This window comes from Furipterus horrens, unplaced genomic scaffold (assembly GCF_987537825.1).
Source record: "Furipterus horrens unplaced genomic scaffold, mFurHor1.1.pri manual_scaffold_13, whole genome shotgun sequence".
NCBI classification, from domain to species: domain Eukaryota; kingdom Metazoa; phylum Chordata; class Mammalia; order Chiroptera; family Furipteridae; genus Furipterus; species Furipterus horrens.
In genome coordinates, this window is record NW_028327183.1 from 55,329,378 (window position 1) to 55,468,713 (window position 139,336).

Consider the following 139,336-nt stretch of genomic DNA (forward strand, 5'->3'; position numbering starts at 1 on the left):
CCACTGTGCGCTAGGCCTTGCAAAAGGCCTGTAAGTCTCAACCGGAAAACTGGGAAGGCTGGAGGCAGGCATGGCCCAATAGTTGCACCAAGCGTTCCCGTGGGAAGTCAGGCTTGAAGGATGTACATGACGCTGTGAGGCTTGCCTTGCTCTGTGTATCTCCTCCTTAACATAAACAGAATGTCCAAAGTCACAGGCCAAAAAAAGTGTATGAAAATCTGCACCTGGTAATTTTCTGACACAAGAATCCTGCGCACCTTGACCTAAACCAATCACTGTGCTCCTTCCGTTGTTATCTGTAATCCCTCGAAGTTAATAGTAACCAAAGCCTTTGGGGTTAATTGGTGACTTGTGTATCCTGACTGTATATCCTTCTCAATAAAAGGAACAAGGAAAAGGAGTTCAGGGCTTTTCTCCTCTAGAGAGAACTGCCGCCTCTGTTCCTCCCAGACAGAAATCAGTGCCCAGGTCAACTCAGTTCTCCGCACCCACGATCCTGAAACCTCTGCAGGACAGAGTTTCCACCAAGCCGGGGCGCGTCCCCATACCTGCCAGCAAACCAGACACATCCCAGTGACCACACCCTCCCCAGACCCTCACACCTGGGTTGTGACCACACGGTGCCTTGTCATGGTGCCCCCTGATTCAACCTGCTCAGAGAAGAGGCCTCGGCACACGTCCTAGACCAGGTAATGAAAAAGATGTCTCCCGGCAGCCTCTCACTCAGCATCAAATGTACTTTTGTTACGGGGTTTGTGTTAGACTTTCACGAGAAATCCTCATAAACCGCTGGGGTGAGAAGGGGTGGGAGCTTCATCAGTTTATCACCCACACCCACCCCTGTGGTCTGTTCCCCATGGAACGGAATCTTCTCGAAGCAGCACTCTGCTCACACACCCCAGTAATGAACAGGCTTCCAATACCTTAAAGACAAGCCCAGGAGCACCTGCTGGGAGCAGAGGCCCGTGTGACAGGGCACAGCACATGCTGGTGACTAGAAGAATCACCCTCTTCCTCAGCGCCCTGTGCTGACCCCCAGGGTGTCCCGGTCCCTCCCTCCCTCACCAGCAGGTCCCCACACTCCATGACTAAGGTACCAGAGGCCCCTGATTCTTTCTGTCCTGTTTTTCTCCTTTTCAACAAATTACAAAAACGACACCCACATCACCCACCGTCTACATGTTTGTGCTGCCTGGTGTCACTGATCAGCACTGCATATGTCCAGGGGGGAGAGGTCACCTCCCCCAGTGAAGTTCATGCAGGACAGGCAACTGATAAGGAAACATCCGTTGGTTGTGGGGTTGGAGAAAAACAGGAAGTAAATTTGCATTTAGAGTCTGGGGAAAGTGAAGTGAAATTCCCAAGGTCACGTGGGTTTGAGAAAAGGAAGTCGAAGCTACAACAGAAATTGGGCTGCTCCTCAGTCCTGCCCTGTGTCCTCTCCCCTCCTGTACTGGGAGAGGTGTCACCCTCTGGATTTGGGTTCCCATGAGGTGGAGGCAGGCGTGTGGGGTCTGCTGAGACTCATTCTGGTTTCAAACTCGCAGAACCTGCTGTTTCCTCAACCAGATTGCGGCAGGGAAGGAAACTGTGACTTATCCCACGGAGCCAGGACCTCATCACACCCCGTGTGTCTCTGTCCTGCTGGGCTCTGTGGACCTCATATGCCATCCTGACCACTGGGAACCCAGGGAGACAGAGCCATGACCCTGACCCTCACTGCCCTTCTCTGCCTCGGTGAGTTTGTAGGAAAAGAGAAGGATGGGTCCCCTCGCCTCCCAGGTCCTCTTCCTCAAAAGGACCCAGGGCTGAGGACGCTCAGTGGGGACAGAAGTCCTGGGGGGAGGAGAGGTGTGCTCAGCCCCGGGTCTGACCCCAGCGCTCAGGGGCCAGAGCAGCTCTGGCGCTCCCGTGTGTGCGGAAGGGGGACAGTCTCACTGGGACTCTCTTCCAGGGCTGTGTCGGGGCCCATGGGACCAAGTCCAGGCCGGTGAGTCCTCCCCCATATTTCCTGCTTCACCAGTGAGCAGCTGGGGGCACACAGCGGGTATAGGCTGATGGGGACAGTCTGGGAGGGCCCTTGGAGTGACAGCTGGGGAAACCGAGGGGACAAAAACATCCCAACACCCCAGGTCTGCTTTCTTTCCAGGAGTCCTCCCCAGGCCCTCCATCTGGGCTCACCCAGGCCCCATGGTCAGCAAGGGGAGCCCTGTGACCATCTGGTGTCAGGGGTCTCTGCAGGCGGAGGGCTACGCTCTGTATCAAAACAACAGCACTGAGCCCGTGGACATGAGGACCCCACAGGTCCCCAGCAACAAGATCGGGTTCCTCATTCAGTCCGTGGGAGCACACCATGCAGCACTATACCAGTGTGCATACAGCACTGGGAACACAACGTCCGAGCGGAGTGACCCGCTGCTCCTGGTGGTGTCAGGTGAGGGGGAACCCGGGTCCCCGCCCCACTGCGGGCTCCTCCTCAGAGGCTGAAGGGAACGCTGTGGTTTTAGGGGCCCCACCCCTCACAGCCCACACCTGGGGAAGGTGGGGTGACGGTCCCTTCACCTCCTGTCCTCCTTCTCCCTCAGGAGTGGACGAGGCCCCCTCCCTCTCAGCCCAGCCAAGCCCCGTGGTGGCCTCAGGAGGAAACGTGACCCTCGTGTGCAGATCATGGAACATCACGGGCCCTATGTATCTGCTGATGGAGGGAGGGGCTGACCCACCCCGAAGCATGAAACCGGAATGGAGGTACTCTGCTGGGAGGTGGTGGACCCAGGCCACCTTCCCTGTGGGCCCCGTGAGCTCCTCCTATGGGGGGACCTACAGATGCTATGGGTCTCCCAGCTCCTACCCCAACCTGCGGTCACACCCCAGTGACCCTCTGCACATCGAGGTCACAGGTGAGGTGGCCCACACTTGTCTTCAGTTCTTTCCTGTACCCAAGTAACTGATCTGAACCTTGTGCCTAGTAGAGCCCTGGGGGTCATGGGGTCAGGGACACTGGTGTGTTGGGGACAGACCACAGGGGGAGGCTCAGGGAGGGACCAGGAGAACTCTCCCTGCAGCACCTGTGGGTGGTGGGTGTGTGTCCCCTGGGTGCTGACACCCCCCTCCCCAGGCGTGTACAGGGCGCCCTCCCTCTCAGCCCAGCCGGGCGCACTGCTGCTGCGAGGAGACAGCCTGACCCTCCAGTGTCGCTCAGAGCCCGGCTGTGACAGATTCGCTCTGACCAAGGACGCGGGGCCCCCAGCCCCCCAGCGTCTCAGTGGGCAGCCCAGCCCCAACTTCCCCCTGGGCCGGGTGAACCTCACCCATGGGGGCCGGTACAGGTGCTACTGCGGCCACAGCCTCTCCCACGTGTGGTCGGCTCCCAGCGTCCCCCTGGACATCCTGATCGCAGGTGAGGACCCTGCCCGGCCCTGTCCTGTCTGCTCAGGGCTCAGCCCAGGGTCACCGTGGTGGTGTGGGGTGCAGGTGACGGACCTGGAGCACAGGCTGGGAGGGGCTGAGGTCTACAGGGAGGAGCGAGGAAGGAGGAGTGCAGGGCATGGGGATGAAGGAGAGCCACCCAGAGTGACAGAGTGCCGGAGACAGTGTCCCTGGAAAACAACATATTATCTCAGCTCTGGGCCAAGGATGGGTCATGGAAGTGACTCTCTGCACATCACACCCCTTCTCTCCCCCAGGACTGTACATAAAACCCTCCCTCTCAGCCCAGCCGGGGCCCTCGATGCCCTTGGGAGCAAACATGACCCTGCGGTGTGGATCCGAGGTCGGGTCTGACACCTTCCACCTGCACAGGGAGGGGTCCCTGGGTCCTCCTCAGCAGCTTCGTCTGCAGGACACGGCCGCCCCCTCTCAGGCCAACTTCATCATCGGTCCTGTGACCTCAGGCCACAAGGGGACCTAGAGGTGCTACAGCTCACTCAGCACCTCCCCCTACCTGCTGTCACAGCCCAGTGAACCCCTGGAGCTCACGGTCTCAGGTGAGGGACTCCTACCCTGTCCACTGGGGGAGCAGACTCTGTCCCAGGAGAGCTCTGGGCTGGGATGGGGAGAAAAGAGAAACAGTGAAGTCACCAATAGGGGGAATCTCACCCACATAAAGAGACGGAGATGATGGGGTGTCCCCACCCTCTCTAGGCCTCACCCCGTCTGAGGATCCAGGAGGTACTGGGCGTGTGCATGGAGGGGACTAAAGAGTGTGAAGGGCCAACATTTGGAGAAAGTAAATAGGACTGTAAGTGACATGAAGAGGCAGGCACAGCCCCACTTCCTCCTCTGGTTCGTGATTCAGGCAGCATTTAGGGTTCACAGACCCTCACCCACATGAGCAAACTGTATGTCTATGGGGTAGCGGAGTGCTCCTAGCCAAGCAGACACACAAAGTCCACGTGTCTTGGGCTAGATTCTGAGTTTATGCTTCAACACATCACATATTTACAGAAGGGTTTGTTTCTAATATCCCGGGATTACGGTGAAGACTTAAGGATGGGACCGCATGTCTCAAGTAGCGCTGCGGTCACTGGGTCCTGTGTGGTCAGCGTGGGAGGAGCTGCATGAAGGGGAAGATGCCCAGCTCAGGCGAGGAGCAAAGAGTGGGCGCCATGCCTGCCTCTGTCCGTGGTGCTGATTCCAGGGTCCGGCGTCATCCTGGCACCTGTGCACTGAGGCCCACAGGGGAAGACAGAGTAAAGGGGCCTCTCGTTTCTGGGTCAGGGTGATTGAGGATCCACTGGGAGTCTAGGCTGAAATGGAGTCAGCTCAGCCCCCTTGAGACGGTCCCAGTGACAAAATTCTACCGTATCTGGGACTTGGTCCTCTCATGTTTCAAAGCAGAAGCCGATTCTGCCTGGTATTTAAAAAGCTAAATCAGTTGACAGAATTGGTGCCAGTGAACCCTTGTGGGATATACAGCAAGAGTCCACTCTGAGCATGTCCTGTCTCCTCTGGGGACCAGTGTCATTACGTGGACGTGGAGAGACGGCAGGATTTCTGCTCAGTTTCCATGAGCACCAGGTTGTTAGCTGAATTGGGTCATTTTCCAAAACACCTCTCACAGGAAGTCGTGTCAGTGCCCCTCCACCTCCAAGATTTCCCTGTATTTCCTGGAATTTTATTTGTCACATAATCAGAGTTTACCTTCTGTGTACAGAGGCCTGTACATTCATGCAGGTATCTATCTAAATATTTTATTTTGTCATTTTGCTAGTTTCTTATGATCTATTAGACAACAAAATGAATGAACACTTATGGGTTATGTTAGTGCACGATCCAAAAAAATTGTGGATTATACATATTCCATCATTTATTTTTGAAAGAATGATAGGAAGAAGAAAGAGTTGTCAAGTGGAAATTATATTTCTAAGTCACAAATAAAAGATGCTAGCTGAGGTAGAGTAATGGAAAGGCAGACCCAGCCCTTCATTTCTTCATGTCCTGACTTTCAGAATAAATTACAGTCCCCCAAGTTCATCTTTTCTTTCTAATAAAATGCAAGGTAAGACACCCAAGATGCTCGCCTCAGGGACAGTGATGGGCACTGTTAGTGTAAGAGACCCATTTAAGATCAGAAGAGGTGACAAGCATTTCTACATTTCCTCACTTATATCCTATGTTTTCTTTTCCTTTGGAACAGCTGATACTCTGGGATGATCACAAAACTATTCAGATGCCAAGACTCGAGTATAGGAGAAAATCTCAGTTATGGGGTTGGGCTCAGGATGTCGAACCTGTCAATGAAATGCAGGTGCCCTGGTGGACATCCAGGGGAACTGGGGTGATTTGAGTCTGCCCTGACCTCTATGACCTCTTTACCCCCATTTTTTTTGCCTCCCCCCTCCAAGACTACACGGTGGAGAATCTCATCCGCATGGGCATCGCTGGCTTGGTCCTGGTGGCCCTCGGGGTGCTGCTGTTTTAGCCTCGAGACAGCGAGAGGAGGGCCCACGATGCAGTGAGGACGTGAATGCAGAAGACAAGTCCACCATTTGATGAGGTAGATTCTTGAAAATAAATCTTGTTGAGCAGGAAGTTCTCAAAAACATGTGGAGCACAAAGTGAGGGACCTGACTGTTCAGAACGTCAACAGCAGTACAAGTTGTTGACATGATGAAATACGTCTTAAGCGTTGCCTGTAGAGACTCTGTTGCTATTGAACTGCGGACATGTCCTCCCACCATTACTGATTTTCTTTGAATGACTCCCTTCTCTTCTCACTTCAATGGCGTGAGGCTACATCTGTGTCTGCTTTGGATCCGCACCTTCATGCTCTGGTTCCCTTTCCCATGTGTGAGTCTACATGCTTCCTTATTTCTATTAGGCACATCCCTTGACGTAGACTGCTCTTCAGCTCAGAGCACAGTCTGTTTCAGAGAACTGAATACATGGATACAAGTAAGGTCTTGTTTTAAAACATAGCATCCTGATTAGGACAGATAATCTGAAATCATTCCTAAAAATGTCCTCTGGACCCAACGAGCCCTTGTGTCCTCATCAGATAATAGTTCCTTCAGAAATGCCATCAGTTTGAATGAGCACATTGATGTTAGAAGTGAAACTCAGAGAGTGGACTGTAACTCAACTATTTGAAATAATAACTTTTTTAAAGCCTGGATTTGTGGTCCCTGGCACTGCGTGTGCTCTCTGCTTCTCTGCAAAACACCCAGCTGTTAGCCTCTACGGCTGTAGCAGATGCCGTCCTCACCACGTTTTCCTGAAACTCCCCATATCCATGGGATTCTCTCTTTCTAGTCTCCCTGTATCTTATTGTCTAATTCCACTCCCCCGTATTGCACCCTAAACATTTCCCCATTGCTGCCTTCCAGTTCCATAATTGTATCTTCAGCTGCATCTTGATTTTGATGGAAATAATATTTTGAGTGTTATTTCAAAATTTTTTTCTACCTCTAAGATGTTTGCCTAATTTGATTCTGAAATTCCATATTCTTCTATAATATAACCCCTGTTGTTTGAAGAATACAAGTGTCTCCTTTATTTTTTCAGATAGCTAAATATACAGTAAAAGGACTATTCCCTAACCTCCGTGTTCTGTTCCCTCAGATATGACGACCCCCGTTACTGACTCTGTAGGCTGTGCTCACACCACTGTGAGTCTGGATCCATCCCTGCTGACACTCACCTCAGCTCACACACACCTGGTTCTCCACACACAGTCCCTCCCAGGGCTGTCCTGGCCTTGGGACTGAGAGCGGGTGGAGAGTTTCAGCTACTCTGCCCCATGACATTTGCTGCTGAAACTTAGCATCTGACCAGGATGTGCCTGGCAGGGATGACTCCAAGGTGAGCCTCACACTAAGACCTGGACAGATGCCCATGTCAGACTAGGCTGGATTGAGTCTGTTTCACACACACACACACACACACACACACACACACACACACACACACACACACACGACGAGACTCAATGCTGTGACCGGGCACTGCATCAGTGGGCAGAGACATCCCAGATGGTCGAGAGGACCACAGAGCTTCCAGTTTGCACCTAGCAAAAGACCTTCTCCCTGCTGAGGGGACACTAGGGTACCTGTCATGCCCACACAGGGGCAGGAGCCTTTATTCTGGGAACCCCTGGATACAGAGAGGCCCCCAGCTTTGGCCTCCTTTCTCTGTTGTGGTTCCCTCTCCATTTTGGAAACTTTCGTTTTTGATTTTGGTTTTGGTTTCCTCTGAAATGGCATCAGCTCTTGAGCGGGCACAGCCGTAGCCCACCTTAGACTGTGGGGACCATCACCTGACTTCTCATGTCTCATCCCAACATCTTCATCGGATGTGAAATGACCAAGGATGGACCCCGCCCACCCACACAGGAACGCTGACCCCAAACCTCCTCTGAGGACGGAGGTTTGTGACATGATGCCAACAATGAAACTGTAGCTCAGGGACTGATGGAACGTGAGCGCTCAGGTCACACAGGCCGTGGACCACGGAGAAATATTTCAATGGAAATCAGCTTTCTCCCCCAAATGAAAGAAGTAACCCACTCATTGTGCCATAAATGAAGACGGGGCCACAGCATGAAGGGACAGCTCTTCTGAGGGACAAGGGCCCCTGAGGGGCAGGATTACTCTGAGGTTGGTTCTCACGGAGGTGGGGTGGATCATTTTGCTACAAAAAAGGAGAAGTTGGATGGGGGCTGTTATAGAAAGAAGCCACACTCTGGGGCCAGGGGGAGGGGCATGTGTTTCCTTCCCCTCCTTCCCTGCATGTGCCCTTGGTGCTCATGGTCACGGTGACACTGGACCTGCCTGCACAGTGAGAGGGGGACGTGTCTCTGTGATCTGAGTTCTGCAGGCACAGGGACCATGTCTTCCTGAAGCACCTGCAGGACCTGGATGACCGCTGTCCACGGGGAGGACACACAGGCAGGTGCTGATGGACAGCTGAGGGGCAGGAGGCCCCGTGGGGTAGACTCTGACCTGGAAGGACGTGCCCTGGGGCACCTCACCAGCAAGGGGCATCTCAGGAGGCTTGGGATGTTTCTGGCTCCATCATGGGAATGAGGTCCGGGCTCCTGGGGAGACCATGTTCCCCTTCCTGAGAGCCTGCTGACGTGACACCCCATGACAGGGAGGGCCAGCCTCCCAGTGGTCACACCCTGTGCGTCGGTCTACCCTGAGGACACTGGGGCCTCTTCCTTCTGGACAGTGGTGTTCACTGAGGAGAGACAGCATGGTCCCCACCCTCACGGCCCTGCTCTGCCTGGGTGAGATGTGCGGAGGGGGAGGGGAAGCCCTGCTCTGCCAGGACCCAGGACTCGGAGCTCACGGGGAGAAGGGTCCGCTCAGGATTCAGGGCAGGTCTCTCACAGCGCCTCTCTTCCAGGGCTGAGCGTGTGCCTGAGGACCCCAGTGCAGGCAGGTGAGTCTCCCTCGGTGTCCCAGGTCCCTGTCCTCACTGGGGACAAAGGGCCACCCGCTGGGACGTTGGGGATGGAGAACAGCAGGTCTGGGCTGACGGACGAGAACGTCTGAGATGTTCGGGGCTGACAACTGGGCACTGGGGTTGGGAAATGACTTCTGACCCAGCCACTTATTCCTTCCAGGGACCCTCCCCAAACCCACCCTCTGGGCTGAGCCAGGGCCTGTGATCCCCTGGGTGAGCGCTGTGACCATCTGGTGTCAGGGGACCCTGGAGGCTGAAGAGTACCTTCTAAATAAAGAGGGAAGACCAGTTCCCTGGGACAGACAGAAGCCACTGGAGCCCAGGGACAAGGCCAAGTTCTCCATCACACAGATGACAGATTACACTGCAGGGATCTATCGCTGTTACTACCTCAGCCCTGCTGGCCGGTCAGAGCACAGTGACCCCCTTGAGCTGGTGGTGACAGGTGAGAGGACACTCAGGGGTCCCAGCCTCAGGCTCTGCCCTCAGGAAGGGGGTGCTCTCAGGGTGTCTCCCCCTCACAGGCCAGCCCTGGGGGACGTGAGGGAGGTGTGAGCCCCATTTAACTCACTGCCTCCTTCTCTCCTAGGATTGCACAGCAAACCCAGCCTCTCAGCCCTGCCCAGCCCTGTCGTGACCTCAGGAGGGAACGTGACGCTCCAGTGTCGCTCATGGGAGGGATTTGACAGGTTCGTTCTGACTAAGGAAGGAGAGGACAGGCTCTCCTGGACCCTGAACTCACAGGTACAGCCCAGTGGGATCTTCCAGGCCCTGTTCCCTGTGGGTCCCGTGACCCCCGGCCGCAGGTGGACGTTCAGATGCTACGGCTGTTACAGGAACACGGCCCAGGTGTGGTCACAGCCCAGTGACACCCTGGAGCTCCTGGTCTCAGGTGAGGACAATTCATCCTGACCCCTGAGTGACTTAGTGGGGAGGCAGGTCTCAGGGGCAGCCCTGGTGGCCGGTCAGGGGAGTAGACACCAGGGTTCTGGGCCCAGAGGCCCTGGGAGTGAGAAGCAGTGAAAGCAGGAGGCTCAGGGAGGGCGACGGGTCCTCACGGGGCTGCTCAAGCCCCTCCTCCCCGTTCAGAAATCAGCTCAACGGTCACGTCCAAGGAAGACCTTCACTCCTGACCCTGCCCAGAGCGGACCTGCCTCCTTGCACCTGATATATTCTCCTTCCCTCAGTGCGCATGTGTGTGTGTGTGTGTGTGTGAATCTGACCAGCATATTACATCCGGTGTGGATTCATATATTTGCTATTTATCTGCTCATCCACAGAAAACCAGAAATACTGTCATAATGACGTACTGACTCAGCACTAGCATTTGTAAATAATATGCATAGATCTCTGTGTGCTTTAATGTCTAAATGTGTATATGTGTGTGTATATGTGCATACATGTAAATTACATACAAGCATTATAAACTCGCAGACATATCCTATGGTAGGCAGTCCTATGTGAAGAATTATTACTGATGGATTAAATAGGTGATGAAACACCAGGGGGGTGGGATGAACTTGGTTAAAAAGGGGGTCAGGCCCAGACCCTCAACCCAATAGGCTCCTGACATCGAACCCCAAGATCACCATCCCCTCATCCCAGTACCTGTGTCCTCATCTGTAGAAGAAGTGGATACTCTCCTCCCAAAGCAATTAAGCAACGTGGTCCTGGGTCCCAGAGTGAGACCAGAGCAGAGAAAAGCTTGATTGAATTGGAGAGAAAACTGTTGTGAACTTGGGAATTCAGCAAAATAGGTTCCACCGGGATGGAGACATGGGGATCTGCATTCATGTGAGCGATGAGGAGTCCAGATGGGACCTTCCTCCGCAGAGAGAGGTGTCACTAAGGTCGATACAGAGCCTATGTTGTGAGAAGTGGGTATTAGACCTGAGAACGTAGGGACAGGCTGGGGTCAGGTCCCATCTTTTTGTGGTTCTCAGGAGCAGCCGGCACCATCAGCCCATCACAGAACAAGACAGACCCCCAGACCGGTGAGTCAGAGAAGGTCTGGGTTGAGGAGCTTGGGACAGACGGTCAGGTCCTGTCAGAGGGAGGCAGGTGCCCTGGGTGGACATTCAGGATTCTGGGGTGACTTTTTTCTGCCCTGACCTCTGCAACCTGTTTACCCACAATCCCTAGCCTCCCACCCCCAGGACTACACGGTGGAGAATCTCATCCGCATGGGCGTGGCTGGTCTGGTTCTGCTGGTCCTCGGGGTGTTGCTGGGTCTGGCTCGAGACAGTGAGAGGAGGGCCCACGCTGCAGCCAGGACGTGAACACAGAGGGGACGGGCACCGTGCAGAGTGCGGGAGCGTGGAGCCCATCTAATGGCCAGGACGTGGTGAAGGACACTCTCAGCCGCAGCTGGGGCAACTGTCTGCGAATTTGTCTGGGAGAGGAAGCACGGTTTGGGTGCAGGGAGTGTCTGAGGGCCCCTGTGCAGGACTCTGCCACAGTAAATGTGTGTTTTCTCTCTCTTTGTCTTCAATGACTCCCCTTCTTTCCTCACATGAGGGTTCGTCCCCTGTGGCTGATTTGAGTCCCCACATTCAAAGCTCCTGTCCTTTACTGTTATGTAATAAAGTGCTCCTTATTTCTAATCACTACTTTACCAGGTAATTATATTTGTAAGTATATTTTATTGATTATGTTGTTACAGAAGTCCCATTTTTTTCCCTTTGCTCTCCTCCACCCTCACGACTTTTTAAAAGGCGTGACTCCACTTTCCGCCAGCCCGCTGGTGCCGCCATTGCTGCTGCGACCACACCGCATCCTCTCCACCCTGGCTCCACCCCTCCTACCTGTCTGGATGAGTATTACTTCTTTATATCTTTTTTTGTTGAACTTCTGTGTAGCTTGATTTTCTGGAACTTCTGGTTGTCTCTAGTTTTGAGGTAGTTGTGTTCCTTCTTCGTTGTGGAGGGAGACACACAGATCTATCTAAGTCTCCATCTTGGCCAGAAGTCTCCTTTAGCAGATAATTATTGTTGCATCTTCTTCTCTTCAGTTCATGGAAGTTAACCTGGTTTCAAGAAATGATTAAATTAACTAAACCAGATACAAGCCTGGGAACTATAAATCCAATGCCTACCACCCTCTCCCTCCCCCACCCCGTCCTCCCCATCTTCATCAGCTGCCTCGTGTGCCATCTCCCCAGAACTGTTCTCACCTGGCATCGACGTGTGGGTGTTTGAACGAACCACCTGGTGTGTGCTGCCCTGAAGAAACATGCCATAGGGTGCTCCAACTTGTGTCATTTGCCAATTTCTGCAATGTAAATTCCCTCCTTATGGCCAACCCATAATGTCAATGAGACTCCGCCGAATGCATAGTTGGGAGACTACAGAATTATTGTCACCACTGAGTAAGCTGCCTGCCCCACACCTCTCCGTGCACCCTGTGTTGACCCGTATCTATAATCTTTTATAGATAATGCTAATTCCTACCGCAGTGGGATGGCGCCATGTCAGCAAAACTGTGACAGCATAACCCCAGAACATTCCTGCAAGAGGCAAAAGAAAACATATCAGATCTGGTGATAGATGGACTCAGAACTCACGTGCACTTGTGGGGGAGGTGAAAATCACTTCAGCCAATTGGGGGAGTACGTTGGAATTACCCAGTGAAAAAGAGGAAATGTAGAGTTGTGACCACAGCATCTACGTGCTGGCGAAAATGTGTATGCAGGCGTGAGTTCCTCCCACAGCAACGTTGACCAGCGTGACTCATGTTATGAAGCAAGCACACATCACAAAACCCCATGACTGAAAAAGAAGGATGGGAGGTATGTGCTCACCAGGGGCTACCCCAGGGCAGTGCAAAAGCACATATTAAATCATCAAGAACAATGCATGTCAATCTTCAAACGTGGTGGCGGGTCGATAAGAAAAGATTCTCAAAAGAAGGCACGCAGGGTCATTCCATTCCACAACATTCAAAAAGGGACATCATTCATCCAGCAGGTCAGCATACCAGGAGAAACACTATCAATAAAAGGATGGAATGGCACCGGCTGGTGTGGCTCAGTGGATTGAGCACCGGCCTGTGAACCAAAAGGTTGCCAGTTCGATATCCAATCAGGGCACATGCCTGGGTTACAGACCACGTCCCCAGTTGGGGGCATGCAACAGATAGCCACGTATTAATGTTTCTTTCCCTCTTTTCCTCTACTCTAAATATAAGTAAATACAATCTTTTTTTAAAAAAGAAGGAATAGAGCCCCGTGTAATCTGTTTAGGGGTTAAATATAGTGCAGTGTTAGAAGGTCTGCTCAATGATTTTCGTGACTTCCATTTGGTGACTTCTTTTTTATTTTTTCCCCCATGGGAAGACATCCAGTTGCAAAACATTTGACATTCTTGCCTGTAAATTAAGCATCTTTGATGATGTCACAGATCTAGTTTAACTTTCAAATGAAAACAAACTCTAAATAAAAATAAAGTTTAAAGATAGTTAGCTGCACTAGTTTATAGTCTACCACTGAGCATTGTGATTTTCTTTGAGTCATGATTTTTCTCCTTAAGATTACCCTCCTTGTCATTAAAGGGACTGCATTAAGTTCATTTTTAATTTATCCTGTTTGTTTGCATAAACACAACAGGAGCAGCAGATGATCACATATGATATTTAGTTCTGCTTTGCTGGAACTTACACAAGGAACCTTTAGGGTGACCTTCAGTCTGCCCTCAGGGCACAGAAACTGAGCCACATACCTGCCATTCATCCTTCCCTGTAAAGACCTGTCTTTTCCAAGTCCTTCACGTTTTCCATTGTGCCTTAAGGTTTCTTCTAGCTATCTTTCAGGAAAGCAACTTTCATTCCTTCCCTGGAAAGATTACCATGGACCGCACAACCAACCAAGGTACCAGGCCTTTTCTTCTCATGGGCTTTTATTACCTTCAAGAGTCAATCCCAGTTCTTCAGGGCTTTTTGGTAACAACCAGAGCCCAGGCATGTCTCCTTTAGGCATGACATTCCAGTCAGAGTCATGGTCGACAAAACCTCTATTAGCAACCTTTCTTATTAGTTTTATGCAAAGAACCTTATGTCATTACTTACTTCAGAATGCCAAATTTTGGAGGGATCAGGTAGGGAGAAAATATACAGTGTGAAGGAAAATACTTGTCCTTCTATTATTCACTGAACCTGCATTCCCATACTTTACATTTTCTTTTGTTCACTTTCCTATGTGTGAAGTTTTTTTGGAGGGGGGGGTTGCTGGCTATTTATTTGTTCATTTTGCTTTCATTTTTTTTTCTACTAAACATTTCTGTTTGTTTTTCCATTACAGTTGTCCCATTTTTTCCCCCATTGCTTCCCCCCACCCAGCCCACTCCTTCTCCCACAGTCAATCCCCACCCCATTGTCCATGTTCATGGGTCATTATACACATTCTTTGACTAGACCCTTCCCCTTCTTACCCCCGTCTCTCCCTCCCCCAACCCCCCTTGTTACTGTTAATTTATTCCTTGTTTACATACTTCTGGTTCAATTTTGCTCACTTGTTTGTGTTGTTCCTCAGTTTTCTGCATTAGGTGATATCATAGGGTATTTTTCTTTCGTTGCCTGGCTTATTTCATTAAGCATAATTCTCTCTAGTTCCGTCCATGTTGTTGCAGAGAGTAGGAGTTCCTTCTTTCTTTCTGCTACATAGAACTCCATTGCATAAAAGGACCACAGTTTTTTGATCCACTCATGTACAGACGGGCACTTAGGTTGTTTCCATCACTTGGCTATTGTAAATAGTACTGCTGGGAACATAGGGGTGCATAAGTTCTTTTGTTGATATTGATAGGTACTTATTCATTGTCATTTTCCCCCTTTGTACTTGTGTTCCTCTCTGTCTCTCTTTGTTTCTTCATCTTCTTAAAGCAGAACCTTTAGCATCTCTTGCAATGCTGGCTTCGTGGAGACGTATTCTTTTAGCCTTCTTTTGTCTGGGAAACTCTTTATTTCACCTTTCATTTTGAATGAGAGCCTTGCTGGGTAGAGTAGTCTTGGTTGTAGGCCTTTGTTTTTCATTGCTTGAAATATATTTTGCCATTCTCTTCTGGCTTGTAGTGTTTCTGTTGAGAAATCTAATGGTAGCCTTATTGGAGCTCCCTTGTATGTTATTAGCTGTTTCTCTTGCTGCTTTTATTATTCTCTCTTCGTCTTTCAATGTTGTCATTTTACTTAGGATGTGTCTTGGAGTTGACCTTCATTGGGATCCTCTGTGCTTCCTGGACTTGCATGATTTTTCCTCTCGTCAAGTTAGGGAAGTTTTCTGTCATTACTTTTTCAAACATGTTTTCTATCCCTTGCTCCTCTTCTTCTCCTACTGATTTCTATGATACAGATATTATTATGTTTTATGCTGTCCTGCAGCTGTCTTAAAACCTCTTCATTCTTTTTCAATCTATTTTCGTTTTGTTGCACTGTCTGGGAATTTTTGTCTACGTTGTCCTCCAGCTCACTGATCTGATCTCCTGCTTCCTCTAGCCTGCTTTTAATTCCTTCTACTTTGTTCTTCAGTTCAGAAATTGTATTCTTCATTTGTTCCTGGCTCTTATTGAAAGCTTCTATTCCTTCTTCATGCTGGTGTAATGCTCTGTAAATTCCTTGTAGTTTCCCTGGAGTTCTTTGTAGTTTTTCTTGAGCTCGCTGAGCTCATTGATCTTCCCCATAATACCTGTTTTGAATTCCATGTCTGATAGTTAGCTTTCCTCTATTTTATTTAGCACTCTTTCTGGGGATTCTTCCTTTCCTTTTGATGGGGCGGGGCTGTTTCTCTGTTTCCCCATTTTTGTGACTCTTATTGTTTGTTGCTGCTTCTTAGATTGATCTGCACTTCTTGGATCTGCCCCTGGTGGCGTCAGATCGTGTATCAGTCTGGGCCTAGGCAGCCTGTTGGAGACTTCCAGGGATCTACTGCCTTTGTCTGCCTCCTTTACTTGTTAATCTATTCAATCTGTGATTTGCCATCAGGTTTAAGGACCGTGGGTGTGGCAACTTAATTCTTGTAGGCAGGGCCTTTGCTTCCCCTCAGGCTGACGCCACTCAGAGGGGAATGGTCTGCCTGCAGTGTGGGAATGAGTCAGCACTGGGATCTGGTCCTCTCTGCCTTCCCACTGTTTGAGCCCAGGATAAGTGGGGGCCAAAACATTTTTGTATGTGATCCACTTAAGAGCTCTTTTTCTCCAGCTGTTTCCAGCTAGCAAGAAACCCTGTGGCTTTTCGCTTTTCTCAGCTGGATACTATTTTACTTTCCACTCTCTTGCTGTAGGTTGGGAAGCCCAGCTGGGGGTTTAGACCCTGCCCTTCTCAGGGGCAACTCCCAGCTGCTGAGCTGTTTCTCAGTCCCTTCAGCTGCCACCGTGGGAGCCCATTCAGTGCTTTCTCGTCTCCGCACTCCCTACTGGTCACGTTGTGACGTAGCGGCATTTCCTGTCTCCCCGTGGTTATGAGTTCTCTCCAGCTATTGTTCAGTTGGTTATTCCAGATGATTTCTCCACAATTAAGTTGTAAATCCAGACTGGTCCTGGGAGGAGGTTAGTGTAGCTTTCACTTACTCCTCCGCCATCTTGGATCTCCCTATTTTTCCCAGATATTTAAACATTCTTACGTTAAAATGAGTTCCATATACTCCTAGTGTTTTCTCAGAAATCTGAGTCCCATTAATGGCTCTGTAGACAGTCATTCACACCACCAGGTGTCGTTTGAAGGGTTTCTTCCTGATGTCCATTCCTGTTGGAAATGAACTTCCCACATGCCCAGTTGTCCACAGAGAGTTTGCTGTCCTGATATTCAGACCTGAAAGGGCTAACGTGCCCCACCCCGTGGTGCGCGCTCCCCAAACTTAGCATCTGACCATGTTGTGCCTGGAAAAGATGGTTCCAGCCCTGGCTGGCTTGGCTCAGTGGATTGAGTGCTGTCCTGTGAATCAAAGGGTCGCAAGTTTGATTCCCAGTCAGGACACATGCCTGGGTTTCAGGCTGGGTCCCCAGTTGGGGGCATGTGAGAGGCAACCACACATTTATATTTCTCTCCCTTTCCTTTCCCCTCCCTTCCCCTCTTGGCGGCCACTCAGCTTTGGCCTGTTTTATTTGTGGTAGGTGCCTGTGATACTGGGAACTTTTACTTCTCCTTTTCTGCATTGAGCCTGGTGTGTATTTCAGAAATTAGGAGCACATGGGGGACCTTAAAGGGGCCTGTCCATCGTCCACCCTGACTGTAGAGTGAGGTACCGTGATCCTCTCATTTCTCAGCCCACACATCTTCATCGGATCAGGAAATCAGCAAGGACAGGTCCCTCCATGTCCCAGGCACAGCTACCCATAGCCGCTCTGAGGAGTGGGGGTTCATGACAACACGTTGCAGGTGGGGAAACTGAGGCCCAGAAACCGAGTATTACTGCTCAATAACACAAGGTCAGTGGACGGTGGAGGAGCATTTAACTAAGAATGAGCTTTGTCACCAACATGAGAGCATTAACCCACTCATTGTCCTCAAGGGGTGAAGACAGAGGGCAGAACGCAGGGTGTGGGGACAGCTCTGCCCAGGGAACAGGCTCAGAGGAGCAGGAGTGAGTCAGGCTGGTTCCCTGGAAGGAGTGGGTGGACGCTGTTGCCAAGAAAAAGGAGAAGTTCATGAGGTGCTGGGGTAGAAGAGAAGCCACACTCTGGGGCCAGGGGAGGGGCGCCTTTCCTTCCCCTCCTTCCCTGCACGTGCCCTTGGTGCTCACGGTCACGGTGACACTGGACCTGCCTGCACAGCCAGAGGGGGACGTGTCTCTGTGGTCTGAGCTCTGCAGGCACAGGGACCACGCCTTCCTGAAGCATCTGCAGGGCCTTGGTGACCACTGTCCATGGGAAAAACCCACAGGCAGGTACTTATGGACAGCTGGGGGGGGCACATGGGGGAGACTCTGACCTTGAAGGACATGCCCTGGGTCACCTCAATTGCAAGGGGCGTCTCAGGAGGCTTGGGGTTTGTTTCAGGCTCCATCATGAGAATCAGGGCCGGGCTCCTGGGGAGACCCTGTTCCCCTTCCTGAGAGGCTGCTGACGTCACACTCCCATGACAGGGAGGGCCAGCCTCCCAGTGGCCACACCCTGTGTGTCTGTCTACCCTGAGGACACCGAGGCCTCTTCCTTCTGCACAACGGGGTTCACTGAGGAGAGACAGCATGGCCCCCACGCTCACGGCCCTGCTCTGCCTGGGTGAGACATGGGGGGGAGGGGGAGCCCTGCTCTGCCAGGACCCAGGACTCGGGGCTCACGGGGAGGAGGGTCCTGCTCTGGATTCAGGGCATGTCTCTCACAGCGCCTCTCTTCCAGGGGTGAGCGTGGGCCTGTGGACCCCAGTGCAGGCAGGTGAGTCTTCCCAGGTTTCCCAGGTGCTGTCCTCACCGGGGACAAGGGGCCACCCCCTGAGCAGTTGGGGGTGGAGAAGAGCAGGTCTAGGATGACGGATGAAGGATGTCTCAGCTGCTCAGGGCCGACAGATGGGCACTGGGGTTGGGAAAAGAACTGTGACCCAGCCCCTGATTCCTTCCAGGGACCCTCCCCAAACCCACCCTCTGGGCTGAGCCAGGCCCTGTGATCCCCTGGAGGAGTCCTGTGACCATCTGGTGTCAGGGGACCCTGGAGGCTGAGGAGTACCGTGTGGACAAAGAGGGAAGCTCAGTGCCCTGGGACAGACAGAAGCCACTGGAGCACAGGGAGAGGGTCAAGTTCTTGATCACATACATGACATGGGACACTGCAGGGATCTATCGCTGTCACTACCTCAGCCCCGCTGGACGGTCAGAGCGCAGTGACCCCCTGCAGCTGGTGGTGACAAGTGAGAGGGCACTCAGGGATCCCAGCCTCAGTCTCTGCCCTCAAGAAGGGGGTGCTCTCAGGGTGTCTCTCCATCACAGCCCAGCCCTGGGGGACATGAGGGAGGTGTGAGCCCCATTTAACTCGCTGCGTCCTTCTCTCCTAGGATTGCACAACAAACCCAGCCTCTCAGCCCTTCCCAGCCCTGTCATGACCTCAGGAGGGAATGTGACCCTCCAGTGTGGCTCATGGGAGGGATTTGACAGGTTCATTCTGACTGAGGAAGGAGAGGACAGGCTCTCCTGGACCCTGGACTCACAGCGACACCCCAGTGGGCACTTCCAGGCCTTGTTCCCTGTGGGCCCCGTGACCCCCGGCCGCAGGTGGATGTTCAGATGCTATGGCTGTTACAGGAAAATGCCCCATATGTGGTCACAGCCAGTGACACCCTGGAGCTCCTGGTCTTAGGTGAGGACCCCTGACCCCATCCTTCCTGAGCCGTCAGCTTGGGGTGGTGTCCCCAGGAGACATCTGAGGTTGGAGGGGACTGAGGGGTCTAAGTGATGGTCGCCCAGCACAAATGTGCCCCTCAGAGACCCTCCCTGTCCTGCCTCCCCTTCCCCTCCCCGGGTTCAGAGGTGACAGAAGGGCAGGGAAGTGTCTGGGGGCCAAACAGCAGACGTAGAAAAAGTGTCTGATGACAACTCCAGGGTTAGTCCCCGACCCTCAGCTGCTTCTGACCTCCTTCCCAGGACCCTCTGAGAGCCCCTGCCCCCCACCCACAGGGCCCATCCTCACAGCTGGTGCATCACTGAGACCTCTCCTCAGAGGGAGCACAGAGCAGCCCTGGGAGCTCTGAGGGTCCATCAGGGGTATTGTGTCCCCCAGACACTCAAGGATGGGCTGGGTCCAAGCAGCGGGGAGTCAGTTAGAGTTGCCGGGAGCCACAGGCCCTCAGGGCTCTGAGGATGCAGGTGATAGTGGGGGGTCATGGCAGAGGGACATGTGGGGCCCAGGCTGGGAGAGGAGCCAGGCTCAGGAGGGGAGAAGGCAGACCCACCCCTCACCCCCATCCTGAATTTCCAGGCGGCTCTGAGGATGGAGGACCCCCCACCAGAGATTCAGGTCAGCAGAGCGGTAAGTGAGGGACTTTGTGGGGGGCTGGTGGGCCCTGGTTCTGGTCCCAGCTCTTCAGCTCCCACGGTGGAGACAGGGGTCCCTTCTCTGCTCTGAGGGTTGGGTTCATGTCTGTTCATCCTGCTTCCCTCCTGCTCACGGACTGCAGTGGCATTAGCTGACATCAGGGACCTCACAAGGTCAGGAAGGCAGTGCCCCAGCCCAGCCTGCCCCCCTCTCTCTAGAATGAATCCCTGACAGCCCCTCCCTCTCAGTGCAGCCAGGCCCAGCGGTGGCTCAGGAAAGAACACGGCCCTGCTGTGTCAGTCACGGAGCCTGGGAGTCGCTTTCTGTCCATGAATTATCAGCCCGTTCCCCACCCCCATGTTAGATAAACTACTGAACTGGGTAGACGTAGGCCCAATTCTTCATGAGCTCTGTGACCTCAGCCCACGGGGGCACCTACAGGTGCTACAGCTCACTCACCACTTCCCCCTACATCCTGTCAAAGCCCAGTGCCCCCTGGAGCTCCTGTTGTCAGGTGAGGAGACCCTAACTCTGTCCTTCCTAAGCTCACACTGCGCAGGGCTCTGTCTCTCCAGGGTCTGAAGCAGTAATAATTGGGGAGTTTTGGGGACTCCACTAAGGAGGATATTCAGGAACCCCAACAGCAATCCCTCCCCCATGGACCATGGAACATCAGCTGCTGAGTTAGTGGGGTCTCGGAGCTGGAGGGAAGGAAGTGGAGGGGGTCTGCCTTACACACAGGACACAACCATTTCCATATGGTGACCATCTTCCTTACCACCCTTGGCTCTGTGGGACATTAGCGGCTCCAAAGTGAATCCAGGCACGTTCACACACCAGAGGCTGAGATCACCCAAGGAGGGGACAGGGAACCTGGCAGAGATGGGACGGAGCTCATGGAAGTACCATGGAAAGGTTGTAATTTGAGAGGTGGGGCATTGGAGAGCACAGACCCCAGGAGGAAGGCCTGTGGTCCCCCCAAGTCCTCACTCACCCCCTCATTCATGATTCTCAGGAGCAGCCGGCACCATCAGCCCATCACAGAACAGCCCAGGTGCCAGGAGAGGGGAGCAGGGGAAATCCTCAGTGACGGGTCTGGGGCAGAGGGTCAGGTCCTGTCAGAGGGACGCAGGTGCCCTGGGAGGACAACCATGATTCGGGGGTGACTTCTATCTTTCTTATTTGTGTGACCTCTTTACCCACAATCCCTAGCCTCCCACCCCCAGGACTACACGGTGGAGAATCTCATCCGCATGGGCGTGGCTGGTCTGGTCCTGGTGGCCCTCGGGGTGCTGCTGTTTCAGGCTTGAGACAGCGAGAGGAGGGCCCACGCTGCAGCCGGGACGTGAACACAGAGGGGACGGGCACCGTTCAGAGTGGGGGAGCGTGGAGCCCGTCTGATCACCTGGGACGTGGTGGAGGACAGTCTGGGCTGCAGCTGGGGCAACTGTCCGCGAATCTGTCTGGGAGAGGAAACACGGTTTGGGTGCATGGGGTGTCTGTGGACCCCTGTACAGGACTCTGCCACAGTAAATGTGTGTTTTCTCTCCCTTGGTCTTTGCTGACTTTCTTTGTTGACTCTCTGTAATGACCCCCCCTTCTTTCCTCACCCCTGTGACATCAGGGTCCACCCGCATGGCTGTCTGGGTCCACACATCTAAAACCTCATGCCCTCTTCCCCTTGTAGATGATAAAATGTCCTTAATTTCTAACCACCACACGACCCGATGCATGTCATGGGGTCTTCATCTCCTCAGATCACAGGAGTCGCCTGTGAGCCACAAGTGAATAAACGGGCAAAAGTAGAGACGACCCTGGAGAGATGAATCCAAACCACTGCCTCCTGCCCTCTCTGGGCCCCCCGTGCTCCCCGTCTTCTTCAGATGCCACGTGTGCTTTCCCCAGAACTGTCCTCCCTTGGTGTTTGAAGGGCAGCCTAGTGGGGGTGTCACCTTACAATGTTACCATGTTTAAGAATGATAGGATATGTGGAATATTCCAAAGTCTGAATATAAATAAAATGGAATTTTACTCAACCATGAGAAAGAAGAACAAGTAGAAACAGAGGCAGGACACTTGGAGCAGACAGGCAGAGGTCAGAGGGGAGGGAGGAGGGGACCGGATGAAAGAAGGTGGAGGGATCAGTCTAGGAACACGCCTGCATGACCCACAGACACTGTCGGCAGGGCGGTGACGGCCAGAGGGAAGGGAGCGGGGGCTGGGTGGAGGCGGGCAAGGGGGGGGGTTGAAATGGGGACATCGGTAAGAGTGTCACAGTAAAAATAAACAAAAAGCCCTGCCATTTGAGACAACGTGAATGGACCTGGAGGGCATTTGTTAACCCAGCTTGATCGCACAGAGAAAGAGAAATCCTGACTGATCTCACGTACATGTGGGATCTCTAGAAGCCGATCTGTAGACACAGGGAGTGGCACGGTGCTCACCAAGCAGAGTGCAGGACAAGGAGACGGTGGGCAAAGGGCATCGGCTTCCAGTCATAAGGCTAACAATTCCCGGGGTGTCTAACGGACAGCCTGGTGGTTACACTGAGCTATGCTGTGTTATGTGTGGAGAGTGGCTTAGGGAGGTGCATCTGAGCTGTTCTCACCACAAAAAATAAGTGGCAATCATGTGATTTCTTTTTTTAAGTATATTTTATTGATTATATATTTGCAGTAGTTCCAATTTTTCCCCTTCGCTCCCCTCTGCCCCGTACCCCCTTCTTTCCAGCAATCCCACCCCCCTTAGTTCATGTCCATGGGTCATGCATATAAGTTCTTTGGCTTCACCCTTTCCTATATTATTCTTAACTTCCCCTTGTCTATTTTGTACTAATCGATTATGGTTCTTAATCTCTGCAGCATTTCCCCATTTCTGCCCTTCCCCCTCCCAGCCGATAACCCTTCAAATGATCCCCATACCTATGATTCTGTTCCTATTCTGGTTTTCTTAGTTGGATTTTGTTTTTATTTTTTAGACTCAGTTGTTGATAGTTGTGAGTTTGTTGTCATTTCAGTGTTCATAGTTTTGATCTTCTTTTTCTTAAGTAAGTCCCTTTGACATTTCATATAATAATGGCTTGGTGATGATGAGCTCCTTTAGCTTCACCTTGACTGGGAAGCACTTCATCTGCCCTTCCATTCTAAGTGATAGCCTTGTTGGATAGAGCAATCCTGGTTGCAGGTTGCCTTTCCTCACATGGAATATTTCTTCCCAGTCCCTTCCTGCCTGCAAAGTGTCCTCTGAGAAATCAGCTGATAGTCCTATAGACACCCACCTGTAGGCAACTCTCCGCCTCTCTCTTGCTGCCCCCAGGACTCTGTCTTTACCTTTCACCTTTGGCATCTCAATCATGATGCGTCCTGGTGTGGTCCCCTCTGGGTCCAGCCCGCCCAGGACCCTCCATGCTTCCCGGACCTGTATGTCCATCCTTCATAAGATTTCGGAAGTTTTCCTCATGTTTTTCAATTCTTGCTTCCTCATTCTGTACTGGTTGACTGTTTATGCTTCCTTATGTTCCAAATAATTGATTTGAACCCTGGTTTCCTTCCCTTCACCATTGGTTTTGTGTGGATTTTCCTTCGTTTCACTTAGCATAGCTTTCACTTCTTCTCTTATGTGTCTGCCGTACTCAAGCATATCTGTCAAGTCTCTGAGCATCTTTATCACCAGTGTTTTGAATTCTGGGTCTATTAGGTTGGCTATTCCCTTGTTTGTTAGGTTGGTTATCTTCTTGTCGCTTAGGTCTCCCACTGGAGCCTTGATCCGTTTCCCATTTTGGGTCATACTTTTCTGTCTCCTCATTCTGACAGGCTCCTGTGTTTGTTTGCCTCCACAACCCTGGTAGAGCTGTCGCTCCTGTTACATTGTAAGGAGCAGAGCCTTAGGGATTCTTCAGTACAGGGCGATCTGTTTCACCACGTTGTGGCGCTGTGTGTGGGGAAGGGGTCCACGAGGGAACAATGTCAGCAGCTCAGTACTTCCCCTTTTCCAGACACCTCTTCCACTACCGCTCCGGAATGGGCTCCCCTCTAGCTGCTGGCCTGGCTGTTGTTCCCAGATAAGGTGGGTCTGTGGATGTTCTAGGACCATGGGGGCTCTTTAAACAAGTGGATTCTCCTGAGACAGGCAGTTTCTGCCTCCACCCCAACCCCCACTGGTCTGCACAGTCAGGAGCAATGAGGCTTGACTTTCCCAGGAGCTGGGACCTTGAGCTGTGAGGTCCAGCGAGGAGCTGGAAACGCTCCCCAGGTGTCCCTCCTGACTGAGCTTTCCACTGGTCTGCCACTGCCACCACCACACCGCATCCTCTCCACCCTGGCTCTGCTTCTCCTGCCTGTCTTGTTGAGTATTTCTTCTTGATATCTTTGTCTGTTGGACTTCCATGCAGCTTGATTTTCGGGAACTTCTGGTTGTCTCTAGTTCTGAGGTAGTTGTGTTCCTTCTAATTTGTGGAGGGAGACACAGCGTGTCTGTCTATGCCTCTATTTTGGCCAGAAGTGTCTGTCTTCATTCTTGATGGAAAAAATATAACTCACAGTAGACAAATGTCATGTGATCTGACGACTGCAAATATCACAGCGTTTGTGAATCTATGTATTTATGTATCCATTTCTCTCTCTCTCTCTTCCTGTATCTCTAACTCTCAGGTGTTTTTTCTCTCTTTACCTATCTTTCAATCAATTTATCTATATATCGCCATCTGAGAATCATCTATGGCCTTCTTTCTGGAAAAAAATAAAATAAATTTCTCTTTTCCAAACCCACCCAGTTATTTGTAATTTGTTACAACAACTTGACCAAGTTCTCCTCTCTTCCCTTCCTGTCTCTTTTCTTCTCCTTCTTATATTCCCCTTATTTACCCTGCTCTCCTCCTTCTCTCTCTCTCTCTCTCTCTCTCTCTCTCTCTCTCTCTCTCTCTCTCTCTCTCCCTCCATAGAGGGAGAAAGAACTCGGTTTTGACTAATACGCAAGAAATACTTTCAGCTGAAATAAGACTCTGCAAGTTTTCTTCTCATCTGAAAACACAGTATCAAACTGCCCAGTTAATGACTTTCTTTTTGTAGCAGAGTACAAAGACAATGAAGGGAAATTGACAACAATAAAAAAAGTTTTTTAAACTTCACAAATGTAAATAGGTATAAGTGATATTCAAATAATTAAACTTACAAATGATTTTTGATATGTTTGCAAATTCATAGTTTTTATGTTATTAAAGATGTAAACTATAACAAATATGCAAGTGATACTAGGCATAATAAATATTAGGTAGAAGTCAAATATCATATGCCTTCTGAGAATGGTTTTTACTATTAACTCTTTTACATATTCGCTTTTCCAGGGAATATTGACTGCTATGAACTGAATATTTGTTACAGTTCTCCAATAACAGCAAACTAGGCTAAATCCTCCTATGATTGTAGGGTTTAAGAAAACAAACGGTGACACCTGAGATGTGAGGGCTGTTTAGTGACGTGGCTCAGCTCAGTCCCTCAGCACCTGCTATTTGTAGGGAGAGGAGAAGCTGGTCTTCTTCCTGTGTGGCAGGCACCTCGTGCACAGAACTGACTATTCTGTGGGGACAGTGCCTACCACATCCTATGCCTCTGTCTCCTGAGCTGCACTTGAACGACTGAAAAACAAGTCATCAAAAGCTCTGCTATAAAAAATGTCCACTGAGAGTTTGCCCCTTTTCCTAAGGCACGGACAGGAGGAACATGATGCAGCAATGAAAATTCAAAATAGTTGTCCCAGGATCCACAAGTCAGGACAGCGCATCTCCTGCCCAGAGGCTGTACTGACCCAGGCCCTGTCCAGCCTTGAACAGAAATGTGCATGTGTATCTAGGAGGCTTTCCTCAGAACCATGGGTCACCTCCACTTCCGCTGATTCTATCCTGGTTTGCACATGAATCCCAAGAGGTGGTGGAGAATTCAGCACTGGGTCCTGGACAGCTCCAACCCCCCCCCCCCCAGCACACCTAGTCAACTAGCTGTGTCTCTTTTCTAATGTTTCTTGAATTTTATTTAAAAGGAGCATGTAAATATGAGTATATGACTTACATATACTTTGTGCAGAATATTTTATGGGTTTCTGTGTTCTAAAGTCTTTCTCTTCACTACAGTTGTGTTTTAATCTTAAATAGGTATTTTATCCTCTCGGTGGGCTGAGCACCAAGAACACATTCAACAGAAGGAATGAGAGCTTGTATTAAAAACAGTGACAGAACCACATAGTTCATTTTAGGTCCTCGGAATTGGGGTATTAATTGCACTGAACACACTAGTGAGGTAGATTCACGTTGCCAAAGAGTTGAAATTTCCCCTGTACACCCATTACTTTACTCACAGAAAAGTATGCATGAGTGCCTGGGGATGATCCTTTGTTGAATCTCTCAAAAGTATAAAGAGCCTGGACATACACTTAAAAGCTGAAATCCTCCTGTGGACAATCTGTGTGTACTGTTAGGAAGGATATAAAACTCTCCTGAATAGGAAGCATTGTTTGGATGGATGAGCCTGAGAAGCATGAATGATGAAATAATCCTGGCATTTCCATGACATAAAACATCAACCATTCAACTCCCACTTTCCAGTGTAAGTGTCCGCACAGAGACACTTTGAAAAACTTCACTAGGGTGAAGCATCTCAAGTTCATGCTTTACATATGGACAAGCTGATTCTGGAGTTTATGTGAAACCCCACAAGATTGCCACAAGAGCCAAAAGTAATTCTGAAGGAAAACATAGTGAGAAAGAAGGACTCACAGGACCACATTTCAAATCTTACCACAAAGTTCCTTTAATAGAGGGATTTTGGGTTTGGTTAAAAGATCGACCTATAGATCAATGAAATATACTAGAGATCTACAAATAGACCCACACAAGGACAGTCCACTGAGTTTAGACAATGATGCCCAGACACACCAAGAAAGAAAGGATGCTCTTTGCATCACATGATGCTCAATATTTGGATATCAAGGCTGTTTGTTGTGCTGACTTTGATAAGATGCCAGGAAGGCCTTGCCCATGGTAACCACACCATTTCACTCCCATCACCAGTGCCGGGCTCTCACGGTCAATCCACACCGTTGTCAACTTTCAGTGCTCCTGCCTTTATATTTGAGCCACTCTGTGCATGTGTTGCTACCAAACTGAGAGTTCATGCCCACTTTCGATAAAGTATAAAGCCAAGGAACAGTTTCAGAAATAACCACACGTTGGATAGCAATGTTTGTAAGTTGCATGTTAAAGTATTTTTTTGTCTCCTATGGGTGTCAGCTGTCATCTTACAGATGTGTAGATATGTTTTAAATGTTCTCAGTCCCAGTCCCTTACCTCATTTGCCATTGCTAATATCTCCTCCCACCGTTTCCCATTGTGAGGTTTCTTCTTCCCTCTCTTGTGGGTGTCCACAGGAACAGTTATTATTTTTAGTGCAGCCCATTTACCAATTTGTCCCCCATCGGCCTCCACTGCCCCTCCCACACCCCGCCCCCACTGTCAATCCCCACCATGTTGTCTATGTCGGTGGATCATTAATACTAGTTACTTGACTAGACCCTTCCCCTTCTTTCCCCACTTCTCCCCTTACCTCACCCCTCTGGTCACTGTCAGTCTGTTCCTTGTTTCCATGCTTCTGATTCCATTTTGGCCATTTGTTTTTTGTTCATTAGGTTTGTGTAATACATGAGATCATATGGTATTGGCCTTTGGCTGCCTGGCTTATTTCACTGAGCACAATATTCTCCAAATCCATCCATGCTGTCACAAAAGGTAGGAGTATGATCCCACCTATTAGGGGAACCTAATAAATAAAATAAACTAACAAACAAAATAGAACCACAGGCATGGATCCATAGGTCAGGTTGACAGTGACCAGAGCGGAAGGGGGATAAGGAAGGAAATAAGGGGAAGAGTCTAGTCAAAGAACATGTATGAATGACCCATGGACATGACATGTGTGGGATACAACTGTGGGTGAGGGGGTGGATTGGGGGGAGGAGGGCAAAGGAGAAAAATTGGAACAACTGTAATAGAATAAGTATAAAAAACTTTAAAAAACTAGTTAGGAGCAGGGGTGGTATTCTGAGTTTGTTTTCAGCCAGCCAAAATGTTTCTGTCAACACCTTCAACAGCCCCACACTGATGTGGTCACTTTATGACGTGCTTTTTGAACAACACTTGCTCTTCAAAATGCTGTGACATTCTATTGCCGTCAAGCTGAGGTTGTTTATTTGTTTTCAAGTAAAACCTTTGGGGGTTGCAAAAACATCTGTGGTTATGGAACATACAAACCTCTGGGCTTCCTGTCAAAGAAAACGTTTATTGCTGTCAAGCTGAGGCTATTTATTCATTTCCCAGTAAAGCCTTAGGGGTTTGCAAAAACATCTACAGTTATGGAACATAGAAACCTCTGGGCTTCCTGTTGAAGAAAACGTGTAACCAAATACAAGACAACATTTTAGAGAACCCTGGAGACAAACCGACTCTCTGAACTGCAGCAAAAGAGGGTGAGGTGTTGACAGGTCACGGGCATGCTCCCTGCCAGGCGAGGATGTTGAATTATGTTTATAAGACAAGAAGAATACACAGGGGAACCGGTATGGTCAGATCGAGTAATAAATGTTTTATGTGCCATGGATTACCAGTGAACTAGAGACAAGCAATATGTGTCAATAAAATATAACATCAACAGTAACTGAACTCCAGTCTTGCATGTCCAACCATGGGACGTGGATGGCTTACATGGACTTACACACAATCCTTGCATACTTCTTCCCAGCTCTCAACACATGTGAAGACGAGAAATGAGAAGAAGGAATCTCCGTGTTCCTTCCATTTCTGAGCTTTTAGCTGGGGGCTTCGGAAGGGGTTGCCAGTTCTATAGACCCCTGAGAAAGCAGATATGGGGGAGAACCGAAATCTCAATAGCACCTAGTGTGAGCGTGAGTGTCTGCGAGTGTGTGAAGGTTTGAGTGTGAGTGCATGTGACTGAATGTGCTCAAGGGGTAACGACAACTCTGGGGGGCTGAGGAAACAGAAGTGAGAGCTGAGGTTGGAGGGTCACCTGCGGATGATCATGAACAGTTTTCAGTTCAGAAAGAAATGACTGGAGGTACCTGAAGACAGGGCCACGGAGAAACTTTCATCAGAAAATGGACAGAATCTGAACTGTAATTTGCAAAGACTGATGTGAAGGGTGAACTGAGAGGAAAGTGAGGGTGCAGGACTCAGTACCCAGGCAGGTGGAGGGTGTGACCACTGCCTGGGGGACAGGAAGGGTGACCACCTCTCCCCACCTCGTTGACTGGAATCCAAGGAGCCCTCAGGACAGAGAAACAGGGGTCACAGGGATGAGCCTGGGGTCTTTGCAATGCACTCTGCTTCCGCAGGGGATCCCAGCACTTCCTCCTCGCCTGGAGCTCGGGGCTGAGTCTCACTGTTCCCGCGTGACTTTGTGTCTCTGAGAGAAGTGGGCTCTTTCTCCTTCCCTCCCCTTGGGGGAATCACTGGAGTCATTTCTGCCTTTCAGGGCAGCCAAGATCCTGGGTGTCGCTGTCCTCTTAGAACTGTGGAGGCTCTTCAGGACTCAGAGAATCTTTATTCATGAGAGTCCTGTTCAAAAGCAGTAAACACACAAACACACACACACACACACACACACACACACACACAACCACTTCCTGGATGGCTGAAGGACCCTTGAGCAGCCTACTTCCTCCTCTCTAGCTCTCAGATCCCTCAGTCACAGCACCCAGCCCCCACAAATGTCATCAGAATCCTTCTTGCCTGAGACATGGGGGAGAGGAAGCCAGTCACTGAGAGCAGATGAAGATTCTGGAGTTTTGAGAAACTGAAAAGCAGAGGTACCGGGTCCATGGAGCAGAAGGAAGGCTCAGACTCAGACCACAGCACAGTCACATGAGTCACAGCAGAGACCCTCACAGGGCCGGGGGGAGCCCCTGGCCTCCCCATCACGGGCTGCAGGGCCAGCTGTGTGAGTGTCCAACAAGGTGACTTTCATACCTGCTTCACTCCGTACACAAAATGGATGCTGATGGGCCACAGGCTGAAGAGTGAATCAACGACTTCTTCTTTAGTAAACAATATAGAAAATGTCTTTTCATCATTTTTTATTGTTCTTCTATGACACTTGTCTCCATTTTCCCCCTTTGGCCTCCTCTGTCCATCCCAACCCCCTACCCCGGCTCCCACAGTCAGTTTCCACCCTGTCGTCACGCCCATGGCTCATTCATGCGTGTCCTTTGACTAGAGATTTTCTATGCTACCTGTTGTTCAATGCCTTCTAACATAATTATAATCACATAGAAGTTTTGTCATAATTCACAGAACATTTGAAATATTTATAATATTTGGGGAAAACTTTTTTTCAAGGTCCCCGGTTCTCATAATTTTTCTAATTTCTCCTTTCTAAGCACCTTAATTGCAACAATCGCCTTAGAATGCCGATTTCTTGCTAAGAAGGGTTCTCAGAATACAGGAGATCAGTTCCCTGGATCTCAGAGGCAATTCTGGATCTGGCACAAACACCCGGCAGGTAGTAGGAGATCAGCGAGCGTCTCTCTACGGACAAGTCAGACACCGGATGTATATTTTGTGTGTGGGAGGTGGAGAACATGAGTGGTCAATCCTTTCTGGAGTCAGCCTGTTGAGGGTGGACTGAGGACCAGAGTCTGGGTCCCGCCCTCTCTGAGCAGGAGCTCAGACCAGGAAGAGGGTCCTGGGAACAAGCAGAGACCCCACAACTGGGCTGAGTGGCTCCAAGGGACCTGCCGGCCTCCTGAGCTCACGTCACGGAAAAACCCAGCACCAGGCCCAGGGCGGGGCGTCCACCCGCAGTGGGTCCACAGAGGTGGGAGCCCGGAAAGGCGGCAGCAGCCTCGGACTCACCACATCCTGTGCGTCTCTGTCCTTCAGGCCCAGGGTCTCGTCCCCCTGGGGAGCGGGAGCACTCACAGCGACGGCATGGTGTCCATCCTCCCTGCTCTTCTCTGCCTCGGTCAGTGTGGGGACGGGCAGGGGCCGCAGGAGGGCACAGGGCACTGACGGGGCAAACCTCTGACAGGGACTCTATTCCAGGGCTAAGCGTGGCCCAGAAAACCCGCGAGCTGAAGGGTGAGTTCTCCCCAGGGTCCCTGTCCCACCTTCTACTTCACTCCTGGGGCTCGGGAGGCAGCAAGGGGTCCTGGGATGAGGTGGTAATGAGGAGGGACGTGGGCTGAGCGGGGGAATGGGGGGTGGGGGAGCCCTTTCCAATGCAGCCTCTGGTTCCTTCCAGGGACCCTCCCCAAACCCACCCTCTGGGCTGAGCCAGGCCCTGTGATCCCCTGGGGGAGCCCCGTGACCATCTGGTGTCAGGGGACCGTGGAGGCTGAGGAGTACCATGTGGACAAAGAGGGAAGCCCAGTGCGCTGGCAGAGAGAGAAGCCACTGGAGCCCAGGGACAAGGCCAAGTTCTCCATCACACACATGACAGAGGGACATGCAGGGAGCTATCTCTGTAACTATCTCAGCCCCGCTGGCTGGTCAGCGCGCAGTGACCCCCTGGAGCTGGTGGTGACAGGTGAGAGGACACTCAGGGGTCCCAGCCTCAGGCTCTGCCCACAGGAAGGGGGTTCTCTCAGGGTGTCTCCCCCTCACAGCCCAGCCACGGGGGACATGAGGGAGGTGTGAGTCCCATTTAACTCACTGCCTCCTTCTCCCCTAGGATCCTACAGCATCAAACCCAGCCTCTCAGCCCTGCCCAGCCCTGTCGTGACCCCAGGAGGGAACGTGACCCTCCAGTGTGGCTCATGGTGGGGATTTGACAGGTTCATTCTGACTGAGGAAGGAGAGGACAGGCTCCCCTGGACCCTGGACTCACAGCGACACCCCAGTGGGCAGGTGCAGGCCCAGTTCCCTGTGGGCCCCGTGACCCCCGGCCGCAGGTGGACGTTCAGATGCTACGGCTGTTACAGGAACACCCCCCTGGTGTGGTCACAACCCAGTGACCCCCTGGAGCTCCTGGTCTCAGGTGAGGGGCCCTGACCCCATCCTTTTTGAGCCGTCAGCTCAGGGTGGTGTCCCCAGGAGACATCTGAGGTTGGAGGGGACTGAGGGGTCTAAGTGATGGTCGCCCAGCAGAGATGTGCCCCTCAGAGACCCTCCCTGTCCTGCCTCCCCTCTTCCTCCCCTGGTATCAGAGGTGACAGGTGGGCAGGGGGAGTGTCTTGGAGCCCACACAGCTGATGGAGGAAAGGGTCTGATGACAGCTCCAGGGTTAGTCCCCGACCCTCAGCCACTTCTGTCCCCCTTCCCAGGACCCCCTGGGGGCCCCTGCCCCCCATCACAGGACCCATCCCCTCAGCTCGTGCGTCACTGAGACCTCTGCTCAGAGGGAGCACAGAGCAGCCCTGGGAGCTCTGAGGGTCCATCAGGGGTCTTGGGTCCCCCGGACACTCAGGGATGGGCTGTGTCCCCAGGGCAGGGAGTCAGGCAGAGATGCCGGGAGCAACAGGCCCCCAGGGCTCTGAGGCTGCAGGTGACAGGAAAGGGGGGGCATGGCAGAGGGACATGTGGGGCCCAGGCTGGGAGAGGATCCAGGCTCAGGAGGGGAGAAGGCAGACCCACCTCTCACCCCCATCCTGAATTTCCAGGCGGATCTGAGGATGGAGGACCCCCCACCACAGAGTCAGGTCAGCAGAGCAGTAAGTGAGAGACTTTGTGGGGGGCTGGTGGGTCCTCGTTCTGGTCCCGGCTCTGCTGCTCCCACGGCGGGGACAGGGCTCCCTTCTCTGCACTGAGGGTCGGGTTCATGTCTGTTCATCCCGGTCCCCTCCTGCTCACAGACTGCGGTGACATTAGGTGACATAAGGGGTCTCAGAAAGCACAGGAAGGCAGCGCCCCAGCCCAGTCTGACCCTCCCAAGGGGGTTCCAGGACCCTGTAGAGGGGAGACAACACAGGAGACACAGGACCCACCCCGTGCCCCTGCCCCTCCCGTGTCCCTGCTGTGCCGGGTGCAGGTAGTAAGGAAGGAGCCTCGGCTCCATGTGAGACAGGACAGGCCCCCTGCTGAGGAGGAGCCCAGAGCTCAGGGCTGCAGCCACCTGGGGGCAGCATGAGGAAAGCAGAGGGACCCCACTTCCCAGGTCCCGTCCCCGCGCTGCCCGGCCAGGCTGGCTGACCTGGGGCACGTGGGTAACCTCTCTGAGCCACAGGGCACTGGGGGTGGGGCCTGAGGGCTGTGAGGTCAGAGGAGACGAACAACAGACCCAGCATGTGCCTCGCACACAGTAGGTGCTCATTAAATGGCATCTTTGGCTCACAGATGACATCACTCCTGCCCAAGGTCTGCCATGGTACTGGGTCGTCCTGATCAGGGTCTCAGTGGTCATGCTGCAGCCCCTCTTCCTCCTCCTCTTCCTCTTTCTCCGATACCGGCGGTGTCAGAACAAAGGCAGGACATCAGGTGAGTAGGGAACGGGGTGGCTGGGTCCACAGGAGAGAGGTGCCCAGAGCACCTGCCACAGGAGAGACAAGAAGATGGAGATGCTCAGCTGAGAAACAAATTTCTCCAGAATCTCAAATCAGAAAATCTAGAAAGAGCCCTCGCTGCTGTGACTCAGTGGATTGAGTGCTGGCCTCCGTACCAAATAGTTACCAGTTCGGTTCCCAGTCACGGCACAGGTCTGGGTTGCAGGCCAGCTGCACAGTCGGGGGCGTGTGAGAGGCAACCACACACGGATGTTTCTCTCCCTCTGTTTCCCCCTCCCTTCCCCTCTCTCTAAAAATAAATAAATAAAATCTGTTCTTTTAAAAAAGGAAAATCTAGAATGAAAACATTCAAGGTTAGCACAGACATACAAATAAATGTAAGTTAATTTTTCATCTTCAATCTCATGAAATTTGAAAAGCACCCATCAAGTCTGTTAAGGTTTCCTTCTTTCCTCTGGAATCACACAGGAGGGGTCCCTCCCCTCCCAGGGCTGAGACTCTGTGTCCTCCAGCCCAGCTGCAAACACCCAGGAAGAGCCCCTCTGTGAGAGGAAGGGACGGCTGCCCTGGGGGAGGGTTCATGGGGAAGGGGACAGCCTGGGAGGTGCGGGATCAGTGGGGAGAGGGACTGAAATCCCCACTGCGTGACCTGGCGCCTCCCCTCCCCCTGGGTTAGTGGCCCATCTGGGAGCAGGCGGGTTTGCAGCCCTGACATCCCGGGGACCAGCCAGGATTCACACCCCATTCTGTCCCCACAGATGCCACCATGAAGTACCCGCAGCCTGAGGAGGGCGTGCAGCTGGACCCTCGGGTGAGATCCCTGCTCCTGTCCAGGCCACCAAGGACCTTCCTGCCGCCCCCTTTACTCCAGTGGTCCCTTCCCCGTCCTCACCTCACCTGGTTCTCATTAGCGTCCACGCTGACCTCTCCTTCTGGGCACCTCCTGCTGTGACTCACTCCTCCCGCTTTCCTGTGGCCTCCTGGTCCCTCCTAGGTGGTCCACTGGGCTGGCTCCTCGTCCTCTGTCTGAACTTGTGCAGCCCCAGGTGTCAGGAGGAGGCATGAATAAGTGAACACCCACAGGTTCCAGGGTCCCCCTCACTCATTCATGCAGCTGCGGTGACAGGGTCACTGGTTACCAGCTGCATTTAGGTGCCACAGGGCAGCACTCTCTCCACACTCCTCGTGCTCACCTGTGGGTGGGAGAGATGCAGACAAGCAGGCAGATGGCATCCTGGAGAACCAGGGCTGTGAGGGAGAATAAAGCAAGAGCAGGGGACAGAGTGTGTGGTGGGGGAGGGGCCAGAACAGAGACAACAGCAGGTGCAAAGGCCCTGAGGCAGCACATGCTGCTTCAGCCGGATGGGCGTGTGGCTGGAGCCGAGTGAGCAAGAGAGACAGTGCGTTAGGTTAAGAGACAGATCCATGGAAGTACCAGATGCCCAGGGCTCAGGAAGTCCCTGCAGACGCCATCAGGACAGTGACCCATCTGATCTGCAGTGAACTTGTCACCTTGACGATACAGAGCGAATTGATGAAGGATTTCCACAGTGGCACCAAGGGGACGTGTTTTGGTCTCACTGTCTCTCCAGCAGATCAGGTCCAAGGACGACCCCCAGGATGTGACCTATGCCCAGCTGAACCATTTGAGCGTCAGACGGGAGACAAGGGCACCCCGTTCCTCCCCGTCAGAGGAGCCCCCAGATGAGCCCAGCATGTATGCTGCTCTGGCCGTCCACTAGCCCAGGATGGACCCAGACCCCACACTCCAGGGAGGGGGCCTGCAGGTACCCCAGAGGGCATAGGAGCTGCCCCCAAGGACACTCAGCTAGTGACCCCAGCCAGCCTGGAGGCCTGACATGGGCCCCCAGCAGTTCCTGGGACCCTGCGGGGGTCCCCAGATTTCAGAGTTAGTGATAACTAATATCCCCACATTTTGGGAATAAAGCAAGCAGACTTCTCAATGACCAATGTGTGAACCAAAATAGAAGTGAAGAGTTTAATTAAATGATTGTGTAAATATTACGAGTCAAACCTGTGAAGTGAGAACAGTAAAAACCAGGAGTGAATTATCAGAAAATAAAAAGCCTTTAAAAATCACCAGCCTGAGCTATTCTATCAAGGGTTTAGAAAAAGATCTCATCGAATTGTTAGAAGCACAGACCACTGGTTAGAAAGCTGTGGCCTGTACACACAATGGAATGAAAATCTGCCGTATGAAATAATGCATCCTTCCATCTGTGACCAGCTGGATGGACCTAGAGCGTATCAGGATGAGTGACATAATTCCGACAGAGAAAGATTTCACTTATATGTGCAATTTTTAACATCATGCAAACAAACAACACAAAACAGACCCATAGACAGGAAGAATAAGTGATGGTGGCTGGAGGGGGTGCAGCAGAGGGGTGGATGGCAAGGGGAACACAGTCAATAATGTGTAATAACTTTGCACAGGACGCGTGCTTACTGGACTTAGCGTGGGAAGCACATGGTAAAATCCACAAGTAGAAAATCGGTGCTGTACACCTGAAGCTAATATAATATTGCCTCTGGTTATATTTTAATAAAAGTATTCAATTAAGAAGAACTTGTATTCCCCAGGTCCATCCATGCTGTAACAGCACAAAACATCTTGTTTCCTTTTTATGGCTGCGTAGTATTCCATTGAGAAGTACACCAGTCACAGAAAGACAAACACCATATGACTGTTTATATGTAGAATCTAATGGGCAAAATAAACTAACAAAGCAGAAAAGGATTCATGGGTACCGAAAACAGGTTGACAGCTGTCAGGGGGAGGGGATTGGGGGCTGGGAGAAAATGGGAAAGAGATTCAGCAAAGATAAAACAATCCCAGTATGGTGACTACAAGAGAGGAAGGCATTTGGGGGAATAAATGGTGATGGAAGGAGACTTGGCTTGGGGTGGTGAACACAGAGTATAATTTACAGGTGATGTATTATAGAATTGTACCCCTGAAACTTATATAATTTTATTAACCAATGTCACCCCAATAAAGTCAATTTAAAAAGAAATAAACCCCAGAGCAAAAAGAAAAAGTAATGACAACAAAATGGTAGTCTTTTTGTAACAAAATAACAATATGAAAATCTTTTTTAAATGATTGTTTTAACGCCTCAAAATAATTGTAAAAGAATAGCAAATTTTTCTAAGCAACAGTGTAACTCGGGAAATGATAATGAGGAAAAACAAAAACAGAGAGATAATAAAGTCAAAAATTCAGGGTTTTTTTAAAGTATATTTTATTGATTATGTTGTTACAGTAGTTCCAATTTTTTCCCTTTGCTCCCCTCTGCCCAGTACCTCCCTTCCCTCCAGCAATCACACCCCCCTTAGTTCATGTCCATGGGTCGTGCATACAAGTTCTTTGGCTTCACACTTTCCTATATTATTCTTAACTCCCCCCTGTCTATTTTGTACCAACCAATTATGCTTTTAATCCCTGCACCGTATCTCCATTTCTCCCCTTCACCCCTCCTGGCTGATAACTTTCCAAAGGATCCCCACACCTATGATTCTGTTCCTATTCTGGTTTGCTTAGTTGGATTTTGTTTTTATTTTTTTAGATTCAGTTGTCAATAGGTGTGAGTTTGTTGTCATTTTAATGTTCATAGTTTTGATCTTCTTTTCCTTAAATAAGTCCCTTTAACATTTCATGTAATAATGGCTTGGTGATGATGAACTTCTTTAGCTTCACCTTTTCTGGGAAGCACTTCATCTGCCCTTCCATTCCAAATGATAGCCTTGCTGAATACAGTAGTTCTGGTTGCAGGTTGCCTTTCATCACATTGAGTACTGCTTTCTAGTCCCTTCCTGCCTGCAAAGTGTCCTCTGAGAAATCAGCTGATAGTCCTATGGACACCCCCCTGTATGCAACTCTCAGCCTCTCTCTTGCTGCCCCCAGGACTCTATCTTTACCTTTCACCTTTGGCATCTCAATCATGATGTCTCCTGGTATGGTCCCTTCTGGGTCCAGCCCGCCCGGGACCCTCCATTCTTCCCAGACCCATATGTGCATCCTTCACAAGAGTTCGGAAGCTTTCCTCATGTTTTTCAATTCTTACTTCCTCATTCTGTACCGGCTGACAGTTCTTTTATTCCTTATGTTCCAAATCGTTGATTTAAACCCGTTTCCTTCCCTTCACCATTGGTTTTGTGTAGATTTTCCTTCGTTTCACTTAGCATAGCTTTCAGTTCTTCTCTTATGTGTCTGCCGTACTCAAGCATATCTGTCAAGTCTGTGAGCTACTTTATCACCAGTGTTTTGAATTCTGGGTCTATTAGGTTGGCTATCTCCTTGTTTGTTAGGTTGGTTATCTTCTTGTCGCTTAGGTCTCCCACTGGAGCCTTGATCCGTTTCCCATTTTGGGTCATACTTCTGTCTCCTCATTCTGACAGGCTCCTGTGTTTGTTTGCCTCCGCATCCCAGGTAGAGCTGTCGCTCCTGTTACATTGTAAGGGGCAGAGCCTTAGGTATTCTTCAGTACGGGGCGATCTGTTTCACCACGTTGTGGCGCTGTATGTGGGGAAGGGATTTGCGAGGGAACAATATCACCGGCCCAGCACTTGCCCCTTTTCCAGACACCTCTTCCACTACCGCTCCAGAATGGACGCCCCTCTAGCTGCTGCCCTGGCTGTTGTTCCCAGATGAGGTGGGTCTGTGGATGTTCTAGGACCATGGGGGCTCTTTAAACAAGTGGATTCTGCTGAGACAGGCAGTTTCTTCCTCTACCCCAACCCCCACTGGTCTGCACAGTCAGCAGCAATGAGGCTTGATTTTCCCCGGTGCTGGGACCTTGAGCTGTGAGGTCCAGTGAGGAGCTGGAAACACTCCCCAGGTGTCCCTCCTGACTGCGCTTTCCACTGGCCTGTCACTGCTTCCGCCTCTGCCGCCACCACACCGCATCCTCTCCACCCTGGCTCTGCTTCTCCTGCCTGTCTCGTTGAGTATTTCTTCTTGATATCTTTGTCTGTTGGACTTCCATGCAGCTTGATTTTCTGGAACTTCTGGTTGTCTCTAGTTCTGAGGTAGTTGTGTTCCTTCTAATTTGTGGAGGGAGACACAGCGTGTCTGTCTATGTCTCTGTCTTGGCCAGAAGTGTCTGTCTGCATTCTTGATGTAAAAAATATAACTCACAGCAGACAAATGTCATGTGATCTGATGACTGAATATATCACAGAGTTTGTGAATCTATGTATTTATGTATCCATTTCTCTCTCTCTCTCTCTCTCTGTATCTCTAACTCTCAGGTGCTTTTTCTCTCTCTTTACCTATCTTTCAATCAATTTATCTATACATCGCCATCTGAGAATCATCTATGGCCTTCTTTCTGGAAAAAATAAAATAAAGTTCTCTTTTCCAAACCCACCCAGTTATTTGTAATTTGTTACAACAACTTGACCAAGCTACTCTCTTTTCTTCCTGTCTCTTTTCTTCTCCTTCTTATATTCCCCTTATTTGCCCTCCTTTCCTCCTCTTCCTCCTCTCTCTCTCTCTCTCTCTCTCTCTCTCTCTCTCTCTCTCTCTCTCCATAGAGGGAGAAAGAACTCAGTTTTGACTAATACACAAGAAATACTTTCAGCTGAAACAAGACTCTGCAAGTTTTCTTCTCATCAGAAAACACAGTATCAAACTGCCCAGTTAATGACTTTCTTTTGGAGCAGAGTACAAAGACAATGGGGGGAAACTGACACAACAATAAAAAAATATTTTTAAACTTCACAAATGTAAACAGGTATAAGTGATATTTAAATAATTAAACTTACAAATGATTTTTTGATATGTTTGCAGTCTCATACTTCTTGTGTTATTAAAGATGTAAACTATAACAAATATGCAAGTGATACTAGGCGTAATAAATATTAGGTGGAAGTCAAATATCATATGCCTTCTGAGAATGGTTTTTATTATTAACTATTTTATATATTCACTTTGCCAGGAAATGCTGACTGCTATAAACTGAATAATTGTTACGGTTCTCCAATAACAGCAAACTAGGCTAAATCCTCCTATGACTGTAGGGTTTAGGAAAATGAATTGTGACACCTGAGACGTGAAGGGTGTTTAGTGACGTGGCTCAGGTCAGTCCCTCAGCACCTGCTATTTGTAGGGAGAAGAGAAGCTGGTCTTCTTCCTGTGTGGCAGGCACCTCGTGCATGGTCCTGACTATGCTGTGGGGCCAGTGCCCACCACATCCTATGCCTCTGTCTCCTGAGTTGCACTTGAAAGACTGAAAAACGAGGCATCAAAAGCTCTGCTATAAAATATGTCCACTGAGAGTTTGCCCCTTTTCCTAAGGCACAGACAGGAGGAACATGATGCAGCAACGAAAATTCAAAATAGTTGTCCCAGGATCCACAAGTCAGGACAGCGCGTCTCCTGCCCAGAGGCTATGCTGACCCAGGCCCTGTCCAGCCTTGAACAGAAATGTGCATGTGTATCTAGGAGGCTTTCCTCAGAACCATGGGTCACCTCCACTTCCGCTCATTCTATCCTGGTTTGCACATGAATCCCAAGAGGTGGTGGAGAATTCAGCACTTGGTCCTGGACAGCTCCACCCCCCACCCCCAACACACCTAGCCATCTAGCTGTGTCTCTTTTCTAATGTTTCTTGAATTTTATGTAAAAGGAGCATGTAAATATGAGTATATGACTTACATATACTTTGTGCAGAATATTTTATGGGTTTCTGTATTCTAAAGTGTTTCTCTTCACTACAGTTGTGTTTTAATCTTATATAGGCATTTTATCCTCTCAGTGGGCTGAGCACCAAGAACACATTCAACAGAAGGAATGAGAGCTTGTTTTAAAAGCAGTGACAGAACCACATAGTTCATTTTAGGTCCTCGGAATTGGGACGATAATTGACCTGAACACAATGGTGAGGTAGATTCACGTTGCCAAAGAGTTGAAATTTCCCCTGTGCACCCATTACTTTATTCACAGAAAAGTATGCATGAGTGCCTGGGAATGATCTTTTGTTGAGTTCTCTCAAAAGTACGAAGAGGACTGAATATACACTTAAAAGCTGAATTCCTCCTGTGGACAATCTGTGTACTGTTAGGAAGGATATAAAACTCTCCTGAGTAGGAAGCATTTTGTGGATGGATGAGCCTGTGAAGCATGAATGATGAAATAATCCTGGCATTTCCATGACATAAAAATTCAGCCATTGAACTCCCACTTTCCAGTGTAAGTGTCTTCACAGAGACACTTTCAAAAACTTCACCAGGGTGAAGCATCTCAAGTTCATGCTTTACATATGGACAAGCTGATTCTGGAGTTTATGTGAAACTCCACAAGATTGCCACAAGAGCCAAAAATAATTCTGAAGGAAAACATAGTGAAAAAGAAGGACTCACAGGATCACATTTCAAATCTTACCACAAAGTTCCTTTAATAGAGGGATTTTGGGTTTGGTTAAAAGATCGACACATAGATCAATGAAATATACTAGAGATCTACAAATAGACGCACACAAGTCCAGTCCACTGCGTTTAGACAATGATGCCCAGACACACCAAGAAAGAAAGGATGTTCTTTGCATCAAATGATGCTCAATATTTGGAAATCAAGGCTGTTGGCTGTGCTGATTTTGATAAGATGCCAGTAAGGCCTTGCCCATGGTAACCACACCATTTCACTCCCATCACCAGTGCAGGGCTCTCATGGTCAGTCCACGCCGTTGTCAACCGTCGGTGCTCCTGCCTTTATATTTGAGCCACTCTGTGCATGTGTTGCTACCACACTGAGAGTTCATGCTCGCTTTTGATAAATTATGAAGTCGAGGAACAGTTTCAAAAATAACCGCACATTGGGTAGCAATGTTTGTAAGTTGCATGTTAAAGTATTTGTTTGTTTCCTATTGATGTCAGCTGTCATCTTACAGATGTGTAGGTATGTTTTAAATGTTCTCAATCCCAGTCCCTTGCCTCATTTGCCATTGCTAATATCTCCTCCCACCGTTTCGCATTGTGCGGCTTCAACTTCCCTCTCTTGTAGGTGTCCACAGGAACAGTTATTATTTTTAGTGCTGCCCATTTACCAGTTTGTCCCCCGTTGGCCTCCACTGCCCCTCCCACACCCCGCCCCCACCATCAATCCCCACCATGTTGTCTATGTCTGCGGATCGTTAATACCAGTTACTTGACTAGACCTTTCCCCTTCTTTCCCCACTTCTCCCCTTACCTCACCCCTCTGGTCCCTGTCAGTCTATTCCTTGTTTCCACGCTTCTGGTTCCATTTTCCCCATTTGTTTTTTGTTCATTAGGTTCGTGTAATACATGAGATCATATGGTATTGGCCTTTTGCTGCCTGGCTTATTTCACTGAGCACAATATTCTCCAAGTCCATCCATGCTGTCATGAAAGGTAAGAGTGAGATCTCACCTATAAAAGGAACCTAATGAAGAAAATAAACTAACAAACAAAATAGAACCACAGGCATGGAACCATAGATCAGATTGACAGTGACCAGAGAGGAAGGGGGATAAGGAAGGAAATAAGGGGAAGAGTCTAGTCAAAGAACATGTATGAATGACCCATGGACATGACATGTGTGGAAAACAACTGTGAGTGAGGGGGTGGATTGGGGGGAGGAGGGCAAAGGAGAAAAATTGGAACAACTGTAATAGAATAAGTATTAAAAACTTTTAAAAACTAGGTAGGAGCAGGGATGGTATTCTGAGTTTGTTTTCAGCCGGCCAAAATGTTTCTGTCACCACCTTCAACAGCCCTGCACTGATGTGGTCACTTTATGACGTGCTTTTTGAACAACACTTGCTCTTCAAAATGCTGTGACATTCTATTGCCGTCAAGCTGAGGTTGTTTATTTGTTTTCAAGTAAAACCTTTGGGGGTTGCAAAAACATCTGTGGTTATGGAACATACAAACCTCTGGGCTTCCTGTCAAAGAAAACATTTACTGCTGTCAAGATGAGACTGTTTATTCATTTTCAAGTAAAGCCTTCGGGGTTTGCAAAAACATCTATAGTTATGGAACGTAGAAACCTCTGGGCTTCCTGTTGAAGAAAACGTGCAACCAAATACAAGACAACATTTTAGAGAACCCTGGAGACAAAGCGACTCTCTGCACTGCAGCAAAAGAGGGTGAGTTGTTGACAGGTCACGGGCATGCTCCCTGCCAGGCGAGGATGTTGGATTATGTTTATAAGAGAAGAAGAATAAACAGGGGATCTGGTATGGTCAGATCGAGTAATAAATGTCTTATGTGCCATGGATTACCAGTGAACTAGAGATAAACAATATGTGTCAATAAAATATAACATCAACAGTAACTGAACTCCAGTCTTGAATGTCCAACCATGGGACGTGGATGGCTTACGTGGACTTACACACAATCCTTGCATACTTATCCCAGCTCTCAACACATATGAGGACGAGAAATGAGAAGGAGGAATCTCCGTGTTCCTTCCATTTCTGTGCTTTTAGCTGGGGGCTTTGGAAGGGGTTGCCAGTTCTATAGAACGCTGAGAAAGCAGATATAAGGGAGAACCGAAATGTCAACAGCACCTAGTGTGAGCGTGCGTGTCTGCGAGTGTGTGAAGGTTTGAGTGTGAGTGCGTGTGACTGAATGTGCTCACGGGGTAACGACAGCTCTGGGGGGCTGAGGAAACAGAAGTGAGAGCTGAGGTTGGAGGGTCACCTGTGGATGATCATGAATAGCTTTCAGTTCAGAAAGAAATGACTGGAGGTACCTGAAGACAGGGCCACGGAGAAACTTTTAGCAGAAAATGGACAGAATCTGAAATGTAATTTGCAAAGACTGATGTGAAGGGTGAACTGAGAGGAAAGTGAGGGTGCAGGACTCAGTACCCAGGCAGGTGGAGGGTGTGACCACTGCCTGGGGGACAGGAAGGGTGACCACCTCTCCCCACCTCGTTGATTGGAATCCAAGGAGCCCTCAGGACAGAGAAACAGGGGCCGCAGGGATGAGCCTGGGGTCTTTGCAATGCACTCTGCTTCCACAGGGGATCCCAGCACTTCCTCCTCGCCTGCAGCTCGGGGCTGAGTCTTACTGTTCCCACGTGACTTTGTGTCTGTGAGAGAAGTGGGCTCTTTCTCCTTCCCTCCCCTTGGGGGAATCACTGGAGTCCTTTCTGCCTTTCAGAGCAGCCAAGATCCTGGGTGTCGCTGTCCTCTTAGTACTGTGGAGGCTCTTCAGGACTCAGAGAATCTTTATTCATGAGAGTCCTGTTCAAAAGCAGTAAACACACACACACACACACACACACACACACACACACACACACACACACACTACCACTTCCTGGATGGCTGAAGGACCCTTGAGCAGCCTACTTCCTCCTCTCTAGCTCTCAGATCCCTCAGTCACAGCCCAGTGAGACCACCCAGCCCCCACAAATGTCATCAGAATCCTTCTTGCCTGAGACATGGGGGAGAGGAAGCCAGTCACTGAGAGCACATGGAGATTCTGGAGGTTTGAGAAACTGAAAAGCAGAGGTACCTGGTCCATGGAGCAGAAGGAAGGCTCAGACTCAGACCACAGCACAGTCACGTGAGTCAGGGCAGAGACCCTCACAGGGCCGGGGGGAGCCCCTGGCCTCCCCATCACGGGCTGCAGGGCCAGCTGTGTGAGTGTCCAACAAGGTGACTTTCATACCTGCTTCACTCCGTACACAAAATTGATGCTGATGGGCCACAGGCTGAAGAGTAAATCAACGACTTCTTCTTTAGCAAACAATGTAGAAAATGTCTTTTCATCATTTTTTATTGTTCTTCTATGACACTTGTCTCCATTTTTCCCCTTTGGCCTCCTCTGTCCATCCCAACCCCCTACCCCGGCTCCCACAGTCAGTTCCCACCCTGTTGTCACGCCCATGGCTCATTCATGCGTGTTCTTTGACTAGAGATTTTCTATGCTACCTGTTGTTCAGTGCCTTCTAACATAATTATAAACACGTAGAAGTTTTGTCATAATTCACAAAACATTTTAAATATTTATAATGTTTGGGGAAAACTTTTTTTCAAGATCCACGGTTCTCATAATTTTTCTCATTTCTCCTTTCTAAGCACATTAATTGCAACAATCGCCTTAGAATGCCGATTTCTTGCTAAGAAGGGTTCTCGAAATACAGGAGATCAGTCCCCTGGATCTCAGACGCAGTTCTGGATCTGGAACAAACACCCGGCAGGTAGTAGGAGATCAGCGAGTGTCTGTCTACGGACAAGTCAGACACCGGACGTGTATTTTGTGTGTGGGAGGCTGAGAACATGAGTGGTCAATCCTTTCTGGAATCAGCCTGTTGAGGGTGGACTGAGGACCAGAGTCTGGGTCCCGCCCTCTCTGAGCAGGAGCTCAGACCAGGCAGAGGGTCCTGGGAACAAGCAGAGACCCCAGAACTGGGCTGAGTGGCCCCAAGGGATCTGCCGGCCTCCTGAGCTCACGTCACGGAAAAACCCAGCGCCAGGCCCAGGGCGGGGCGTCCGCCCGCAGCGGGTCCACAGAGGTGGGAGCCCGGAAGGCGGCAGCAGCCCCGGACTCACCACATCCTGTGCGTCTCTGTCCTTCAGGCCCAGGGTCTCGTCCCCCTGGGGAGCGGGAGCACTCACAGCGACGGCATGGTGTCCATCCTCCCTGCTCTTCTCTGCCTCGGTCAGTGTGGGGATGGGCAGGGGCCGCAGGAGGGCACGGGGCACTGATGGGGCAAACCTCTGACAGGGACTCTATTCCAGGGCTGAGCCTGGCCCAGAAAACCCGCGAGCTGAAGGGTGAGTCCTCCCCAAGGTCCCTGTCCCAACTTCTACTTCACTCCTGGGGCTCAGGATGCAGCAAGGGGTCTTGGGATGAGGTGGTAATGAGGAGGGGCGTGGGTTGAGCTGGGGAATGGGGGGTGGGGGAGCCCTTTCCAATGCAGCCTCTGGTTCCTTCCAGGGACCCTCCCCAAGCCCACCCTCTGGGCTGAGCCAGGGCCTGTGATCCCCAGGGGGAGCCCCGTGACCATCTGGTGTCAGGGGACCGTGGAGGCTGAGGAGTACCGTGTGGACAAAGAGGGAAACCCAGGGCCCTGGGACAGACAGAAGCCACTGGAGCCCAGGGACAAGGCCAAGGTCTCCATCACACGCCTGACAGAGTTACACGCAGGGATCTATCGCTGTTATTACCTCAGCCCCACTGGCTGGTCAACGTGCAGTGACCCCCTGGAGCTGGTGGTGACAGGTGAGAGGACACTGAGGGGTCCCAGCCTCAGGCTCTGCCCTCAGGAACGGGGTGCTCTCAGGGTGTCTCCCCCTCACAGCCCAGCCCTGGGGGACGTGAGGGAGGTTTGGGCCCCATTTAAATCTCTGCCTCCTTCTCTCCTAGGATCCTACAGCAAACCCAGCCTCTCAGCCCTGCCCAGCCCTGTCGTGACCCCAGGAGGGAACGTGACCCTCCAGTGTTGCTCAGGGCAGGGATTTGACAAGTTCATTCTGACTGAGGAAGGAGAGGACAGGCTCCCCCGGACCCGGGACTCCCAACGACAGCCCTGTGGGCACTTCCAGGCTCTGTTCCCTGTGGGCCCCGTGACCCCCGGCCGCAGGTTGACGTTCAGATGCTACGGCTGTTACAGGAACACGCCCCAGGTGTGGTCACTGCCCAGTGACCCCCTGGAACTCCTGGTCTCAGGTGAGGGGCCCTGACCCCATCCTTCCTGAGCCGTCAGCTCGAGGTGGTGTCCCCAGGAGACATCTGAGGTTGGAGGGGACTGAGGGGTCTAAGTGATGGTCACCCAGCAGAGATGTGCCCCCCAGGGACCCTCCCTGTCCTGCCTCCCTTCCCCCTCCCCAGGTTCAGAGGTGGTCAGTGGGTAGGGGGAGTGTCTTGGAGCCCACACAGCTGATGGAGGAAAGGGTCTGATGACAGCTCCAGGGTAAATCCCCGACCTTCAGCCACTTCTGTTCTCCTTCCCAGGACCCCCTGAGGGCCCCTGCCCCCCACCCACAGGGCCCATCCCCACAGCTGGTGCGTCACTGAGACCTCGGCTCAGAAGGAGCACAGAGCAGCCCTGGGAGCTCTGAGGGTCCATCAGGGGTCTTGGGTCCCCCGGACACTCAGGGATGGGCTGTGTCCCAGGGGCAGGGAGTCAGGCAGAGATGCCAGTAACCACAGGCCCCCAGGGCTCTAAGGCTGCAGGTGATAATGGGGGGGCAGGGCAGAGGGACATGTGGGACCCAGGCTGGGGGAGAAGCAATGGGGCTTAGGTGCGTAGAAGGCAGCCCCCACACCTCACCCCCATCCTGAATTTCCAGGCGGCTCTGAGGATGGAGGACCCCCCACCACAGAGTCAGGTCAGCAGAGCGGTAAGTGAGGGTCCCTGTGGGGGGCAGGTGGACCCTGATTCTGGACCCAGCTCCACTGCTCCTGCAGTGAGACCAGGGCTCCCTTCTCTGCTCTGAGGGTCGGGTTCATGTCTGTTCATCCCGGTCCCCTCCTGCTCACGAACTGCAGTGACATTAGCTGACATCAGGGGTCTCACAGGCTCAGGAAGGCCGTGCTCCAGCCCAGCCTGACACCCCCAGGGGGTGTCAGAGCTGTGGGGGGGAGACAACCCAGGAGAGTCACAGGGCCCACCCCGCGCCCCTGCCCTTCCCGTGTCCCTGCTGTGCTGGGGGCAGGTAGTAAGGAAGGACCCTCGGCTCCCTGTAAGACAGAACAAGCCCCCTGCAGATGAGAAACTTATAACTCAGGGCTGGTGTCCACCTGTGGGCAGCATGAGGAGAGCACAGGGACCCCACATCTTGGGGTCCATTCCCCACCCTGCCCGGCCAGGCTGGGTGACTTGGGGCATGTGGGTAACCTTTCTGAGCCTCAGTGCACTGGAGGTGGGGCCTGAGGGCTGTGAGGTCAGAGGAGATGAACAACAGACCCAGCACGTGCCTTGCACACAGTAGGTGCTCATTAAATGGCATCTTTGGCACACAGATGACGTCACTCCTGCCCAAGGTCTGCCATGGTACTGGATCGTCCTGATCGGGGTCTCAGTGGTCATGCTGCTGCCCGTCTTCCTCCTCCTCTTCCTCTTCTGCCGATACCAGCTGCGTCAGAACAAACGCAGGACGTCAGGTGAGTAGGGAACGGGGGTAACCGGGGCCCCAGGAGAGAGGTGCCCAGAGCACCTGCTGCAGGAAAGACAAGAAGATGGAGACGCTCAGCTGAGAAACAAATTTCTCCAGAATCTCACATCGGAAAATCTAGAAAGAGCCCTCGCTGCTGTGACTCAGTGGATTGAGTGCTGGCCTCCGTACCAAGTAGTTACCAGTTCGGTTCCCAGTCAGGGCACAGGCCTGGGTTGCAGGCCAGCTGCACAGTCGGGGGCGTGTGAGAGGCAACCACACACGGATGTTTCTCTCCCTCTGTTTCCCCCTCCCTTCCCCTCTCTCTAAAAATAAATAAATAAAATCTCTTCTTTTAAAAAAGGAAAATCTAGAATGAAAACATTCAAGGTTAGCACAGACATACAAATAAATGTAAGTTAATTTTTCATTTTCAATCTCATGAAATTTGAAAAGCACCCATCAAGTCTGTTAAGGTTTTCTTCTTCCCTCTGGAATCACACAGGAGGGGTCCTTCCCCTCCCAGGGCTGAGACTCTGTGTCCTCCAACCCAGCTACAAACACCCAGGAAGAGCCCCTCTGTGAGAGGAAGGGACGGCTGCCCTGGGGGAGGGTTCATGGGGAAGGGGACAGCCTGGGAGGTGTGGGATCAGTGGGGAGAGGGACTGAAATCCCCACTGCGTGACCTGGCGCCTCCCCTCCCCCTGGGTTAGTGGCCCATCTGGGAGCAGGCAGGTCTGCAGCCCTGACATCCCGGGGACATGCCAGGAGACACACCCCGTTCTGTCCCCACAGATGCCACCATGAAGGACCCGCAGCCTGAGGAGGGCGTGCAGCTGGACCCTCGGGTGAGATCCCTGCTCCTGTCCAGGCCACCAAGGACCTTCCTGCCGCCCCTTTACTCCAGTGGTCCCTTCCCCATCCTCACCTCACCTGGTTCTCATTAGCGTCCATGCTGGCCTCTCCTTCTGGGCACCTCCTGCTGTGACTCACTCCTCCCACTTTCCTGTGGCCTCCTGGCCCTCCTAGGTGGTCCCCTGGGCTGGCTCCTCGTCCTCTGTCTGACCTTGTGCAGCCCCAGGTCTCTGGAGGAGGCATGAATAAGTGAACACCCACAGGCCACAGGGTCCCCCTCACTCATTCACGCAGCAGCGGTGACAGGGTCACTGGTTACCAGCTGCATTTAGGTGCCATGGGGCAGCCTGGTCCCCACACTATTCACGCTCACCTCTGGGTGGGGACACACAGGCACACATGCAGATGGCATTCTGGAGAACCAGGGCTGTGAGGGAGAATAAAGTAAGAGCAGGGGAGAGAGTGTGTGGTGGGGGAGGGGCCAGAACAGAGACAACAGCAGGTGCAAAGGCCCTGAGGCAGCACATGCTGCTTCAGCCAGATGGGCCACGTGGCTGGAGCCGAGTGAGCAACAGAGGCAGTGCGTTAGGTTAAGAGACAGATCCATGGAAGTACCAGATGCCCAGGGCTCAGGAAGTCCCTGCAGACACCATCAGGACAGTGACCCATCTGATCTGCAGTGAAATTGAAACTCTGATGACACGGGGAGACTTGATGGAAGATTTCCACAGTAGAACCAAGGGGACGTCTTTCTGTCTCACTATCTCTCCAGCAGATCAGGTCCAAGGATGACCCCCAGCATGTGACCTATGCCCAGCTGAACCATTTGGGCATCAGACGAGAGACAAGGGCACCCCATTCCTCCCCGTCAGAGGAGCTCCCAGATGAGCCCAGCATGTACACTGCTCTGGCCGTCCACTAGCCCAGGATGGACCCAGACTCCACACTCCAGGGAGGGGGCCTGCAGGTACCCCAGAGGGTACAGGAGCTGCCCCCAAGGACACTCAGCTAGTGACCCCAGCCAGCCTGGAGACCTGACATGGGCCCCCAGCAGTTCCTGGGACCCCGCAGGGGTCCCCAGTTTTCATAGTTAATGATAACTAATATCCCCACATTTTGGGAATAAAGCAAGCAGACTTCTCAATGACCAATGTGTGAACCAAAATAGAAGTGAAGAGTTTAGATTAAATGATTGTGTATATATTACAAGTCAAACCTGTGAAGTGAGAACAGTAAAAACCAGGAGTGAATTATCAGAAAATAAAAAGCCTTTAAAAATCACCAGCCTGAGCTATTCTATCAAGGGTTTAGAAAAAGATCTCATCAAATTGTTAGAACCACAGACCACTGGTTAGAAAGCTGTGGCCTGTACACACAATGGAATGAAAATCTGCCATATAAAATAATGCATCCTTCCATCTGTGACCACCTGGATGGACCTAGAGCGTATCAGGATGAGTGACATAATTCAGACAGAGAAAGATTTCACTTATATGTGGAATTTTTAACATCATGCAAACAAACAAAACAAAACAGACCCATAGACAGGAAGAAGAAATGATGGTGGCTGGAGGGGGTGCAGCAGAGGGGTGGATGGCAAGGGGAACACAGTCAGTAATGTGTAATAACTTTGCACAGGACGTGTGCTTACTGGACTTAGGGTGGGAAGTGCATGGTAAGATCCACAAGTAGAAAATCAGTGCTGCACACCTGAAGCTAATATAATATTGCCTCCAGTTATATTTTAATAAAAGTATTCAATTAAAAAGAACTTGTATTCTCCAGGTCCATCCATGCTGTTACAGCACAAAACATTGTTTCCTTTTTATGGCTGCGTAGTATTCCATTGAGAAGTACACCAGTCACAGAAAGACAAACACCACATGACTGTTTACATGTAGAAACTAATGGGCAAAATAAACTAACAAAGCAGAAAAGGATTCATGGGTACCGAAAACAGATTGACAGCTGTCAGGGGGAGGGGATTGGGGGCTGGGAGAAAACGGGAAAGAGATTCAGCAAAGATAAAACAATCCCAGTATGGTGACTACAAGAGGGGAAAGCATTTGGGGGAATAAATGGTGATGGAAGGAGACTTGGCTTGGGGTGGTGAACACAGAGTATAATTTACAGGTGATGTATTATAGAATTGTACCCCTGAAACTTATATAATTTTATTAACCAATGTCACCCCAATAAAGTCAATTTAAAAAGAAATAAACCCCAGAGCAAAAAGAAAAAGTAATGACAACAAAATGATAGTCTTTTTGTAACAAAATAACAATATGAAAATCTTTTTTAAATGATTGTTTTAACTCCTCAAAATAATTGTAAAAGAATAGCAAATTTTTCTAAGCAACAGTGTAACTCGGGAAATGATAATGAGGAAAAACAAAAACAGAGAGATAATAAAGTCGAAAATTCAGGGTTTTTTTAAAGTATATTTTATTGATTATGTTGTTACAGTAGTTCCAATTTTTTCCCTTTGCTCCCCTCTGCCCAGTACCTCCTTTCCCTCCAGCAATCCCACCCCCCTTAGTTCATGTCCATGGGTCCTGCATGTAAGTTCTTTGGCTTCACACTTTCCTATATTATTCTTAACTTCCCCCTGTCTATTTTGTACCAACCGATTATGCTTCTAAATTCCTGAACCATTTCCCCATTTCTCCCCTTCCTCCTCCCAGCTGATAACCCTCCAAATGATCCCCATACCACTGATTCTGTTCCTATTCTGGTTTCCTTAGTTGGATTTTGTTTTTATTTTTTTAGATTCAGTTGTCGATAGGTGTGAGTTTGTTGTCATTTTAATGTTCATAGTTTTGATCTTCTTTTCCTTAAATAAGTCCCTTTAACATTTCATGTAATAATGGCTTGGTGATGATGAACTTCTTTAGCTTCACCTTTTCTGGGAAGCACTTCATCTACCCTTCCATTCCAAATGATAGCCTTGCTGAATACAGTAGTTCTGGTTGCAGATTGCCTTTCATCACATTGAGTACTGCTTTCTAGTCCCTTCCTGCCTGCAAAGTGTCCTCTGAGAAATCAGCTGATAGTCCTATGGACACCCCCCTGTATGCAACTCTCAGCCTCTCTCTTGCTGCCCCCAGGATTCTGTCTTTACCTTTCACCTTTGGCATCTCAATCATGATGTGTCCTGGGGTGTTCCCTTCTGCGTCCAGCCCGCCCGGGACCCTCCATGCTTCCCAGACCCGTATGTCCATCCTTCACAAGATTTGGGAAGCTTTCCTCGTCTTTTTCAATTCTTGCTTCCTCATTCTGCACTGCCTGACAGTTCTTTTATTCCTTATGTTCCAAATCGTTGATTTAAACCCGTTTCCTTCCCTTCACCATTGGTTTTGTGTAGATTTTCCTTCACTTCACTTAGCACAGCTTTCACTTCTTCTCTTATGTGTCTGCCATACTCAAGCATATCTGTCAAGTCTGTGAGCTACTTTATCACCAGTGTTTTGAATTCTGGGTCTATTAGGTTGGCTATCTCCTCGTTTGTTAGGTTGGAAATCTTCTTGTCGCTTAGGTCTCCCACTGGAGCCTTGATCCGTTTCCCATTTTGGGTCATACTTCTCTGTCTCCTCATTCTGACAGGTTCCTGTGTTTGTTTGCCTCCGCATCCCAGGTAGAGCTGTCGCTCCTGTTACATCATAAGGGGCAGAGCCTTAGATATTCTTCAGTACAGGGCGATCTGTTTCACCACGTTGTGGCGCTGTATGTGGGCAAGGGATTTGCGAGGGAACAATATCACCGGCCCAGCACTTGCCCCTTTTCCAGACACCTCTTCTACTACCGCTCTGGAATGGGCGCCCCTCTAGCTGCTGCCCTGGCTGTCGTTCCCAGAGGAGGTGCGTCTGTGGATGTTCTAGGACCATGGGGGCTCTTTAAACAAGTGGATTCTGCTGAGACAGGCAGTTTCTGCCTACACCCCAACCCCCACTGGTCTGCACAGTCAGGAGCAATGAGGCTTGATTTTCCCCGGTGCTGGGACCTTGAGCTGTGAGGTCCAGCGAGGAGCTGGAAACACTCCCCAGGTGTCCCTCCTGACTGCGCTTTCCACTGGCCTGCCACTGCTGCCACCACACCGCATCCTCTCCACCCCGGCTCTGCTTCTCCTGCCTGTCTTGTTGAGTATTTCTTCTTGATATCTTTGTCTGTTGGACTTCCATGCAGCTTGATTTTCTGGAACTTCTGGTTGTCTCTAGTTCTGAGGTAGTTGTGTTCCTTCTAATTTGTGGAGGGAGACACAGTGTGTCTGTCTATGCCTCTATTTTGGCCAGGAGTGTCTGTCTTCATTCTTGATGTAAAAAATATAACTCACAGCAGACAAATGTCATGTGATCTGACGACTGCAAATATCACAGAGTGCTTTTTCTCTCTCTTTACCTATCTCTCAATCAATTTATCTATACATCGCCATCCGAGAATCATCTATGGCCTTCTTTCTGGAAAAAATAAAATAAATTTCTCTTTTCCAAAGCCACCCAGTTATTTGTAATTTGTTACAACAACTTGACCAAGCTCCTCTCTTCCCTTCCTGTCTCTTTTCTTCTCCTTCTTATATTCCCCTTATTTGCCCTCCTTTCCTCCTCCTCCTCCTCTCTGTCTCTCTCTGTCTCTCTGTCTCTCTCTCTCTCTCTCTCTCTCTCTCTGTCTCTCTCTCTCTCTCTCTCTCTCGCACTCTCAATAGAGGGAGAAAGAACTCAGTTTTGACTAATACACAAGAAATACTTTCAGCTGAAATAAGACTCTGCAAGTTTTCTTCTCATCTGAAAACGCAGTATCAAACTGCGCAGTTAATGACTTTCTTTTGCAGCAGAGTACAAAGACAATGGGGGGAATTTGGGACAACAATAAAAAAATATTTTTAAACTTCACAAATGTAAACAGGTATAAGTGATATTTAAATAATTAAACTTACAAATGATTTTTTGATATGTTTGCAATTTCATGCTTTTCATGTTATTAAAGATGTGAACTATAACAAATAAGCAAGTGATACTAGGCCTAAAATTTTTCGATGGAAGTCAAATTTCATATGTCTTCTGAGAATGGTTTTTATTATTAACTATTTTATATATTCGCTTTGCCAGGAAATTCTGACTGCTATAAACTGAATATTTTTTATGGTTCTCCAATAACAGCAAACTAGGCTAAATCCTCCTATGACTGTAGGGTTTAGGAAAATGAACGGTGACACCTGAGACGTGAGGGCTGTTTAGTGATGTGGCTCAGCTCAGTCCCTCAGCACCTGCTATTTGTAGCGTGAGGAGAAGCTGGTCTTCTTCCTGTGTGGCAGGCACCTCGTGCACGGTCCTGACTGTGCTGTGGGGACAGTGCCCAACACATCCTATGCCTCTGTCTCCTGAGCTGCACTTGAACGACTGAAAAATGAGTCATCGAAAGCTCTGCTATAAAAAATGTCCACTGAGAGTTTACCCCTTTCTCTAATGCACGGAGAGCACAAACGTTAAGCAGAAACGGAAATTCAAAATAGTTGTCCCAGGATCCACAAGTCAGGACAGTGCGTCTCCTGCCCAGAGGCTGTGCTGACCCAGGCCTTGTCCAGTCTTGAACAGAAAGGTGCACGTGTATCTAGGAGGCTTTCCTCAGAACCATGGGTCACCTCCACTTCCGCTCATTCTATCCTGGTTTGCACATGAGTCCCGAGAGGTGGTGGAGAATTCAGCACTGGGTCGTGGACAGCTCCACCCCCCCACCTGGAGCACACCTAGCCATCTAGATGTCTCTTTTCTAAAGTTTCATGAATTTTATGTAAAAGGAGCATGTAAATATCACTATATGACTTACATATACTTTGTGCAGAATATTTTATGGGTTTCTGTATTCTAAAGTGTTTCTCTTCACTACAGTTGTGTTTTAATCTTATATAGGTATTTTATCCTCTCGGTGGGGTGAGCACCAAGAACACATTCAACAGAAGGAATGAGAGCTTGTATTAAAAGCAGTGACAGAACCACATAGTTCATTTTAGGTCCTCGGAATTGGAGTATTAATTGCACTGAACACAATAGTGAGGTAGATTCACGTTGCCAAAGAGTTGAAATTTCCCCTGTGCACCCATTACTTTACTCACAGGAAAGGATGCATGAGTGCCTGGGGATGATCCTTTGCTGAGTTCTCTCAAAAGTATAAAGAGCCTGGACATACACTTAAAAGCTGAATTCCTCCTGTGGGCAATCTGTGTACCGTTAGGAAGGATATAAAACTCTCCTGAGTAGGAATCATTGTGTGGATGGATGAGCCTGAGAAGCATGAATGATGAAATAATCCTGGCATTTCCACGACATAAAAAAGCAACCACTCAACTCCCACTTTCTAGTGTAAGTGTCTGCACAGAGACACTTTCAAAAACTTCCCTAGGGTGAAGCATCTCAAGTTCATGCTTTACATATGGACAAGAAGATTCTGCATTCTATATGAAACTCCACAAGATTACCACAAGAACCAAAAATAATTCTGAAGGAAAACATAGTGAGAAGGGAGGACTCACAAGATCACATTGGAAATCTTACTATGATATTCCTGTGATAGAGGGATTTTGGACTTGGTTAAAATATTGACACATATTTTAATGAAACATAATAAAGATCTACAAATAGACCCACACAAGTTCAGTCCACTGCGTTTAGACAATGATGCCCAGACACACCAAGAAAGAAAGGATGCTCTTTGCATCAAATGATGCTCAATATTTGGATATCAATGCTGTTTGCTGTGCTGACTTTGATAAGATGCCAGGAAGGCCTTGCCCATGGTAACCACACCATTTCACTCCCATCACCAGTGCAGGGCTCTCACGGTCAGTCCACGCCGTTGTCAACCGTCGGTGCTTCTGCCTTTATATTTGAGCCACTCTGTGCATGTGTTGCTACCACACTGTGAGTTCATGCCCACTTTCAATAAAGTATAAAGCCAAGGAACAGTTTCATAAATCACCACACATTGGACAGCAATGTTTGTAAGTTGCATGTTAAAGTATTTGTTTGTCTCCTATGGGTGTCAACTGTCATCTTACAGATGTGTAGATATGTTTTAAATGTTCTCAGTCCCAGTCCCTTGCCTCATTTTGCCATTGCTAATATCTCTTCCCACAATTTCCCATTGTGTGGCTTCAACTTCCCTCTCTTGTGGGTGTCCACAAGGAACAGTTATTATTTTTAGTGCAGCCCATTTACCAATTTGTCCCCCATTGGCCTCCACTGCCCCTCCCACACCCCGCCCCCACCGTCAATCCCCACCATGTTGTCTATGTCTGTGGATCATTAATGCTACTTCCTTGGTTAGACCCTTCCCCTTCTTTCCCCACTTCTCCCCTTACTGCACACCTCTGGTCCCTGTCAGTCTGTTCCTTGTTTCCACGCTTCTGGTTCCATTTTCCCCATTTGTTTTTTGTTCATCAGGTTCCTGTAATACATGAGATCATATGGTATTGGCCTTTGGCTGCCTGGCTTATTTCACTGAGCACAATATTCTCCAAGTCCATCCATGCTGTCATGCAAGGTAGGAGTATGATCCCACCTATAAGGGGAACCTAATAAATAAAATAAACTAACAAACAAAATAGAACCACAGGCATGGAAACATGGATCAGATTGACAGTGACCAGAGAGGAAGGGTGATAAGGAAAGAAATAAGGGGAAGAGTCTAGTCAAAGAACATGTATGAATGACCCATGGACATGACATGTGTGGGATACAAATGTGGGTGAGGGAGTGGATTGGGGGGAGGAGAGCAATGGAGAAAAATTGGAACAACTGTAATAGAATAAGTATAAAAAACTTTTAAAAACAAGTTAGGAGCAGGGGTGGTCTTCTGAGTTTGTTTTCAGCCGGCCAAAATGTTTCTGTCACCACCTTCAACAGCCCCACACTGATGTGGTCACTTTATGACGTGCTTTTTAAACAACACTTGCTCTTCAAAATGCTGTGACATTCTATTGACATCAACCAGAGGTTGTTTATTTGTTTTGAAGTGAAACCTTTAGGGGTTGCAAAAACACCTGTGGTTATGGAACATACAAACCTCTGGGCTTCCTGTCAAATAAAACATTTATTGCTGTCAAGATGAGACTGTTTATTCATTTTCAAGTAAAGCCTTTGGGGTTGCAAAAACATCTACAGTTATGGAACGTAGAAACCTCTGGGCTTCCTGTTGAAGAAAACGTGTAACCAAATACAGGACAACATTTTAGAGAACCCTGGAGACAAACCGACTCTCTGAGCTGCAGCAAAAGAGGGTGAGGTGTTGACAGGTCACGGTCCTGCTCCCTGCCAGGCGAGGATGTTGGATTATGTTTATAAGACAAGAAGAATACACAGGGGAACCGGTATGGTCAGATCGAGTAATAAATGTTTTATGTGCCATTGATTACCAATGAACTAGAGACAAGCAATATGTGTCAATAAAGTATAACATCAACAGTAACTGAACTCCAGTCTTGCATGTCCAACCATGGGACGTGGATGGCTTACACGGACTTACACACAATCCTTGCATACTTCTTCCCAGCTCTCAATGCATGTGAAGACGAGAAATGAGAAGGAGGAATATCCGTGTTCCTTCCATTTCTGTGCTTTTAGCTGGGGGCTTCAGAAGGGGTTGCCAGTTCAATAGAACGCTAAGGAAGCAGATATGGGGGAGAACCAAAATGTCAACAGTACCTAGTGTGAGTGTGAGTGTCTGCGAGTGTGTGAAGGTTTGAGTGTGAGTGCGTTTGACTGAATGTGCTCACGGGGTAACGACAGCTCTGGGGGGCTGAGGAAACAGAAGTGAGAGCTGAGCTTGGAGGGTCACCTGTGGGTGATCATGAATAGTTTTCAGTTCAGAAAGAAATGACTGGAGGTACCTGAAGACAGGGCCACGGAGAAACTTTCATCAGAAAATGGACAGAATCTGAAATGTAATTTGCAAAGACTGATGTGAAGGGTGAACTGAGAGGAAAGTGAGGGTGCAGGACTCAGTACCCAGGCAGGTGGAGGGTGTGACCACTGCCTGGGGGACAGGAAGGGTGACCATCTCTCCCCACCTCGTTGACTAGAATCCAAGGAACCCTCAGGAGAGTGAAGCAGGGGTCGCAGGGATGAGCCTGGGGTCTTTGCAATGCACTCTGCTTCCGCAGGGGATCCCAGCACTTCCTCCTCGCCTGCAGCTCGGGGCTGAGTCTCACTGTTCCCGCGTGACTTTGTGTCTCTGAGAGAAGTGGGCTCTTTCTCCTTCCCTCCCTTTGGGGGAATCACTGGAGTCCTTTCTGCCTTTCAGGGCAGCCAAGATCCTGGGTGTCACTGTCCTCTTCGAACTGTGGAGGCTCTTCAGGACTCACAGAATCTTTATTCATGAGAGTCCCGTTCAAAAGCAGTAAACACACACACACTCACACACACACACACACACACACACACACACACTACCACTTCCTGGATGGCTGAAGGACCCTTGAGCAGCCTACTTCCTCCTCTCTAGCTCTCAGATCCCTCAGTCACAGCCCAGTGAGACCACCCAGCCCCCAAAAATGTCATCAGAATCCTTCTTGCCTGAGACATGGGGGAGAGGAAGCCAGTCACTGAGAGCATATGAATATTCTGGAGGTTTGAGAAACTGAAAAGCAGAGGTACCTGGTCCATGGAGCAGAAGGAAGGCTCAGACTCAGACCACAGCACAGTCACGTGAGTCACGGCAGAGACCCTCACAGGGCCGGGGGGAGCCCCTGGCCTCCCCATCACGTGCTGCAGGGCCAGATGTGTGAGTGTCCAACAAGGTGACTTTCATACCTGCTTCACTCCGTACACAAAATTGATGCTAATGGGCCACAGGCTGAAGAGTAAATCAACGACTTCTTCTTTAGCAAACAACGTAGAAAATGTCTTTTCATCATTTTTTATTGTTCTTCTATGACACTTGTCTCCATTTCTCCCCTTTGGCCTCCTCTGTCCATCCCAACGCCCTACCCCGGCTCCCACAGTCAGTTCCCACCCTGTCGTCATGCCCATGGCTCATTCATGCGTGTTCTTTGACTAGAGATTTTCATGCTACCTGTTGTTCAATGCCTTCTAACATAATTATAATCACATAGAAGTTTTGTCATAATTCACAGAACATTTTAAGTATTTATAATGTTTGGGGAAAATGTTTTTTCAAGGCCCCCGGTTCTCATAATTTTTCTCATTTCTCCTTTCTAAGCACATTAATTGCAACAATCGCCTTAGAATGCCGATTTCTTGCTAAGAAGGGTTCTCGAAATACAGGAGATCAGTCCCCTGGATCTCAGACGCAATTCTGGATCTGGCACAAACACCCGGCAGGCAGTAGGAGATCAGCGAGTGTCTGTCTTCGGACAAGTCAGACACCAGAAGTGTATTTTGTGTGTGGGAGGTGGAGAACATGAGTGGTCAATCCTTTCTGGAGTCAGCCTGTTGAGGGTGGACTGAGGACCAGAGTCTGGGTCCCGCCCTCTCTGAGCAGGAGCTCAGACCAGGCAGAGGGTCCTGGGAACAAGCAGAGACCCCACAACTGGGCTGAGTGGCTCCAAGGGACCTGCCGGCCTCCTGAGCTCACGTCACGGAAAAACCCAGCGCCAGGCCCAGGGCGGGGCGTCCGCCCGCAGCGGGTCCACAGAGGTGGGAGCCCGGAAAGGCGGCAGCAGCCTCGGACTCACCACATCCTGTGCGTCTCTGTCCTTCAGGCCCAGGGTCTTGTCCCCCTGGGGAGCGGGAGCACTCACAGCGACGGCATGGTGTCCATCCTCCCTGCTCTTCTCTGCCTCGGTCAGTGTGGGGACGGGCAGGGGCCGCAGGAGGGCACAGGGCACTGACGGGGCAAACCTCTGACAGGGACTCTATTCCAGGGCTGAGCCTGGCCCAGAAAACCCGCGCGCTGAAGGGTGAGTCCTCCCCAGGGTCCCTGTCCCACCTTCTATTTCACCCCTGGGGCTCGGGAGGCAGCAAGGGGTCCTGGGATGAGGTGGTAATGAGGAGGGACCTGGGCTGGGCTGGGGAATGGGGGGTGGTGAGCCCTTTCCAATGCAGCCTCTGGTTCCTTCCAGGGACCCTCCCCAAGCCCATCATCTGGGCTGAGCCAGGCTCTGTGATCCCCTGGGAGAGCGCTGTGACCATCTGGTGTCAGGGGACCGTGGAGGCTGAGGAGTACTATATGGACATAAGGGGAAGACCAGTGCCCTGGGACAGACAGAAGCCACTGGAGCCCAGGGAAAAGGCAAAGGTCTCCATCACACGCGTCACAGAGGGACATGCAGGGAGCTATCGCTGTTACTACCTCAGCCCCGCTGGCTGGTCAGAGCTCAGTGACCCCCTGGAGCTGGTGGTGACAGGTGAGAGGACACTCAGGGGTCCCAGCCTCAGGCTCCGCCCTCAGGAAGGGGGTGCGCTCAGGGTGTCTCCCCCTCACAGCCCAGCACTGGGGGACGTGAGGGAGGTGTGAGCCCCATTTAACATGCTGCCTCCTTCTCTCCTAGGATTCTACATCAGCAAACCCAGCCTCTCAGCCCTGCCCAGCCCTGTCGTGACCTCAGGGGGGAACGTGACCCTCCGGTGTGGCTCACGGCAGGGATTTGACAGGTTCATTCTGACTGAGGAAGGAGAGGACAGGCTCCCCTGGACCCTGGACTCACAGCCACACCCCAGTGGGCAGATGCAGACCCTGTTCCCCGTGGGCCCCGTGACCCCCGGCCGCAGGTGGACGTTCAGATGCTACGGCTGTTACAGGAACACCCCCCAGGTGTGGTCACTGCCCAGTGACTCCCTGGAGCTCCTGGTCTCAGGTGAGGGCCCCTGACCCCATCCTTTCTGAGCCGTCAGCTCAGGGTGGTGTCCCCAGGACACATCTGAGGTTGGAGGGGACTGAGGGGTCTAAGTGATGGTCGCCCAGCAGAGATGTGCCCCTCAGAGACCCTCCTTGTCCTGCCTCCCCTTCCCCTCCCCTGGGTTCAGAGGTGACAGGTGGGCAGGGGGAATGTCTTGGGGCCCACACAGCTGATGGAGGAAAGGGTCTGATGACAGCTCCAGGGTTAGTCCCCGACCCTCAGCCACTTCTGTCCCCCTTCCCAGGACCCCCTGGGGGCTCCTGCCCCCCACCCACAGGACCCATCCCCTCAGCTCGTGCGTCACTGAGACCTCTGCTCAGAGGGAGCACAGAGCAGCCCTGGGAGCTCTGAGGGTCCATCAGGGGTCTTGGGTCCCCCGGACACTCAGGGATGGGCTGTGTCCCCAGGGCAGGGAGTCAGGCAGAGATGCCGGGAGCCACAGGCCCTCAGGGCTCTGAGGCTGCAGGTGATAATGGGGGGCATGGCAGAGGGACATGTGGGGCCCAGGCTGGGAGAGGAGCCAGGGTCAGGTGCGGAGAAGGCAGCCCCCACCCCTCACCCCCATCCTGAATTCCAGGCAGCTCTGAGGATGGAGGACCCCCCACCACAGAGTCAGGTCAGCAGAGCGGTAAGTTAGGGTCCCTGTGGGGAGCACGTGGGTCCTTCTGATCCCAGCTCTGCTGCTCCCACGGCGGGGACAGGGGTCCCTTCTCTGCACTGAGGGTCGGGTTCATGTCTGTTCATCCTGGTCCCCTCCTGCTCACAGACTGCAGTGACATTAGGTGACATAAGGGGTCTCACAGCCGCAGGAAGGTCGTGCTCCAGCACAGCTTGACCCCCCAGTGGGCGCCAGGACCCTGCAGAGGGGAGTGAACCCGGGAGACACAGGGCCCACCCCGTGCCCCTGCCCCTCCCGTGTCCCTGCTGTGCTGGGGGCAGGTAGTAAGGAAGGACCCTCAGCTCCATGTGAGACAGGACAGGCCCCCTGCAGATGGGGAGCCCAGAGCTCAGTGCTGGTGTCCACCTGGGGGGCAGCATGAGGAGAGCACAGGGACCCCACGTCGCAGGTCCCGTCCCCGCGCTTCCAGGCCAGGGTGGGAGACCTGGGGCACGTGGGTAACCTCTCTGAGCCTCAGTGCACTGGGGGTGGGGCCTGAGGGCTGTGAGGTCAGCGGAGATGAACAATAGACCCAGCACGTGCCTCGCACACAGTAGGTGCTCATTAAATGGCATCTTTGGCTCACAGATGACGTCACTCCTGCCCAAGGTCTGCCACGGTACTGGATCGTCCTGATCGGGGTCTCAGTGGTCGTGCTGCTGTCCCTCTTCCTCCTCCTCTTCCTCTTTCTCCGATACCGGCTGCGTCAGAACAAACGCAGGACGTCAGGTGAGTAGAGTACATGGGTAACTGGGTCCACAGGAGAGAGGTGCCCAGAGCACCTGCTGCAGGAAAGACAAGAAGATGGAGATGCTCAGCTGAGAAACAAATTTCTCCAGAATCTCAAATCAGAAAATCTAGAAAGAGCCCTCGCTGCTGTGACTCAGTGGATTGAATGCTGGCCTCCGTACCAAATAGTTACCAGTTCGGTTCCCAGTCACGTCACAGGCCTGGGTTGCAGGCCAGCTGCACAGTCGGGGGCGTGTGAGAGGCAACCACACACGGATGTTTCTCTCCCTCTGTTTCCCCCTCCCTTCCCCTCTCTCTAAAAATAAGTAAATAAAATCTGTTCTTTTAAAAAAGGAAAATCTAGAATGAAAACATTCAAGGTTAGCACAGACATACAAATAAATGTAAGTTAATTTTTCATTTTGAATCTCATGGAATTTGAAAAGCACCCATCAAGTCTGTTAAGGTTTCCTTCTTTCGTTCGGAATCACACGGGAGTGGTCCCTCCCCTCCCAGGGCTGAGACTCTCTGTCCTCCTGCCCAGCTGCAAACACCCAGGAAGAGCCCCTCTGTGAGAGGAAGGGACGGCTGCCCTGGGGGAGGGTTCATGGGGAAGGGGACAGCCTGGGAGGTGCGGGATCAGTGGGGAGAGGGACTGAAATCCACGCTGCGTGACCTGGCGCCTCCCCTCCCCCTGGGTTAGTGGCCCATCTGGGAGCAGGCGGGTCTGCAGCCCTGACATCCCGGGGACCTGCCAGGAGACACACCCCGTTCTGTCCCCACAGATGCAGCTGTGAAGGACCCACAGCCTGAGGAGGGCCTGCAGCTGGACCCTCGGGTGAGATCCCTGCTCCTGTCCAGGCCACCAAGGACCGTCCTGCCGCCCCTTTACTCCAGTGGTCCCTTCCCCGTCCTCACCTCACCTGGTTCTCATTAGCGTCCATGCTGGCCTCTCCTTCTGGGCACCTCCTGCTGTGACTCACTCCTCCCACTTTCCTGTGGCCTCCTGGCCCTCCTAGGTGGTCCCCTGGGCTGGCTCCTCGTCCTCTCTCTGACCTTGTGCAGCCCCAGGTCTCTGGAGGAGGCATGAATAAGTGAACACCCACAGGCCACAGGGTCCCCCTCACTCATTCACGCAGCAGCGGTGACTGGGTCACTGGTTACCGGCTGCATTTAGGTGCCATGGGGCAGCCTGGTCCCCACACTATTCACGCTCACCTGTGGGTGGGGACACACAGGCACACAGGCAGATGGCATCCTGGAGAGCCAGGGCTGTGAGGGAGAATAAAGCAAGAGCAGGGGACAGAGTGTGTGGTGGGGGAGGGGCCAGAACAGAGACAACAGCAGGTGCAAAGGCCCTGAGGCAGCACATGCTGCTTCAGCCAGATGGGCCACGTGGCTGGAGCCGGGTGAGCAACAGAGGCAGTGCGTTAGGTTAAGAGACAGATCCATGGAAGTACCAGATGCCCAGGGCTCAGGAAGTCACTGCAGACGCCATCAGGACAGTGACCCATCTGATCTGCAGTGAAATTGAAACTCTGATGACACGGGGAGACTTGATGGAAGATTTCCACAGTGGAACCAAGGGGATGTCTTTCTGTCTCACTATCTCTCCAGCAGATCAGGTCCAAGGATGACCCCCAGCATGTGACCTATGCCCAGCTGAACCATTTGGGCGTCAGACGGGAGACAAGGGCACCCCGTTCCTCCCCATCAGAGGAGCCCCCAGATGAGCCCAGCATGTACGCTGCTCTGGCCGTCCACTAGCCCAGGATGGACCCAGACTCCACACTCCAGGGAGGGGGCCTGCAGGTACCCCAGAGGGTACAGGAGCTGCCCCCAAGGACACTCAGCTAGTGACCCCAGCCAGCCTGGAGACCTGACATGGGCCCCCAGCAGTTCCCGGGACCCCGCAGGGGTCCCCAGATTTCATAGTTAGTGATAACTAATATCCCCACATTTTGGGAATAAAGTAAGCAGACTTCTCAATGACCAATGTGTGAACCAAAATAGAAGTGAAGAGTTTAGATTAAATGATTGTGTATATATTACAAGTCAAACCTGTGAAGTGAGAACAGTAAAAACCAGGAGTGAATTATCAGAAAATAAAAAGCCTTTAAAAATCACCAGCCTGAGCTATTCTATCAAGGGTTTAGAAAAAGATCTCATCGAATTGTTAGAACCACAGACCACTGGTTAGAAAGCTGTGGCCTGTACACACAATGGAATGAAAATCTGCCGTATGCAATAATGCATCCTTCCATCTGTGACCAGCTGGATGGACCTAGAGCGTATCAGGATGAGTGACATAATTCAGACAGAGAAAGATTTCACTTATATGTGGAATTTTTAACATCATGCAAACAAACAAAACAAAACAGACCCACAGACAGGAAGAAGAAATTATGGTGGCTGGAGGGGGTGCAACAGAGGGGTGGATGGCAAGGGGAACACAGTCAGTAATGTGTAATAACTTTGCACAGGACGCGTGCTTACTGGACTTAGCGTGGGAAGTGCATGGTAAGATCCACAAGTAGAAAATCAGTGCTGTACACCTGAAGCTAATATAATATTGCCTCCGGTTATATTTTAATAAAAGTATGCAATTAAAAAGAACTTGTATTCTCCAGGTCCATCCATGCTGTAACAACACAAAACATCTTGTTTCCTTTTCATGGCTGCGTAGTATTCCATTGAGAAATACACCAGTCACAGAAAGACAAACACCATATGACTGTTTATATGTAGAATCTAATGGGCAAAATAAACTAACAAACAAAGCATAAAAGGATTCATGGGGACAGAAAACAGATTGACAGCTGTCAGGGGGAGGGGATTGGGGGCTGGGAGAAAACGGGAAAGAGATTCAGCAAAGATAAAACAATCCCAGTATGGTGACTACAAGAGGGGAAAGCATTTGGGGGAATAAATGGTGATGGAAGGAGACTTGGCTTGGGGTGGTGAACACGGAGTATAATTTACAGGTGATGTATTATAGAATTTTACCCCTGAAACTTATATAATTTTATTAACCAATGTCACCCCAATAAAGTCAATTTAAAAAGAAATAAACCCCAGAGCAAAAAGAAAAAGTAATGACAACAAAATGATAGTCTTTTTGTAACAAAATAACAATATGAAAATCTTTTTTATTTTTTTATTTTTATTTTTTCTTTGGTCTTTTTTTTTATTTTTTTTCAAGTATATTTTATTGATTATATTGTTACAATAGTTCCAATTTTTTCCCCTTTGCTCCCCTCCGCCCAGCACCCCCCTTCGCCAACAATCCCCTCCCCAAGTCCATGCCCATGGGTCGTACATACAAGCTCTCCTGCCTCACCCTTTCATATATTCTTTTTCTTTTTAAAAAATAATTAATTAATTAGTTAAATATTTTAACAATAAAAAATAACAATCCCTCCCTCTCAGACTTAAGACCCTTTACAATCTTATAAAGGACAATGGACGAAGGTCTCGAGCTCCTCTAGCTACTTCAAGCTGGACATGGTCGTCGTCCTACCTACCCGTGGGGCAAAAAATCCCTAATAAGAGTAGGGGTGTGGAGGGGAGGGTGACTTTCCCACAAGGGGAAGGATCGTGCAGACTCCAGGCTGGTTGGCTGTCTCTGGTCAACGGCATGCTTGGTTTAACAGGCTGGCATCCTCGTTGTATTCTGGGGGCAACAGGGTTAAAGGACATCATTCAATCCATAACCACTAGATGACAAAAGACAGGTATTAATTTTTCAATGTCCCACATTAGGGAAAAGAAGGGCTTCTTTGGAGGAAGGTATGCCAGATACATCTCACCTGTCCAAAACCCTTTTGTCCATTATACTTAGTTTGGACTGAGGGAAATATTTTAGGTTTCCCCCCTCTCAGGCCTCTGGGCCCTTTCTGTCCAAGCCATTAGGATAGAAAAGAGAAACCGGTTTTAAAGTGAAGCCCACAGACCACCCCGTTCTTCACCAACTCAGCCACTTAGTTCAGCCAAACCACTGAGTCTCAGGAGGCATCAATGCAGACAGGATTAAGTGAGGCCTATACGTACAGACAATCACTCAGGTAATGAGATCGTAGGCTTATGCCCTTTGAAAAGAGAAAACCCATGTTAATTTACGTAACATAACCCACATACAAGTCTCTAAATCTGAAGGACTGTCTTATCGGAAAGACCTCCAGTTGCAAGGCATTTGACATTCTTCATGCCTGTAAATTAAACATCTTGGATAATGCCACAGACATACTTTAACTTTCAAATGAAAACAAATTTTAAATGAAAAGAAACTTTAAAGATGGTTAGCTGCACTACTTTATAGTCTACCACTGGGCATTGTCATCTTCCTTGAATCTTGATTTTTCTCCCTAAGATTACCCTCCTTGTCATTAAAGGGACTGCATTAAGTCCATTTTTAATTTATCCTGTTCATTTGCATAAACACAACAAGAGCAGCAAATGATCACTTATGATCTGTAGTTCTGCTTTGCTGGAATTTACGCAAGGAACATTTAGGGTGACCTTCAGTCTCCCCTTCAAGGCACAGAAGCAGATCCACATACCTGGCATTCAGCCTTGCCTGTAAACACCTGTCTTTTCCAGGTCCTCCTGGTTTTCCATTGTGCCTTAAGGTCCCTTCTAGCCATCTTTCAGGAAAACAACCTCATTCCTTCCCTGGAAAGATTGCTATGGACCGCTCATCCATCCAAGGTACCAGGCTTTCTATCTCGTGGACTTTTATTACGTTTGAAATTCAGTCCCAGTTGCTCAGGGCTTTTTGGTAACAACCAAAGCCCAGGCATCTCTCCTTTAGGCATGACTTTCCATTCAAAGTCTTAGTTAAAAAAGAAAAAACAAAACCTCTATTAACAACTGGTCTTATTAGTTTTATGCAAAGGAAGTTAGGTCATTACTTACTTCTTTAGAATGCCAAGTTCTGGAGGGATCAGATAGGGAGAAAAATATACAGTGTGAAGGAAAATCCTCATCCTTCTAATATTCACTGAACTTGCATTTCTATTCTTTATATTTTTATTTTTCCCCCCACTAAAAAATTTTCTGTTTGTTTGTTTTTCCATTACAGTTGTCTCACTTTTTTCCCCCTCTTGCTTCCCTGCACCCTGCCCCCACTTCTCCTACATTCAGTCCCCACCCAGTTGTCCATGTCCGTGGGTCATTTATACATGTTCTTTGACTAGACCCTTCCCCTTCTTAGCCCTTCTCTCCCTCCCATCTCCCCCTTTGTTACTGTTAGTTTATTCCTTGTTTACATACCTCTGGTTCAATTTTGCTCATTTGTTTGTGTTGTTCATTAGTTTCCTGTAACAGGTGATAGCATAAGGTAATTTTCTTTCGTTGCCTGGCTTATTTCGCTAAGCATAATTCTCTCTAGTTCCAGTCATGTTGTTGCAAATGGTAGAAGTTCCTTCTTTCTTTCAGTACTTATTCATTGTCATTTTCCCCCTTTGTACTCGTGTTCCTCTCTGTCTCTCTCTGTTTCTTCATCTTCTTAAAGCAGAGCCTTTAGCATCTCTTGCAATACTGGTTTGGTGGAGATGTATTCTTTTAGCCTTCTTTTGTCTTGGAAACTCCTTATTTCACCTTCCATTTTGAATGAGAGCCTTGCTGGGTAGAGTATTCTTGGTTGTAGGCCTTTGTTTTTCATTACTTGGAATATATTTTGCCATTCCCTTCTGGCTTGTAGTGTTTCTGCTGAGAAATCTGAGGATAGCCTTATTGGAGCTCCCTTGTATGTTATTAGTTGTTTCTCTCTTGCTGCTTTTAGGATTCTCTCTTTGTCTTTGAATGTCGGCATTTTAATTATGATGTGTCTTGAAGTGGGCCTGTTGGGGTTCATCTTCATTGGGACCCTCTGTGCTTCCTGGACTTGCATGGTTCTTTCTCTCTTCATGTTAGGGAAGTTTTCTGTCATTAGTTTTTCAAAGAGGTTTTCTATTCCTTGCTTTTCTTCTTCTCTTTCTGGAATTCCTATGATACGGATATTATTACGTTTCATGTTGTCCTGCAGCTGTCTTAGAGCCTCTTCAGTCTTGTTCAACCTTTTTTCATTTTGTTGCACTGTCTGTGAGTTTTTGTCTACGTTGTCCTCCAGCTCGCTGATCCGATCTTCTGCTTCCTCTAGCCTGTTTTTAATTCCTTCTACTGTGTTCTTCAATTCAGAGATCGTATTCTTCATTTCCTCCTGGCTCTTATTTATAGCTTCCATGTCCTTTTTGATGCTGGTATAATTCTCAGTAAGTTCTTTATAGTTCTTCTGGAGTTCACTGTAGTTTTTCTGGAGTTCTTTGTAGTTTCCGCTGAGCTCATTGAGCTTCTCCATAATCGTCGTCGGCAGCCGTCCGTCTCGAGAGACGATGGCGTAGCTTCCTGAGAGTCTATCTGCACCGCCGAGAATGGCTGTGCAGTCCGACTCGGGAGTGACAATCCCTGCCGCACTTGTTACAGGTGAAGGCAAACGGATGTTGTTGCTGCTGTTGACGCTGCTTCCGCCTCGATCTTTTCTGGGCCGCCTCCTCGTTGCGCGCAGCCTCTGCGCGTGACGTACCTTGCCTGACCGCGAGCCTCCAGGCTAGGCGGTCGTCTGCTCGAACTTCCCATGTGTTGAGATTGATGGAGCATTGTGTCATGTCCTTTTTGCAGATGTCTTTAAACCGCAGTTTTGGGCGCCCTGTCATCCTCTGGCCTTCTGCTAGCTCGCCGTAGAGGAGGTCTTTGGGAATACGGCCTGCATCCATTCTTTTGACATGGCCGAGCCACCTGAGGCGTCTCTCACTAAGAACTGCATGCAAACTGCTCATGTTGGCTCGCTTCAGCACCTCGGTGTTGGGGACCTTATCCTGCCAGGCGACATGCAGGACGCGTCGCATTCACCTCATGTGGAAGCTGTTGAGTTTCCTTTCGTGCCTTGCGTAGGTGGTCCACGTCTCGCTGCCATAGAGGAGAGTGCTGAGTACGCAGGCTTGGTAGATGCGCAGTCTGGTTTTCTCAGTGAGGCTGGAATTGTTCCACGCTCGCCGGTTCAGTTTGGCCATAACTGTGGCTGCCCTGGCGATTCTCCGGTTGACCTCCAAGTCGACTGACAGTGAGCTCGAGATGGTGGACCCGAGGTAAGTGAAGTCGTTGACAACCTCCAGGGTGTATCCGTCGATGGTGATGCATGGGGGAGTCCCCATGCCTTGAGCCATAACGTTCGTCTTCGTCAGGCTGATGGCTAGTCTGAACTCCTTGCATGCGTGGGAAAGGCAAGTGACTAGCTGCTGGAGTCCCTCTTCGGAGTGTGATGTCAAGGCTGCATCGTCGGCGAAGAGCATCTCACGGATGAGCACCTCTTTGACTTTTGTCTTGGCTCGTAGACGGGCCAGGTTGTAGAGCTTGCCATCGGATCTGGTGTGAATGAAGACACCCTCGCTGCAGTCCTTAAAGGCGTATTGGAGGAGCATGGAGAAGAAGATTCTGAACAGCGTAGGCGCGAGGACGCAGCCCTGCTTTACTCCGCTGCTGACTGGGAAGGCCTCAGAGGTTGCACCGTTGTAGGACACCGTGCTGTGCATGTTGTCGTGAAAGGACATGACCACAGCAAGCAGATGTGGTGGACAGCCAATCTTCCGTAGCAAGCTGAAGAGTCTGCTTCGACTGACCAGATCAAACGCCTTCGTGAGGTCGATAAAGGCGAGGTAGAGGGTTTATGCTGCTCGTGACACTTCTCCTGCAGCTGGCGTAGGGAGAAGATCATGTCCACTGTTGATCGGCCAGCTCTGAAGCCACACTGAAACTCTGGGTAGACGCGGGAAGCAAGGGTCTGCAGGCGGGCAAGAGCGACCCGGGCGAATACTTTGCCGACGACGCTGAGAAGAGAGATGCCCTGGTAGTTGTTGCAGTCGCTGCGGTCTCCTTTGTTCTTGTACATGGTGATAATGTTGGCGTCTCTCATATCCTGAGGGATGTAACCCTCCTTCCAGCAGAGACAGAGTAGATGGTGGAGCGGCTGTAGCAGGACTGGTTTCCCGCTCTTTAGGATTTCGGGAGGGATTCCGTCGCTTCCTGGTGCTTTCCCGCAAGCGAGGCGGTCGATGGCTTTGCCGAGCTCTGCCGCAGTAGGTGGGGTGTCTAGCTCCTCCATGACTGGTAGGTCTGGGATGGCGTTAAGAGCAGTGTCTGTTACGGTGTTCCTCGTTGCGTACAGCTCGAGGTAGTGCTCGGTCCACCGCCGCATTTGCTGTTCCTGATCAGTGATGACCTCACCTGTCTTGGACTTAAGGGGGGTGATCTTGGAGGGGATTGGGCCTGTTGCCTTCTTGATACCCTCATACATTCCTCATGCGTTGCCTATATCGGCGGCTTCCTGGATGCTTCTGCACAGGTTTAGCCAATAGGTGTTGGCACAGTGGCGGGCGGTCTTCTGGACTTTGTTCCTGGCAGCCCGTAGAGCTTGAAGTGTACTGGGAGTGGGCGTGGCCTTGTAAGCCAGTAGGGCCTTCCTCTTAGCCTCGATCACGGGTTCCATTTCTTCCCAGTGAGCCTCGTACCAGTCAGCGTTCTTCCGCTCTTTCTTCCCGTAAGCAATAATGGCGGAGTTGTATGTGGCGTCGCGGAGATGTAGCCAATTGGATTCGATAATGTCATCTGCCGCCATTCCCTCGCCGAGTGCATCTTCCATCTTGTTGATGAATTGCTGGGTCTTAACTGGGTTGCTGGCACAACTGGTGTTGATGCGTGGGCGACCCTTCATCTTGGAGTGGTGCAACCTCTTCGGCATTATGCGCACCTTGCTTACCACGAGGGCATGGTCCGTGTCGCAGTCTGCACTGTGGTAGCTGCGGGTGAGGAGGGTGCTGCCAATATCCATTCTTCTGGTGATGACGAGGTCAAGCTGGTGCCAGTGGCGGGAGCGGGGGTGCCTCCATGACACCTGGTGGATCTCGTTGCACTTGAAGAATGTGTTTGTCACGCACAGGCCATGGTGACACGAAAGCTCAAGCAGTCGCTGACCATTCTCATTGATCTTTCCTCTCCCAAAGTTTCCGAGGCAGGTGGGCCAGGCCATGTGGTCGGCTCCTACTCTTGCGTTGAAGTCTCCAAGGAGATAAAGAGCGTTACTTCTGGGGATCTTGGATAACGCTTCGTCCAGTGCATGGTAGAACTGTTCTTTCTCTTCGGTGGTGGCGCAGAGGGTTGGGGCGTACGCGCTAAGAATGCTGACTGGGCCGAAAGTTGTTGACAATCGGAGGGTAAGTAATCTCTCTGTGCCTCCTGTGGGTGGCTCTATGGAGTTAACAAGCATGTTCTTCACAGCGAACCCAACACCGTGCTGTCTTGGTTGGTCCGGAGACTTCCCTTGCCAGTAGAAGGTGTAGTTGGTTTCTCTGATAGTTCCGTTGTCGGCCAACCGGGTCTCCTGTAGAGCCGCAATGTCGATGTTTAGTCGTGCCAGTTCCCTGTCGATGACGGCGGTTTTCCTGGCACCATTGATCCACGGAAGGTCTGCAGTAAGTCCGGGACACATGGTCCTGATGTTCCAGCTAGCGAGGCGAAGAGCTGGAGGCTTCTTTCTTGTTGTTTGCTTGGAATTGCCTGGTGCGAGTGTTTTGTGGCCCACTTTTCGAGAGACGCTTCTCTGATCCCCACGCACCCAGTGGGGCAGGCGAGCCATGGCGAGACGGCACCTAACTGGCTGGGGGCTGCCCAGCTTGAGGCGGGCGGTAGCTGTCCAGTGAGGTGCGATGACTTCTCCCACCGTCAGAGGAGACCCCTGGCGCTCGTTTCCTTCGCCAATCGGATGAGCTTATAACCGGTATCTGTCTCCTCCCGTGTTGAGTCGACATCTTGCGATGACGCTGGAGTGTCCTCTCCAGTGAAGCTACAAAGCCTGGGCAGGGTGATATGGAGGGCCAGCTGTTGCCCATGCAGCAGACCCCCCCTCTCTTCGCAGCTGAAGGATCCAAGGGGAAAGACAGAGTCAATACAGCTTGGCTTCAGGTGCGCCGCAGGAGTTGCCGGTGTTGACTACAACATCAAACCGCCTTAGGGACTCCGGCTCCGGATTTTCTGTCTGGGGATTACTCCCTTAGCCTTTCCCCTGAAGAGGTATGCCGCAATGCAGCGGAGGTTTTTTGGAGTCAGAGTTTTCCTTCTCTGATGTGCCCTGACTGGAAGATCGAACCAGCGACACTTAGCTCGCAGGCTGACGCTCAATCCACTGAGCCAAACCAGCCAGGGGGTTCTCTATAATACATGCTTTCAATTCCATATCTGATAGTTGGCTTCCCTCTATTTCATTTACCACTCTTTCTGGGGACTCTACCTTTCCTTTCGATGGGGTGTTGTTTCTCTGTCTCCCCATTTTTGTGACTCCTATTGTTTGTTGGTGCTTCCTAGAATGATCTGCACTTCCTGGATCTACCCCTGGTCAGGCCTTTGTTTTTCATTGCTTAAATATATTTTGCCATTCTCTTCTGGCTTGTAGTGTTTCTGTTGAGAAATCTAATGGTAGCCTATTGGAGCTCCCTTGTATGTTATTAGCTGTTTCTCTCTTGCTGCTTTTATTATTCTCTCTTCGTCTTTCAATGTTGTCATTTTAATTAGGATGTGTCTTGGAGTTGACTTTCATTGGGATCCTCTGTGCTTCCTGGACTTGCATGATTTTTCCTCTCGTCAAGTTAGGGAAGTTTTCTGTCATTACTTTTTCAAACAGGTTTTCTATCCCTTGCTCCTCTTCTTCTCCTACTGATTTCTATGATACACATATTATTATGTTTTATGCTGTCCTGCAGCTGTCTTAAAACCTCTTCATTCTTTTTCAATCTATTTTCGTTTTGTTGCACTGTCTGGGAATTTTTGTCTACGTTGTCCTCCAGCTCGCTGATCTGATCTCCTGCTTCCTCTAGCCTGCTTTTAATTCCTTCTACTTTGTTCTTCAGTTCAGAAATTGTATTCTTCATTTATTCCTGGCTCTTATCGAAAGCTTCTATTCCTTCTTCATGCTGGTGTAATGCTCTGTAAATTCCTTGTAGTTTCCCTGGAGTTCTTTGTAGTTTTTCTTGAGCTCGCTGAGCTCATTGATCTTCCCCAGAATACCTGTTTTGAATTCCATGTCTGATAGTTTGCTTTCCTCTATTTTATTTAGCACTCTTTCTGGGGATTCTTCCTTTCCTTAATATGGGGGGTTGTTTCTCTGTCTCCACATTTTTGTGACTCTTATTGTTTGTTGCTGCTTCTTAGATTGATCTGCACTTCCTGGATCTGCCCCTGGTGGCGTCAGATCGTGTACCAGTCTGGGCCTAGGCAGCCTGTTGGAGACTTCCAGGGATCTATTGCCTTTGTCTGCCTCCTTCAGTTGTTAATCTATTCAATCTGTGATTTGCCGTCAGGCTTAAGGACCGTGGGTGTGGCAGCTTAATTCCTGTAGGCAGGGCCTTTGCTTCCCCTCAGGCTGACGCCACTCAGAGGGGAATGATCTGCCTGCAGTACTGGGAATGAGTCAGCACTGGGATCTGGTCCTCTCTGCCTTCCCGCTGTTTGAGCCCAGGGTAAGTGGGGGCCAAGACATTTTTGTATGTGATCCGCTTAAGAACTCTTTTTCTCCAGCTGTTTCCAGCTAGCAAGAAATCCTGTGGTTTTTTGCTTTTCACAGCTGGATACTATTTTACTTTCCACTCTCTTGCTGTAGGCTGGGAAGCCCAGCTGGGGGTTTAGACCCTGCCCTTCTCAGGGGCAACTCCCAGCTGCTGAGCTGTTTCTCAGTCCCTTCAGCTGCCACTGTGGGAGCCCATTCAGTGGTTTCTCATCTCCGCACTCCCTACTGGTCGCGTTGTGACGTAGCGGCATTTTCTGTCTCCCCGAGGTTATGAGTTCTCTCCAGCTATTGTTCAGTTGGTTATTCCAGATGACTTCTCCACAATTAAGTTGTAAATCCAGACTGGTCTTGGGATGAGGTTAGTGTAGCTTTCACTTACTCCTCTGCCATCTTGGATCTCCCTATTTTTCCCAGATATTTAAACATGCTTACATTAAAATGAGTTTCATATACTCCTAGTGTTTTCTCAGAAATCTGAGTCCCATTAATGGCTCTGTAGACAGTCTTTCACACCACCAGGTGTCGTTTGGAGGGTTTCTTCTTGATGTCCATTCCTGTTGGACATGAACTTCCCACACGTCCAGTTGTCCATAGAGATTTTTCTGTCCTGATATTCAGACCTGAAAGGGCTAACGTGCCCCACCCCGCGGTGTGAGCTCCCCAAACTTAACATCTGACCATGTTGTGCCTGGAAAAGATGGTTCCAGCCCTGGCTGGCGTGGCTCAGTGGATTGAGTGCTGGCCGGTGAATCAAAGGGTCACAGGTTTGATTCCCAGTCAGGGCACATGCCTGGGTTTCAGGCTGGGTCCCCATTTGGGGGTGTGTGAGAGGCAGCCACACACTGATGTTTCTCTCTCTTTTTTTCTCTCTTCCCCTCTCTCTGAAAATTAATAAATAAAATATTTTACAAAAAGAAAAGTTGGGTCCAGTGTGAACATCACACTCACACCTGCACAGACACCCATATCAGATGACACTGGATTGACTCAGTTTCAGACACACAGGGGATGTGGCTCAGTGCTGACCATGGGCCATCAGTGGGCAGAGATATCCTAGCACCCACCCCAAAGCCGGGGAGGGGGAAACACTTCTTCCAACTACCTTCTTGCCCCAAGTCCCATCCCTGCGTGGGAGTACCCGACAGAATCTTTTCCGACCACAGAGTGGAGCCTCCCATCGGATGACCCCTTGCTCATGCCAGGCATTGGCGGCCACTCAGCTTTGGCCTGTTTTATTTGTGGTAGGTGCCTGTGATACAGGGAACTTTTACTTCTCCTTTTCTGCATTGAGCCTGGTGTGTATTTCAGAAATTAGGAGCACATGGGGGCTCTTGAGGGGGTCTGTCCATCGTCCACCCTGACTGTAGAGTCAGGTACCTTGACCCTCTCATTTCTCAGCCCACACATCTTCATCGGATCTGCAAATCAGCAAGGACAAGTCCCTCCATGTCCCAGGCACAGCTACCACAGCCGCTCTGAGGAGTGGGGGTTCATGACGACACGTTGCAGGTGGGGAAACTGAGGCCCAGAGACCGAGTATTACTGCTCAATAACACAAGGTCAGTGGACGGTGGAGGAGCATTTAACTAAGAATGAGATTTGTCACCAACATGAGAGCATTAACCCATTCATTGTACTCAGGGGCTGAAGACCGGAAGGCAGAACGCAGGGTGTGGGGACAGCTCTGCCCAGGGAACGGGCTCGGAGGAGCAGGAGTGAGTCAGGCTGGTTTCCTGGAAGGAGTGGGTGGACGCTGTTGCCAAGAAAAAGGAGAAGTTCATGAGGTGCTGGGGTAGAAGAGAAGCCACACTCTGGGGCCAGGGGGAGGGGCGCATTTCCTTCCCCTCCTTCCCTGCATGTGCCCTTGGTGCTCATGGTCCCGGTGACACTGGACCTGCCTGCACAGGGGGAGGGGGACGTGTCTCTGTAGTCTGAGCTCTGCAGGCACAGGGACCACGTCTTCCTGAAGCACCTGCAGGGCCTCAGTGGCCACTGTCCACGGGGAGGACACACAGGCAGATGCTGATGGATGCCTGAGAGTTAAGGGGCTCCATGGGGGAGGCTCTGACCTGGAAGGATGTGCCCTAAATCACCTCACCTGCAAGGGGCATCCCAGAAGGCTCGGGGTCTGTTTCCGGCTCCATCATGGGAATGAGGGCCGGGCTCCTGGGGAGACCCTGTTCCCCTTCCTGAGAGGCTGCTGACGTGACACCCCGTGACAGGGAGGGCCAGCCTCCCAGTGGCCACACCCTGTGCGTCTGTCTACCCTGAGGACACCGAGGCCTCTTCCTTCTGCACAGCGGGGTCAAGAGAGGAGAGACACCATGGCCCCCACCCTCACGGCCCTGCTCTGCCTGGGTGAGACGTGAGGGGGGAGGGGGAGGGGGAGTCCTCCTCTGCCAGGACCCAGGACTCGGGGCTCATGGGGAGGAGGGTCCCGCTCAGGATTCAGGGCAGGTCTCTCACAGCGCCTCTCTTCCAGGGCTGAGCGTGGGCCTGCGGACCCCAGTGCAGGCAGGTGAGTCTCCCCAGGTGTCTCAGGTCCCTCTCCTCACTGGGATAAGAAGCCACATTCTGGGAGGTTGGGGGTGGAGAACTGCAGGTCTGGGCTGACGGATGAAGTACGTCTGAGATGTTCAGGGCTGACAGCTGGGCACTGCGGTTGGGAAATGACTTCTGACCCAGCCCCTGATTCCTTCCAGGGACCCTCCCCAAACCCACCCTCTGGGCTGAGCCAGGCCCTGTGATCCCCTGGGGGAGCCCTGTGACCATCTGGTGTCAGGGGACCCTGGAGGCTGAGGAGTACCGTGTGGACAGAGAGGGAAGCCCAGGGCCCTGGGACAGACAGAAGCCACTGGAGCCCAGGGACAAGGCCAAGTTCCCCATCACACTCACAACAGATTACACTGCAGGGATCTATTGCTGTTACTACTACAGCCCTGCTGGCTGGTCAGAGCGCAGTGACCCCCTGGAGCTGGTGGTGACAGGTGAGAGGACACTCAGGGGTCCCAGCCTCAGGCTCTGCCCTCAGGAAGAGGGTGCTCTCAGGGTGTCTCCCCCTCACAGCCCAGCCCTGGGGGACGTGAGGGAGGTGTGATCCCCATTTAACTCTCTGCCTCCTTCTCTCCTAGGATCCTACATCAGCAAACCCAGCCTCTCAGCCCTGCCCAGTCCTGTCGCGACCTCAGGAGGAAAGGTGACTCTCAAATGTCACTCAGACGAGGGATTTGGCAGGTTCATTCTGACTGAGGAAGGAGAGGACAGGCTCCCCTGGACCCGGGACTCACAGCGACTCCCCAGTGGGCATGTGCAGGCCCTGTTCCCTGTGGGCCCCGTGACCCCCGGCCGCAGGTGGACGTTCAGATGCTACGGCTGTAGCAGGAACACGCCCCAGGTGTGGTCACAGCCCAGTGACACCCTGGAGCTCCTGGTCTCAGGTGAGGACAACTCATCCTGGCCCCTGAATGTCTTAGTGGGGAGGCAGGTCTCAGGGGCAGCCCTGGTGGCCGGTCAGGGGAGGAGGTGCCGGGGTTCTGGGCCCAGAGGCCCTGGGAGTGAGAAGCAGTGAGAGCGGGAGGCTCAGGGAGGGCGACGGGTCCTCACGGGGCTGCTCAAGCCCCTCCTCCCCGTTCAGAAATCAGCTCAACGGTCACGTCCAAGGAAGACCTTCGCTCCTGACCCTGCCCAGAGCAGACCTGCCTCCTTGCACCTGATATAGTCTCCTTCCCGCAGTGCGCATGTGTGTGTGTGTGTGTGTGTGTGTGTGTGTGTGTGTGTGTGTGTGAATCTGACCAGCATATTTCATCCTGTGTGGATTCACAGGTTTCCTATTTATCTGCTCAGCCACAGAAAACCAGAAATGCTGTCATAATGACGTACTGACTCAGCACTAACTTTTGCAAATAATACAAATAGATCTCTGTGTGCTTGTATGTGAAAGAGTGTATATGTGCATAGATATGTGCATACATGTAAATTACATACAAGCATAATAAACTCGCACACATATCCTATGTTGGCAGTCCTGACTAGGGGAAGAATTATTACTGATGGATTAAATAATTATGAAACACCAGGTGAATGGAATGAACTTGTTAAAAAGGGGTCAGGCCCAGACTCTCAATCCAATGGGCTCCTGACATAGGAATCCAAGACCACCATCCCCTCATTCCAATACCTGCATCCTCAGCTATAGAATAAGTGGGTACTCTCCTCCCAAAGCAATTAAATAACATGGTCCTGGGTCCCTGACTGAAACCAGAACAGAGGAGAGATGCATTGAATAGGAGAGAAAACTGTTTTGAACGTGGGGAACCACCAAAATAGGTTCCACCAGGACAGAGAAATGGGGATCTGCATTTGTGTGAGCGACAAGGATTCCAGAGGGCACCTTCCTCCGCAGAGAGAGGTGTCACTAAGGACAACACAGAGCCTATGTTGCGAGAAGCGGGTAGTAGACCTGAGAACTCAGGGACAGGCTGGGTCAGGTCCTATCTTTTGTCATTCTCAGGAGCAGCCGGCACCATCAGCCCATCACAGAACAGCCCAGGTAGCAGGAGTGGGGAGGAGGGGAACTCTTCAGTGACGGGGCTCAGGCAGAGGGTCATGTCCTGTCAGAGGGACGCAGGTGTTCTGGGAGGACAACCATGATTTGGGGGTGACTTCTATCTTTCTTATTTCTGTGACCTGTATCCCCACACTCCCTAGCCTCCCACCCCCAGGACTACACGGTGGAGAACCTCATCCGCATGGGCGTGGCTGGTCTGGTCCTGCTGGCCCTCGGGGTGCTGCTGCTTCAGGCTCGGGACAGCGAGAGGAGGGCCCACGCTGCAGCCAGGACGTGAGCACGGATGGGACGGGCACCGTTCAGAGTGGGGGAGCGTGGAGCCCATCTGATCACCTGGGATGTGGTGGAGGACAGTCTGGGCCGCAGCTGGGGAAGCTGCTTCTGAGGTCGTCCAGGGGAGCAGACGTGGCCAGCAAGGTTTGGGGGCAGGAAATGCAATTCATGTTCCTGGTGAGACGCCTCCTCCATCCCACTGTGGGGCTGTCCCTCGTGGTCATCGCGGGCTCCCGTTGACTGCCCTTCTGTTCTCACCCCTGTGGCCTGAGAGTCACTGACATGGCTGGTTTGGATTCACATCTACACCCCTTCATGCCAGATCCCGTTCATATTAACAAATGTGGTGTCTTCAATACTCAGAAAGTTTTTTTAAATGTAAAGAACAAAGTATTGGCACCTGCCATATTGTGGGTGAACATCATACTTATGCAGCTAAATAAAAAGCTAAACATAAAAGATCCCATTTCTGTGATTTTATATGAAATGTCCAGGAGAAGGGAGCCTATTGGGTCAGAAATCAGGTGTTTTCTCAGGGGCTGACATGCAGGAGATATGGGAGCCGGATGATTTAGTGTTTTCCTTTGGAGCATGAAAACCTCTGAAACTAGAGAGACAAGATGGTGCAGCATCATAATTTACTAAACTCCAGGGAATTCTATGCTTTAAAAGGCTCAATTCTGTTACATGAATTTTACATCATCAAAAGCAAATGCTAGTCAACCTCATGGTTCCCTGTGGGGCCCTTTTACCTTAGGAGTTGCACCCAGTCCCCGTGCCAGTTCATGGGAGGCGGGAGCCCCCCAGGTCTGAGATGCCCTCAGGGCCCAGTGCTCAGGGCTCAGTCTGTGGTGGGAGCCCACCCTCACTCTGGGGTGTGGGGTTGCAGATTCCAGGGTGAGCAGCGCATTTCTGTTATTTCAGTCTGTGCTCACCTGTCACTCAACCAAGGACAACCCGCAGTTCTGAGGCCCTTTCAGGCTGGGGGTTGAAGTAGGGGAGGCCTGCATCTCCCAAGCAGCGCTTCCTGCGCAAGTCCCTCATGCGCGCGTCAGGCCCCAGAAATGACACCAGATGCAGCGTCCTCATGTCTCGGACACTGCTGCTCCTCACTACAACCATGAGAGCTGAGCTTCCAACTTCTCTGCGATGAGGAAGATAGAGAGGAAGTTACTGGTCAACACAGACGGTCAGTCGGTGCTTCTCCACGTTGTAAATCACAGCCTGTGAACTGTCCTCTCCTGGTGCCTCTGCCCAGCGTGTGGAGGTGGAATCAGTGTCACGTGAGGAGTCCCTCACGCACAGAGAAGGGCACTGCGGAGCAGACGGGCCTCAGTGGATGGGACGAGAGAGACAGAGAAGGTCTCTTGGTCACAGACACGCGGGAGTCAGAAAGAAGAAGTGTGAGGCTCCTCAGCCTCTTCCTACTCCCTGCAGTCCTCAGTCCTGAGACAGTCCCATTGACCCCTGCACGAAACCAGGACAGAGAGGGGATGGGCCCTCCACCTTTACACCCCTCATCCCATCCAAGGGACATGCCCACAGCTCTGACCACAGGCCTTCTTTCTGGTACCAGTTCACCACCACCATCCCCGCCTCTGAAAACCCAGGACCTCCTGTAAGTGTGACCCCCCTCACCCTCCTCGCTGACCTGCTGTGGACCCTCCCAACGAGAGGAGTGTTTTCCTCTCGGAGACCTCAGTGCACCTGTCCTGGCCCCTCCCCTGCACGGAGCCTTCCTACAGGCATCCACTCACTGGAGCAACAACCAGTCATTCTGCCTGACGGTGCCTGTGGCTGACGAGCGGGCTGAGCCCAACTCTCCACCCCAAGCAGAGCCCCTTCCTCCCTGTAGAGGGCAGCTTTCTGTGCTATTGGGAACTGTAGCCCCACTGTGTGCTATGCCTTGCAAAAGGCCTGTAAGTCTCAACTGGAAAACTGGGAAAGCTGGAGGCAGGCATGGCCCAATAGTTGCACCAAGGGTTCCCGTGAGAAGTCAGGCTTGAAGGATGTACATGACGCTGTGAAGCTTGCCCTGCTCTGTGTATCTCCTCCTTAACATAAACAGAATGTCCAAAATAAAAGGCAGAAAAAAATGTATGAAAATCTGCACCTGGTAATTTTCTGACACAAGAATCCCGCGCACCTTGACCTAAAGCTGTCACTGTGCTCCTTCCGTTGTTATCTGTAATCCCTCGAAGTTAATAGTAACCAAAGCCTTTGGGGTTAATTGGTGACTTGTGTATCCTGACTGTATATCCTTCTCAATAAAAGGCACAAGGAAAAGGAGTTCAGGGCTTTTCTCCTCTAGAGAGAACTGCCGCCTTTGTTCCTCCCAGACAGAAATCAGTGCCCGGGTCAACTCAGTTCTCCACATCCACGATCCTGAAACCTCTGCAGGACAGAGTTTCCACCAAGCCGGGGCGCGTCCCCATACCTGCCAGCAAACCAGACCCATCCCAGTGACCACCCCCCCTCCCCAGACCCTCACACCTGGGTTGTGACCACATGGTGCGTTGTCATGGCGCCCCCTGATTCAACCTGCTCAGAGAAGAGGCCACGGCACACGTCCTAGACCAGATAATGACAAAGATGTCCCCCAGCAGCCTCTCACTCAGCATCAAATGTACTTCTGTTGTGGGGTTTGTGTTAGGCATTCATGAGAAATTCTCATAAACCGCTGAGAGGACTGAGCAGCTCATTCCATGGGGGTGAGAACGAGTTGGAACTCCATCACAGTTGATCACCCACACCCCACTTCTGAGGTCTATTCCCCACAGAGAGGAATCTTCTCAAAGCAGCAATCCGTTCACACACCCCAGTAATGAACAGGCTTCCAATACCTTGAAGACAAAGCCCAGGAGAACCTGCTGGGAGCAGAGGCCCATGTGACAGGGCACAGCACTCGCTGGTGACTACGTGTCCGTAGAAGAATCACCCCCTTCTTCAGCACCCTGTGCTGACCCCCAGGGTGTCCCGGTCCCTCCCTCACCAGCAGGTCCCCACACTCCATGACTAAGGTGCCAGGTGCCCTCTGATTTTTTCTGTCCTGTTTTTCTCCTTCTCAACAAATTACCAACGACACCCACATCACCCACTGCCTACATGTTTGTGCTGCCTGGTGTCACTGATCAGCACTGAGAGTGTCCGGGGGTAGAGGTCACCTCCCCCAGTGAAGTTCATGCAGGACAGGCAACTACTCAGGAAACATCCATTGGTTGCGGGGTTGGAGAAAAAGGGGAAGCAAATTTGCATTTAGAGTCTGGGGAAAGGGAAGTCAAATTCCCAAGGTCACGTGGGTTTGAGAAAAGGAAGTCGAAGCTACAACAGAAATTGGGCTGCTCCTGAGTCCTGCCCTGTGTCCTCTCCCCTCCTCTCCTGGGACAGGTGTCACCCTCTGGATTTGGGTTCCCATGAGGTGGAGGCAGGCGTGTGGGGTCTGCTGAGACTCATTCTGGTTTCAAACTCCCAGAACCTGCTGTCTTCTCAACCAGATAGCAGCAGGGAAGGAAACTGTGACTCGTCCCACAGTCCAGGACCTCGTCACACCCTGTGTGTCTGTCTGTCCTGCTGGGCTCTGTGGACCTCATATACCATCCTGACCACGGGGAACCCTGGGAGACAGCGCCATGACCCCGACCCTCACTGCCCTTCTCTGCCTCGGTGAGTTTGAGGGAAAGGGAAGGGTGGGTCCCCTCACCTCCCAGATCCTCTTCCCCAAAAGGACCCAGGACCGAGGACGCTCAGTGGGGACAGAAGTCCTGGGGGGAGGAGAGGTGTGCTCAGCCCCGGGTCTGACCCCGGTGCTCAGGGGCCAGAGCAGCTCTGGAGCTCCCGTGTGTGCGGAAGGGGGACAATCTCACCCGACTCTCTTCCAGGGCTGTGTCCGGGCCTGTGGGACCACGTCCAGGCCGGTGAGTCGCCCCCCAAACCTGCTGGTTCAGCCCGAAATCACCACTGGGCAGCTGGGGGCACACATGGGTCTAGGCTGATGAGGACCAGTCTAGGAGGGGCCCTGGAGTTACAGCTTGGGAAACTGAGGGGACAAGGACACCCCAAGACTCCAGGTCTGCTTCCCTTCCAGGAGTCCTCCCCAGGCCCTCCAACTGGGCTGACCCAGGCCCCGTGGTCAGCAAGGGGAGCCCTGTGACCATCTGGTGTCAGGGGTCTCTGCAGGCGGAGGGCTACACTCTGTATCAAAACAACAGCACTGAGCCCGTGGACACGAGGACCCCACAGACCCCCAGCAACAAGACCGGGTTCCTCATTCAGTCCGTGGGCACACACCGCGCAGGGCTATACCACTGTGCCTACAGCACTGGGAACTCAGTGTCCAAGCGGAGTGACCCGCTGCTCCTGGTGGTGACAGGTGAGGGGGAACCTGGGTCCCCTCCCCACTGTGGGCTCCTCCTCAGAGGCTGAAGGGAACAGTGTGGTTTTAGGGGCCCCACCCCTCACAGCCGACACCTGGGAAAGGTGGGGTGACAGTCCCTTTACCTCCTGTCCTCCTCCTCCCTCAGGAGTGGACGAGGCCGCCTCCCTCTCAGCCCAGCCAAGCCCAGTGGTGGCCGCGGGAGGGAACGTGACCCTCGTGTGCAGATCACGGAACATCACAGGCACCATGTATCTGCTGATGGAGGGAGGGGCTGACCCACCCCGAAGCATGAAATCGGAACTGAGGTCCTCTGCTGGGTGGTGGTGGACCGAGGCCACCTTCCCTGTGGGCCCCATGAGCTCCTCCCATGGGGGGACCTACAGATGCTATGGGTCCTACAGCACCTACCCCAACCTGTGGTCACACCCCAGTGACCCTCTGCACATCGAGGTCACAGGTGAGGTGGCCCACACTTGTCTTCTGTTCTTTCCTGTACCCAAGTAACTGATCTGAACCTTGTGCCTAGTAGAGCCCTGGGGGTCGTGGGGTCAGGGACACTGGTGTGTTGGGGACAGACCACAGGGGGAGGCTCAGGGAGGGACCAGGAGAACTGGCCCTGCGGCCCCGTGGGTGGTGGGTGTGTGTCCCCTGGGTGCTGACGACCCCCCTCCCCAGGCGTGTACAGGGCGCCCTCCCTCTCGGCCCAGCCGGGCGCACTGCTGCTGCGAGGAGACAGCCTGACCCTCCAGTGTCGCTCAGAGCCCGGCTGTGACAGATTCGCTCTGACCAAGGACGCGGGGACCCCAGGTCCCCAGGGTCTCAGTGGGCAGCCCAGCCCCGACTTCCCCCTGGGCCGGGTGAACCTCACCCACAGGGGCCAGTACAGGTGCTACTGCGGCCTCAGCCTCTCCCACGCGTGGTCGGCCCCCAGCGTCCCCCTGGACATCCTGATCGCAGGTGAGGACCCTGCCCGGCCCTGTCCTGTCTGCTCAGGGCTCAGCCCAGGGTCAGCGTGGTGGTGTGGGGTGCAGGTGAGGGACCTGGTGCAGAGGCTGGGAGGGGCTGAGATTTAGGGGGAGGAGCGAGGAAGGAGGAGTGTGGGTCATGGGGATGAAGGAGACCCTCCCAGGGGGACATAGAGGAGCTGCGAGGGGTCCCAGACAGTGTCCCTGGGGAATGACATGGTCCCTCAGCTCAGGGCCAGGGGCAGAGGATGCGGGGGGGCTCTATGCACATCACACCCCTCCTCCCCCAGGACTGTACACAAAACCCTCCCTCTCAGCCCAGCCAGGGCCCTCTGTGCCCTTGGGAACAAACGTGACCCTGCGGTGTGGATCCGAGGTCGGGTCTGACACCTTCCACCTGCACAGGGAGGGGTCCCCGGGTCCTCCCCGGCAGCTTCGTCTGCAGGACACGGCCGCCCCCTCTCAGGCCTACTTCGTCATCGGTCCTGTGACTTCAGGTGACAAAGGGACCTACAGGTGCTACAGGTCACTCAGCACCTCCCCCTACCTGCTGTCACAGCCCAGTGAACCCCTGGAGCTCACGGTCTCAGGTGAGGGACTCCTACCCTGTCCACTGAGGGAGCAGACTCTGTCCCAGGAGAGCTCTGGGCTGGGATGGGGAGAAAAGAGAAACAGTGAAGTCACCAATAGGGGGAATCTCACCCACATAAAGAGACAGAGAAGATAAGGTGTCCCCCCTCTCTAGGCCTCACCCCGTCTGAGGATCCAGGAGGTACTGGGCGTGTGCATGGAGCAGACTAAAGAGTGTGAAGGGCCAACATTTGGAGAAAGTAAATAGGACTGTAAGTGACATGAAGAGGCAGCACAGTCCCACTTCCTCCTCTGGTTCATGTTTCAGGCAGCATTTAGGGTTCACAGACCCTCACCCACATGAGCAAACTGTATGTCTATGGGGTAGCGGAGTGCTCCTAGCCAAGCAGACACACAAAGTCCCCCTGTCTTGGGCTAGATTCTGAGTTTATGCTTCAACACATCACATATTTACAGAAGGGTTTGTTTCTAATATCCCGGGGATTACGGTGAAGACTTAAGGATGGGACCGCATGTCTCAAGTAGCTCTGAGGTCACTGGGTCCTGTGTGGTCAGTGTGGGAAGAGATACATGAAGGGGAAGATGCCCCGTTCAGGTGGGGAGCAAAGAGTGGGCGCCAGGCCTGCCTCTGTCCGTGGTGCTGATTCCCGGGTCCTGCATCATCCCGGCACCTGTGCACTGAGGCCCACAGGGGAAGACAGAGTAAAGGGGCCTCTTGTTTCTGGGTCTGGGTGATTGAGGATCAACTCGGAGTCTAGGCTGACATGGCGTTGGCTCATTCCCCTTGAGACGGTCCCAGTGACAAAATTCTACCGTATCTGGTTCTTGGTCCTCTCATGTTTCAAAGCAGAAGCCTATTCTGCCTGGTATTTAAAAAGCTAAATCAGTTGACAGAATTGGTGCCAGTGAACCCTTGTGGGATATACAACATGAGTCCACTCTGAGCATGTCCTGTCTCCTCTGGGGACCAATGTCGTTACGTGGGTGTGGAGAGGTGACAGGACTTCTGCTCAGTTTCCATGAGCAGCAGGTTGTCAGCTGAACCGGGTCATTTTCCAAAACATCTCTCACAGGAAGTCGTGTCACTGCCCCTCCCCCTCCAAGATTTCCCTGTATTTCCTGGAATTTTATTTGTCACATAATCAGAGTTTACCTTGTGTGTACAGAGGCCTGTACATTCATGCAGGTATCTAAATATTTTATTTTGTCATTTTGCTAGTTTCTTATGATCTATTAGACAACAAAATGAATGAACACTTATGGGTTATGTTAGTGCACGATCCAAAAAATTTGTGGATTACACATATTCCATCATTTATTTTTGAAAGAATGATAGAAAGAAGAAAGAATTGTCAAGTGGTGGAAATTATATTTCTAAGTCACAAATAAAAGATGCTAGCTGAGGTAGAGTAATGAAAAGGTAGACCCAGCCCTTCATTTCTTCATGTTCTGACTTTCAGAATAAATTACAGTCCCCCAAGTTCATCTTTTCTTTCTAATAAAATGCAAGGTAAGACACCCAAGATGCTCGCCTCAGGGACAGTGATGGGCACTGTTAGTGTAAGAGACCCATTTAAGATCAGAAGAGGTGACAAGCATTTCTACATTTCCTCACTTATATCCTATGTTTTCTTTTCCTTTGGAGCAGCTGATACTCTGGGATGATCACAAAACTATTCAGATGCCAAGACTCGAGTGTAGGAGAAAATCTCAGTTATGGGGTTGGGCTCAGGATGTCGAACCTGTCAATGAAATGCAGGTGCCCTGGTGGACATCCAGGGGAACTGGGGTGATTTGAGTCTGCCCTGACCTCTATGACCTCTTTACCCCCATTTTTTTTGCCTCCCCCCTCCAAGACTACACGGTGGAGAATCTCATCCGCATGGGCAGCGCTGGCTTGGTCCTGGTGGCCCTTGGGGTGCTGCTGTTTCAGGCTCAAGACAGTGAGAGGAAGGCCCACAATGCAGTGAGAACATGAATGCAGAAGACAAGTCCACCATTCAATGAGGTAGATTATTGAAAATAAATCTTGTTGAGCAGGAAGTTCTCAAAAACATGTGGAGCACAAAGTGAGGGACCTGACTGTTCAGAACGTCAACAGCAGTACAAGTTGTTGACATGATGAAATACATCTTAAGCGTTGCCTGTAGAGACTCTGGTGCTATTGAACTGCAGACATGTCCTCCCACCATTACTGATTTTCTTTGAATGATTCCCTTCCCTTCTCACTCCAATGGCATGAGGCTACATGTGTGTCTGCTTTGGATCCGCACCTTCGTGCTCTGGTTCCCTTTCCCATGTGTGAGTCTACATGCTTCCTTATTTCTATTAGGCACATCCCTCAATGTAGACTGCTCTTCATCTCGGAGCACAGTCTGTTTCAGAGAACTGAATACATGGATACAGGTAGAGTCTACTTTAAAACATAGCATCCTGATTAGGACAGATAAATCTGAAATCATTCCTAAAAATGTCCTCTGCACCCATTGAGCTCTTGTGTCCTCATCAGATAATAGTTTCTTCAGAAATGCCATCCGTTTGAATGAGCACATTGAGGTTTAAAGTGAAACTCAGAGAGTGGACTGTAACCCAACTCTCTGAAATAATAATTTTTTAAAGCCTGGATTTGTGCTCCCTGGCACTGCGTGTGCTCTCTGCTTCTCTGCAAAACACCCAGCTGTTAGCCTCTATGGCTGTAGCAGATGCCATCCTCACCACGTTTTCCTGAAACTCCCCATATCCATGGGCTTCTCTCTTTCTAGTCTCCCTGTATCTTAACTGTCTAATTCCACTCCCCCGTTTTGCACCCTAAACATTTCCCCATTGCTGCCTTCCAGTTTCATAATTGTATCTTCAGCTGCATCTTCTCCTTGATGGAAATAATATTTTGAGTGTTATTTCAAAATTTTTTTCTACCTCTAAGATGTTTGCCTAATTTGATTCTAAAATTCCATATTCTTCTATAATATAACCCCTGTTGTTTGAAGAATACAAGTGTCTCCTTTATTTTTTCAGATAGCTAAATATACAGTAAAAGGACTATTCCCTAACCTCTGTGTTCTGTTTTCTCAGATATGATGACCCCCATTACTGACTCTGTAGGCAGTGCTCACACCACTGTGAGTCTGGGTCCATTCCTGCTGACACTCACCTCAGAGCACACACACCTGGTTCTCCACACACAGTCCCTCCCAGGGATGTCCTGGCCTCGGGACTGAAAGCCAGTGGAAAGCTGCAGCTACTCTGCCCCATGACATTTGCTGCTGAAACTTAGCATCTGACTGGGATGTGCCTGGCAGGCATGACTCCAAGGTGAGCCTCACACTAAGACCTGGACAGATGCCCATGTCAGACTAGACTGGATTGAGTCTGTTTCAAACACACACACACACACGACGTGACTCAATGCTGTGACCGGGCACAGCATCAGTGGGCAGAGACATCCCAGATGGTCGAGAGGACCACAGAGCTTCCAGTTTGCACCTAGCAAAAGACCTTCTCCCTGCTGAGGGGACACTAGGGTACCTGTCATGCCCACACAGGCGCAGGAGCCTTTATTCTGGGAACCCCTGGATACAGAGAGGCCCCCAGCTTTGGCCTCCTTTCTCTGTTGTGGTTCCCTCTCCATTTTGGAAGCTTTCGTTTTTGATTTTGGTTTTGGTTTCCTCTGAAATGGCATCAGCTCTTGAGCGGGCACAGCCGTAGCCCACCTTAGACTGTGGGGACCATCACCTGACTTCTCATGTCTCATCCCAACATCTTCATCGGATGTGAAAAGACCAAGGATGGACCCTGCCCACCCACACAGGACCACGGACCCCAAACCTCCCTGAGGACGGAGGTTCATGACATGATGCCAACAATGAAACTGTAGCTCAGGGACTGATGGAACATGAGCGCTCAGGTCACACAGGCCGTGGACCACGGAGAAATATTTCAATGGAAATCAGCTTTGTCCCCCAAATGAAAGAAGTAACCCACTCATTGTGCCATAAATGAAGACGGGGCCACATCATGAAGGGACAGCTCTTCTGAGGGACAAGGGCCCCTGAGGGGCAGGATTACTCTGAGGTTGGTTCTCAGGGAGGTGGGGTGGATCATTTTGCTACAAAAAAGGAGAAGTTGGATTGGGGCTGTTATAGGAAGGAGCCACACTCTGGGGCCAGGGGGAGGGGCATGTGTTTCCTTCCCCTCCTTCCCTGCATGTGCCCTTGGTGCTCATGGTCACGGTGACACTGGACCTGCCTGCACAGCGAGAGGGAGACATGTCTCTGTGGTCTGAGCTCTGCAGGCACAGGGACCATGTCTTCCTGAGGCACCTGCAGGGCCCGGGTGACCACTGTCCACGGGGAGGACGCACAGGCAGATGCTGATGGACAGCTGAGGGGCAGGAGGCCCCTTGGGGTAGACTCTGACCTGGAAGGACGTGCCCTGGGGCACCTCACCTGCAAGGGGCATCTCAGGAGGCTTGGGATGTTTCTGGCTCCATCATGGGAATGAGGGCCGGGCTCCTGGGGAGACCATGTTCCCTTTCCTGAGAGGCTGCTGACGTGACACCCCGTGACAGGGAGGGCCAGCCTCCCAGTGACCACACCCTGTGCATCGGTCTACCCTGAGGACACTGGGGCCTCTTCCTTCTGGACAGTGGGGTTCACTGAGGAGAGACAGCATGGTCCCCACCCTCACGGCCCTGGTCTGCCTGGGTGAGACGTGAGGGGGAGCGGGGAGCCCTGCTCTGCCAGGACCCAGGACTCAGGGGCTCATGGGGAGAAGGGTCCGCTCAGGATTCAGGGCACGTCTCTCACAGCGCCTCTCTTCCAGGGCTGAGCATGGGCCTGCGGACCCCAGTGCAGGCAGGTGAGTCTCCCTCGGTGTCCCAGGTCACTGTCCTCACTGGGGACAAAGGGCCACCCCCTGGGACGTTGGGGGTGGAGAACAGCAGGTCTGGGATGACGGATGAAGGACGTCTGAGATGTTCCAGGCTGACAGCTGGGCACTGGGGTTGGGAAATGACTTCTGACCCAGCCACTTATTCCTTCCAGGGACCCTCCCCAAACCCACCCTCTGGGCTGAGCCAGTGCCTGTGATCCCCTGGGGGAGCGCTGTGACCATCTGGTGTCAGGGGACCCTGGAGGCTGAAGAGTACCTTCTAAATAAAGAGGGAAGACCAGTTCCCTGGGACAGACAGAAGCCACTGGAGCCCAGGGACAAGGCCAAGTTCCCCATCACACAGATGACAGATTACACTGCAGGGATCTATCGCTGTTACTACCTCAGCCCCGCTGGCCGGTCAGAGCACAGTGACCCCCTGGAGCTGGTGGTGACAGGTGAGAGGGCACTCAGGGGTCCCAGCCTCAGGCTCTGCCCTCAGGAAGGGGGTGCTCTCAGGGTGTCTCCCCCTCACAGGCCAGCCCTGGGGGACGTGAGGGAGGTGTGAGCCCCATTTAACTCACTGCCTCCTTCTCTCCTAGGATTGCACAGCAAACCCAGCCTCTCAGCCCTGCCCAGCCCTGTTGTGACCTCAGGAGGGAACGTGACGCTCCAGTGTCACTCATGGGAGGGATTTGACAGGTTCATTCTGACTGAGGAAGGAGAGGACAGGCTCTCCTGGACCCGGGACTCACAGATACAGCCCAGTGGGATCTTCCAGGCCCTGTTCCCCGTGGGCCCCGTGACCCCCGGCCGCAGGTGGACGTTCAGATGCTACGGCTGTTACAGGAACACGCCCCATATGTGGTCACAGCCCAGTGATGCCCTCCAGCTCCTGGTCTCAGGTGAGGACAACTCATCCTGGCCCCTGAGTGACTTAGTGGGGAGGCAGGTCTCAGGGGCAGCCCTGGTGGCCGGCCAGGGGAGGAGGTGCCAGGGTTCTGGGCCCAGAGGCCCTGGGAGTTAGAAGCAGTGAGAACGGGAGGCTCAGGGAGGGCGACGGGTCCTCACGGGGCTGCTCAGGCCCCTCCTCCCCGTTCAGAAATCAGCTCAACGGTCACGTCCAAGGAAGACCTTCACTCCTGACCCTGCCCAGAGCAGACCTGCCTCCTTGCACCTGATATAGTCTCCTTCCCTCAGTGCGCATGTGTGTGTGTGTGTGCACGTGTGTATGTGTGTGTGTGAATCTGAACAGCATATTACATCCGGTGTGGATTCATATATTTGTTATTTATCTGCTCATCCACAGAAAACCAGAAATGCTGTCATAATGACGTACTGACTCAGCACTAGCATTTGTAAATAATATGCATAGATCTCTGTGTGCTTTAATGTCTAAGTGTGTATATGTGTGTGTATATGTGCATACATGTAAATTACATACAAGCATAATAAACTCATAGGCATATCCTATGGTAGGCAGTCCTATGTGAAGAATTATTACTGATGGATTAAATAGGTGATGAAACACCAGGGGGATGGGATGAACTTGGTTAAAAAGGGGGTCAGGCCCAGACCCTCAACCCAATAGGCTCCTGACATCGGACCCCAAGATCACCATCCCCTCATCCCAGTACCTGTGTCCTCAGCTGTAGAATAAGTGGGTACTCTCCTCCCAAAGCAATTAAGCAACGTGGTCCTGGGTCCCAGAGTGAAACCAGAGCAGAGCAAAGCTCGATTGAATTGGAGAGAAAACTGTTGTGAACTTGGCAATCCAGCAAAATAGGTTCCACCGGGATGGAGAAATGGGGATCTGCATTCATGTGAGCGATGAGGAGTCCAAATGGGACCTTCCTCCGCAGAGAGAGGTGTCACTAAGGTCGATACAGAGCCTATGTTGCGAGAAGTGGGTATTAGACCTGAGAACGCAGGGACGGGCTGGGTCAGGTCCTACCTTTTTGTGGTTCTCAGGAGCAGACGGCACCATCCGCCCATCACAGAACAAGACAGACACCCAGAACGGTGAGGCAGAGAAAGTCTGGGTTGAGGAGCTTGGGACAGAGGGTCATGTCCTGTCAGAGGGAGGCAGGTGCCCTGGGTGGACATTCAGGATTCTAGGGTGACATTTTTCTGCCCTGACCTCTGCATCCTGTTTACCCACAATCCCTAGCCTCCCACCCCCAGGACTACACGGTGGAGAATCTCACCCGCATGGGCGTGGCTGGTCTGGTTCTGCTCCTCCTCGGGGTGCTGCTGGGTCTGGCTCGGGACAGTGAGAGGAGGGCCCACGCTGCAGCCAGGACGTGAACACCGAGGGGACCGGCACCGTGCAGAGTGGGGGAGCGTGGAGCCCATCTAATGGCCAGGACGTAGTGAAGGACACTCTCGGCCGCAGCTGGGGCAACTGTCTGCGAATTTGTCTGGGAGAGGAAGCACGGTTTGGGTGCAGGGAGTGTCTGAGGGCCCCTGTACAGGACTCTGCCACAGTAAATGTGTGTTTTCTCTCTTTGTCTTCAATGACTCCCCTTCTTTCCTCACATGAGGGTTCGTCCCCTGTGGCTGATTTGAGTCCCCACATTCAAAGCTCCTGTCCTTTACTGTTATGTAATAAAGTGCTCCTTATTTCTAATCACTACTTTACCAGATAATTATATTTGTAAGTATATTTTATTGATTATGTTGTTACAGAAGTCCCATTTTTTTTCCCTTTGCTCTCCTCCACCCTCACGACTTTTTAAAAGGCGTGACTCCACTGTCCGCCAGCCCGTCGCTGCCGCCATTGCTGCTGTGACCACACCGCATCCTCTCCACCCTGGCTCCACCCCTCCTACCTGTCTGGATGAGTATTTCTTCTTTATATCTTTTTTTGTTGAACTTCTGTGTAGCTTGATTTTCTGGAACTTCTGGTTGTCTCTAGTTTTGAGGTAGTTGTGTTCCTTCTTCATTGTGGAGGGAGACACACAGATCTATCTAAGTCTCCATCTTGGCCAGAAGTCTCCTTTAGCAGATAATTATTGTTGCATCTTCTTCTCTTCAGTTCATGGAAGTTAACCTGGTTTCAAGAAATGATTAAATTAACTAAACCAGATACAAACCTGGGAACTATAAATCCAATGCCTACCACCCTCTCCCTCCCCTACCCCGTCCTCCCCATCTTCATCAGCTGCCTCGTGTGCCATCTCCCCAGAACTGTTCTAACCTGGCATCGACCTGTGGGTGTTTGAACGAACCACCTGGTGTGTGCTGCCCTGAAGAAACATGCCATAGGGTGCTCCAACTTGTGTCATTTGCCAATTTCTGCAATGTAAATTCCCTCCTTATGGCCAACCCATAATGTCAATGAGACTCCACCGAATGCATAGTTGGGAGACTACAGAATTATTGTCACCACTGAGTAAGCTGCCTGCCCCACACCTCTCCGTGCACCCTGTGTTGACCCGTATCTATAATCTTTTAGAGATAATGCTAATTCCTACCGCAGTGGGATGGCGCCATGTCAGTAAAACTGTGACAGCATAACCCCAGAACATTCCTGCAAGAGGCAAAAGAAAACATATCAGATCTGGCGATAGATGGACTCAGAACTCACGTGCACTTGTGGGGGAGGTGAAAATCACTTCAGCCAATTGGGGGAGTACGTTGGAATTACCCAGTGAAAAAGAGGAAATGTAGAGTTGTGACCACAGCGTCTACGTGCTGGCGAAAATGTGTATGCAGGCGTGAGTTCCTCCCACAGCAACGTTGACCGGCGTGACTCATGTTATGAAGCAAGCACACATCACAAAACCCCATGACTGAAAAAGAAGGATGGGAGGTATGTGCTCACCAGGGGCTACCCCAGGGCAGTGCAAAAGCACATATTAAATCATCAAGAACAATGCATGTCAATCTTCAAACGTGGTGGCGGGTCGATAAGAAAAGATTCTCAAAAGAAGGCACGCAGGGTCATTCCATTCCACAACATTCAAAAAGGGACATCATTCATCCAGCAGGTCAGCATACCAGGAGAAACACTATCAATAAAAGGATGGAATGGCACCGGCTGGTGTGGCTCAGTGGATTGAGCACCGGCCTGTGAACCAAAAGGTTGCCAGTTCGATATCCAATCAGGGCACATGCCTGGGTTACAGACCACGTCCCCAGTTGGGGGCGTGCAACAGATAGCCACGTATTAATGTTTCTTTCCCTCTTTTCCTCTACTCTAAATATAAGTAAATACAATCTTTTTTTTAAAAAAGAAGGAATAGAGCCCCGTGTAATCTGTTTAGGGGTTAAATATAGTGCAGTGTTAGAAGGTCTGCTCAATGATTTTCGTGACTTCCATTTGGTGACTTCTTTTTTATTTTTTCCCCCCTGGGAAGACATCCAGTTGCAAAACATTTGACATTCTTGCCTGTAAATTAAGCATCTTTGATGATGTCACAGATCTAGTTTAACTTTCAAATGAAAACAAACTAAATAAAAATAAAGTTTAAAGATAGTTAGCTGCACTAGTTTATAGTCTACCACTGAGCATTGTGATTTTCTTTGAGTCATGATTTTTCTCCTTAAGATTACCCTCCTTGTCATTAAAGGGACTGCATTAAGTTCATTTTTAATTTATCCTGTTTGTTTGCATAAACACAACAGGAGCAGCAGATGATCACATATGATATTTAGTTCTGCTTTGCTGGAACTTACACAAGGAACCTTTAGGGTGACCTTCAGTCTGCCCTCAGGGCACAGAAACTGAGCCACATACCTGCCATTCAGCCTTGCCTGTAAACACCTGTCTTTTCCAAGTCCTTCACGTTTTCCATTGTGCCTTAAGGTTTCTTCTAGCTATCTTTCAGGAAAGCAACTTTCATTCCTTCCCTGGAAAGATTACCATGGACCTCACAAACAACCAAGGCACCAGGCCTTTTCTTCTCATGGGCTTTTATTACCTTCAAAAGTCAATCCCAGTTCCTCAGGACTTTTTGGTAACAACCAGAGCCCAGGCATGTCTCCTTCAGGCATGACATTCCAGTCAGAGTCATGGTCGACAAAACCTCTATTAGCAACCTTTCTTATTAGTTTTATGCAAAGAACCTTATGTCATTACTTACTTCAGAATGCCAAATTTTGGAGGGATCAGGTATGGAGAAAATATACAGTGTGAAGGAAAATACTTGTCCTTCTAATATTCACTGAACCTGCATTCCCATACTTTACATTTTCTTTTGTTCACTTTCCTATGTGTGAAGTTTTTTTGGAGGGGGGGGTTGCTGGCTCATTTATTTGTTTATTTTGCTTTCATTTTTTTTCTACTAAACATTTTTGTTTGTTTTTCCATTACAGTTGTCTCACTTTTTTCCCCATTGCTTCCCCTCACCCAGCGCACTCCTTCTCCCACAGTCAATCCCCACCCCATTGTCCATGTACATGGGTCATTCATACACATTCTTTGACTAGACCCTTCCCCTTCTTACCCCCGTCTCTCCCTCCCCCAATACCCCTTGTTACTGTTAATTTATTCCTTGTTTACATACCTCTGGTTCAATTTTGCTCACTTGTTTGTGTTGTTCCTCAGTTTTCTGCATTAGGTGATATCATATGGTATTTTTCTTTTGTTGCCTGGCTTATTTCATTAAGCATAATTCTCTCTAGTTCCATCCATGTTGTTGCAGATAGTAGGAGTTCCTTCTTTCTTTCTGCTACATAGTACTCCATTGCATAAAAGGACCACAGTTTTTTGATCCACTCATGTACAGACGGGCACTTAGGTTGTTTCCATCACTTGGCTATTGTAAATAGTACTGCTGGGAACATAGGGATGCATAAGTTCTTTTGTTAATATTGATAGGTACTTATTCATTGTCATTTTTCCCCTTTGTACTTGTGTTCCTCTCTGTCTCTCTTTGTTTCTTCATCTTCTTAAAGCAGAACCTTTAGCATCTCTTGCAATGCTGGCTTCGTGGAGACGTATTCTTTTAGCCTTCTTTTGTCTTGGAAACTCTTTATTTCACCTTTCATTTTGAATGAGAGCCTTGCTGGGTAGAGTAGTCTTGGTTGTAGGCCTTTGTTTTTCATTGCTTGAAATATATTTTGCCATTCTCTTCTGGCTTGTAGTGTTTCTGTTGAGAAATCTAATGGTAGCCTTATTGGAGCTCCCTTGTATGTTATTAGCTGTTTCTCTCTTGCTGCTTTTATTATTCTCTCTTCGTCTTTCAATGTTGTCATTTTACTTAGGATGTGTCTTGGAGTTCACCTTCATTGGGATCCTCTGTGCTTCCTGGACTTGCATGATTTTTCCTCTCGTCAAGTTAGGGAAGTTTTCTGTCATTACTTTTTCAAAAAGGTTTTCTATCCCTTGCTCCTCTTCTTCTCCTTCTGATTTCTATGATACAGATATTATTATGTTTTATGCTGTCCTGCAGCTCTCTTAAAACCTCTTCATTCTTTTTCAGTCTATTTTCGTTTTGTTGCACTGTCTGGGAATTTTTGTCTACGTTGTCCTCCAGCTCGCTGATCTGATCTCCTGCTTCCTCTAGCCTGCTTTTAATTCCTTCTACTTTGTTCTTCAGTTCAGAAATTGTATTCTTCATTTGTTCCTGGATCTTATTGAAAGCTTCTATTCCTTCTTCATGCTGGTGTAATGCTCTGTAAATTCCTTGTAGTTTCCCTGGAGTTCTTTGTAGTTTTTCTTGAGCTCGCTGAGCTTGTTGATCTTCCCCATAATACCTGTTTTGAATTCCATCTCTGATAGTTTGCTTTCCTCTATTTCATTTAGCACTCTTTCTGGGGATTCTTCCTTTCCTTTTGATGGGGGGGTTGTTTCTCTGTCTCCCCATTTTTGTGACTCTTATTGTTTGTTGCTGCTTCTCAGATTGATCTGCACTTCCTGGATCTGCCCCTGGTGGCGTCAGATCGTGTACCAGTCTGGCCCTAGGCAGCCTGTTGGAGACTTCCAGGGACCTACTGCCTTTGTCTGACTTCTTTACTTGTTAATCTATTCAATCTGTGATTTGCCATCAGGTTTAAGGACCGAGGGTGTGGCAACTTAATTCCTGTAGGCAGGGCCTTTGCTTCCCCTCAGGCTGACGCCACTCAGAGGGGAATGATCTGCCTGCAGTACTGGGAATGAGTCAGCACTGGGATCTGGTCCTCTCTGCCTTCCCGCTGTTTGAGCCCAGGGTAAGTGGGGGCCAAAATATTTTTGTACAGGATCCGCTTAAGAACTCTTTTTCTCCAGCTCTTTCCAGCTAGCAAGAAATCCTGTGGTTTTTTGCTTTTCACAGCTGGATACTATTTTACTTTCCACTCTCTTGCTGTAGGTTGGGAAGCCCAGCTGCGGGTTTAGACCCTGCCCTTCTCAGGGGCAACTCCCAGCTGCTGAGCTGTTTCTCAGTCCCTTCAGCTGCCACCGTGGGAGCCCATTCAGTGATTTCTCATCTCCGCACTCCCTACTGGTCACGTTGTGACGTAGCGGCATTTTCTGTCTCCCCGTGGTTATGAGTTCTCTCCAGCTATTGTTCAGTTGGTTATTCCAGATGACTTCTCCACAATGAAGTTGTAAATCCAGACTGGTCCTGGGAGGAGGTTAGTGTAGCTTTCACTTACTCCTCCACCATCTTGGATCTCTCTATTTTTCCCAGATATTTAAACATTCTTACGTTAAAATGAGTTCCATATACTCCTAGTGTTTTCTCAGAAATCTGAGTCCCATTAATGACTCTGTAGACAGTCTTTCACACCAGTAGGTGTCATTTGGAGGGTTTCTTCTTGATGTCCATTCCTGTTGGAAATGAACCTCCCACATGCCCAGTTGTCTACAGAGAGTTTGCTGTCCTGATATTCAGACCTGAAAGGGCTAACGTGCCCCACCCCGTGGTGCGCGCTCCCCAAACTTAGCATCTGACCATGTTGTGCCTGGAAAAGATGGTTCCAGCCCTGGCTGGCGTGGCTCAGTGGATTGAGTGCTGTCCTGTGAATCAAAGGGTCACAAGTTTGATTCCCAGTCAGGACACATGCCTGGGTTTCAGGCTGGGTCCCCAGTTGGGGGCATGTGAGAGGCAACCACACATTTATATTTCTCTCCCTTTCCTTTTCCCTCCCTTCCCCTCTCTCTGAAAATTAATAAATAAAATATTTTTTAAAAAATGGAAAGAAAAGATGGCTCCAATGTGAGCCTCACACAAGCCTGCCCAGACACCCATGTCAGATGACACTGGATTGACTCAGCTTCACACACACAGGGGACATGGCTCAGTTCTGACCATGGGCCGTCAGTGGGCACAGATATCCCAGCGTCAACCCCCAAAGCTGGGGAGGGGAAACACTTCTTCCAACTACCTTCTTGCCCTAAGTCCCCTCCCTGCGTGGGAGTACCCGGCAGAATCTTTTCCGACCACATAGTGGAGCCCCCCATCGGATGACCACTGCTCATGCCAGGCATTGGCGGCCACTCACTTTTGGCCTGTTTTATTTATGGTAGGTGCCTGTGATACAGGGAACTTTTACTTCTCCTTTTCTGCATTGAGCCTGGTGTGTATTTCAGAAATTAGGAGCACTTGGGGGCTCTTGAGGGGGCCTGTCCACCATCCACCCTGACTGTAGAGTCAGGTACCTTGACCCTCTCATTTCTCAGCCCACATATCTTCATCAGATCAGGAAATCAGCAAGGACGGGTCCCTCCATGTCCCAGGCACAGCTACTCACAGCCGCTCTGAGGAGTGGGGGTTCATGACAACACATTGCAGGTGGTGAAACTGAGGCCCAGAGACTGAGTATTACTGCTCAATAACACAAGGGCAGTGGACGGTGGAGGAGCATTTAACTAAGAATGAGCTTTGTCACCAACATGAGCGCATTAACCCATTCATTGTACTCAGGGGCTGAAGACCGGAGGGCAGAACGCAGGGTGTGGGGACAGCTCTGCCCAGAGAATGGGCTCGGAGGAGCAGGAGTGAGTCAGGCTGGTTTCCTGGAAGGAGTGGGTGGACGCTGTTGCCAAGAAAAAGGAGAAGTTCATGAGGGGCTGGGGTAGAAGAGAAGCCACACTCTGGGGCCAGGGGAAGGGGTGCGTTTCCTTCCCCGCCTTCCCTGCATGTGCCCTTGGTGCTCATGGTCACGGTGACACTGGATCTGCCTGCACAGCGAGAGGGTGATATGTCTCTGTGGTCTGAGCTCTGCAGGAACAGGGACCACGTCTTCCTGAAGCACCTGCAGGGCCTGGGTGAACATTGTCCATGGGAAAAACCCGCAGGCAGGTGCTCATGGAAAACTGTGGGGGCGGGGGCCCCATGGGGGAGGCTCTGACCTGGAAAGACATGCCCTGTGGTACCTCACTTGCAAGGGGCATCTCAGGAGACTTGGGGTTTGTTTCAGGCTCCATCATGAGAATCAGGGCCAGGTTCCTGGGGAGACCCTGTTCCCCTTCCTGAGAGGCTGCTGACGTGACACCCTATGACAGGGAGGGCCAGCCTCCCAGTGGCCACACCCCGTGCGTCTGTCTACCCTGAGGACACCGGGTCCTCTTCCTTCTGCACAGCGGGGCTCACTGAGGAGAGACAGCATGTCCCCCACCCTCACGGCCCTGCTCTGCCTGGGTGAGATGTGAGGAGGGGGAGGGGGAGCCCTGCTCTGCCAGGACCCAGGACTCGGGGCTCACGGGGAGGAGGGTCCTGCTCAGGATTCAGGGCAGGTCTGTCACAGCGCCTCTCTTCCAGGGCTGAGCGTGGGACTGAGGACCACAGTGCAGGCAGGTGAGTATCCCCAGGTTTCCCAGGTCCCTGTCCTCACTGGGACATGGGGCCGCCCCTGGGAGGCTGGTGGTGGAGAACAGCAGGTCTGGGCTGACGGAGAAGAACGTCTGAGCTGCTCAGGGCCGATAGCTGGGCGCTGGGGTTGGAAAATGACTTCTGACCCAGCCTCTGGTTCCTTCCAGGGACCAGCCCCAAACCCATCATGTGGGCTGAGCCAGGCCCTGTGATCCCTAGGGAGAGCCCCGTGACCATCTGGTGTCAGGGGACCCTGGAGGCTGAGGAGGATCGTGTGGACAAAGAGGGAAGCCCAGTGCCCTGGGTCAGAGAGAAGCCACTAGATCCCAAGAACAAGGCCAAGTTCTCCATCACATACATGACAGAGGTACATGCAGGGAGCTATCGCTGTTACTACCTCAGTCCCGCTGGCCGGTCAGAGCACAGTGACCCCCTAGAGCTGGTGGTGACAGGTGAGAGGACACTCAGGGGTCCCAGCCTCAGGCTCTGCCCTCAGGAAGGGGGTGCTCTCAGGGCGTCTCCCCCTCACAGCCCAGCCCTGGGGGACGTGAGGGAGGTGTGAGCCACATTTAACACGCTGCCTCCTTCTCCCCTAGGATCCTACAACAGCAAACCCAGCCTCTCAGCCCTGCCCAGCCCTGTCGTGACCTCAGGAGGGAACGTGACCCTCGAGTGTGTCTCATGGGGGGGATTTGGCAGGTTCATTCTGACTAAGGAAGGAGAGGACAAGCTCTCCTGGACCCTGAACTCACAGAGACACCCCAGTGAGCAGGTGCAGGCCCTGTTCCCTGTGGGCCCCGTGACCCCCGGCCGCAGGTGGACGTTCAGATGCTACGGCTGTTACAGGAAAACCCCCCAGGTGTGGTCACTGCCCAGTGACACCCTGGAGCTCTAGGTCTCAGGTGAGGGCCCCTGACCCCATCCTTTCTGAGCTGTCAACACAGGGTGGTGTCTCCAGGAGACATCTGAGGTTGGAGGGGACTGAGGGGTCTAAGTGATGGTCACTTAGCAGAGATGTGCCCGGAGAGACCCTCCCTGTCCTGCCTCTCCTCCCCCTCCCCTGGGATCAGAGGTGACAGGTGGGCAGGGGGAGTGTCTTGTGTCCCACACAGCTGATGGAGGAAAGGGTCTGATGACAGCTCCAGGGTTAGTCTCTGACCCTCGCCCACTTCTGTCCCCCTTCCCAGGACCCCCTTGGGGCCCCTGCCCCCCACCACAGGACCCATCCCCTCAGCTCGTGCGTCACTGAGACCTCTGCTCAGAGGGAGCAGAGAGCAGCCCTATGAGCTCTGAGGGTCCATCAGGGGTCTTGGGTCCCCCGGACACTCAGGGACAGGCTGTGTCCCCAGGGCAGAGAGTCAGGCAGAGATGCTGGGAGCAACACGCCCCCAGGGCTCTGAGGCTGCAGGTGACAGGAAAGGGGGGGCATGGCAGAGGGACATGTGGGGCCCAGGCTGGGAGAGGAGCCAGGCTCCGGAGGGGAGAAGGCAGCGCCCACTCCTCACCCCCAACTTGAATTTTCAGGCAGCTCTGAGGATGGAGGACCCCCCACAACAGATTCAGGTCAGCAGAGCGGTAAGTGAGAGACTTTGTGGGGGGCTGGTGGGTCCTCGTTCTGGTCCTCGCTCTTCAGCTCCCACGGCGGGGACAGGGCTCCCTTCTCTGCTCTGAGGGTTGGGTTCATGTCTGTTCATCCTGCTTCCCTCCTGCTCACGGACTGCAGTGACATTAGCTGACATCAGGGACCTCACAAGCTCAGGAAGGCAGTGTCCCAGCCTAGCCTGCCCCCTCTCTCTAGAATGAACCCCTGACAGCCCCTCTCTCTCAGTGCAGCCGGGCCCAGCGGTGGTTCAGGAGAGAACACGGCCCTGCTGTGTCAGTCACGGAGCCCGGGAGTCACTTTCTGTCCATGAAATATCAGCCCGTTCCCCTCCCCCATGTTAGATAAACTACTGAACTGGGTAGACGTAGGCCCAATTCTTCATGAGCTCTGTGACCTCAGCCCACGGGGGCACCTACAGGTGCTACAGCTCACTCAGCACTTCCCCCTACATCCTGTCAATGCCCAGTGCCCCCTGAAGATCCCGGTGTCAGGTGAGGAGACCCTAACTCTGTCCTTCCTAAGCTCACACTGCGCAGGGCTCTGTCTCTCCAGGGTCTGAAACAGTAATAATTGGGGAGTTTTGGGGACTCCACTGAGGAGGATATTCAGGAATCCCAACAGCAATTCCTCCCCCATGGACCCTGGGACATCAGCTGCTGAGTTAGTGGGGTCTCTGAGCTGGAGGGAAGGAAGAGGATGGGGTCTGCCTCACACAAAGGACACAACCATTTCCATATGGTGACCATCTTCCTTACCACCCTTGGCCTCTGTGGGACATTAGCGGCTCCAAAGTGAATCCAGGCACGTTCACACACCAGAGGCTGAGATCACCCAAGGAGGGGACAGGGAACCTGGCAGAGATGGGACGGAGCTCATGGAAGGACCGTGGAAAGGTTGTAATTTGAGAGGTGGGGCATTGGAGAGCACAGACCCCAGGAGGAAGGCCTGCGGTCCCCCCAAGTCCTCACTCACCCCGTCATTCATGATTCTCAGGAGCAGCCGGCACCATCAGCCCATCACAGAACAGCCCAGGTGCCAGGAGTGGGGATCAGGGGAAATCCTCAGTGACGGGGCTGGGGCAGAGGGTCAGGTCCTGTCAGAGGGACGCAGGTGCCCTGGGAGGACAACCATGATTCGGGGGTGACTTCTATCTTTCTTATTTCTGTGACCTGTTTCCCCACAATCCCTAGCCTCCCACCCCCAGGACTACACGGTGGAGAACCTCATCCGCATGGGCGTGGCTGGTCTGGTCCTGGTGGCCCTCGGGGTGCTTCTGTTTCAGGCTTGAGACAGCGAGAGGAGGGCCCACGCTGCACCCAGGACGTGAACACAGAGGGGACGGGCACCGTTCAGAGTGGGGGAGGATGGAGGTCATCTGATCACCTGGGACGTGGTGGAGGACAGTCTGGGCCACAGCTGGGCAACTGTCTGTGAATCTGTCTGGGAGAGGAAACACGGTTTGGGTGCATGGGGTGTGTGTGGACCCCTGTACAGGACTCTGCTACAGTAAATGTGTGTTTTCTCTCCCTTGGTCTTTGCTGACTTTCTTTGTTGACTCTCTGTAATGACCCCCCCTTCTTTCCTCAACCCTGTGACACCCAGGTCCACCCGCATGGCTGTCTGGGTCCACACATCTAAAACCTCATGCCCTCTTCCACTTGTAGATGATAAAGTGTCCTTAATTTCTAACCACCACATGACCCGATGCATGTCATGGGGTCTTCATCTCAGATCACAGGAGTCGCCTGTGAGCCACAAGTAAATAAACGGGGAAAAGTAGAGACGACCCTGAGAGATGAATCCAAACCACTGCCTCCTGCCTTCTCTGGGCCCCCCGTGCTCCCCGTCTTCTTCAGATGCCGCATGTGCTTTCCCCAAAACTGTCCTCCCTTGGTGTTTGAAGGGACAGCCTAGTGGGGGTGTCACCTTAAAATGTTACCATGTTTAAGAATGATAGGATATGTGGAATATTCCAAAGTCTGAATATAAATAAAATGGAATTTTACTCAACCATGAGAAAGAAGAACAAGTAGAAACAGAGGCAGGACACTTGGAGCAGACAGACAGAGCTCAGAGGGGATGGAGGAGGAGACCGGATGAAAGAAGGTGGAGGGATCAGTCCAGGAACACGCCTGCATGACCCACAGACACTGTCGGCAGGGCGGTGACGGCCAGAGGGAAGGGAGCGGGGGCTGGGTGGAGGCGGGCAAGGGGGGGGTGGTTGAAATGGAGACATCGGTAAGAGTGTCACAGTAAAAATAAACAAAAAGTCCTGCCATTTGAGGCAACGTGAATGGACCTGAAGGGCATTTGTTAACCCAGCTTGATTGCACAGAGAAAGAGAAATCCTGACTGATCTCACGTACATGTGGGATCTCTAGAAGCCGATCTGTAGACACAGGGAGTGGCACGGTGCTCACCAAGCAGAGTGCAGGACAAGGAGACGGTGGGCAAAGGGCATCGGCTTCCAGTCATAAGGCTAACAATTCCCGGGGTGTCTAACGGACAGCCTGGTGGTTACACTGAGCTATGCTGTGTTATGTACTGGAGAGTGGCTTAGGGAGGTGCATCTGAGATGTTCTCACCACAAAAAATGAGTGGCAATCATGTGATATCTTTTTTTAAGTATATTTTATTGATTATATTGTTGCAGTAGTTCCAATTTTTCCCCTTAGCTCCCCTCTGCCCAGTACCCCCTTCTTTCCAGCAATGCCACCCCCCTTAGTTCATGTCCATGGGTCATGCATATAACTTCTTTGGCTTCACCATTTCCTATATTATTCTTAACTTCCCCTTGTCTATTTTGTACTAATCGATTATGGTTCTTAATCTCTGCACCATTTCCCCATTTATGCCCTTCCCCCTCCCAGCCGATAACCCTCCAAATGATCCCCACACCTATGATTCTGTTCCTATTCTGGTTTTCTTAGTTGGATTTTGTTTTTATTTTTTAGACTCAGTTGTTGATAGTTGTGAGTTTGTTGTCATTTCAGTGTTCATAGTTTTGATCTTCTTTTTCTTAAGTAAGTCCCTTTGACATTTCATATAATAATGGCTTGGTGATGATGAGCTCCTTTAGCTTCACCTTTTCTGGGAAGCACTTCATCTGCCCTTCCATTCCAAATGATAGCCTTGCTGAATACAGTAGTTCTGGTTGCAGATTGCCTTTCATCACATTGAATACTGCTTGCCATTTTCTTCCTGCCTGCAAAGTGTCCTCTGAGAAATCAGCTGATAGTCCTATGGGCACCCCCTGTATGCAACTCTCCGCCTCTCTCTTGCTTCCCCCAGGACTCTGTCTTTACCTTTCACCTTTGGCATCTCAATCATGATGTGTCCTGGTGTGGTCCCCTCTGGGTCCAGCCCGCCCGGGACCCTCCATGCTTCCCAGACCCGTATGTCCATCCTCCACAAGATTTGGGGAAGCTTTCCTCAAGTTTTTCAATTCTTACTTCCTCATTCTATACTGGCTGACAGTTCTTTTCTTCCTTATGTTCCAAATTGTTGATTTAAACCCGTTTCCTTCCCTTCATCATTGGTTTTGTGTAGATTTTCCTTCGTTTCACTTAGCATAGCTTTCACTTCTTCCCTTATGTGTCTGCTGTACTCAAGCATATCTGTCAAGTCTGTGAGCTACTTTATCACCAGTGTTTTGAATTCTGGGTCTATTAGGTTGGCTATATCCTCGTTTCTTAGGTTGGTTATCTTCTTGCCGCTTAGGTCTCCCACTGGAGCCTTGATCCATTTCCCATTTTGGGTCATACTTCTCTGTCTCCTCATTCTGAGAGGTTCCTGTGTTTGTTTGCCTCCGCATCCCAGGTAGAGCTGTCGCTCCTGTTACATTGTAAGGGGCGGAGCCTTAGGTATTCTTCAGTACAGGGCGATCTGTTTCACCACGCTGTGGCGCTGTATGTGGGGATGGGATTTGCGAGGGAACAATATCACCGGCCCAGCACTCGCCCCTATTCCAGACACCTCTTCCACTACCGCTCCGGAATGGGCGCCCCTCTAGCTGCTGGCCTGGCTGTCGTTCCCAGATGAGGTGGGTCTGTGGATGTTCTAGGACCATGGGGGCTCTTTAAACAAGTGGATTCTGCTGAGACAGGCAGTTTGTGCCTCTGCCCCAACCCCCACTGGTCTGCACAGTCAGGAGCAATGAGGCTTGACTCTCCCAGGAGCTGGGACCTTGAGCTGTGAGGTCCAGGGAGGAGCTGGAAACGCTCCCCAGGTGTCCCTCCTGACTGCGCTTTCCACTGGCCTGCCACTGCCGCCACCACACCGCATCCTCTCCACCCCGGCTCTGCTTCTCCTGCCTGTCTTGTTGAGTATTTCTTCTTGATATCTTTGTCTGTTGGACATCCATGCAGCTTGATTTTCTGGAACTTCTGGTTGTCTCTAGTTCTGAGGTAGTTGTGTTCCTTCTGATTTGTGGAGGGAGACACAGCGTGTCTGTTTATGCCTCTATTTTGGCCAGAAGTGTCTGTCTGCATTCTTGATGTAAAAAATATAACTCACAGCAGACAAATGTCATGTGATCTGATGACTGAAAATATCACAGAGTTTGTGAATCTATGTATTTATATATCCATTTCTCTCTCTCTCTCTGTATCTCTAACTCTCAGGTGCTTTTTCTCTCTTTTTACCTATGTTTCAATCAATTTATCTATATATCGCCATCTGAGAATCATCTATGGCCTTTTTTCTGGAAAAAAATAAAATAAATTTCTCTTTTCCAAAGCCACCTAGTTATTTGTAATTTGTTACAACAACTTGACCAAGCTCCTCTCTTCCCTTCCCGTCTCTTTTCTTCTCCTTCTTATATTCCCCTTATTTGCTCTGCTCTCCTCCTTCTCTCTCTCTCTCTCTCTCTCTCTCTCTCTCTCTCTCTCCCTCCTCCATAGAGGGACAAAGAACTCGGTTTTGACTAATACACAAGAAATGATTTCAGCTGAAACAAGACTCTGAAAGTTTTCTTCTCAGCTGAAAACACAGTATCAAACTGCCCAGTTAATGACTTTCTTTTTGTAGCAGAGTACAAAGACAATGAAGGGAAATTGACAACAATAAAAAAGTTTTTTAAACTTCACAAATGTAAATAGGTATAAGTGATATTCAAATAATTAAACTTACAATTGATTTTTGATATGTTTGCAATTTCATAGTTTTCATGTTATTAAAGATATAAACTATAACAAATATGCAAGTGATACTAGGCGTAATAAATATTAGGTGGAAGTCAAATATCATATGCCTTCTGAGAATGGTTTTTATTATTAACTCTTTTATATATTTGCTTTGCCAGGGAATATTGACTGCTATGAACTGAATATTTGTTACAGTTCTCCAATAACAGCAAACTAGGCTAAATCCTCCTATGACTGTAGGGTTTAGGAAAACGAACGGTGACACCTGAGACGTGAGGGCTGTTTAGTGACGTGGCTCAGCTCAGTCCCTCAGCACCTGCTATTTGTAAGGAGAGGAGAAGCTGGTCTTCTTCCTGTGTGGCAGGCACCTCGTGCACGGTCCTGACTATGCTGTGGGGACAGTGCCCACCACATCCTATGCCTCTGTCTCCTGAGTTGCACTTGAAAGACTGAAAAACGAGTCATCAAAAGCTCTGCTATAAAAAATGTCCACTGAGAGTTTGCCCCTTTTCCTAAGGCACGGACAGGAGGAACATGATGCAGCTACGAAAATTCAAAATAGTTGTCCCCGGATCCACAAGTCAGGACAGTGCGTCTCCTGCCCAGAGGCTGTGCTGACCCAGGCCCTGTCCAGCCTTGAACAGAAAGGTGCATGTGTATCTAGGAGGCTTTCCTCAGAACCATGGGTCACCTCCACTTCCGCTCATTCTATCCTGGTTTGCACATGAATCCCAAGAGGTGGTGGAGAATTCAGCACTGGGTCCTGGACAGCTCCACCCCCCACCCCACACCCGCCATCACACCTAGTCATCTAGCTGTGTCTCTTTTCTAATGTTTCTTGAATTTTATGTAAAAGGAGCATGTAAATATGAGTATATGACTTACATATACTTTCTGCAGAATATTTTATGGGTTTCTGTATTCTAAAGTGTTTCTCTTCACTACAGTTGTGTTTTAATCTTATATAGGTATTTTATCCTCTCGGTGGGCTGAGCACCAAGAACACATTCAACAGAAGGAATGAGAGTTTGTTTTAAAAGCAGTGACAGAACCACATAGTTCATTTTAGGTCCTCGGGATTGGGGTATTAATTGCACTGAACACAATAGTGAGGTAGATTCACGTTGCCAAAGAGTTGAAATTTCCCCTGTACAACCATTACTTTACTCACAGGAAAGTATGCATGAGTGCCTGGGGATGATCCTTTGTTGAGTTCTCTCAAAAGTATAAAGAGCCTGGACATACACTTAAAAGCTGAATTCCTCCTGTGGACAATCTGTGTACTGTTAGGAAGGATATAAAACTCTCCTGAGTAGGAAGCATTGTGTGGATGGATGAGCCTGTGAAGCATGAATGATGAAATAATCCTGGCATTTCCATGACATAAAAATTCAGCCATTGAACTCCCACTTTCTAGTGTGTCTGCACAGAGACACTTTCAAAAACTTCACTAGGGTGAAGCATCTCAAGTTCATGCTTTACATATGGACAAGCTGATTCTGGAGTTTATGTGAAACTCCACAAGATTGCCACAAGAGCCAAAAATAATTCTGAAGGAAAACATAGTGAGAAAGAAGGACTCACAGGATCACATTTCAAATCTTACCACAAAGTTCCTTTAATAGAGGGATTTTGGGTTTGGTTAAAAGATCGACACATATATCAATGAAATATACTAGAGATTTACAAATAGAACCACACAAGGACAGTCCACTGAGTTTAGACAATGATGCCCAGACACACCAAGAAAGAAAGGATGTTCTTTGCATCAAAGGATGCTCAATATTTGGATATCAATGCTGTTGGCTGTGCTGATTTTGATAGGGTGCCAGGAAGGCCTTGCCCATGGTGGCCACACCATTTCACTCCCATCACCAGTGCCGGGCTCTCACGGTCAGTCCACGCCGTTGTCAACCGTCGGTACTTCTGCCTTTATATTTGAGCCACTCTGTGTGTGTGTTGCTACCACACTGAGAGTTCATGCCCACTTTCGATAAAGTATAAAGCCAAGGAACAGTTTCAGAAATAACCATACGTCGGATAGCAATGTTTGTAAGTTGCATGTTAAAGTATTTGTTTGTCTCCTATGGGTGTCAGCTGTCATCTGACAGATGTGTAGATATGTTTTAAATGTTCTCAGTCCCAGTCCCTTGCCTCATTTTGCCATTGCTAATATCTCCTCCCACCGTTTCCCATTGTGAGGTTTCTTCTTCCCTCTCTTGTGGGTGTCCACAAGAACAGTTATTATTTTTAGTGCAGACCATTTACCAATTTGTCCCCCATTGGCCTCCACTGCCCCTCCCACACCCCGCCCCCACCGTCAATCTCCACCATGTTGTCTATGTCTGTGGATCATTAATACCAGTTCCTTGAGTAGATCCTTCCCCTTCTTTCCCCACTTCTCCCCTTACCTCACCCCTCTGGTCCCTGTCAGTCTGTTCCTTGTTTTCATGCTTCCGGTTCCATTTTCCCCATTTGTTTTTTGTTCATTAGGTTCGTATAATACATGAGATCATATGGTATTGGCCTTTCGCTGCCTGGCTTATTTCACTGAGCACAATATTCTCCAAGTCCATCCATGCTGTCATGAAAGGTAGGAGTAAGATCTCACCTATAAAAGGAAGCTAATGAAGAAAATAAACTAACAAACAAAATAGAACCACAGGCATGGAACCATAGGTCAGGTTGACAGTGACCAGAGAGGAAGGGGGATAAGGAAGGAAATAAGGGGAAGAGTCTAGTCAAAGAACATGTAGGAATGACCCATGGACATGACATGTGTGGAAAACAACTGTGAGTGAGGGGGTGGATTGGGGGGAGGACGACAAAGGAGAAAAATTGGAAAAACTGTAATAGAATAAGTATAAAAAACTTTTAAAAACTAGTTAGGAGCAGGGGTGGTCTTCTGAGTTTGTTTTCAGCCAGCCAAAATGTTTCTGTCACCACCTTCAACAGCCCACACTGATGTGGTCACTTTATGACGTGCTTTTTGAACAACACTTGCTCTTCAAAATGCTGTGACATTCTATTGCCGTCAAGCTGAGGTTGTTTATTTGTTTTCAAGTAAAACCTTTGGGGGTTGCAAAAACATCTGTGGTTATGGAACATACAAACCTCTGGGCTTCCTGTCAAAGAAAACATTTATTGCTGTCAAGATGAGACTGTTTACTCATTTTCAAGTAAAGCCTTCGCGGTTTGCAAAAACATCTACAGTTATGGAACGTAAAAACCTCTGGGCTTCCTGTTGAAGAAAACGTGCAACCAAATACAGGACAACATTTTAGAGAACCCTGGAGACAAAGCGACTCTCTGCACTGCAGCAAAAGTGGGTGAGGTGTTGACAGGTCACGGGCATGCTCCCTGCCAGGCGAGGATGTTGGATTATGTTTATAAGACAAGAAGAATACACAGGGGAACCGGTATGGTCAGATCGAGTAATAAATGTCTTATGTGCCATGGATTACCAGTGAACTAGAGATAAACAATATGTGTCAATAAAGTATAACATCAACAGTAATTGAACTCCAGTCTTGCATGTCCAACCATGGGACTTGGATGGCTTACATGGACTTACACACCATCCTTGCGTACTTCTTCACAGCTCTCAACACATGTGAATACGAGAAATGAGAAGAAGGAATCTCCGTGTTCCTTCCATTTCTTTGTTTTTAGCTGGGGGCTTCGGAAGGGGTTGCCAGTTCTATAGAAGGCTGAGAAAGCAGATATGGGGGAGAACCAAAATGTCAACAGCACCTAGTGTGAGTGTGAGTGTCTGCGAGTGTGTGAAGGTTTGAGTGTGAGTGCGTGTGACTGAATGTGCTCACGGGGTAACGACAGCTCTGGGGGGCTGAGGAAACAGAAGTGAGAGCTGAGGTTGGAGGGTCACCTGCGGATGATTATGAACAGTTTTCAGTTCAGAAAGAAATGAGTGGAGGTACCTGAAGACAGGGCCACGGAGAAACTTTTAGCAGAAAATGGACAGAATCTGAAATGTAATTTGCAAAGACTGATGTGAAGGGTGAACTGAGAGGAAAGTGAGGGTGCAGGACTCAGTACCCAGGCAGGTGGAGGGTGTTACCACTGCCTGGGGGACAGGAAGGGTGACCATCTCTCCCCACCTCGTTGACTGGAATCCAAGGAGCCCTCAGGACAGAGAAACAGGGGTCGCAGGGATGAGCCTGGGGTCTTTGCAATGCACTCTGCTTCCGCAGGGGATCCCAGCACTTCCTCCTCGCCTGGAGCTCGGGGCTGAGTCTCATTGTTCCCGCGTGACTTTGTGTCTCTGAGAGAAGTGGGCTCTTTCTCCTTCCCTCCCCTTGGGGGAATCACTGGAGTCATTTCTGCCTTTCAGAGCAGCCAAGATGCTGGGTGTCGCTGTCCTCTTAGAACTGTGGAGGCTCTTCAGGACTCAGAGAATCTTTATTCATGAGAGTCCTGTTCAAAAGCAGTAAACACACACACACACACACACACGCACTACCACTTCCTGGATGGCTGAAGGACCCTTGAGCAGCCTACTTCCTCTCTAGCTCTCAGATCCCTCAGTCACAGCCCAGTGAGACCACCCAGCCCCCACAAATGTCATCAGAATCCTTCTTGCCTGAGACATGGGGGAGAGGAAGCCAGTCACTGAGAGCAGATGAATATTCTGGAGGTTTGACAAACTGAAAAGCAGAGGTACCTGGTCCATGGAGCAGAAGGAAGGCTCAGACTCAGACCACAGCACAGTCACGTGAGTCACGGCAGAGACCCTCACAGGGCCGGGGGGAGCCTCTGGTCTCCCCATCACGGTCTGCAGGGCCAGCTGTGTGAGTGTCCAACAAGGTGACTTTCATACCTGCTTCACTCCGTACACAAAACTGATGCTGATGGGCCACAGGCTGAAGAGTAAATCAACGACTTCTTCTTTACCAAACAATGTAGAAAATGTCTTTTCATCATTTTTTATTGTTCTTCTATGAAACTTGTCTCCATTTTTCCCCTTTGGCCTCCTCTGTCCATCCCAACCCCCTACCCCGGCTCCCACAGTCAGTTCCCACCCTGTTGTCACGCCCATGGCTCATTCATGCGTGTTCTTTGACTAGAGATTTTTCATGCTACCTGTTGTTCAATGCCTTCTAACATAATTATAATCACATAGAAGTTTTGTCATAATTCACAGAACATTTTAAATATTTATAATGTTTGGGGAAAACTTTTTTTCAAGGTCCACGGTTCTCATAATTTTTCTCATTTCTCCTTTCTAAACACATTAATTGCAACAATCGCCTTAGAATGCCGATTTCTTGCTAAGAAGGGTTCTCAGAATACAGGAGATCAGTCCCCTGGATCTCAGACGCAGTTCTGGATCTGGCACAAACACCCGGCAGGTAGTAGGAGATCAGCGAGTGTCTGTCTATGGACAAGTCAGAGACCAGAAGTATATTTTGTGTGTGGGAGGTGGATAACATGAGTGATCAATCCGTTCTGGAGTCAGCCTGTTGAGGGTGGACTGCGGACCACAGTCTGGGTACCGCCCTCTCTGAGCAGGAGCTCAGACCAGGCAGAGGGTCCTGGGAACAAGCAGAGACCCCACAACTGGGCTGAGTGGCTCCAAGGGACCTGCCGGCCTCCTGAGCTCACGTCACGGAAAAACCCAGCGCCAGGCCCAGGGCGGGGCGTCCGCCTGCAGCGGGTCCACAGAGGTGGGAGCCCGGAAAGGCGGCAGCAGCCTCGGACTCACCACATCCTGTGCGTCTCTGTCCTTCAGGCCCAGGGTCTCGTCCCCCTGGGGAGCGGGAGCACTCACAGCGACGGCATGGTGTCCATCCTCCCTGCCCTTCTCTGCCTCGGTCAGTGTGGGGACGGGCAGGGGCCGCAGGAGGGCACAGGGCACCGACGGGGCAAACCTCTGACAGGGACTCTATTCCAGGGCTAAGCGTGGCCCAGAAAACCCGCGAGCTGAAGGGTGAGTTCTCCCCAGGGTCCCTGTCCCAGCTTCTACTTCACCCCTGGGGCTCGGGAGGCAGCAAGGGGTCCTGGGATGAGGTGGTAATGAGGAGGGACGTGGGCTGAGCGGGGGAATGGGGGGTGGGGGAGCCCTTTCCAATGCAGCCTCTGGTTCCTTCCAGGGACCCTCCCCAAACCCACCCTCTGGGCTGAGCCAGGCCCTGTGATCCCCTGGGGGAGCCCCGTGACCATCTGGTGTCAGGGGACCGTGGAGGCTGAGGAGTACCGTGTGGACAAAGAGGGAAGCCCAGTGCGCTGGCAGAGAGAGAAGCCACTGGAGCCCAGGGACAAGGCCAAGTTCTCCATCACACACATGACAGAGGGACATGCAGGGAGCTATCTCTGTAATTATCTCAGCCCCGCTGGCTGGTCAGCGCGCAGTGACCCCCTGGAGCTGGTGGTGACAGGTGAGAGGACACTCAGGGGTCCCAGCCTCAGGCTCTGCCCACAGGAAGGGGGTTCTCTCAGGGTGTCTCCCCCTCACAGCCCAGCCACGTGGGACATGAGGGAGGTGTGAGTCCCATTTAACTCACTGCCTCCTTCTCCCCTAGGATCCTACAGCATCAAACCCAGCCTCTCAGCCCTGCCCAGCCCTGTCGTGACCCCAGGAGGGAACGTGACCCTCCAGTGTGGCTCATGGTGGGGATTTGACAGGTTCATTCTGACTGAGGAAGGAGAGGACAGGCTCCCCTGGACCCTGGACTCACAGCGACACCCCAGTGGGCAGGTGCAGGCCTTGTTCCCTGTGGGACCCGTGACCCCCGGCCGCAGGTGGACGTTCAGATGCTACGGCTGTTACAGGCACACCCCACAGGAGTGGTCACTGCCCAGTGAACCCCTGGAGCTCCTGGTCTCAGGTGAGGGCCCCTGACCCCATCCTTCCTGAGCCGTCAGCTTGGGGTGGTATCCCAAGGAGACATCTGAGGTTGGAGGGGACTGAGGGGTCTAAGTGATGGTCGCCCAGCAGAGATGTGCCCCTCAGAGACCCTCCCTGTCCTGCCTCCCCTCTCCCTCCCCTGGTATCAGAGGTGACAGGTGGGCAGGGGGAGTGTCTTGTGGCCCACACAGCTGATGGAGGAAAGGGTCTGTTGACAGCTCCAGGGTTAGTCCCCGACCCTCAGCCACTTCTGTCCCCCTTCCTAGGACCCCCTGGGGTCCCCTGCCCCCCATCACAGGACCCATCCCCTCAACTCGTGCGTCACTGAGACCTCTGCTCAGAAGGAGCACAGAGCAGCCCTGGGAGCTCTGAGGGTCCATCAGGGGTCTTGGGTCCCCCGGACACTCAGGGATGGGCTGTGTCCCCAGGGCAGGGAGTCAGGCAGAGATGCCGGGAGCAACAGGCCCCCAGGGCTCTGAGGCTGCAGGTGACAGGAAAGGGGGGGCATGGCAGAGGGACATGTGGGGCCCAGGCTGGGAGAGGATCCAGGCTCAGGAGGGGAGAAGGCAGACCCACCTCTCACCCCCATCCTGAATTTCCAGGCGGATCTGAGGATGGAGGACCCCCCACCACAGAGTCAGGTCAGCAGAGCAGTAAGTGAGAGACTTTGTGGGGGGCTGGTGGGTCCTCGTTCTGGTCCCGGCTCTGCTGCTCCCACGGCGGGGACAGGGCTCCCTTCTCTGCACTGAGGGTCGGGTTCATGTCTGTTCATCCCGGTCCCCTCCTGCTCACAGACTGCGGTGACATTAGGTGACATAAGGGGTCTCAGAAAGCACAGGAAGGCAGCGCCCCAGTCCAGTCTGACCCTCCCAAGGGGGCGCCAGGACCCTGTAGAGGGGAGACCACCCAGGAGACACAGGACCCACCCCGTGCCCCTGAACCTCCCGTGTCCCTGCTGTGCCGGGTGGAGGTAGTAAGGAAGGACCCTCGGCTCCATGTGAGACAGGACAGGCCCCCTGCTGAGGAGGAGCCCAGAGCTCAGGGCTGCAGCCACCTGGGGGCAGCATGAGGAAAGCAGAGGGACCCCACTTCCCAGGTCCCGTCCCCGCGCTGCCCGGCCAGGCTGGCTGACCTGGGGCACGTGGGTAACCTCTCTGAGCCACAGGGCACTGGGGGTGGGGCCTGAGGGCTGTGAGGTCAGAGGAGACGAACAACAGACCCAGCATGTGCCTCGCACACAGTAGGTGCTCATTAAATGGCATCTTTGGCTCACAGATGACATCACTCCTGCCCAAGGTCTGCCATGGTACTGGATCGTCCTGATCAGGGTCTCAGTGGTCATGCTGCAGCCCCTCTTCCTCCTCCTCTTCCTCTTTCTCCAATACCAGCAGTGTCAGAACAAAGGCAGGACATCAGGTGAGTAGGGAACGGGGTGGCTGGGTCCACAGGAGAGAGATGCCCAGAGCACCTGCTGCAGGAAAGACAAGAAGATGGAGGCGCTCAGCTGAGAAACAAATTTCTCCAGAATCTCACATCGGAAAATCTAGAAAGAGCCCTCGCTGCTGTGACTCAGTGGATTGAGTGCTGGCCTCCGTACCAAATAGTTACCAGTTCGGTTCCCAGTCACGGCACAGGCCTGGGTTGCAGGCCAGCTGCACAGTCGGGGGCGTGTGAGAGGCAACCACACACGGATGTTTCTCTCCCTCTGTTTCCCCCTCCCTTCCCCTCTCTCTAAAAATAAATAAATAAAATCTGTTCTTTTAAAAAAGAAAAATCTAGAATGAAAACATTCAAGGTTAGCACAGACATACAAATAAATGTAAGTTAATTTTTCATTTTCAATCTCATGGAATTTGAAAAGCACCCATCAAGTCTGTTAAGGTTTCCTTCTTTCCTCTGGAATCACACGGGAGGGGTCCTTCCCCTCCCAGGGCTGAGACTCTCTGTCCTCCAGCCCAGCTGCAGACACCCAGGAAGAGCCCCTCTGTGAGAGGAAGGGACGGCTGCCATGGGGGAGGGTTCATGGGGAAGGGGACAGCCTGGGAGGTGCGGGGTCAGGGGTGGGAGGGACTGAAATCCCCACTGCGTGACCTGGCACCTCCCCTCCCCCTCGGTTAGTGGCCCATCTGGGAGCAGGCGGGTCTGCAGCCCTGACATCCCGGGGACCTGCCAGGAGACACACCCCGTCCTGTCCCCACAGATGCCACCAGGAAGGACCCACAGTCTGAGGAGGGCGTGCAGCTGGACCCTCGGGTGAGATCCCTGCTCCTGTCCAGGCCACCAAGGACCTTCCTGCCGCCCCCTTTACTCCAGTGGTCCCTTCCCTGTCCTCACTTCACCTAGTTCTCATTAGCGTCCACGCTGACCTCTCCTTCTGGTCACCTTCTGCTGTGACTCACTCCTCCCACTTTCCTGTGGCCTCTTGGCCCTCCTAGGTGGCCCCCCGGGCTGGCTCCTCGTCCTCTGTCTGATCTTTTGCAGCCCCAGGTCTCAGGAGGAGGCATGAATAAGTGAACACCCACAGGTCCCAGGGTCCCCCTCATGCGTTCACACATCAGCAGTGATGGGGTCACTGTTTACTGGATGCATTTAGGTGCCAGAGGGCAGCCCTCTCTCTACACTCCTCGTGCTCACCTGTGGGTGGGAGAGATGCAGGCAAGCAGGCAGATGGCATCCTGGAGAACCAGGGCTGTGAGGGAGAATAAAGCAAGGGCAGGGGACAGAGTGTGTGGTGGGGGAGGGGCCAGAACAGAGACAACAGCAGGTGCAAAGGCCCTGAGGCAGCACATGCTGCTTCAGCCAGATGGGCCGTGTGGCTGGAGCCGAGTGAGCAAGAGAGACAGTGCGTTAGGTTAAGAGACAGATCCATGGAAGTACCAGAGGCCAAGGCTCAGGAAGTCCCTGCAGACGCCATCAGGACAGTGACCCATCTGATCTGCAGTGAACTTGTCACCTTGATGATATGGAGAGAATCGATGAAGGATTTCCACAGTGGCACCAAGGGGACGTGTTTTGGTCTCACTGTCTCTCCAGCAGATCAGGTCCAAGGACGACCCCCAGGATGTGACCTATGCCCAGCTGAACCATTTGAGCGTCAGACGGGAGACAAGGGCAGCCCGTTCCTCCCCGTCAGAGGAGCCCCCAGATGAGCCCAGCATGTACGCTGCTCTGGCCGTCCGCTAGCCCAGGATGGACCCAGAGCCCACACTCCAGGGAGGGGGCCTGCAGGTACCCCAGAGGGTACAGGAGCTGCCCCAAGGACACTCAGCTAGTGACCCCAGCCAGCCTGGAGGCCTGACATGGGCCCCCAGAAGTTCCTGGGACCCTGCGGGGGTCCCCAGATTTCATAGTTAGTGATAACTAATATCCCCACATTTTGGGAATAAAGCAAGCAGACTTCTCAATGACCAATGTGTGAACCAAAACAGAAGTGAAGAGTTTAGATTAAATGATTGTGTAAATATTACAAGTCAAACCTGTGAAGTGAGAACAGTAAAAACCAGGAGTGAATTATCAGAAAATAAAAAGCCTTTAAAAATCACCAGCCTGAGCTATTCTATCAAGGGTTTAGAAAAAGATCTCATCGAACTGTTAGAACCACAGACCACTGGTTAGAAAGCTGTAGCCTGTACACACAATGGAATGAAAATCTGCCGTATGAAATAATGCATCCTTCCATCTGTGACCACCTGGGTGGACCTAGAGCGTATCAGGGTGAGTGACATAATTCAGACAGAGAAAGATTTCACTTATATGTGGAATTTTTAACGTCACGCAAACAAACAAAACCAAAGAGACCCATAGACAGGAAGAAGAAATGATGGTGGCTGGAGGGGGTGCAGCAGAGGGGTGGATGGCAAGGGGAACACAGTCAGTAATGTGCAATAACTTTGCACAGGACGCGTGCTTACTGGACTTAGCGTGGGAAGCGCATGGTAAGATCCACAAGTAGAAAATCAGTGCTGCACACCTGAAGCTAATATAATATTGCCTCCGGTTATATTTTAATAAAAGTATTCAATTAAAAAGAACTTGTATTCCCCAGGTCCATCCATGCTGTAACAACACAAAACATTTTGTTCCCTTTTTATGGCTGCGTAGTATTCCATTGAGAAGCACACCAGTCACAGAAAGACAAACACCATATGACTGTTTATATGTAGAATCTAATGGGCAAAATAAACTAACAAACAAAGCAGAAAAGGATTCATAGGTACCGAAAACAGATTGACAGCTGTCAGGGGGAGGGGATTGGGGGCTGGGAGAAAACGGGAAAGAGATTCAGCAAAGATAAAACAATCCCAGTATGGTGACTACAAGAGGGGAAGGCATTTGGGGGATAAATGGTGATGGAAGGAGACTTGGCTTGGGGTGGTGAACACAGAGTATAATTTACAGGTGATGTATTATAGAATTGTACCCCTGAAACTTATATACTTTTATTAACCAATGTCACCCCAATAAAGTCAACTTAAAAAGAAATAAGCCCCAGAGCAAAAAGAAAAACTAATAACAACAAAATGATAGTCTTTTGGTAACAAAATAACAATATGAAAATCTTTTTTAAATGATTGTTTTAACGCCTCAAAATAATTGTAAAAGAATAGCAAATTTTTCTAAGCAACAGTGTAACTCGGGAAATGATAATGAGGAAAAACAAAAACAGAGAGATAATAAAGTCAAAAATTCAGGGTTTTTTTAAGTATATTTTATTGATTATGTTGTTACAGTAGTTCCAATTTTTTTCCCTTTGCTCCCCTCTGCCCAGTACCTCCCTTCCCTCCAGCAATCCCACCCCTCTTAGTTCATGTCCATGGGTCCTGCATACAAGTCCTTTGGCTTCACACTTTCCTATATTATTCTTAACTTCCTTCTGTCTATTTTGTACCAACCAATTATGCTTCTTAATCCCTGCACCATTTCTCCCCTTACCCTCTCCTGGCTGATAACTTTCGAAAGGATCCCCATACCACTGATTCTGTTCCTATTCTGGTTTGCTTAGTTGGATTTTGTTTTTATTTTTTTAGATTCAGTTGTCGATAGGTGTGAGTTTGTTGTCATTTTAATGTTCATAGTTTTGATCTTCTTTTCCTTAAATAAGTCCCTTTAACATTTCATGTAATAATGGCTTGGTGTTGATGAGCTCCTTTAGCTTTACCTTGTCTGGGAAGCACTTCATCTGCCCTTCCATTCTAAATGATAGCTTTGCTGGATAGAGTAGCCTTGGTTGTAGGTCCTAGCTCTTCATCACATTGAATACTTCTTGCCAGTTCCTTCTTGCCTGCAAAGTTTCAGTCTTATAGGCACCCCTTTGTAGGTAACTCTCTGCTTTTATCTTCCTACTCTTAAGATTCTCTCTTTATCTTGAACCTTTGGCATTTTAATGATTATGTGTTTTGGTGTGATCCTCCTTGAATCTAGTTTCTTTGGGACTCTGTTCTTCCTGGACTTGTATGTTTATTTCCTTCGTCAAATTTGGGAAGTTTTCCTTCATTATTTTTTCACATAAGCTTTTTATTTATTTCTTTTCCTCTTCCCCTTCTGGCACCCCTATGTTTCGGATGTTGCCACATTTAAAGTTGTCCCAGAGGTTCCTAAGCCTCTCCTCATTTTTTTCAATTCTTGTTTCCTCATTCTGCACTGGTTGACAGTTTTTTTCTTCCTTATGTTTCAAATCATTGGTTTGAACCCCAGTTTCCTTCCCTTCACCATTGGTTTTGTGTGAGTTTTTCTTCGTTTCATTTAGCTTAGCCTTCAATTCTTCCCTTATGCGTTTGCCATACTTAAGTATATCTAACAAGCCTGTGAGCATCTTCATCACCAGTGTTTTGAATTCTGCATCTGTTAGGTTAGCTATCTCCTCGTCACTCAGTTCTCCCACTGGAACCTTGATCCATTCCCTCTTTTGGGTCATACTTCTCTGTCTCCTCATCTTGACAGGCTGTGTTCATTTGCCTCTGTGTCTTAGGTAAAGTTGTCACACCTGTTACGTTGTAAGGAGAAAAGCCTTAGGGATTCATCAGTACAGGGCGACCCGTTTCACCACGTTGTGGTGCTGTATGTGGGGGCGGGGGTCTGAGAGGGAACAATGCCGCCTGTCCAGCACTCGCCCCTTTACCAGGCACTTCTCCCACTTCCGTATGGGACTGACGCCCCTCTAGCTGTTACCCTGACCATCGTTCCCAGAGTGGGTGGGTCTGTGGATGTTCTAGGACCGTGGGGGCCCTTTAAACAAGTGGACTCTGCTGAGAGATCGGCAGTTCCTTCCTCCGCCCCAACCCCCACTGGTCTGCACAGTCAGAAGCACTTGGGCTTTATCTTCCCCGGTGCTGGGACTGTGAGCTTCGCGGTCTGGTCTGGTGCTGGGAACGATCCCCAGGTGTCCCTCCCGACTATTTTAAATGTGTGGCTCTGCTGTCTCTGGGCCCGCTGCTGCCACCACACCATGACCTCTCTGTCTCGGCTCCGCCCCTCCTACCTGTCTGAATGTGTATTTCTTCTTTATGTCTTTGTTTGTTAGATTTCCATGCAGCTCTATTTTCTGGAACTTCTGGTTGTCTCTACTTCTGAGGTAGTTGTGTTCCTTCTTAGTTGTGGTGGGAGATGCAGCGTGTCTGTCTAGGCCTCCATCTTGACTGGAAGTCCCCAAAATTCAGTTTTGGAACTATTAATCACACTCATAAATCTAACCTTGAAGGAACAAGAAAATATGGAAGAATGCACACATTTCTTTTTTTCACATTAATTTTACTTTTTTATTTTACATCAGTTTTTATGCCTTTTTAAAAATTGTTGTGTTTTCCTTGTGCCCTGTGGGCGGGAATGCAGACTGGTGCAGCCACTGTGGAAAACAGTTTGGGATTTCCTCAAAAAATTTAAAATAGAACTGCCTTTTGATCCAGCAATCCCACTTCTGGGAATTCATTCTAAGAATTCCAAAACACCTCTTTGAAAGAATATTATGTATGCACCCTATGTTCATAGCAGTGTTGTTTGCAATAGCCAAGATCTGAAAACAGACCAATGCCCTCACTTTGAAGTCTATTTTGCCAGATATAACTATTGCTGCCCCAGCTTTCGTTTGTTTGTTTGTTTCCTTTGCATATAATTTTTTTATCCATCTCATCACTTTCAGCCTATGTGACTTTTGTTCTGAGGTGGGTCTCCTGGAGACAGCATATATATGGGTCAAGTTTACTTATCCATTCCCCTACCCTATGTTTTATGATTGGGGCATTTAAAACACTTACATTAAAAGATATTTTTAATAGGTACTTATTTATTGCCATTTTTATGCCTACGTTCCTCTGTGTGTGTTACTTCTTAAGGCATTCCCTTTATTTTATTTTATTTTATTTTTTTGCAGTACTGGTTTGGTGGTAATGAACTCTTTTAGTTTGGGGGCATTTTGTTTGTTTGTTTTTGGTCTGGGAAGCTCTATTTTGCCTTCCATTTTAAATGGTAATATTGCTGCATAGAGTATTCTTGGTTTCAGATACTTGCTTTCATTGCTTTGAATACTTCATGCCAATTTCTTCTGGCTTGAAGTGTTTCTGGTGAGAAATCAGCTGACAGTCTTATGGGAAGTTCCTTCTGGGTAACTGTCTCTCTCCTGCTGCTTTTAAGATTCTCTCTTTGTCTTCAAACTTTCACATTTTAACCATGAAGTGTCTTGCTGTGGGTCTTTTGGGGTTCATCTTAATTGGGACTCTCTGTGCTTCCTGAACATTTCTGCCTTTTTCTTTCACCAGGTTAGGAAAGTTTTCTGCCATTATATCCTCAAACAGGTTCAGAGGTTGTTACATTTTATGTCGTCGCAAAGTTCCCTTAAAACTATCCTCATTCTTTTCTTTTTTTAAGTCATTTTTCTTTTCACTGCTCAGATTGGGTGTTTTGTTCTACCGTGTCTTTCTTTAAAGATTTTATTTATTTATTTTAGAGAGGGGAAGGGAAGGAGGAAGAGAAAGAGAAACATCAATGTGTGGTTGCCTCTTGTGCGCTCCCAACTGGGGACCTGGCCCACAACCCAGGCACGTGCCCTGACTGGGAATCAAACCTGCGACCCTTTAGTTCACAGGTAGGCACTCAATCCAGTGAGCCACACCAGCCAGGGCTCTACCTTGTCTTTTAAAATCACTGATACAATCCTCTGCTTCATCTAACCTGCTTTTAATTCCTTCCAATGCATTCTTGATGTCAGATATGCTATTCTTTATCTTTTACTGGTCTTTTTATATGGTTTTTATGTCCTTTTTTGTGCTCCTGTAGTTCTCACTAAGTTCCTTGAGGATCCTGACGACTATTACTTTGAACTCTAGAGCTCATCAATTGTTTGCCTCCATCTTATTTAGCTCTTTTTTTTTCTTCTGGAGATTCCACCTATTCTTTTAAAATGAGGGTCCATTTCTTCGTCTCCCCGCTTTGGCTGCCTCACTGTGTTTGTTGGTTCCTTGTGCTGCATGACTCACACTGTCTGTGGGGTGGCTTTCTGATGTAGGTGTTCTGCGGGGCTCGGTGATTGAGTCCCATTGATCTCCTGAGCTGGGCACTCTAAGGACATCTCCTGTTTGGGTTTTGTGAGCTCTCTTAGTGTAGTTAAGTCTTGATTGCTGTTGGCTCATTTGTTTGTGAGATCAACCCTCCGCGTGGATGATCATGAATAGTTTTCAGTTCAGAAAGAAATGACTGGAGGTACCTGAAGACAGGGCCATGGAGAAACTTTTAGCAGAAAATGGACAGAATCTGAAATGTAATTTGCAAAGACTGATGTGAAGGGTGAACTGAGAGGATAGTGAGGGTGCAGAACTCAGTACCCAGGCAGGTGGAGGGTGTTACCACTGCCTGGGGGACATGAAGGGTGACCATCTCTCCCCACCTCGTTGACTGGAATCCAAGGAGCCCTCAGGAGAGTGAAGCAGGGGTTGCAGGGATGAGCCTGGGGTCTTTGCAATGCACTCTGCTTCCACAGGGGTTCCCAGCACTTCCTCCTCGCCTGGAGCTCGGGGCTGAGTCTCACTGTTCCCACGTGACTTTGTGTCTCTGAGAGAAGTGGGCTCTTTCTCCTTCCCTCCCCTTGGGGAAATCACTGGAGTCATTTCTGCCTTTCAGAGCAGCCAAGATCCTGGGTGTCACTGTCCTCTTCGAACTATGGAGGCTCTTCAGGACTCAGAGAATCTTTATTCATGAGAGTCCTGTTCAAAAGCAGTAAACACACACACACACACACACACAACCACTTCCTGGATGGCTGAAGGACCCTTGAGCAGCCTACTTCCTCTCTAGTTCTCAGATCCCTCAGTCACAGCACCCAGCCCCCACAAATGTCATCAGAATCCTTCTTGCCTGAGACATGGGGGAGAGGAAGCCAGTCACTGAGAGCAGATGAAGATTCTGGAGTTTTGAGAAACTGAAAAGCAGAGGTACCTGGACCATGGGGCAGAAGGAAGGCTCAGACTCAGACCACAGCACAGTCACGTGAGTCACAGCAGAGACCCTCACAGGGCCGGGGGGAGCCCCTGGCCTCCCCATCACGGGCTGCAGGGCCAGCTGTGTGAGTGTCCAACAAGGTGACTTTCATACCTGCTTCACTCCGTACACAAAATTGATGCTGATGGGCCACAGGCTGAAGAGTGAATCAACGACTTCTTCTTTAGCAAACAATATAGAAAATGTCTTTTCATCATTTTTTATTGTTCTTCTATGACACTTGTCTCCATTTCCCCCCTTTGGCCTCCTCTGTCCATCCCAACCCCCTACCCCGGCTCCCACAGTCAGTTCCCACACTGTCGTCACGCCCATGGCTCATTCATGCGTGTCCTTTGACTAGAGATTTTCTATGCTACCTGTTGTTCAATGCCTTCTAATATAATTATAATCGCATAGAAGTTTTGTCATAATTCACAGAACATTTTAAATATTTATAATGTTTGGGGAAAACTTTTTTTCAAGGTCCCCGGTTCTCATAATTTTTCTCATTTCTCCTTTCTAAGCACCTTAATTGCAACAATCGCCTTAGAATGCCGATTTCTTGCTAAGAAGGGTTCTCAGAATACAGGAGATCAGTCCCCTCGATCTCAGACGCAGTTCTGGATCTGGGAAAAACACCCGGCAGGCAGTAGGAGACCAGCGAGTGTCTGTCTATGGACAAGTCAGACACCGGAAGTGTATTTTGTGTGTGGGAGGTAGAGAACGTGAGTGATCAATCCGTTCTGGAGTCAGCCTGTTGAGGGTGGACTGAGGACCAGAGTCTGGATCCCGCCCTCTCTGCGCAGGAGCTCAGACCAGGCAGAGGGTCCTGGGAACAAGCAGAGACCCCACAACTGGGCTGAGTGGCTCCAAGGGACCTGCCGGCCTCCTGAGCTCACGTCACGGAAAAACCCAGCGCCAGGCCCAGGGCGGGGCGTCCGCCCGCAGCGGGTCCACAGAGGTGGGAGCCCGGAAGGGCAGCAGCAGCCTCGGACTCACCACATCCTGTGCGTCTCTGTCCTTCAGGCCCAGGGTCTCGTCCCCCTGGGGAGTGGGAGCACTCACAGCGACGGCATGGTGTCCATCCTCCCTGCTCTTCTCTGCCTCGGTCAGTGTGGGGATGGGCAGGGGCTGCAGGAGGGGACAGGGCACTGATGGGGCAAACTTCTGACAGGGACTCTATTCCAGGGGTGAGTCTGGCCCAGAAAACCCGCGAGCTGAAAGGTGAGTCCTCCCCAGGGTCCCTGTCCCACCTTCTACTTCACTTCTGGGGCTCGGGAGGCAGCCAGGGGTCTTGGGATGAGGTGGTAATGAGGAGGGACGTGGGCTGAGCTGGGGAATGGGGGGTGGGGGAGCCCTTTCCAATGCAGCCTCTGGTTCCTTCCAGGGACCCTCCCCAAACCCACCCTCTGGGCTGAGCCAGGCCCTGTGATCCTCTGGGGGAGCCCTGTGACCATCTGGTGTCAGGGGACCGTGGAGGCTGAGGAGTACTATATGAACATGAGGGGAAGATCAGTGACCCGGGACAGACAGAAGCCACTGGAGCCCAGGGACAAGGCCAAGGTCTCCATCACACGCGTGACAGAGGGACATGCAGGGAGCTATCGCTGTTACTACCTCAGCCCAGCTGGCCGGTCAGAGCCCAGTGACCCCCTGGAGCTGGTGGTGACAGGTGAGAGGACACTCAGGGGTCCCAGCCTCAGGCTCTGCCCTCAGGAAGGGGGTGCTCTCAGGGCATATCCCCCTCACAGCCCAGCCCTGGGGGACGTGAGGGAGGTGTGAGCCCCATTTAACACGCTGCCTCCTTCTCCCCTAGGATCCTACAGCATCAAACCCAGCCTCTCAGCCCTGCCCAGCCTTGTCGTGACCCCAGGAGGGAACGTGACCCTCCAGTGTGTCTCATGGTGGGGATCTGACAGGTTCATTCTGACTGAGGAAGGAGAGGACAGGCTCCCCGGGACCCTGGACTCACAGCGACACCCCAGTCGGCACTTCCAGGCCCTGTTCCCTGTTGGCCCCGTGACCCCCGGCCGCAGGTGGACGTTCAGATGCTACGGCTGTAGCAGGAACACCCCCCAGCTGTGGTCACTGCCCAGTGACCCCCTGGAGGTCCAAGTCTCAGGTGAGGACCCCTGACCTCATCCTTTCTGAGCTGTCAGTTCAGGGTGGTGTCCCCAGGAGACATCTGAGGTTGGAGGGGACTGAGGGGTCTAAGTGATGGTCACCCAGCACAGATGTGCCCCTCAGAGACACTCCTTGTCCTGCTTCCCCTTCCCCTCCCCAGGTTCAGGGGTGGTCAGTGGGTAGTGGAGTGTCTTGGGTCCCACACAGCTGATGGAGGAAAGGGTCTGATGACAGCTCCAGGGTTAGTCTCTGACCCTCGCCCACTTCTGTCCCCCTTCCCAGGACCCCCTGGGGGCCCCTGCGCCCCCACCCACAGGACCCATCCCCTCAGCTTGTGCGTCACTGAGACCTCTGCTCAGAGGGAGCAGAGAGCAGCCCTAGGAGCTCTGAGGGTTCATCAGGGGTCTTGGGTCCCCCGGACACTCAGGGACAGGCTGTATCCCCAGGGCAGCGATTCAGGCAGAGATGCCAGGAGCAACACGCCCCCAGGGCTCTGAGGCTGCAGGTGACAGGAAAGGGGGGGCATGGCAGAGGGACATGTGGGGCCCAGGCTGGGAGAGGAGCCAGGCTCAGGAGGGGAGAAGGCAGCCCCCACTCCTCACCCCCATCCTGAATTTCCAGGCGGCTCTGAGGATGGAGGACCCCCCACCACAGAGTCAGGTCAGCAGAGCAGTAAGTGAGAGACTTTGTGGGGAGCTGGTGGGTCCTCGTTCTGGTCCCGGTTCTGCTGCTCCCGCGGTGGGGTCAGGGCTCCCTTCTCTGCACTGAGGGTTGGGTTCATGTCTGCTCATCCCGGTCCCCTCCTGCTCACAGACTGCGGTGACATTAGATGACATAAGGGATCTCAGAGACCACAGGAAGGCAGCGCCCCAGCCCAGTCTGACCCTCCCAAGGGGGCGCCAGGACCCTGCAGAGGGGAGACAACCCAGGAGACACAGGGCCCACCCCGTGCCCCTGCCCCTCCCGTGTCCCTGCTGTGCCGGGTGCAGGTAGTAAGGAAGGACCCTCGGCTCCATGTGAGACAGGACAGGCCCCCTGCTGAGGAGGAGCCCAGAACTCAGGGCTGGTGTCCACCTGGGGGCAGCATGAGGAAAGCACAGGGACCCCAAGTCCCAGGTCCCGTCGCCGCGCTGCCCGGCCAGGCTGGGTAACCTGGGGCATGTGGGTAACCTCTCTGAGCCTCGGTGCACTGGGGGTGGGGCCTGAGGGCTGTGAGGTCAGCGGAGACGTACAACAGACCCACCATGTGCCTCGCACACAGTCGTCGTCGGTCGTCGTCGGCAGCCGTCCGTCTCGAGAGACGATGGTGTAGCTTCTTAAGAGTCCATCTGCACCGCCGAGAATGGCTGTGCAGTCCGACTCGGGAGTGACACGGTATCTGTCTCCTCCCGTGTTGAATCGACATCTTGCGATGACGCTGGAGTGTCCTCTCCAGTGAAGCTGAAGCTACAGAGCCTGGGCAGGGTGATATGGAGGGTCTGCTGTTGCCCATGCAGCAGACCCCCCCTCTCTTCGCAGCTGAAGGGTCCAAGGGAAAGACGGAGTCAATACAGCTTGGCTTCAGGTGCGCCGCAGGAGTTGCCGGTGTTGACTACAACGTCAAACCGCCTCGCACACAGTAGGTGCTCATTAAATGGCATCTTTGGCTCACAGATGACGTCACTCCTGCCCAAGGTCTGCCATGGTACTGGATCGTCCTGATCGAGGTCTCAGTGGTCGTGCTGCTGCCCCTCTTCCTCCTCCTCTTCCTCTTTCTCCGATACCGGCGGTGTCAGAACAAAGGCAGGACATCAGGTGAGTAGGGAACGGGGTGGCTGGGTCCACAGGAGAGAGGTGCCCAGAGCATCTGCCACAGGAAAGAAAAGAAGATGGAGACGCTCAGCTGAGAAACAAATTTCTCCAGAATCTCAAATCAGAAAATCTAGAAAGAGCCCTCGCTGCTGTGACTCAGTGGATTGAATGCTGGCCTCCGTACCAAATAGTTACCAGTTCGGTTCCCAGTCACGGCACAGGCCTGGGTTGCAGGCCAGGTGCACAGTCGGGGGCGTGTGAGAGGCAACCACACACGGATGTTTCTCTCCCTCTGTTTCCCCCTCCCTTCCCCTCTCTCTAAAAATAAATAAACAAAATCTGTTCTTTTAAAAAAGGAAAATCTAGAATGAAAACATCCAAGGTTAGCACAGACATACAAATAAATGTAAGTTAATTTTTCATCTTCAATCTCATGAAATTTGAAAAGCACCCATCAAGTCTATTAAGGTTTCCTTCTTTCCTCTGGAATCACACGGGAGGGGTCCCTCCCCTCCCAGGGCTGAGACTCTCTGTCCTCCAGCCCAGCTGCAAACACCCAGGAAGAGCCCCTCTGTGAGAGGAAGGGACGGCTGCCCTGGGGGAGGGTTCATGGGGAAGGGGACAGCCTGGGAGGTGCGGGATCAGTGGGGAGAGGGACTGAAATCCCCACTGCGTGACCTGGCGCCTCCCCTCCCCCTGGGTTAGTGGCCCATCTGGGAGCAGGCGGGTCTGCAGCCCTGAGATGTCAGGGACCTACCTGGAGACACACCCCGTTCTGTCCCCACAGATGCCACCATGAAGGACCCACAGCCTGAGGAGGGCGTGCAGCTGGACCCTCGGGTGAGATCCCTGCTCCTGTCCAGGCCACCAAGGACCTTCCTGCCGCCCCCTTTACTCCAGTGGTCCCTTCCCCGTCCTCACCTCACGTAGTTCTCATTAGCGTCCACGCTGACCTCTCCTTCTCGTCACCACCTCTTGCTGTGACTCACTCCTCCCACTTTCCTGTGGCCTCCTGGCCCTCCCAGGTGGTCCCCTGGGCTGGCTTCTTGTCCTCTGTCTGACCTTGTGCAGCCCCAGGTCTCTGGAGGAGGCATGAATAAGTGAACACCCACAGGTCCCAGGGTACCCCTCACGCGTTCACGCAGCAGCAGTGATGAGGTCACTGTTTACCGGCTGCATTTAGGTGCATGAAGTAGCTTGGTCCCCACACTCCTCATGTTCACCTGTGGGCAGGGGACACTCAGGCAAGCAGGCAGATGGCATCCTGGAGAGCCAGGGCTGTGAGAGAGAATAAAGAAAGAGCAGGTGACAGAGTGTGTGGTGGGGGAGGGGCCAGAACAGAGACAACAGCAGGTGCAAAGGCCCTGAGGCAGCACATGCTGCTTCAGCCAGATGGGCGTGTGGCTGGAGCCGAGTGAGCAAGAGAGACAGTGCGTTAGGTTAAGAGACAGATCCATGGAAGTACCAGATGCCCAGGGCTCAGGAAGTCCCTGCAGACACCATCAGGACAGTGACCCATCTGATCTGCAGTGAACTTGTCACCTTGACGATACAGAGAGAATTGATGAAGGATTTCCACAGTGGCACCAAGGGGACGTGTTTCGGTCTCACTGTCTCTCCAGCAGATCAGGTCCAAGGACGACCCCCAGGATGTGACCTATGCCCAGCTGAACCATTTGAGCGTCAGACGGGACACAAGGGCACCCCGTTCCTCCCCGTCAGAGGAGCCCCCAGATGAGCCCAGCATGTATGCTGCTCTGGCCCTCCGCTAGCCCAGGATGGACCCAGACCCCACACTCCAGGGAGGGGGACTGCAGGTACCCCAGAGGGTACAGGAGCTGCCCCAAGGACACTCAGCTAGTGACCCCAGCCAGCCTGGAGACCTGACATGGGCCCCCAGCAGTTCCTGGGACCCTGCGGGGGTCCCCAGATTTCATAGTTAGTGATAACTAATATCCCCACATTTTGGGAATAAAGCAAACAGACTTCTCAATGACCAATGTGTGAACCAAAATAGAAGTGAAGAGTTTAGATTAAATGATTGTGTAAATATTACAAGTCAAACCTGTGAAGTGAGAACAGTAAAAACCAGGAGTGAATTATCAGAAAATAAAAAGCCTTTAAAAATCACCAGCCTGAGCTATTCTATCAAGGGTTTAGAAAAATATCTCATCGAATTGTTAGAACCACAGACCACTGGTTAGAAAGCTGTGGCCTGTACACACAATGGAATGAAAATCTGCCGTATGAAATAATGCATCCTTCCATCTGTGACCACCTGGATGGACCTAGAGCGTATCAGGATGAGTGACATAATTCGGACAGAGAAAGATTTCACTTATATGTGGAATTTTTAACATCATGCAAACAAACAAAACAAAACAGGCCCATAGACAGGAAGAATAAGTGATGGTGGCTGGAGGGGGTGCAGCAGAGGGGTGGATGGCAAGGGGAACACAGTCAGTAATGTGTAATAACTTTGCACAGGACGCGTGCTTACTGGACTTAGCGTGGGAAGCGCGTGGGAAGATCCACAAGTAGAAAATCAGTGCTGTACACCTGAAGCTAATATACTATTGCCTCCGGTTATATTTTAATAGAAGTATTCAATTAAAAATAACTTGTATTCTCCAGGCCCATCCATGCTGTAACAACACAAAGCATCTTGTTTCCTTTTTATGGCTGCGTAGTATTCCATTGAGAAGTACACCAGTCACAGAAAGACAAACACCATATGACTGTTTATATGTAGAATCTAATGGGCAAAATAAACTAACAAACAAAGCAGAAAAGGATTCATGGGTACCGAAAACAGATTGACAGCTGTCAGGGGGAGGGGATTGGGGGCTGGGAGAAAACGGGAAAGAGATTCAGCAAAGATAAAACAATCCCAGTATGGTGACTACAAGAGGGGAAAGCATTTGGGGGAATAAATGGTGATGGAAGGAGACTTGGCTTGGCGTGGTGAACACAGAGTATAATTTACAGGTGATGTATTATAGAATTGTACCCCTGAAACTTATATAATTTTATTAACCAATGTCAACCCAATAAAGTCAATTTAAAAAGAAATAAACCCCAGAGCAAAAAGAAAAAGTAATGACAACAAAATGATAGTCTTTTTGTAACAAAATAACAATATGAAAATCTTTTTTATTTTTTTATTTTTATTTTTTCTTTGGTCTTTTTGTTTATTTTTTCAAGTATATTTTATTGATTATATTGTTACAATAGTTCCAATTTTTTCCCCTTTGCTCCCCTCCGCCCAGCACCCCCCTTCCCCAACAATCCCCTCTCCAAGTCCATGCCCATGGGTCGTACATACAAGCTCTCCTGCCTCACCCTTTCATATATTCTTTTTCTTTTTAAAAAATAATTAATTAATTAGTTAAATATTTTAACAATAAAAAATAACAATCCCTCCCTCTCAGACTTAAGACCCTTTACAATCTTATAAAGGACAATGGACGAAGGTCTCGAGCTCCTCTAGCTGCTTCAAGCTGGACATGGTCGTCGTCCTACCTACCCTTGGGTCAAGAAATCCCTAATAAGAGTGGGGGTGAGGAGGGGAGGGTGGCCTTCCCACAAGGGGAAGGATCGTGCAGACTCCAGGCTGATTGGCTGTCTCTGGACAACGGCATGCTTGGTTTAACAGGCTGGCATCCTCGTTGTATTCTGGGGGCAACAGGGTTAAAGGACATCATTCAATCCATAACCACTAGATGACAAAAGACAGGTATTAATTTTTCAATGTCCCACATTAGGGAAAATAAGGGCTTCTTTGGAGGAAGGTATACCAGGTACATCTCACCTGTCCAAAACCCTTTTGCCCATTATACTTAGTTCGGACTAAGGGAAATAGTTTAGGTTTCCCCCCTCTCAGACCTCTGGGCTCTTTCTGTCCAAGCCATTAGGATAGAAAAGAGAAACCAGTTTTAAAGTGAAGCCCACAGACCACCCCGTTCTTCACCAACCCAGCCACTTAGTTCAGCCAAACCATTGAGTCTCAGGAGGCAGCAATGCAGACAGGATTAAGTGAGGCCTATACATACAGACAATCACTCAGGTAATGACATCGCAGGCTTATGCCCTTTGAAAACAGAAAACCCATGTTAATTTACGTAACATAACCCACATACAAGTCTCTAAATCTGAAGGACTGTCTTATCGGAAAGACCTCCAGTTGCAAGGCATTTGACATTCTTCTTGCCTGTAAATTAAACATCTTTGATAATGCCACAGACATACTTTAACTTTCAAATGAAAACAAATTTTAAATGAAAAGAAACTTTAAAAATGGTTAGCTGCACTACTTTATAGTCTACCACTGGGCATTGTCATCTTCCTTGAATCTTGATTTTTCTCCCTAAGATTACCCTCCTTGTCATTAAAGGGACTGCATTAAGTCCATTTTTAATTTATCCTGTTCATTTGCATAAACACAACAAGAGCAGCAAATGATCGCTTATGATCTGTAGTTCTGCTTTGCTGGAACTTACGCAAGGAACATTTAGGGTGACCTTCAGTCTCCCCTTCAAGGCACAGAAGCAGATCCACATACCTGGCATTCAGCCTTGCCTGTAAACACCTGTCTTTTCCAGGTCCTCCTGGTTTTCCATTGTGCCTTAAGGTCCCTTCTAGCCATCTTTCAGGAAAACAACCTCATTCCTTCCCTGGAAAGATTGCTATGGACCGCTCATCCATCCAAGGTACCAGGCTTTCTATCTCGTGGACTTTTATTACCTTTGAAAGTCAGTCCCAGTTGTTCAGGGCTTTTTGGTAACAACCAAAGCCCAGGCATGTCTCCTTTAGGCATGACTTTCCATTCAAAGTCTTAGTTAAAAAAGAAAAAACAAAACCTCTATTAACAACTGGTCTTATTAGTTTTATGCAAAGGAAGTTAGGTCATTACTTACTTCTTTAGAATGCCAAATTCTGGAGGGATCAGATAGGGAGAAAAATATACAGTGTGAAGGAAAATCCTTGTCCTTCTAATATTCACTGAACTTGCATTTCTATTCTTTATATTTTTATTTTTCCCCCCACTAAAAAATTTTCTGTTTGTTTGTTTTTCCATTACAGTTGTCTCACTTTTTTCCCCCTCTTGCTTCCCTGCACCCGGCCCCCACTTCTCCTACATTCAGTCCCCACCCAGTTGTCCATGTCCATGGGTCATTTATACATGTTCTTTGACTAGACCTTCCCCTTCTTAGCCCTTCTCTCCCTCCCATCTCCCCCTTTGTTACTGTTAGTTTATTCCTTGTTTACATACCTCTGGTTCAATTTTGCTCATTTGTTTGTTGTTCATTAGTTTCCTGTAACAGGTGATAGCATAAGGTAATTTTCTTTTGTTGCCTGGCTTATTTCGCTAAGCATAATTCTCTCTAGTTCCAGTCATGTTGTTGCAAATGGTAGAAGTTCCTTCTTTCTTTCAGTACTTATTCATTGTCATTTTCCCCCTTTGTACTCGTGTTCCTCTCTGTCTCTCTCTGTTTCTTCATCTTCTTAAAGCAGACCCTTTAGCATCTCTTGCAATACTGGTTTGGTGGAGATGTATTCTTTTAACCTTCTTTTGTCTTGGAAACTCCTTATTTCACCTTCCATTTTGAATGAGAGCCTTGCTGGGTAGAGTATTCTTGGTTGTAGGCCTTTGTTTTTCATTACTTGGAATATATTTTGCCATTCCCTTCTGGCTTGTAGTGTTTCTGCTGAGAAATCTGATGATAGCCTTATTGGAGCTCCCTTGTATGTAATTAGTTGTTTCTCTCTTGCTGCTTTTAGGATTCTCTCTTTGTCTTTGAATGTCGGCATTTTAATTATGATGTGTCTTGAAGTGGGCCTGTTGGGGTTCATCTTCATTGGGACCCTCTGTGCTTCCTGGACTTGCATGATTCTTTCTCTCTTCATGTTAGGGAAGTTTTCTGTAATTAGTTTTTCAAAGAGGTTTTCTATTCCTTGCTTTTCTTCTTCTCTTTCTGGAATTCCTATGATATGGATATTATTACGTTTCATGTTGTCCTGCAGCTGTCTTAGAGCCTCTTCAGTCTTGTTCAGCCTTTTTTCATTTTGTTGCACTGTCTGTGAGTTTTTGTCTACATTGTCCTCCAGCTCGCTGATCCGATCTTCTGCTTCCTCTAGCCTGTTTTTAATTCCTTCTACTGTGTTCTTCAATTCAGAGTTCGTATTCTTCATTTCCTCCTGGCTCTTATTGATAGCTTCCATGTCCTTTTTGATGCTGGTATAATTCTCAGTAAGTTCTTTATAGTTCTTCTGGAGTTCACTGTAGTTTTTCTGGAGTTCTTTGTAGTTTCCGCTGAGCTCATTTAGCTTCTCCATAATCATCGTCGGCAGCCGTCCATCTCGAGAGACGATGGCGTAGCTTCTTGAGAGTCTATCTGCACCGCCGAGAATGGCTGTGCAGTCCGACTCGGGAGTGACAATCCCTGCCACACTTGTTACAGGTGAAGGCAGATGGCCGTTGTTGCTGCTGTTGACGCTGCTTCCGCCGCGATCTTTTCTGGACCGCCTCCTCGTTGCGCGCAGCCTCTGCGCGTGACGTACCTTGCCTGACCGCGAGCCTCCAGGCTAGGCGGTCGTCTGCTCGAACTTCCCATGTGTTGAGATTGATGGAGCATTGTGTCATGTCCTTTTTGCAGATGTCTTTGAACCGCAGTTTCGGGTGCCCTGTCATCCTCTGGCCTTCTGCTAGCTCGCCGTAGAGGAGGTCTTTGGGAATGCGGCCTGCATCCATTCTTTTGACATGGCCGAGCCACCTGAGGCGTCTCTCACTAAGAACTGCACGCAAACTGCTCATGTTGGCTCGCTTCAGCACCTCGGTGTTGGGGACCTTATCCTGCCAGGCGACATGCAGGACGCGTCGCAGGCACCTCATGTGGAAGCTGTTGAGTTTCCTTTCGTGCCTTGCGTAGGTGGTCCACGTCTCGCTGCCATAGAGGAGAGTGCTGAGTACGCAGGCTTGGTAGATGCGCAGTCTGGTTTTCTCAGTGAGGCTGGAATTGTTCCACGCTCGCCGGTTCAGTTTGGCCATAACTGTGGCTGCCCTGGCGATTCTCCGGTTGACCTCCAAGTCGACTGACAGTGAGCTCGAGATGGTGGACCCAAGGTAAGTGAAGTCGTTGACAACCTCCAGGGTGTATCCATCGATGGTGATGCATGGGGGAGTCCCCGTGACTTGAGCCATAACATTCGTCTTCGTCAGGCTGATGGCTAGTCCGAACTCCTTGCATGCGTGGGAAAGGCAAGTGACTAGCTGCTGGAGTCCCTCTTCGGAGTGTGATGTCAAGGCTGCGTCGTCGGCGAAGAGCATCTCACGGATGAGCACCTCTTTGACTTTGGTCTTGGCTCGTAGATGGGCCAGGTTGTAGAGCTTGCCATCGGATCTGGTGTGAATGAAGACACCCTCGCTGCAGTCCTTAAAGGCTTATTGGAGGAGCATGGAGAAGAAGATTCCGAACAGCGTAGGCGCGAGGACGCAGCCCTGCTTTACTCCGCTGCTGACTGGGAAGGCCTCAGAGGTTGCGCCATTGTAGGACACCGTGCTGTGCATGTTGTCGTGAAAGGACATGACCATAGTAAGCAGATGTGGTGGACAGCCAATCTTCCGTAGCAAGCTGAAGAGTCCGCTTCGACTGACCAGATCAAATGCCTTCGTGAGGTCGATAAAGGCGAGGTAGAGGGTTTATGCTGCTCGTGACACTTCTCCTGCAGCTGGCGTAGGGAGAAGATCATGTCCACTGTTGATCAGCCATCTCTGAAGCCACACTGAAACTCTGGGTAGACGCGGGAAGCAAGGGTCTGCAGGCGGGCAAGAGCGACCCGGGCGAATACTTTGCCGACGACGCTGAGAAGAGAGATGCCCTGGTAGTTGTTGCAGTCGCTGCGGTTTCCTTTGTTCTTGTACATGGCGATAATGTTGGCGTCTCTCATATCCTGAGGGATGTAACCCTCCTTCCAGCAGAGACAGAGTAGATGGTGGAGCGGCTGTAGCAGGACTGGTTTCCCGCTCTTTAGGATTTCTGGAGGGATTCCGTTGCTTCCTGGTGCTTTCCCGCAAGCGAGGCGGTCGATGGCTTTGCCGAGCTCTGCTGCAGTAGGTGGGGTGTCTAGCTCCTCCATGACTGGTAGGTCTGGGATGGCGTTAAGAGCAGTGTCTGTTACGGTGTTCCTCGTTGCGTACAGCTCGAGGTAGTGCTCGGTCCACTGCCGCATTTGCTGTTCCTGGTCAGTGATGACCTCACCTGTCTTGGACTTAAGGGGGGCGATCTTGGAGGGGATTGGGCCTGTTGTCTTCTTGATACCCTCATACATTCCTCGTGCGTTGCCTATATCGGCGGCTTCCTGGATGCTTCTGCACAGGTTTAGCCAATAGGTGTTGGCACAGTGGCGGGCGGTCTTCTGGACTTTGTTCCTGGCAGCCCGTAGAGCTTGAAGTGTACTGGGAGTGGGCGTGGCCTTGTAAGCCAGTAGGGCCTTCTTCTTAGCCTCGATCACGGGTTCCATTTCTTCCCAGTGAGCCTCGTACCAGTCAGCGTTCTCCCGCTCTTTCTTCCCGTAAGCAATAATGGCAGAGTTGTATATGGCGTCGAGGAGATGTAGCCAATTGGATTCGATAATATCATCTGCCGCCATTCCCTCGCCGAGTGCATCTTCCATCCTGTTGATGAATTGCTGGGTCTTAACTGGGTTGCTGGCACAACTGGTGTTGATGCGTGGGCGACCCTTCATCTTGGAGTGGTGCAACCTCTTCGGCGTTATGCGCACCTTGCTTACCACGAGGGCATGGTCCGTGTCGCAGTCTGCACTGTGGTAGCTGCGGGTGAGGAGGATGCTACCAATATCCGTTCTTCTGGTGATGACGAGGTCAAGCTGGTGCCAGTGGCGGGAGCGGGGGTGCCTCCATGACACCTGGTGGATCTCGTTGCACTTGAAGAATGTGTTTGTCACGCACAGGCCGTGGTGACACGAAAGCTCAAGCAGTCGCTGACCATTCTCATTGATCTTTCCTCTCCCAAAGTTTCCGAGGCTGGTGGGCCAGGCCATGTGGTCGGCTCCTACTCTTGCGTTGAAGTCTCCAAGGAGATAAAGAGCGTTACTTCTGGGGATCTTGGATAACGCTTCGTCCAGTGCATGGTAGAACTGTTCTTTCTCTTCGGTGGTGGCGCAGAGGGTTGGGGCGTACGCGCTAAGAATGCTGACTGGGCCGAAAGTTGTTGACAATCGGAGGGTAAGTAATCTCTCTGTGCCTCCTGTGGGTGGCTCTATGGAGTTAACAAGCATGTTCTTCACAGCGAACCCAACACCGTGCTGTCTTGGTTGGTCCGGAGGCTTCCCTTGCCAGTAGAAGGTGTAGTTGGTTTCTCTGATAGTTCCGTTGTCGGCCAACCGGGTCTCCTGTAGAGCCGCAATGTCGATGTTTAGTCGTGCCAGTTCCCTGTCGATGATGGCGGTTTTCCTGGCACCCTTGATCCACGGAAGGTCTGCAGTAAGTCCGGGACACATGGTCCTGATGTTCCAGCTAGCGAGGCGAAGAGCTGGAGGCTTCTTTCTTGTTGTTTGCTTGGAATTGCCTGGTGCGAGTGTTTTGTGGCCCACTTTTCGAGAGGCGCCTCTCTGATCCCCACGCACCCAGTGGGGTAGGCGAGCCATGGCGAGACGGCACCTAATTGGCTGGGGGCTGCCCAGCTTGAGGCGGGTGGTAGCTGTCCAGTGAGGTGCGATGACCTCTCCCACCGTCAGAGGAGACCCCTGGCGCTCGTTTCCTTCGCCAATCGGATGAGCTTATAACCGGTATCTGTCTCCTCCCGTGTTGAGTCGACATCTTGCGATGACGCTGGAGTGTCCTCTCCAGTGAAGCTACAAAGCCTGGGCAGGGTGATATGGAGGGCCAGCTGTTGCCCATGCAGCAGACCCCCCCTCTCTTCGCAGCTGAAGGATCCAAAGGGAAAGACAGAGTCAATACAGCTTGGCTTCAGGTGCGCCGCAGGAGTTGCCGGTGTTGACTACAACATCAAACCGCCTTAGGGACTCCGGCTCCGGATTTTCTGTCGGGGTTTACTCCCTTAGCCTTTCCCCTGAAGAGGTATGCCGCAATGCAGCGGAGGTTTTTTGGAGTCAGAGTTTTCCTTCTCTGATGTGCCCTGACTGGAAGATCGAACCAGCGACACTTAGCTCGCAGGCTGACGCTCAATCCACTGAGCCAAACCAGCCAGGGGGTTCTCTATAATACATGCTTTCAATTCCATATCTGAGAGTTGGCGTCCCTCTATTTCATTTAGCACTCTTTCTGGGGACTCTACCTTTCCTTTCGATGGGGTGTTGTTTCTCTGTCTCCCCATTTTTGTGACTCCTATTGTTTGTTGGTGCTTCCTAGAATGATCTGCACTTCCTGGATCTACCCCTGGTCAGGCCTTTGTTTTTCACTGCTTAAATATATTTTGCCATTCTCTTCTGGCTTGTAGTGTTTCTGTTGAGAAATCTAATGGTAGCCTATTGGAGCTCCCTTGTATGTTATTAGCTGTTTCTCTCTTGCTGCTTTTATTATTCTCTCTTCGTCTTTCAATGTTGTCATTTTAATTAGGATGTGTATTGGAGTTGACCTTCATTGGGATCCTCTGTGCTTCCTGGACTTGCATGATTTTTCCTCTTGTCAAGTTATGGAAGTTTTCTGTCATTACTTTTTCAAACAGGTTTTCTATCCCTTGCTCCTCTTCTTCTCCTACTGATTTCTATGATACAGATATTATTATGTTTTATGCTGTCCTGCAGCTCTCTTAAAACCTCTTCATTCTTTTTCAATCTATTTTCGTTTTGTTGCACTGTCTGGGAATTTTTGTCTACGTTGTCCTCCAGCTCGCTGATCTGATCTCCTGCTTCCTCTAGCCTGCTTTTAATTCCTTCTACTTTGTTCTTCAGTTCAGAAGTTGTATTCTTCATTTGTTCCTGGCTCTTATCGAAAGCTTCTATTCCTTCTTCATGCTGGTGTAATGCTCTGTAAATTCCTTGTAGTTTCCCTGGAGTTCTTTGTAGTTTTTCTTGAGCTCGCTGAGCTCATTGATCTTCCCCAGAATATCTGTTTTGAATTCCATCTCTGATAGTTTGCTTTCCTCTATTTCATTTAGCACTCTTTCTGGGGATTCTTCCTTTCCTTTTGATGGGGGGGTTGTTTCTCTGTCTCCCGATTTTTGTGACTCTTATTGTTTGATGCTGCTTCTTAGATTGATCTGCACTTCCTGGATCTGCCCCTGGTGGCGTCAGATCATGTACCAGTCTGGCCCTAGGCAGCCTGTTGGAGACTTCCAGGGATCTACTGCCTTTGTCTGCCTCCTTCAGTTGTTAATCTATTCAATCTGTGATTTGCCGTCAGGTTTAAGGACCGAGGGTGTGGCAGCTTAATTCCTGTAGGCTGGGCCTTTGCTTCCCCTCAGGCTGACACCACTCAGAAGGGAATGGTCTGCCTGCAGTACTGGGAATGAGTCAGCACTGGGATCTGGTCCTCTCTCCCTTCCCGCTGTTTGAGCCCAGGGTAAGTGGGGGCCAAAACATTTTTGTATGTGATCCGCTTAAGAACTCTTTTTCTCCAGCTGTTTCCAGCTAGCAAGAAATCCTGTGGTTTTTTGCTTTTCACAGCTGGATACTATTTTACTTTCCACTCTCTTGCTGTAGGTTGGGAAGCCCAGCTGGGGGTTTAGACCCTGCCCTTGTCAGGGGCAACTCCCAGCTGCTGAGCTGTTTCTCAGTCCCTTCAGCTGCCACCGTGGGAGCCCGTTCAGTGCTTTCTCATCTCCGCACTCCCTACTGGTCACGCTGTGACGTAGCGGCATTTTCTGTCTCCCCGTGGTTATGAGTTCTCTCCAGCTAGTGTTCAGTTTGTTATTCCAGATGATTTCTCCACGATTAAGTTGTAAATCCAGACTGGTCCTGGGAGGAGGTTAGTGTAGCTTTCACTTACTCCTCCACCATCTTGGATCTCCCTATTTTTCCCAGATATTTAAACATGCTTAGATTAAAATGAGTTCCATATACTCCTAGTGTTTTCTCAGAAATCTTAGTCCCATTAATGGCTCTGTAGACAGCCTTTCACACCACCAGGTGTCGTTTGGAGGGTTTCTTCTTGATGTCCATTCCTGTTGGAAATGAACTTCCCACACGTCCAGTTGTCCATAGAGAGTTTGCTGTCCTGATATTCAGACCTGAAAGGGCTAACGTGCCCCACCCGCCGGTGTGCGCTCACCAAACTTAGCATCTGACCATGTTGTGCCTGGAAAAAGATGGTTCCAGCCCTGGCTGGCGTGGCTCAGTGGATTGAGTGCTGTCCTGTGAATCAAAGGGTCGCAAGTTTGATTCCCAGTCAGGGCACATGCCTGGGTTTCAGGCTGGGTCCCCAGTTGGGGGCAGGTGAGAGGCAACCACACATTTATATTTCTCTCCCTTTCCTTTTCCCTCCCTTCCCCTCTCTCTGAAAATTAATAAATAAAATATTTTTTTAAAAACGTAAAGAAAAGGTAGCTCCAATGTGAGCCTCACACAAGCCTGCCCAGACACCCATGTCAGATGACACTGAATTGACTCAGCTTCACACACACAGGGGACATGGCTCAGTGCTGACCATGGGCCGTCAGTGGGCAGAGATATCCCAGCGTCAACCCCCAAAGCTGGGGAGCGGAAAACACTTCTTCCAACTGCCTTCTTGCCCCAAGTCCCCTCCCTGCGTGGGAGTACCCGGCAGATTTTTTTCTGACCACAGAGTGGAGTCTCCCATTGGATGACCCCTACCTCATGCCAGGCATTGGCGGCCACTCAGCTTTGGCCTGTTTTATTTGTGGTAGGTGCCTGTGATACTGGGAACTTTTACTTCTCCTTTTCTGCATTGAGCCTGGTGTGTATTTCAGAAATTAGGAGCACATGGGGGACCTTGAGGGGGCCTGTCCATCGTCCACCCTGACTGTAGAGTCAGGTACCATGATCCTCTCATTTCTCAGCCCACACATCTTCATCGGATCTGTAAATCAGCAAGGACGGGTCCCTCCATGTCCCAGGCACAGCTACCACAGTCACTCTAAGGAGTGGGGGTTCATGACAACACGTTGCAGGTGGGGAAACTGAGGCCCAGAGACCGAGTATTACTGCTCAATAACACAAGGACAGTGAATGGTGGAGAGCATTTAACTAAGAATGAGCTTTGTCACCCAAATGAGTGCATTAACCCACTCATTGTCCTCAAGGGGTGAAGACCAGAGGGCAGAACGCAGGGTGTGTGGACAGCTCTGCCCAGGGGACGGGCTCAGAGCAGCAGGAGTGAGTCAGGCTGGTTTCCTGGAAGGAGTGGGTGGACGCTGTTGCCAAGAAAAAGGAGAAGTTCATGAGTGGCTGTGGTAGAAAGAGAAGCCACACTCTGGGGCCAGAGCAAGGGGTGCGTGTCCTTCCCCTCCTTCCCTGCATGTGCCCTTGGTGCTCATGGTCACAGTGACACTGGACCTGCCTGCACAGCGGGAGGAGACGTGTCTCTGTGGTCTGAGCTCTGCAGGCACAGGGACCTCGTCTTCCTGAAGCACCTGCAGGGCCAGGTGACCACTGTCCATGGGAAGGACGCACAGGCAGATGCTGATGGACAGCTGAGGGGGAGGGGGCCCCGTGGGGTAGACTCTGACCTGGAAGGATGTGCCCTAAATCACCTCACCTGCAAGGAGCATCCCAGAAGGCTCGGGGTCTGTTTCCAGCTCCATCATGGGAATGAGGGCCGAGCTTCTGGGGAGACCCTGTTCCCCTTCGTGAGAGGCTGCTGACGTGACATCCCCGTGACAGGGAGGGCCAGCCACCCAGTG

General features: G+C 50.7%; 8 protein-coding genes and 1 pseudogene across 8 annotated transcripts in view; all 9 read left to right on the forward strand.

Annotated features, from left to right (window-relative positions):
• Window positions 1-1,644: 1,644 nt before the first annotated feature.
• Window positions 1,645-6,183, forward strand: LOC149995438 (leukocyte immunoglobulin-like receptor subfamily A member 6). The gene is given in 7 exon segments (XM_090261163.1): window positions 1,645-1,737; window positions 1,955-1,990; window positions 2,150-2,434; window positions 2,586-2,897; window positions 3,116-3,397; window positions 3,684-3,983; window positions 5,844-6,183. Coding segments are annotated over 7 exon segments (1,326 nt in total). The 5' UTR covers window positions 1,645-1,703; the 3' UTR covers window positions 5,921-6,183.
• A 2,508-nt stretch (window positions 6,184-8,691) lies between these two features.
• LOC149995439 (leukocyte immunoglobulin-like receptor subfamily A member 5) lies at window positions 8,692-11,382 on the forward strand. Its single transcript, XM_090259224.1, has 5 exons — window positions 8,692-8,725; window positions 8,845-8,880; window positions 9,065-9,349; window positions 9,494-9,796; window positions 11,047-11,382. Exons 1-5 carry the CDS (start codon window positions 8,692-8,694, stop codon window positions 11,181-11,183), a joined length of 795 nt encoding a protein of 264 aa, XP_090115350.1. The 3' UTR covers window positions 11,184-11,382.
• Window positions 11,383-17,988: 6,606 nt separating this feature from the next.
• On the forward strand, window positions 17,989-20,153 carry LOC149995440 (leukocyte immunoglobulin-like receptor subfamily A member 5). Its single transcript, XM_090261178.1, has 5 exons — window positions 17,989-18,107; window positions 18,225-18,260; window positions 18,445-18,729; window positions 18,874-19,175; window positions 19,794-20,153. The coding sequence occupies exons 1-4, from the start codon at window positions 18,074-18,076 to the stop codon at window positions 19,173-19,175; spliced, it is 657 nt and encodes a 218-aa protein (XP_090117304.1). The 5' UTR covers window positions 17,989-18,073; the 3' UTR covers window positions 19,794-20,153.
• Window positions 20,154-30,753: 10,600 nt separating this feature from the next.
• On the forward strand, window positions 30,754-60,118 carry LOC149995441 (leukocyte immunoglobulin-like receptor subfamily A member 6). Its single transcript, XM_090259226.1, has 11 exons — window positions 30,754-30,871; window positions 30,952-30,987; window positions 31,151-31,435; window positions 31,580-31,885; window positions 33,181-33,321; window positions 44,847-45,005; window positions 45,086-45,121; window positions 45,285-45,569; window positions 45,714-46,016; window positions 48,596-48,605; window positions 59,812-60,118. Exons 1-11 carry the CDS (start codon window positions 30,838-30,840, stop codon window positions 60,116-60,118), a joined length of 1,902 nt encoding a protein of 633 aa, XP_090115352.1. The 5' UTR covers window positions 30,754-30,837.
• Window positions 60,119-75,265: 15,147 nt separating this feature from the next.
• LOC149995442 (leukocyte immunoglobulin-like receptor subfamily A member 5) lies at window positions 75,266-78,405 on the forward strand. Its single transcript, XM_090261183.1, has 5 exons — window positions 75,266-75,481; window positions 75,606-75,641; window positions 75,826-76,110; window positions 76,255-76,560; window positions 77,831-78,405. The coding sequence occupies exons 1-5, from the start codon at window positions 75,448-75,450 to the stop codon at window positions 77,965-77,967; spliced, it is 798 nt and encodes a 265-aa protein (XP_090117309.1). The 5' UTR covers window positions 75,266-75,447; the 3' UTR covers window positions 77,968-78,405.
• Window positions 78,406-81,592: 3,187 nt separating this feature from the next.
• LOC149995443 (leukocyte immunoglobulin-like receptor subfamily A member 6) lies at window positions 81,593-85,882 on the forward strand. Its single transcript, XM_090259227.1, has 7 exons — window positions 81,593-81,626; window positions 81,842-81,877; window positions 82,048-82,332; window positions 82,484-82,795; window positions 83,014-83,295; window positions 83,594-83,893; window positions 85,751-85,882. Exons 1-7 carry the CDS (start codon window positions 81,593-81,595, stop codon window positions 85,870-85,872), a joined length of 1,371 nt encoding a protein of 456 aa, XP_090115353.1. The 3' UTR covers window positions 85,873-85,882.
• Window positions 85,883-88,490: 2,608 nt separating this feature from the next.
• On the forward strand, window positions 88,491-91,070 carry LOC149995444 (leukocyte immunoglobulin-like receptor subfamily A member 5). Its single transcript, XM_090259228.1, has 6 exons — window positions 88,491-88,597; window positions 88,716-88,751; window positions 88,937-89,221; window positions 89,366-89,695; window positions 90,735-90,785; window positions 90,934-91,070. The coding sequence occupies exons 1-6, from the start codon at window positions 88,564-88,566 to the stop codon at window positions 91,068-91,070; spliced, it is 873 nt and encodes a 290-aa protein (XP_090115354.1). The 5' UTR covers window positions 88,491-88,563.
• A 7,228-nt stretch (window positions 91,071-98,298) lies between these two features.
• On the forward strand, window positions 98,299-101,433 carry LOC149995445 (leukocyte immunoglobulin-like receptor subfamily A member 5; annotated as a pseudogene).
• A 9,614-nt stretch (window positions 101,434-111,047) lies between these two features.
• The window catches only part of LOC149995446 (leukocyte immunoglobulin-like receptor subfamily A member 6), a 29,690-nt gene continuing 1,401 nt past the window's right edge, over window positions 111,048-139,336 (forward strand). The window contains exons 1-11 of the mRNA XM_090259229.1: window positions 111,048-111,081; window positions 111,162-111,197; window positions 111,361-111,645; window positions 111,790-112,095; window positions 122,968-123,252; window positions 123,397-123,702; window positions 125,379-125,498; window positions 126,283-126,335; window positions 127,118-127,242; window positions 139,039-139,078; window positions 139,317-139,336. The exon at window positions 139,317-139,336 is cut by the window's right edge and continues 116 nt beyond it. Of these exons, the coding sequence (XP_090115355.1) occupies window positions 111,048-111,081; window positions 111,162-111,197; window positions 111,361-111,645; window positions 111,790-112,095; window positions 122,968-123,252; window positions 123,397-123,702; window positions 125,379-125,498; window positions 126,283-126,335; window positions 127,118-127,242; window positions 139,039-139,078; window positions 139,317-139,336 (1,610 nt within the window). The remainder of the gene's footprint in view (window positions 111,082-111,161; window positions 111,198-111,360; window positions 111,646-111,789; window positions 112,096-122,967; window positions 123,253-123,396; window positions 123,703-125,378; window positions 125,499-126,282; window positions 126,336-127,117; window positions 127,243-139,038; window positions 139,079-139,316) is intronic.

Excerpts from the sequence above, each read along its gene's own strand:
- LOC149995439 (XM_090259224.1), top strand. The coding sequence starts at position 8,692 with ATGGTCCCCACCCTCACGGCCCTGCTCTGCCTGG. Across the intron at positions 9,350-9,493 it reads CCTTGAGCTGGTGGTGACAG|GATTGCACAGCAAACCCAGC; the intron begins GTGAGAGGACAC and ends CTTCTCTCCTAG. Across the intron at positions 9,797-11,046 it reads CCTGGAGCTCCTGGTCTCAG|CCTCCCACCCCCAGGACTAC; the intron begins GTGAGGACAATT and ends CACAATCCCTAG.
- LOC149995440 (XM_090261178.1), top strand. The coding sequence starts at position 18,074 with ATGGCCCCCACGCTCACGGCCCTGCTCTGCCTGG. Across the intron at positions 18,261-18,444 it reads GTGGACCCCAGTGCAGGCAG|GGACCCTCCCCAAACCCACC; the intron begins GTGAGTCTTCCC and ends GATTCCTTCCAG. Across the intron at positions 18,730-18,873 it reads CCTGCAGCTGGTGGTGACAA|GATTGCACAACAAACCCAGC; the intron begins GTGAGAGGGCAC and ends CTTCTCTCCTAG.
- LOC149995441 (XM_090259226.1), top strand. The coding sequence starts at position 30,838 with ATGGTGTCCATCCTCCCTGCTCTTCTCTGCCTCG. Across the intron at positions 33,322-44,846 it reads GAACAAAGGCAGGACATCAG|CGGGTCCACAGAGGTGGGAG; the intron begins GTGAGTAGGGAA and ends GTCCGCCCGCAG. Across the intron at positions 45,122-45,284 it reads GAAAACCCGCGAGCTGAAGG|GGACCCTCCCCAAGCCCACC; the intron begins GTGAGTCCTCCC and ends GGTTCCTTCCAG.
- LOC149995442 (XM_090261183.1), top strand. The coding sequence starts at position 75,448 with ATGGCCCCCACCCTCACGGCCCTGCTCTGCCTGG. Across the intron at positions 75,482-75,605 it reads CACGGCCCTGCTCTGCCTGG|GGCTGAGCGTGGGCCTGCGG; the intron begins GTGAGACGTGAG and ends CCTCTCTTCCAG. Across the intron at positions 76,111-76,254 it reads CCTGGAGCTGGTGGTGACAG|GATCCTACATCAGCAAACCC; the intron begins GTGAGAGGACAC and ends CTTCTCTCCTAG.
- LOC149995443 (XM_090259227.1), top strand. The coding sequence starts at position 81,593 with ATGACCCCGACCCTCACTGCCCTTCTCTGCCTCG. Across the intron at positions 81,878-82,047 it reads GTGGGACCACGTCCAGGCCG|GAGTCCTCCCCAGGCCCTCC; the intron begins GTGAGTCGCCCC and ends CTTCCCTTCCAG. Across the intron at positions 82,333-82,483 it reads GCTGCTCCTGGTGGTGACAG|GAGTGGACGAGGCCGCCTCC; the intron begins GTGAGGGGGAAC and ends CTCCTCCCTCAG.
- LOC149995444 (XM_090259228.1), top strand. The coding sequence starts at position 88,564 with ATGGTCCCCACCCTCACGGCCCTGGTCTGCCTGG. Across the intron at positions 88,598-88,715 it reads CACGGCCCTGGTCTGCCTGG|GGCTGAGCATGGGCCTGCGG; the intron begins GTGAGACGTGAG and ends CCTCTCTTCCAG. Across the intron at positions 89,222-89,365 it reads CCTGGAGCTGGTGGTGACAG|GATTGCACAGCAAACCCAGC; the intron begins GTGAGAGGGCAC and ends CTTCTCTCCTAG.